Genomic DNA, 139815 nt, shown 5'->3' on the forward strand with positions numbered 1-139815 from the left:
ATCCAGCCCTTAGGGGTAAGGATTAGTTCCTCTCTGATTTCTTTACCGCATCGGTTTGATTTCTTGAAGAAAGCGCGTTTGAAACTCATGGGCTGGCTTGGTCTCACCAGGAGAAGCTTGCAAAAAACGCAACAGGCTGTCAGGGTGGTGGAGCTACTCCTGGAAGGTGTCAGCTTCTACTCGGAGATACCAGAACTTGCCTGAAGGAGCTGGTTGTGAAGTCTGGGTGGAAGCTTTTGCCCTAAATTTATCAATTTATTAAGAACCATCTATTTGGAAACACTTGAAGGCATCAAAACTGGCCTCAGGAAGAACCTGGAAGAGCTGTTTCTCAACCAAGCCCCAGAATTGTGGCTGAAAGTCCAGCTGTGCCAGGACATCTCAGTGCTTGAAGACAGAGGAGAACACCTCGTCTGTTGAATGTCTGCTTACTGGGCACAGAGCCTTGCCAAAAAGAAAGTTGGCCACCCGCTCCAAGCATTCCCTGAGGCACTCACAGCTTCCAAGGAACAAAGGGTGCCAAGTATGCCAACCATCTCTTTTTAAAAGCTAGGGTTGGCGTAGTCGGAGAGATGTTGGAAAACCTGCCTTCTGCACCCAGAAAACCTAGCCCTTCTGTGCTGAGAATAAATTATGCAAAGGAAAATGGGTCCTCAGTACCACGAGCTGATAGGAAGAGCAGAGTCAAGGCAACTCTTCCCGTAGGCTGCATCTTGTCTTTTGGGAGAGACTCAAAAGGTGCAGAAAGGATGCAGCGGTGCCCACACGTGCTCTGAGCCACATTTGGCCCTTTGAATCTGGATTGCTGCCCAGTCCAAGGTTCGAAAACTCTGAAGGTGAGATGCCCCATGCTAGGGGCATCCACAAAAAGGGTCGAAAAAGTCAAGATGGTGGCTGACCTGCACCATCAAAGCCTCCCCCTAGATGTTGCGCATAAAAAGAGCAGGGTTTGATGGTGCAGCTGCCATCTTGACCTTTTTGACCCCTTCTGAGGTCCACTTTTTGGAACGCCCTAAAATGGTATAGAAATCTCATTTTCACTAGTTGTCCTGTAAATAATCTCCCCATTCAGAAAAAAAGTGGTTCTTTCTTTACTCGTTCATTAAACCCCTACCTGGCTTCTATCGCGGTGACGCTGGGTAGTGTCCGAAATGATGTAAGGCATCATGATAGACGTGATCCTCCCAACAGAGCCTAAAGTTCAGGCTTCCTTGTAGCATAGACCTCAAGTTGCTTAACAGTCATTTCCTCTGCTCACAGGACCACGGGATACAGGGTTGGTTTGGACAAGGATCTCAGCCTCTTGACCAAACAAAATTCTCAGGAGTCTTTGCAAGGAAGCGATGACTGGCATAAAACTTAAGGTCCATTTGTAGGGAAAAGGAGAGGGCCAGGCCCACCATTTTCCAGTGTTTAAGAGGAAAATCAGCCAAGAAAGGGAGTCATTCTTCCTTTGACCCACCCGCTGCAAATCAAGAGCTGGAGGTGCAGGTCAAGCTCTTTTGGGCCCCGAGGCAAACCTCAGGTAGGACTCCCCAGTCAGTCATCAGTTGAAGTGCTGGGGCTCTGTTGGAGGGAGCAGATCTGTCCCGGTGCCCAGGTCTGGCACGCGTGAGCCACGCTCAAGGAAGAAGGAGAGGAACAGCAGCCCAGGATGTTTTCTTGGGGATGGAGAAGGGCCAGCTGGTTGCATCAGTCCTACAGCTACCAGATCTGAGCTGCAAGACTTGAAACGCCCATGAGGGGGCAGCACAACACGAAAAAGTTCTGCCTCTCTTCGCTGCCCTCTAGCGGACCCAGTCAGTATGCATGGAGGCTGTCTGCCATTCACAGCCTGGTTCAGCACATCCCCCTGGGTTCCTCCACAAGGGCACGCCAGCCCTGCAGCAGATCGCAACCTGGACTGTTTTTTTTTTTAAAGGCCCAACAAAAGTCTGCTGTGAGTGCAGACTCCCAGGGGAGGCATTGTCTTGACTACACCCCCGGAAATCAGGAGATGGGATTTAAACAATTTAATTCTGAGAAACAGCCAGGGAACTGGCCACTTGAGAACGCAGGAGGAGGCCCTTTTGATTATTTTTTTAAAACGGGCAATTAGAAAACTCGTATGTCTGGAAAGAAAAAGAAAAAAGACTCTTCTGGGTGCGGTAGATGCAGATCTGGTGCCTCCAACTTGTAAAGCAAACGATGCAGTTCAGGGCCCGTCTCTCCCCATTGCTGAGCGTGTCAGAAGCGGGTCTGAAAGAGAGCGGATCTGGGTGCCACAGTGGGAGGATCTTTTGCACACCTTCAGAGCTTGCTTCTTCATTCATTTCTTGGTCCCCGCTGGACCCTGCTCACTCTTGATCAAACCAGCCTGTGAAACCTCGAGATCTCCTGTTTCAGAGTTCTTCCCCCCCCCAAAAAAAGTTAGAGTAAGTGCCAAGAATAGGTTAGCCTCAATGCAGCCTCATCGAAGACAGAAGCTTCCATGAGAGATTGCCAACTTTCTATTCCCAACTGCGTGATTTATTCAAACGGCGAGCAGGTTTTCTCTTGGGAAGACCGCTGGGAATGAGAATTGCAGGCTCAACCGCGACTTTGTTTTAAGAAACGCCCTTTCAGACCTGGCTCAAGTGAGGGGACTTTTAGTGAAAACCAGGTCCACATGCCTGAAGCCTAGCCACCTCTTGTCACAAAACCTGGTCCTAGAGCAAACCATGTTTCGTTGCTACCAGGTGGTTTTTAGGTTCTCCAGCCAGGGTAGCATAACCCATGAATTCGTCAAAGAACGTTTTGCAGATTTGTAGAGGAATAGTTGGCATTAACTCTAGAACAGTGTTTTTCAACCGTGGCCCCTTTAAGATGGGTGGATTTCAACTCCCAGAATTCCCCAGCCAGCATTGCTGGCTGGGGAATTCTGGGAGTTGAAGTCCACTCATTTTAAAGGGGCCATGGTTGAAAAGCATTGCTCCAGAGCCTTCATGAGTTACTTCTCATAATCCTAATGACTAGCTTTTAAAAGAGGCCAGTGTCTTTATCCCTGGAATGCAGGTTTGGGTGAAGCCAAGTGTAAATAGCTTGCTTACACCTTGTCTGCTAGAGCTAAGCCAGGATTCATATTTCCATACTGAAGGCACAATTTTTGAGTCACTGGGTTATGCTAGCAGAGAGGTGTATTTGTGTGGCTGAAACTTTCTATCAAGCCCATATTTGTCCAGTCTGGTGCCAAATAATAGGAACAATTGCCCCTTGGATTTTTCGGAGCAATATTGAGCCTTCCTCAATCGGCTGCCTTCCAAACATATTGGACTTCATCTCCCATAACCCCCAGGCTCCTCTTTGGCCACGCTGGCTGGAGGATTGTGGGAGTTGAAGTCCAGGTTGGGACCAGCTGGTATCATCTAGCTCTCTTTGCAGAACCATAGAAATTCCTCAGCTCCAAAGGCGACGTAGAACCTTAGAGCAGATCTCGGAGCGACTGAAATCCATTTTTCCTTAAACGAATCGCAGCCGTCAAACTCTTTAAAAGTAGTTGCAAGAAAGAGATATTTTTGTACCTTCTTCTGCAAGACTTGCACACGCTTCAACCTTGTTCTGTTGGGGAGCACAAAGGCCATGTTCTCCGAAGCTTCTGGAGAGATGCATACAAAGGAGGCCACTCAGCTCCAGAATACATTGCTCCTGCCGTTGTTCGAGATGCAGATCGTGCTGGAAAGAACTATCCAGAAGCAGGCCACCCTCCCGTTTGCAGGAAAGGCGGCCGCTTTGTCAAACTCTGTTCCCTACAGAAATGCAAGGTAGCGGTGACCTGAGCCATCTGTCCTGCAGGCTGCAAAGCTGAAGAATCAAGGATGCCTCAAAACCAGCAAAAAATGTTCATTCAGAGTGCAAAAAAAAAAGTAACAAGGACCGGGGAGAAAGGAAGCCCATCTTCCTGAGTTCCATGTTTCGATACTTTCAAACACCCTTGTTTCAGATAACGAGGACGAACCACGAGCTGAACTGTCTGTCCCTTTTGACGCAGCAGGACAGAAACTCGAAACTTTCCTTCCATGCAAGAAAGCCAGTTGTTTATTTCGATAAGGAATTTCAAAGCAGCAGACAAACAGAGGAGAGATTTTAAAGTGAAGTTATTTATTCAGCATGTGTCTAAAGCTCTGTCCTTAGCGAGGCGTTTCCTTTCTGGGCAAGGATCGCTGGGGTTTGGGGTTCCTTTCGTTCCTCATTCATCCTTCAGCAGCGGAAGAGGCTGGATTCAAAGGCTGCGGGTACCAATCGCATCCGTCTTCATTCCGTGCTCCATTTTGCGTCTCAGCCGAGAGGAGGCCGGCCATCGGATGCACGGAGGACTAGAAAAAAATAATAATAAGGATTCTACATCACACATTTATTTATTTATTTATTGGTTTATGGGTTGATTTATTTATTGCCTGTGTTCTTAACGCCGTTTGGCAGAGAACCGCACCAAGGGTCTGTGGTTCTGAAAATCTAAAATAGGGGTGCCCCCTGATTAATCCAGGGGTGTGCCTTCGTAACTGTGAATTTAGCTGGATGTCGCACTCTTCCTTCTTGGGGCAGGGGAGCAAGGACAGCGCCTTCTGCAAGCCAGGGAAAATTCAGCCCAGGAAAAATCGGGGGATATTGGGGAAATTTGGGGGGAGGGCTTCCAGGTGAGAAATTACAACACACTGCCCTCCTGTTCCCAAATTGAGCCCGTGGAAGAAGGCAGGGTTTTTGTGCCATTGCCCAGATGGCGAGAAGGGAGGCCAGCTTGGAAAGAAACAGGGTAGGGCTGATAAGAGGCCAAAGTGACTTTTTAAGACAGTCTCAGCGCTAGGTTTGGAGGACTGAAGAAAGCAAAGTCTTGATTTATTGGTGGGTGGGTGGATGGATGGGTGGACTGTCTTTGCCATTTACTTTCTAAAAATAATAGTAATTGTGGTACTCTCTATGGCAGTGTTTCTCAAACTTGGCAACTTTAAGATGTGTGGACTTCAACTCCCAGAATCCCCCAGCCAGCCATGCTGGCTAGCGGATCCTGGGAGTTGAAGTTCACACTTTTAAAGCATGCTGGCTAGGGAATTCTGGGAGTTGAAGTCCACATATCTTAAAGTTACCAAGGGTGAAAATCACTGCTCTGTGGCATTTCCTGTTTGCAGTCAGATGCACCTGTGAATGTATGTTTTATTACTCTGATCGATGTGTTGGTTCCTGGCCTTACGGCACCCCCCCCTTTACTGTTTTGGGGGGCAAGAGAAAAGGGCTAGAAAGGAAACTTGATCCATCCTTCCCATTTTGGGGACATCTCCCTTCAGTGCCAAGTTTTTTGGGAGGGGAGAGGGGGAGCTAGAAGCATCTGTCCTTTCCCCATCCTTGGCAAGGCCCCAAAAGCTGCCTTTAAATCCACTGATGTCAATACAAGTTTGAAGAGACTAACTGCTCCCCCTCCCAAAAGTCAGCCTGGCTTAAAAGGGGGTGACTGTGCATTCTTCTGCATCCTCACTAATGAGTCAATTGCTCTGAACTCAGTGCAGCTTACTCCCAGGTAAGTGAGTGCCTAGGAATGCTGTTCAGCTGTGGACGAATTGTGTCCCTTTGCATACATTTATGCCAAATCTCTTTTTTTTTTTTAAAAAAAGACTCTACAGCAGTGTTTCTCAACCTTGGCAGCTTTAAGATAGGAGAACTTCAACTCCCAGAATTCTCCAACCAGCATGTATGGGTTTAAACTCCCCATAGGCTGGCTGAAGAATTATGGGAGTTGAAGTTCACTCATCTTAAAGTTGCTAAGGTTAAGAAACACTGATCTAAACTGTATCACGGCCCCCAGAGGAGAGAGCGTATGGCCCACATTGAGAACCATTGCAAAGGCAAGGGAGGAGTCATTGAAACATTAATTGCTTTCAACTGGAAAGGAAAGGGCACCATTGGGTGTGAGATGTTATTAACCCCATGGATGGAGGCTCTGTGTTTTCAATTCCTCCAGTGAAAGCTTAAAGGAGGAGGGGAAAATCAGAAGGCATCTGGTAGTGTGTTTTCTGATGAACACATTTTGTTAAAAGGCCTCTGGTTTCATGAGCTGCAGCTCATGAAAGTAGATGCCTTTTAATAAAATGTGTTCATCAGAAAAGGTGCTAAAAGATGCCTTCTGGGTTGGTGGTTAACATGGATCTCCTACAGTGTCTAAAGGGGGAAAGGGTTCTGGACATCTCCCCAGCGTGTTCTTGCCTTTACTGAATTGCAGCAGACTGGATGGGGAGGGAGGACGGACGGACGGAAGACTGAGCATCCTATCCAGGTGCTTGGGTGGGGTGGGGCTCCTGTGAACAAGCAGCTGGTGCCTTCATTCCATCCTCATTTCTTGCTGCTAGAAGAAGGCCAACAACCCCCTGAACTTTTTCCATGAGCTGCATGTATATTGCCCTAAATCCCAGAGCAGTGTTTATTCATCTGACCATGCCAAATTCCTGCGAAACTGCATTTTGCAAAAGTCCAGACAAGTTTGGGGGTGTCCTCTCCTGCCTATTTAACTCTGCGCTGGTGTTCTCACCTCCTTCTGCAATTCTGCAGAGATTGAGGCTTCGGACATGAATGGCGTGGTGGGGCGGTGGGTGAGGCAGCGCCCCACAACCCCATTCCATGTTCTCATTGATCGACTGGCAGCAGCCTTTGTGCACCGGACTAGGTTTAGTTAGGTTTGATTTTAATTCGGGGGGTGTGTTTTTGGCTTAGTGTTCTGGGTGAACCCAGGCGGCTTGGTTAGTCTTCAGTCTGACTTATCATGCGAGCCCAGAGAAATGGGTTAATTCAGTACCGAGTTAAGCAAAGTGTGCAGCACAGGGGCCTGGGTGATCCGTTGTCACTCCCAGACCTTGAAGGAAGACAAAATAAATGGGGAAGAAACCAACCGTGCAGAAGAAAAGCAGCTGCTGCAGAGGTGGTGGATTGCAAGGCCCGATCATTAAGCAGGGAATGCGTGTTTGTGTGAATGCATATTATTAAGGGTGCAGAGTGTGGTAGCTGCACAGCTCATTTTCACAATGCAAGACTTGCTTTGTTTCCTTTCTGGTCTTCCATTCTTTCTTTCCTGCATCTTTCCCACTAACCCCCCCCCCCCGCCTTGCTGTTGCAAACTTTTTATAGAGAAGGCAGAGACCCTTCCCAAATTCCTCTGCACGTCCTGGGCACCAGATGTGCAGGGGCATCACTATGGCTGAGCAGTTTTAGTGGGGGCAGGGAGAAAATGAAACGGACACCCAGATCAATCACTCCAGATTGTCATATCATGCCCAGGATTTAAAAAAAGAGAAAACGATTAAACCCTAGTCTAAGCCATCAAATAGTTTCCAGCAGACTAAAAACAGAGAAGGAAAAACGAGCTTTATTGTGCCAATCAGCCCCACTTCAGATTCCCCACGCTGGGATTAAGATTGGCGTGCAGAGCACAGGGTGGATCCTGCACACACTTTGCCTCTGTGAGATCCCAGGCTTGACCCTTTCTGAGCTGCGTAGCAATGAGTTCTAGATTTGATCTCTTTTGCACACCTCTGAGATGTGATACAGAAGGAAAGTGGCGGGGGGGGGGGCGGTATTGATTTGCCCAGGTTTTGTGTATCGTTGGGCTTCTGGAAAGTATTCACAAGATAAGCAGGAGAAAACGCTCAGAACGGTGGTGTTAACATGCAGAATGGCTGTATGAACAAGGCAATCTGTTGCTGAGGTTATAAATTGTGATGTACCCAGAGTTTCTGTGGAGCAATTGGTCTTGGGCCCAGTTAACAAAGAACAGAAGGAGATAATAAAAGCTGGAAGAGAGTCATGCTAAAATTAATTGCAAGCCTTGGAGTGGGTATGAAGTGATGCAGTGAGATAATCATTCAGATTTTGCTCCGGGGAGATAGAAAAAGAACTTTGTTTCTCAAAAGCACTTATAGTCTTTCTAGATCAATCATTATAAATGACTGAAAATGTATTAAGTGTGCCAGAAAGAAAAGAAAAATGTTCAGCTTTTAAGCTATTTTTTTAATTATATAAATATATGTATATTTTAGTCTTTAGCAGAACGTGCCAGTGGTCTTTTAAGAACCAAAACGGTCTTCTCGGTGTGTAGAGATTGATCTTAAATAAACACAGAGAAAGCAAACAATTTTGGAGGCATAGAAACTGTGAAGGGGAGGGGAGACGTGTTAGGGCAATCAATAGGCAAATGGTGCCAGTTAACTCAATGGTGGTGCTTCTCTAACTGGGTTTTTTCCTTCAACAACTGCTAATGTCAGGGCGTATGCAGATAAATGCATCTGTGAAAGACAGTGGGGCACTGGTGAATTTAAGTTGTTTAATTTTGTAGGCTTCAGATTAATTTAACCACTACTGTTCCTTTGCAGCAAACTTTAATTCTCAAAAGGTGCATCTTGTGGAATTCTCTGGAAAAGGTCGATGCAATGTTGATTTCTCCTTTTTTTCCAGCACAAAATGTAGTCCCCAGATTCCAGAGTCCAAGAATGGGAGATTTTCCAACCTCATGTTGAATTTTTCACACTGGAAACGCTGAGCAAAAAAAAAAAAAAAAAATCAATGCCACATTTAGGAACATTTAGTAATCCTCAGATTTGATTCTATTGTCATAAAAAAAAAATCTAAAACATGGACCCAGCTGTCACCATGACAACAGGCCAACCACCTTATAGATAAAATCATCTGTTCCTGGGGTTGCAAATGGAGCTCTCTAGGCCCAGAGATAAGGTTCTCAGGTGAGACCCCATCCCCACAGGTAAGGGCTACAAGCTGGGTCTCATGCCTGGCATACAGAAGTCACTCTTGGGGCAAGTCAGGTCTGTACTTGGGTACCACTTCTGAGCTGCAGAAATCTATACGACCACTAGATGGCAGCAAGGCCCCAGAGAGTGCATTTGTATCTCTTGGCTGCCCTCTAGTGGTGCTCCTAGTCTGTGTGCACTGAGGATGTTTTTCCTCTACTGTCTCTATTTATCCATCATGCCACCCTAGGAAATTATACAAGTTCTTCTACCACAACCTGGTTTGGTTCTGTTCAAGATGAAGGCCTAGCCAAGACCTCTTGCATCCGCAGGAGCGTCTATTAGAAGCACAGTGTTCTGTGTGCATCACGACACCCCGGAGGTCACTCCGCCCCTCCCCCTGCCCCGGTGGACATTCAGGCCTGTAGGAGGATGAGATTTTGCTACAACCTTGCAACAAGGATAAGAGATTTCTGTCACTGGAGGGTGAAGGACCCCCAAATTCTGCCATGCATTTCAGAAATCCAGTGGTTGGGGGTCTTTCTTGTAGATGCATCAAGATAATTGCAGGTGTACTCCTCAGCCATGATTGGAGTCCAGATCTTCTAATAAGCGCTGTCATTTTAAGATCATGCAAAAGGACCTCTACCTTACCCCAAATACCCTGATCATTGCAAAGAGGCAGTTAGCTAGCTTAGCACATTACCCCATGGCACAGACATGTTAAAAAGCATGTTTTTTCCAATCACGATGCTGGTTTGGAATCCCAGTAAGGCAAAGGCAAGTAAGTCCTGCAGTGCCCAAACAGACATGACCCAGGACACAGTTCTGTTTTGACCAACTACATTATGAGAAGTGCTTGGTGGAATCTTCCTTTTTTCCTTTTTCTCCTGGACCTAGAGTTCGTTCTGGGCCCTCCAAAACCATCAGTGAACATCAACGCTTCTCTCCCTCCCGTGCTGTTTCTGGTGCCTCTCTCTTCCCTCAGTACTGGCTAGGCGTGGTTGAAGTACCATGCCACTTGGAGGACCCTTTGCTCTGGCAGAACCTCCAAAGCAATTAGATTTGCACCCCTAAATGTTGTGCCTGGTTGTACTTAAGGACGAAGAGAGTTCTGCGGTTTCTTTTAATCTGACTTTTTTTGTTCAGGAGTGGAATTGTAGGTTGCAGTGAGGGGAAATCGCCATTTCAAACCAGTCCATGCTAAGCTGGTGGTTTTGAAACTCACATTGCAAAGAAAATGCTCCCAAGCCAGTGGTGCAAAAACCATGCTGGTGCACGTCTCTTGCTTTGAGAGAAGACCTGGGTTGTGAGAACCACTTCATTCAGGAGATTGGAAGTTGGCCTGTGAAGACTAGGAGGAAAATCTTTGCATTGCAGATGTAAGTTCTTTTCTCGAAGGGCAGCCTCCTCCAACTTGGCCCCCTCCAGATGTATTGGGCTCACTTCCAGAATCCCTTGCCATCCCAAAACATCTGGATGGTATCAGTTGGGGACAAGCTGGCTTCAGGGGTTCATTAGCAAAGGACAAGGTGAGACAGGTGAAAGTTAAGGTGCAGGAAGGTGACTCCACCTGTCACCTGCGGAGAGAAAGTAACCATGCCACCATTTCATTCATCCTGGTGACACTCTTGGGGCCCCACCAGGAGAACATCATTTTTTAAAATACGGGGAGGGGGGGCAGAATTTTCGTCTGTAAAATGCACTTTGATGTTGTTGCTCTTGAACTTTGCCGAATGTAAACAATGCGTATTTAAAATTTAAGACAAAAAGGAAGTTAAAAAACAAAACCTACGAATAAGAGCTATTTTATGATTCAGTGTTGAATAAAGGTTCTTCAAACAAGCTTTGGGCTTCTTTTTCTTGGCAGTGGCCCCTGTTTTGAAGGGGAAATTATACCCAAGTAGATTCAGAGGGTGTGTAACTCTGTGTGTGTGTGTGTGTGTGTGTGTGTGTGTGTGTGTGAGAAAATGATCCTTTTAAGCAGCGAGTCACTTGAGAATAAGGCCGAAGGACTTAATTGCCTTACATCAGTGCTTCCAAGCTGGGCAACTTCCACTTGTATGGATCAACTCCCAGAATTCTCAGCAATGGTCATGCTGTCTAGGGAATTCTGGGAGTTGAGGTCCCCATATGTGGAGACCACCCAGGTTGGAAAGCACCACTTTCAACTGAGAGACTCCTGGAGAGCTTTGTTCATAGTCAAGCACAAATCCTAGATAATGCCAGAGCAAGCCGATGACCAGCTTTAGTACAGTATCCTTGAGCAGGAACAGGGACTTTTATTGTAGCACAACTGCTCAAAATTAGCCATTCCTTGCTATTGTTTCTTGCAGTTTTAAGGGAGAAAGACTCAACATGGGAATGCAAGGCCACAGATGGTTCCAAATAGGACTCAGGTAAATGAGAGGTCCACCATGCAAGGTGTCTCCTCCTGGAGAATTGCAGGAGATGTGCATGAAGCTTAGGTTTACATGAAGTCAAGAGATATGATAGATCTAGACTAGGATATGGCCGGCTCATCTACTGCACTGATCAACAGTTTATTTTACTGGTTCACAAAGAATGTGAAGCTGTAAAGCATGGTTGATAAGCCACAATTCCTGAGTAAACCCTGGCATGAGGCATTGTTGGATGCTGGTTTAGGAGTGTGTGAATCCTAGACGGCATTTCCTGTAGTGCAAAAGGCCTCTGCTTTGCATGTGTCACAGGGGAAGTTGTCCCTAAAGGTTGGGTCTAAGACAAAAACCACCTCTTCTTCATGAAAGGAACAGCTGTTGGAATAGAGATTTTTGGGCCCACGTGCGGATGGGGATAGGTGGAGAATGAATTGGGGAGCAGGGGGTTACAGCACCCGATGGCCAAGTTGCTCAAGCTCAACACCATCCCATGAGCCAGCCACGCTGGGGTATGTAGTGCCCTGGGAAAGGGAGGGGAAGTCAAGATGGTGCTCGTTATAAAAGCCCCCCCCCCCAGCTTTATGTACATTGCACGTAGGGCTTTGATAACGTGGGTACAGCTGCCATTTGCTTTTTTATTTTTTGACCCCCTCCCTCCTGCCCCGAGGGTCCCTGCAGCTACAGAAATGGGAACTGGGTTAGACGGACCAAGATCTGATCTAGCCCTGCATTCTTTCCACTCAGTTAGTGTGAGAAGCTCACCTTGAGGTCACGATCCAAAGAGCCAGCCACCGTGGCTCGCTCATAAGAGGATGTCCTTTGGTGGTGGCCATCACGTTGGCATCACCAGTGTCAAGACGCTTTAATTCATCACCAGAATGTGGTGGGCATAGCCCATTCGGATGGTAGTTGCCCGTCCTTCGAGATAGGCCAGATCTGGAATCAGACCCAAGAAATACTAAAATTCCACTTTATTGATCCAAGCTATAATAATAGAATCTTGATCGCCTGACGTTTCTCCTTCCCTCCCTCTTACATCAAAGAGAGTCTGAGTTTCTTTCTTACACTTCCTTGTTTTCCCGGGCTGAACTCATGTTTAACTAACAGTCGCCACGTATTTTCTCCAAGGTCATCTCTGTGCTCCTCTACAGTAGCCGAGACAGAGCTGGACTATGCTACCATTAAATGTGGGAGGTGGGGCGCATTTGTTCAGAGTTGTTCCAGAGGCCCTAGCTCAGGCATGAGGGGTTTCAATGACATGGAAAGAAATGTCTGGCCCTTGCTACGATTCTAGGAGATACTGCTTCGTATTTATAAACTAAGGACTTGCCTCTTTTCTAAAAATTGGAAAAATATGGACCCCGCTTTTCCCAAATCTAGCACACGAAAAAACAAGGATTTCTTCATTGCAAATGAAAAAGAACCACCTTCTCCTTTCCTAAATGTGAGAGAGGTGATTGTTGAGCAGGAAATATAAGGGAGCAGTGTTTCTCAACCTTGGGCACTTGAAGACGTGTGGACTTCAACTCCCAGAATTCCCCAGAAGTCCACACGTCTTCAAGTGCCCAAGGTTGAGAAACACTGGATTATAGTATCTTTTTGATCTTATCCTTAATGCACTCAGGTTGATAAGACACCCACAAAGCTGCTTCCTTCTGTGGATGGTTAAGAAATGGGAAGCCAGTGGCTAAACTAAGTGTATTCCCGCCCCAAAACCTTGGGCTGAAAGTGAAAACTATGCACCGTGTGAAAGAGCTCCTGGAGGTGTCTTTCCGTCAAGCATCCACGAAATTCAGGCAATCCGATGATTTCTCGCACACTTACTGTGCATAACCATCATATGATTCCCTTCCGGGGTAAGCAGTGTTAGGCAAAGGGCAGGAAAAGACGCAAAAATTATGAAGATTATTTGATCCTCCTTCATTCTCCCTGTAGGATCAGGCCACCTCAGCATACTTTTCCCATGCTGGCCGCTGACTTTTGTATTCATATCCATTTGTTCTTGAGCCTCTCTCTTCTTATACAGCAAACACGTCTCTCAAGCATCCCATCCCCGTTGCATTTGGCTTATGTGCAACGTTTCTCCAGAAACAGCTGAGCCTCACCTCCATGTAGCCTCCAAGTGGGCAGAAGCACAGCCTTATGCACAGCCAGATGACACACAAGGACATCACAAAACAGAGGTTCTTGGGGGAAGGAAGGAAGGAAGGAAGGAAGGAAGGAAGGAAGGAAGGAAGGAAGGAAGGAAGGAAGGAAGGAAGGAAGGAAGGAAGGAAGGAAGGAAGGAAGGAAGGAAAGATCTGCCAGATAGAGGTTTTTTAAGCTGATGGGCTGTTTCCTTGGTGACATTTGCTCTTGGCTAAGCAGCAACACGTCTGTTGAAACCCAACACCCATGAAAATAAAGACATATTTTAAGAACAGGTGGAACTGGCATCCTTTACTCCATGGTACAATCAGGGAAAGCTCTTTTGGCCATCTCCAGTGCAGCCGCCTGAGATCTAGTGCTCTCCAGAGGTCTGCAGGACCACAACACCTTCCATCCTCAGCCTGTAGGACTGCAGAATTGGAGAAACGCTGCGCTTTCTGCACTCCAGGGTTCTCCCTCTTTGCAATGTCCAGGGTGCCCTTCCCCTCCCTTTGCAGTTTCACTGCAATCTACAACAGGGAGCCTCCGTTGCCTGCTGCAACCCTCGGCGCCTGTTCTGCGGGTCTGAAAATTGATGGCTGCATTTTGGAGACAAAGTTCAAAGTTCTTAACATTGAAGGGGAATACTAAAATGGAGTGGAAGTGTTCAAGTTCATCCCAGGCAGGGACATCCATGGGGCTGGGTCAAAAAAGTCAAAATGGTGATTGGAAACCTGCCTCCTCCCCTGCCTTCAGGGAGGACTTTAGTGGCCAGGCATTGCTTGAGTTTGAAGCACCCCAAGACATAGTTTGTTTAACCTCAGTTTATTGAACACACCTTCGGCCTGGCCCTTCACCTGTCCACACATCCATGCAGACACTCACCTGAAACAGTTGGTATTGGCTTTTCTAGTAAAGAGCTGGGACTGGATGGTTCATTCAGATTCTGAACGGGCACGGGAGGAGGAGGAGAGGTGGCCGACGTGGCACGGAGAGTCTGAAAAACACTCAGGAGGACACAGGACCAAGGGTTGACAGTTGAAATGGTTCGCTTGAGTGGCTGTGGAAGGTGGATTGAAGGGGGAAGGGTAGCTCGTGTGCCTAAAATGGATTAAGTAGTATTTGCACCGCTGAAGGGCAGATATTCAAAGTCCACAGAGTATTTGAGAGTACGATCTAGTGGATGAGTGGAGTTGAGGAAGAGAACCGGTGCAGGAGCTTCTCTGTTCATCACACAGGACCCTTGGTGGGCTTGAACAGGATGAAAAACAGAATTTCATTTGTCGAAGGATCGCCACTAGATCAAGGCCAGTTTGCCTGACTGCACCAGAGGCAAAGGCAATCTTGCCACCAATTCCTGTAAGCCCTTTCTTAACTCCGGAATTAGGAAGAGCAGGTAGGGACAGAACTGGAACAATACACATGTAAAGTTTGAATAGTGATTTGCGCACAGATACATGTTTGGAGTCTAATGGAAAGGCAGAGTTCAGGAAAAAAAATTCACTTGCACGTTTGAAGTGGTCTTGTTTGCAGGGGAGGGAGAACTCATTCACGTTGGACTGCAGAGCCATTACAAGCTGAAAATTGTGTTTGCAAAGCCTGAGGCTGAAAGAGCTATTGCTGTTTTAACAATAGTCTGAACAAGATGGGAAGAAGATAGGGGCATGGTGTTGTGCACGCTTTCCATCGAAGCCTTTGAATCCTTAGATCAGGGTTTCTCAACCTTGGCCACTTTAAGACGGGTGGACTTCAACTCCCAGAATTCCCCAGCCAGCCATGTTGGCTGGGGGATTCTGGGAGTTGAAGTCCACACGTCTTAAAGTGGCCAAGGTTGAGAAACACTGCCTTAGACACACTCTGTGCAACACTAGCTGGCCTGGTCCAGACATCAAAGTTCATTCTGGTTCCACTGGCAGATTCTGCAGATCAAGTTACTAAGACTTTGCATCAAGAACAGCCACCTCACCTTGGCTGGGCTGCAAATTCCTTTTCGTTCTTGTACTTTCCCTTCCCCATACCCGTCATGCTCTCAGATTCATTCAAATGTATTTATACATGTGCAAACAGACAGGCCAAGAAATCTGGCAGACGTAATTTCCAACTTGGAAAATAACCAAAATCCATTTACCAGCTCAAATCCATCCAGAGACATGCACAGATGCACCCTTAAGCCCACACAGAACACGGAACTGCTGCCTCCCTGGTGGGGGTGGTGGGGAGACTAAGCTGCTAGTCCTCGGGGGTGGGTTTCAAATGGCAAAGCCACCTGCCAAGATCCCAGAGGGAAGACCCAACATATGTACAGCTGTGCCTGATGGGGAAATGGATAAGGTTTTAGGGCCCTCTTGTTTTAGGGCCTTGCCCTCTTTCTCCAGCTCATAAAGCCAGATTCACTGAAGCAATTAAAACTGAGGAAGTAATGCAAACTGAGTTATATAAATCTGCTAAACTGCATATTTTACAAGTAGCAGGACTCAGATTAACCAGCGGGGAATGGATGCAGGACACAAATAGTTGCCCAACGTTATGAACGTACACAATTGACTATAATAGACCTCCGTTTCCCTATCGGGTGTTACAAATTTGAGACAATTTGCACAACCATTTTAATATAGACATCCATAGACTACTGCTCCCCCCTCCAAGTCCTGCTGTGCTGCCTCAACATGGTGGTGTGTGTGTGTGTGTTCATGTTCCTGGGCAGGATGAGCGAAGACCATCGGGAGTGTATGCCAAGAGCATATATTCCCAGCAGGGTCGCCCAGGGCGTGAAGGTCATCCCAGCTGCCCAGCTAAAGCCAGCAGGGACCTCTGTGGGGCAGCAGCGACAGAGGGAGAGGGAAGCAGAGGGTCACTCGGTGCCACTGGCCAAGGGACCAATTCATACTGCGCGGGGGAAGGCAGAGGTAACCCACTCCTGTATTTTCACCAAGAAAACCACATGGACAGACCCAGCTCTCTGGAGAAGGCTCTAATGCTGGGAAAGGTGGACGGAACAAGAAGAGGACAACCAGCAGCCAGGGGGATGGACTCAGTTACGGTGATGATGGGGGCATTGTCAGAAGGCCTGAAGGAGCAGGTTAGGGATAGATCCCTCCTGGAGAAAGTCTACTTATGTGGTCACTAAGAGTCGACACTGACTTGATGGCACATATCAATCAATCAATCAAACACTCAATCAACACTCAGTGATTACTGCAACACCCTCATCATAAGGCTGGCTTTGGAGATCTGCTGCCAGGCGGCTTCTGGGCCCAATCTGAAGACTTGCAGAGACAAAAAACTGCTCGACTCAAAATGATTCTGCTATCTGGTGAACTTATCTAGAGAAGGCCTAGATGTGAGGAACATGGCCTAGAAGGCAGGCTTTTTCCCTGTAGGGTGGCCCCCAACATTATGGGACAGGGAGCTCCCAGGCCCTTCCATCCTGGCATGCCAAAAGCAGCTGAAATTACTTTTCAGCAGACATTTGATCCCTTCTCAGATTATTCGGCCTGGGCAGCCTCAGAGGGTTTGGTTTTTGATGCCATTTTATTTCAGGGGTCAGAGTGGTGGTTTGGGGGAAACATTTTGTGTGTGCGCTTTTGACTTGTAGACCACCCAAAATGGACACGAGGCGGCAGCGTAACAAATGATATGAGGATTCCTGCCCTGGGCAGAGGGTTGGACAAGAAGACCCCCAAGATCCCTTCCAACAACCCCAGGATTCTATGATCCGTTTCTAAATGACAGGGGAGGGATCAATTGATCTACTACCAGCTGTTTTTCCTCACTCATCTCATTGGCAAAACCCAGGCCTCCAAAGATCAAACCCCGTTCCTTTCATTGCCTCAAAGTAGGGTGAAGAGAGATTTCACAAAGCAAAGGCTGCCTTTTCTAGGCCTGGCATGGGAAGGAGACACACTTCGGTGCTCTTCTTTTTTAAATGTCATTGCTCTGCCCCACCCCAGCTCAGCCTGAGCAGCACCAGTTAGAAATGTAAGACTATGATCGTTTGACAACAATTAGCATGTCAGAAATCTCAGAAACAAGCAGCCACAGCTGCTCTTCGAAACGCTGTTTTGTCTCCTACCATTTATTTTTAATAAAATAACTCAAGTACCCTAAGCCAAATCCATTTGAGTGAGAAGCACCGGGACAAATACTAAGACCCACGAGAGGGGAACTGTTTATTGTGGTCGTGCTGGAGTTTAAGCCTCCACAGAAAAACCAATAAATACAACCTAGAATGAGCCACCATAATATTCACACACTATGTCAAGAGTGCAGAGATTGGGGGAGGCTTAGAAACCAGGAGAGGAAGGATGAGGCCTGGATACCAGCATTCAAAGCTTTCTCTCCGGAAGTTCAAGGGTCCAAGTCCAAATTACAAAAATGAGAGGAACTTAATTTGACATGGGCTGCTTGCTTGCACTCACAACGCCGTTCCTCTCAACGGGGCAGAGGTCTGGCGAATATCAAAGGCGGCTTTGCTGACCCACATGGGAAAACCAGATGAAAAAGGGTGAGGGGGTGATGCCTCGATGTCATATTCCCTAAGGGAGGATGCCCCTGACTCTCCCACGAATGACCAAACCCGGCTCTCAGTGGTTGTGTGGCCGCCCTCTCCCTCGGCCGCGGCCCGGAGGAGGGGCGTCTACTGTGGACCGGGGGTTCTTGATGGTTTCATCCACAGACACGATGAGGCAGGCTGCCTCGGATGCGGCCGTCAGGGCGTTGATGCGCACAATGGCCGGTTCCCACACACAGGCTGCAAAGTTGTCTGCGATATCTTCGTTGTTCACGTCCACGCCGTACCAGGTCCCCCCCTGAAGGGCAGACAGAACATACGCGTCTCACAGCAGAAGCTACCAGCTACCTCCATCATCAGAGCCCGCCCTTCCAGCCTGCTTTGGCTTCTCCCTGCCTCAAATGTACGCAAGCCAATGGCTCCCCTGAGATCTAAGCAGAATATACAGGAAAGGGCTTTCGGTAGAGACAGGATTTAGGACACCATGACTGGCTGGTCTTGAGGAACATGTAGTAGCCCAGGAGAACCACAAAAGGTGGACATGCCTGGGAATTGTTAGAAACAACTCAGATAAGCAGTGCCCTCCTGGGCCAGGACCCCTGGCCCATCTAGTCCAACAATCTGTCTTAACGGTGGCCAAGGAAGGCCACTCATTAGTCTCCCAGCAATGGCCTTCAGAGGCAGCCCCGCTGCCGTTAAGGCTCGTAGCCACTGATCCCCAGGACTTCCATGGATTGGTCCGACCGATCTTTGGACAAGCTGCTGCCAGCACATCATGCTGAAAGGCTTTGAAAATGGACAGAAAAGTTAAACAAGCTGCAGGGGTCGTTTTCCTGTTCTTCCCATTCATGATTAACAGCAGACTATAATATACAGGAAATGTGGATCTGCACAAGAGAAATCACAGCAACTTACAAGCTGAGGAATTAAACCCTTGTAGTGGAAAAGCGACCTTCCTCCCCCACCCCACCCCACCCCACCCCCAGTTTTTAGCACAGATCGGGCTCTCCTTCAGCAGCAATGCACCAACTCTATGCCACCCCAAATCAGGCAGGCAACTGACACTGAAGCTTTAGTTGTTTTACTGATATGCTTGGTGGAAAAAAATTACTGCAGTTTTTATGTCACTGATTCAAGCCCCATCTTTCATGTTTGTGTTTTGTTATGCTGCAATGAGTGTTAAGTTTAAGTGCTTCAATTTTTCATTTGAATGATGCAAAACTACCTAAGGCAGGCTTGGCCCCAGAAGACAGCCAGAAGCACTTGAATAAATAATTCTTCTGGATAGAGCATCTCCACATTTTCATTTTTGAGCCTCTTAGTATTTGGTTCCTTAAATTCATGCCTGTTGCTCATACTGCAACCTTTACTCGCTTGTTGCTAGGCTACAACTAAGATTCTACCCAGCCCAGCCCCTGAAGAGAGCGCCAGACTGGGAAAAGCAGGCAGGCCTCGCTGCTTGAGGCAGGAACACAGTGGCTACAGCCACGCCCCGCTCATTCACAGCTCGAGCAATTTCTCCTCAGCCCCAGAAAAGCAGATTTAATTCTGGAAAAAAGGCAGGCAACCGTGAAGATCGCCAGGGGAACCGTGGAGATGTAAAGGCCCAGGGCTCGAAACTTAGAGAAGCAGAAAGGCTATTCTGCAAAATCTATGGAATGCAGAGTTAAACGCTCACGTCCAATCTCCCCAGGAAGCTCACCTGCGCGTGCTTGGCTCGGAGCTGGTTGAGGACGTTGGTGGCATCGAAGCCGGCGTTGTCACAGAGCTGGCGTGGAATAATCTCCAGGGCTTTGGCATAAGCCCCTATCAGCAGCTGCTGCTTGCCCGGAATGGTTCTGGAATAGTCTCGGAGGTATTTGGAGATTTCCATTTCTATCGCTCCACCGCCGGCGACCACACAGTCATGCTGGGGAGGAAAAATCCACATCCCATCAGCAGAAATAGTTCACTTCCTCCAAGACTATTTTAAAGCTCACTTCCTCCAAGACTATTTTTGCAGCAGGCTTAAATTTGCGATATTGACACCAAAGACCGTATGATTGTGTATCATAGATCTAACCCAAACGACTGCCCATCTGGTGAGGCCCCACAAGCAAACACCCTCCACCAACTTGCTGGCGAAGAGAACAGGGGCAGCTGTTGCCTAAGCCGCTGAAAGAAACTGGGAATCCTAGCAAAGAGAGCGTCAGGACCGGTCGATGCTGCAGGCTTCTTAAGCACCCCACAGCTGGCGCATTTTTTCAGCCGAGACCAGAGAGAGACAGGCTCTACGTTCTGGCCCAGCTTTTCCCAATGGGGCCCTACGATTGGCGGGTGTTCAATTTCTGTAATTTCTAGGGAGCTGAAGTCCAACCCATCAGCCTGGGCAGGATGCACAGGACTTGTGCAGAAGACAGCCTTTAGAAGACCTCCACGTTGACCTTTGGGGTCAAAACACACTCAGCTGCTTCATGTGCAACCTGGCACCAAATAAAGATCTGCTTTCAAGCGTCTCGTTGGTGAGAAAACTGCACAAGGGCCTCCTCCCACAGAGAGCGCTTGCATCTTCAATTCCTTCTCCCCTTCAGCTAGCAGAAACAGTGTCACTCTGGGGGTCCTGCTATGAGTCAGCAGGCAGCCCCACTCCTGCAGCCCTGCTGTGCTCTTCAGAGCCATCATCCGAATTAGCCTGAATTTCCGAGTAGCAGCGCTCAGTTTGGTCCATGCCAGCCTCCACTCTCCTCTAAAATACCCCCGCTGCAGCTCCATTGCTGCTCCTCCTGCTAGTCATGCAGAGCACCCAACGGTCTCATGCAGAGTGGAGTTTAAGAGCAGGAAGAAAGCTCCCTGCAAACTTGGGTAACCTCCTTTTCAAGCCAAGGTAAGCCAACTGAAGAAAAAGTACTCTCCAAGATTTCCCTCAGAGAACTTATAACCCATTCCCCAGGGGAAATCATTCAATGAGTTCATTAAAAAATCAACAATTAAAAGGGAGAGTGGCTACACGCTTGAGCTTTGGAGAGGGGCCCACCTGCCCACAACAAACACCGATCTTTGGTTTTGCCCACCATTCCAGACACAGAGGCCCTTCTCAGTGATGGAAATTTTGTGACAGCATCCATGGTAAGGGCAAAATTCCAAAGGTCTCTCCAGCCCCCCACCCAGTTTCTTACTTGTGTAATGTGGCCCAGGACCTAGTTAGTTGAGGGAGTGCCTTTCTCTGGTTGTTCCTGTGCTCTGAGTCCCCCCCATTGCTTCAGGCAACATCATTTGATGGGACCTGGCTGGCGGGAATGGGGGAGGCTTCTCTGCTGTTGGCAGCTGCCCCCAGAACAGCATCCCTCCAGAGATTCAAACAGAGCTGTCTGTTTCCCCAGATTTTGGGCTAGAGAGGTCTTACAAGTTCTCAGTGGATGTTTGTTCTTCTGGGATGACTATCTTCCTTATTGGTTGTTATCGGTTTTATACCTTTGTTTTTAATTCTGTACAATGTCCAGAGTCACTAAGGAGTTGGGCATCCCTAGCAATGTGAATTATAAATAAACAGAGTTAAATGTTTCCTCCAGATTGTAGGAAAGTAGTTTAGAACAGTGTTTCTCAACCTCGGCAACTTTAAGATGTGTGGACTTCAATTCCCAGAATTCTGGCTGGGGAACTCTGGGAATTGAAGTCCACACATCTTAAAGTTGCCAAGGTTGAGAAACACTGCTTTAACGCCACTCTGGAGAAAGGCAGGAGTTTGTTAACAAAGGTTGCACTGTACAACCTGAACAGTGTGCTGTATCTTCCCAAAGAGTGACTGAAGAGATAATAGGGGGCAAAATTGGAGGTGTTGTGCTTGCTCGTTTTCCTTCCCCATTAAAGGGGGCTTGTGCCTGGGGTCTCAGGGGATTACTTTTCAGTGTTAAGATCGGAGGTTCATTCCCTTGAGCAACCTTGCTATTGAAAAGCTCTAAAGAGGGTTAGGGTTGCTGCCTGGGGAATTCTGGGAGTTGAAGTCCACACATCTTCAGGTTCTTGAGGTGGAGAAACACTGGTTTAGACGCAGGAGAGCAGACAAGGCCAACGTGGAGCAGTGGACGACAGAATATGTCACAACCCACTGCTATTTATAATCCAGTGAGAATCCCAGAACTCGATTATTAATTCTAAACACATCAACCCATTTCCCACCCATCAATCATGTACAGAATTCTAAGAGAGGTTCTTCCGAGTAAACAAATGAATATACAGCCTTAGGACCCTTTGGGTTCTCTAGTGTGGTGGCTGAAGCCCTCTCCCGCTGGAACCAAGAGAAAGCCGCTGCACTCCTAATGGGCAAATATTTCCTTGGGGGGCTGGAATTTGGAGTGGCAAGTCAGACAAGATCCCCCACCGCCAGCCCGCTTGCAGAAAGCCACAGGACGCATACCTTGATTGCTCTTCGAACGATCATAATGGCGTCATGGAGGGAGCGCTCCGTCTCTTCCATGAACTGCTCGGCCCCCCCTCGTAGGATGATTGTGCACGTTTTGGCCTTGGGGCAGCCTGTGAAGAAGTTATACCTGCCCAAAGGAGAGAGAAAGATTTTCCTTAATGAATGGAGGATGGAGGCTTCGAAGAGACAAAGCAGGGAGGCGGGGTGTCCGCAGGGTATGGTCAGAAAAGTCAAGATGGTGGCCAAAACAGGGCAATCAAGGCTCTGTCCATTTTCACGTACAACCGTCAGGGAGGTTCAGTAGTATAATTTCCCAACATTTCCAGGTGACAGCAAATTTCTGACGACAGTGCAAATAATTTAAAGGAGGTATTCCTGAACACATCAGACCCATTATTTCTAGGCACCCAAGACTGGTCATGGCATCACTGTAGCCTACAATCTGAGGTCAGGGAGAGGCAACTGGAACGCTCCAGATGAGGTACACTCCCGTGACACGGGCAGTGTCTGCTTCCAGGGGACTACAGGCTGCTCGGCCATAATTTAGAAGCACTGACAAGGCTCAGAAGCCCGGCTGCCAGTATAATCCCCGTTATCTTCTCAAATGCTGCAGAATGAAACGCAGTGATTCGCTGACCACCTGGAACAAGTGGGGCTCGTCCGAAGATTTCCCTGCCCCTCAAGCATCCCAGCCAACTGCCCTTTACCTCTCTCCCCCAATCTGGGCCTCCTCAAAGAGTGCGCAGCGCCCAAGCACGTCATCTGTCAGGGCATTGGCGCTGGTCTGAATGGATCCCCCGCAGGCCTGCAATGCAAGACAGCCCTTTCAATGCAATGTTTACACAGCACCAAACGTTTCAGGACCCTGCCCCAGCCAGATTTGCCCATTTTTCTAGCATAACATCTGTATATATTAAAGCACCTTGTTCCGCATAATATAATTACACTGCACATCAACTGAGCCTGCCCGCCCCCTCACTCCAATTCTGCGTCAGTGATTTCCTGCAGCTTCCACTCTACTGCTTGTTGAAACCCAGTGCATCAAGGGGTAACAGGGCCTTACCATCATGGTTCTCTTGAGGTCTTCTTCGGGGACTCGGCCAGCACAAAACATGTCCCTGTCTGCAAAGTACTGAGTAGCCACGTCTCCAATGGGCAGTTTGGAGAGGATGACTTTGGCCCCGGACTTGTGGAGCTTGTCCAGCTTCTCATACAAGATGTTCCATTCGGCATCCACAATGGCCTGATAATCCTGCAAAAGCAGATCCAAAAGGCTTGGGTTTAAATCATAACGACCACAATAGGAGGCTGTCATTTTCCTAGAATACCCCCCGCTTTCTGTAAGTGCTCCAATTGGGAAGTCCAAGAACGAGGCAGTGTGGCCTTGCGGCCTTCTGCCGCTGGGCAAATGTTCCATTTCTCAGAAGGAATGTGTAAGTGATGGGAGTTAAGGGACGGATAAAGCAGCCGTGTCCAGCCGAGACTTCTATCGGCACAAATCCTCCAGGACCCTCAGGTAATACCCTTCATCGAACCCCTGTCCCACTTCCCAGTCACATCTCTGCAGCTTCCGCTCTCCAAACCCTCCTAGTGAGAGACGAGGTCTTGCCTCCACATTGTGGACTCGGACTTCAGCGTTGTCCTTCTCCGCTTTGAGCTCCAACTCAATGTTGAGCAGGGCAATCTTGGGTGACTCGTACTTCTTGGGCTGCATCTCAAACCCAGCGTAGGAAAAGGTTTTCTTGAAGGCAACTCCAGCCACCAGCTGGGAATCCTGAAGAAAGACGAAACTGCTTATGGTGGAGTTTGGCAGAGCCTCCAGAAACATTTGGCTAATCTCTGCAATTCATAATATGCCCAGTTAACCCTTTAAAGCCTACCCAAAATAAACATAAAAAGGATCTGAATGCTCCAGCCCCCTCCGCTGGAGCTGCAAAAAAGGTGCAGGGGCCCATCAGATTACAGATTTCCCACTTCTGAAATATATCATGGACAGATAACCTTTTTGGCCCAGAGAAGCAAGGAGGTTCTCAGAGGAGAAGGTAAACATTTCCTGTGCGACCCCCAACTTCCACCCCTTTCCCTCCCAGTGACCTTCTGCATATGGCTGACCCCCCATGACCACCTGCAGCAGGAAATGGCCATGCTGGTTTCCCCCAATGAGCTAAGATGGCCACTGAGAAAAAATGGGAAGCCACTGCCATGGGCCATACTTTCCGTGGCCAAGGACATATTCGTTTTCTATTTAATGAATGAACTAGCAACTGAGAGGGTCACTTAATTCGATTTAAATGACAGATTATTACTCTTGGTGTGACAATCTGATGTTTTTCACGTACCGCTATGACTGATACAAGTCATTCTATTAGCAAGAAGTAGTGGAATAGAATAATAAGAATAGAAATACAGAAGCGTTTGTATTGCCACAGTGGAACCTAGAGTGTGAAAGAGCCAGGGTGGGTTCCTTTACATTCAAAGGTGCTAGAGCAGTGTTGTCCAAACTCGGCCACTTTAAGATGAGTGAACTTCAACTCCCAGAATTCCCCAGCCAGCATGGCTGGCTGGGGAATTCTGGGAGTTGAAGTCCACTCATCTTAAAGTGGCCAAGTTTGGACAACACTGTGCTAGAGTAATTCAGGAAACTTGGCTTTTGGAGACAGTGCACACAGCTGACCACCAGCAGCAAAACATGTGCTTGCTACAGTTGGGGGGCTGACCAAAACCTCAAAAGAAATAAACAGTACAGGTGAGCCCGTTTCTGGATTGTGATTATACCGAATAGGAGATGACATGAGTGTCCTTGGCTTCTATTTTATGTTATTTATATTGTTCCTAATTTTGGCTGTTTTTTATTTGTTCCGTTTTCACTGTTAGCTGCCTGGAGTCACGCGTGTGAGATAGGCGGCTACATAAATTTATTAAATGCATAAGCAAATGCTGGTGGAAATCCCCCCCAAGAAGCGTACCTCCAGAGCGCCTCCTTGCACCTTCTTGATGCCAATCATTTTGACCTGCAGCAGCTCATCCAGCATCATGACCGCATCCACCACCATCTTGGCAAAGAAACCCTTTTGCTGGGAAATCAGCTTGGAACTCAAAGCGGTGCTGGCACATTTCTCCAGCAGGCCTCTCAGCTCACTACAGGGGAAGCAAGGAAAGGTAGACAGTTTGGACCTCTGCTGAAAGATTTTAGGGCACCTTGGGGCTAAAGCAGCTCTAATGCCAGGAGACGCATGCTAAAAGCTTACCAGTTTGGAAATCCAACTTCCTCCCCCAATACTTGGAAATGCTGTATTTTGAAACTGTCTAAGTCAGGGTTTCTCGACCTTGGGAACTTGAAGATGGGTGGACTTCAACTCGTGCTGGCTGGGGAATTCTGGGAGTTGAAGTCCACCCATCTTCAAGTTCCCAAGGTCGAGAAACCTTGGTCTGAGCAATCTCTCTGAAGTCTGCAAAGGAAACGGAGTATTTTTTTTTTACTATGGCACATTTCAAATCTGTTAGTAGCAGCAACAAGGGGAGAAGAGAGGGTAACAGGGAGGAATGTATGGATGTGTGCGCACACCCACAAGCGGGATCACAAAGGAGACTGAGGAACTTACTCTTGATCTGTCTTCTTGATCGTAACAGCAATCTTCTTGATCTTATTTACGGCCTGCCAAAGGAGACCAAGAGTCGGAATTAACACCCTGCCTTCTGTCCCTGTCGAGTCCACAGACTAGCCTTCCAGCCCAGAGGGAACCACTTCCTGCAGCACTTCCTCAACACTGCGATCCAAAGAGTCAACACCACCTGCCAACATTTCTAAGTTTGACTGTCAAGAACTTCTTTGTGTATACTTTATTCTTGGAGCCTGGGAAGAATCTGCTGGGGTCCCCAAAAGGGCTTGCGTGAAGGTAAGGCTGCTTGAATTTGGTCTAACCAAGATGAGGCTGAGGAGCTCCCACTCCGCCGGCAATGATCAGGTGAAGTGTGGAGGAATTCAAACTAAATCCAGTAAAAGACAGAAGGATTGTGGGCTGGTGATTCCCGGGGGTGGGGGGGAATTCTGTGTTCAACTTGCTATTTCAAGGAGACAAAACTCCTCCGGGTGGAAAGACATGCACCTGACTCTCCCTTCCAGCACCGCCACAGGAATTCCAAGTGGGCTCGGTAGCCAGGTGCGTTTTTGGTCACCCTCGGCTGGTTGATCACCTGCAAGGCTTCACAAATAGGGGCATGCGTGGGCACCAAGACCCATGCTCTGGTAAATTTCAAGCTAAATTGCAGCAACGTGCTATGAGAGGCTGCCTTTGAAAATGTTTTGGAAATTTCAGTTAGCGCTGAATCTGCTGCAAGAGTTCTGGTAAGTCTCTCCAGAGCAGTGTTTCTCAACCTTGGCCACTTTAAGATGGGTGGACTTCAACTCCCAGAATTCCCCAACCAGCCATGCTGGCTGGGGAATTCTGGGAGTTGAAGTCCACCCATCTTAAAGTGGCCAGGGTTGAGAAACACTGCTCTCGAAATAACTAGACTACCCCCATGCTGGAGGAATTACACATCCTCCTGGCCAAGGAGCTATGCTTATTTTCAAATGCACCAATGACTTCTGCCCCCACCGTCAAGAGGGGCACTACCTCCCACCTCTGTAAACAGCACATATACCATGAAGAGAGAGACCATAGCAATGCTCTCTAACTCGGGCACTGGGCATTCTGGAAGTTAAGATCTACCTGTCTGATGGCCACCCAAGTCAGGGAAGGCTGGCCCACAGAATGCTCATCTGAGGAGGATATAGTGGGCCCAAAGATTGTACTCTTCCATACCAACTGAAAACTTTCTCTCCATTTTATGAAACGCTAATGTTTTTGTAGACTTCTCATTCTCAGGTCCTCTCAGATGCAAAAGTGTACCTGCTGCTCACTGAGCATGTAGCGCCAGGGCAGAAGTGGAACAACAGTGGCCTGAAAGGTATTTACTCTTCTCCAAGGCCTGTGTAGACAGTACTGGTGCAAAATATCTAGGAGCTACCGGGACTCCACAGATCAGTCAGCCAGTTGCATTTCAAAGTGATCCCATTTCTACTTTCCCAGACTACCTAAATCTCCTTATTCTTTCGTTCCTTAGTTCAAACTGTTTTCTAGTTGGAAAGGAGGCAAATTGGATCACAGCTTCAGCTCACCAGCTGCGTTGCTGTGCGGAAGGCACGGATGATGATCTGGGGGTGCAGGCCTTCTTCCACGTACGGCTTGACTTGCTTTAGGAATTCAGCAGCCAGGAGAGTAACTGAAGTGGTACCATCACCAACCTGAAAAGAAAGGACTTTTGACTAAGAGAAAAGAAGCTAAGTATGTAAGTGCCTACACCTCCTTATTTCTTCCTTTCAGATGCACCCACCCAAGACCACACCAAAATTCATCACATATTCCCAAATCCTCCCCTACAGGAGCAGACCTTTGGATTCAGAACTTCACCAGAAGGACCTGAGAATCCCCTCTGGGGCAGATACTCCCTCCCTCAAGACCAGGGTTCTTAGTACCCAGGAGTCCTATCCAGGGGTCAAGTGAAGCATCAATTCCTCAGTTCCACTCTAGTGCTACCAAACAGTATTACTCCACTTCTGCCATCTGAAGAGATAATGAATTTGAGCGTCTCCACTGTCTCTCCGTATAGCACCTCTTTCACTTTGCAGAGGCCTTCAGGGAAGCCCCTGGAATGGCCTCTACAAGATCAGAACACCCCCCTCACCTTCCTTCACCCTTCCCAGGCCTACCTCTGCATCCTGGGACTTGGCAATGTCTACGAGGGTCTTTGCAGCAGGGTGGACCACATCGAGAAGCTTCAGTATGGTGGCACCGTCATTAGAAATAGTTGCTTTGCCTGCAAAGATTGACAGCTTCTAGGTTCATATACAAAAAATATTTGATATATCTGGACATTTGAGCAAAAGTCCAAACAGCAAAAAAGGAGCCTGTCAGATGAGACCCATCTAGTCCAACAACAGCAGCTAGATGCCTTCACCAAGCTGACAGGCAATGCTTGAAGGTAACAGTCCTCTCCCTCTGCCTGTCCCCAATCACTGATCCACAAATGTTGGCTTGCTGGAGACCAAAAATTGTACTCATGGCTCAGCATGCACAGCCCCACAGAGATCTCTTATTGAGCTTTAGAAGCTCTCTAGGGATGTGCAAAACATTTGGGGCATGAATTGTTCTGTAAATGAAACAGGTGGTTTTGCATGGCCTGAGCTCAAACCCGAAATAAATCTGCTTCAGGTGTTCCGGCCCATGCACAGAATGATAACCAGAGGGAAAGGAAAAAAGCTGAGGATGTCTGGGGGAGGCAGAGGAGGCCAAAGAGGTGCTAGGAAGGGGGATGCAGGTTAGATATCAGCTGAGTGCTGGGAAAGTAAGGGGCAGGCAGGTAGGATAAGCTGCAGTGTGCCTTGCTGACAGCTGAGGGAGGGAGGGGCTTCAGGAAGACAGAAGGGTAGGCAGGCCATGAGACAGGCTCCACTGTGAGCTGTGGAGGAGACAGGGGACAATGCACACTACCCTTGCCCTGTTTGCCTCATCTGGTCCCAAATCTGTGACAACAAAAACATTCAGAGTTGGGGTTCTCTTGCACTGTGGCTCATCTGGAATGGCACAGCAGAACATCCCAAAGGCGACCCATTGTCCTGGAGATGGAATCCAACACGGTCTGCATTTCAGGCACAACTATAAACCTGGCTGAGCACTACTGACACCTAGCACTGGAGGGAATTCACCACTTTTCTTCCCATTTCTGGCTGAGGCACATCTCTGAATGCCAAGTGCTGATGGATGAATGGCAACATGCTTGTGCCTGATGAAAAGGAATCAGGACTGGAGGACTACTTATTTTTTTCTTTGGCACTCCCAACACAGCTCCTGACTGAAGGCTCCCCCTCAGCTTTTTTTTTTTGTGCCTTCCAGTCAGTCTTGACTCCTGGCGATTGCCTGGACCAGTCCCTGCAGTTTTCTTGGCAAGCGTTCAGAAGTGATGTGCCCTTGCCTCCTTCCTGGGGTTGAGAGAGAGGGACTGGCCCAAGGTCACCCAGCTGGCTTTGTGCCTAAGGTGGAACTAGAACTCAGGGTTTCCCGGTTTCTAGTCTGGCGCCTTAACATCAAACTGGCTCTCCCCAAAGCAATTAGTGAAGTATAACAAACAAAATAACACATCAGTGATTATAGAGTTTTAAAAAACCCCTACAATAACTACAGTGATTAACTAAACCTAGAGGGGAAAAAACAAACTAAGAAAAAGACAAATAAGATCCGTGGTAGTATCAACATAAGATTAATTCAGTCCTTAAACTTATCACCAAACGCAGACCACGTGGCCTACGTTACACCTCTGCTCCGCAAGCTGCATCAATTGCCGGTTTGCTTCTGGGTCCAATTCAAGGTGCTGGTGAAGGGCTCCATGGCCTGGGGCCAGGTTATCCGAGGGACCCCCTCTCCCCTCCATTATACCTGCTCATCCCACCAGATCTGGCAGAGAAGGCGTGCTGCAGGTCCTGTCTGTCAGGGAACCACACTTGGTGGGTCCCAGGAGGCGGGACTTCTCTGCCGTGGCGCCCGCCTTGTGGAACCTTCTCCCCCCAGAAGTGAGGTCAGCTCTATCCCTTTCAACATTCCTGGCTGTGCCTTCAGGCCTGGGGGTCCCAGGGGACCAGGGAGATCGTGCAATGGCTCCCTTACTGTGGCTAACATCATCCTCTCCTGTTCTTGTGTTTTTCATAGTTTTTCACAATGAAAGTTTTTTAATATGTTTATTGGTTTTTTTAATTAAGTGTTGTATGCCGCCCAGAGTCACTTTTCTGTGAGATGGGCGGCTACACAAATTTGATAAACAAATCAGTATTGTTCCATCCTTTCATTTTCACAATTTAAAAGACATTTCAAAAATGGATAACAAATCCCTATCTTTAATCTATCCCTTAACATCAGGAGAAAAAGCTTCTTTCCATCCGTGTAAAGTTACTCTCCTTGGCAAGCCCCAGGTAAATTTCCTGACCGAAGCAGTGCGGGGACCCTAGGAAAAGGTCCACCAAGGCCGAGAGGCCCAGAGCAGTGCCTGCAGGCACCACTGTACTTGCGGACGCTCCCAGAGACCAAGCCCCACCAGATTCTGCTGTGTTCCCACGTGCTGATATGCTATGCCCTTTGGGGTCAGTAACATTGTGCATCGCGCAGGAAAGGAGTTAGCAAGCCAAGGAAATTAAAGGCACAAAAAAGAAAACACGGCGAAAACTAGTTAACGCTACTCACTTTATTCCTTTGCGCTTTTCGATCTTCACAAACCGTCCCTGCTTCCACCACATCATCTAATTCTTTCATTCTTTAAACATCTCAACTCTCTTTGAAGGAGTTCATCAACTGTGTTGAATCACAACCTTCCGACTCTTCCCCTTTGCCTCAAACCACTTTTTCTTCCGTTATAGACCTGGTCTGTAATTTGATCCTCTTCACTTTCGCTACACAATACACCACCTCAAGGTTCTTCTTTCATATTGGCCATTCAATTTTCTGTTCAGTCCACACGCCTTCAGTGCCCATTCATTCTGGACCCCCCTCTTTTTAACCACACATACTTAAGTACAGTACTCATTCCCACCGCAGTCAGCTTACTTTTATCTATCTCTAGCTTCCATATAACAAAGGAGGCAGAAGGAGACATTTAAAGCTGTTTTTGCTTTTTTAACACTGTGTATTACCCACTACCTTTATACCAAATCTTAAAATTCTATTTCCTAATATTTAGTAAACGTTGTACCAAGATACAGTTCATCTATCTGCTCATTTTTTGCCATTTATATATAACATGCAAAGACCACTATCTCAGTCTTCAATATGTTAATTTTCAAAACCATATTTCGCACGTACCCTTTTAACATTCATTGCAAATCATCGAGGTTCTCAGCCAATAGTACATTCACAGCCCAAACCAACATATCTCTAATGTCACCAGAAATATTCCTTATACAATTATCTGGTAATTACAATAAACAACCAAAGGAATATCTTGTACTGTATTATACAGGCTGTAAGGCAGTGTTGTCCAAACTTGGCCACTTTAAGATGAGTGGACTTCAACTCCCAGAATTCCCCAGCCAGCATTGAAGTCCACTCATCTTAAAGTGGCCAAGTTTGGACAACACTGCTGTAAGGGTTTCAATGGGAGAGAAGAGACTGAATCTGAATTCAAGAAAGACAGAACCGCTGTTGGCACACCAAGATCCTCTGTCAACAGCAGAATTACCTCTGGACGGCCAAGCACCCCCACGACTGAGTGGGTCTGGAATCTGGGGGCCCTTCGGAGCTTATGGCTTCTCCAGATGACTTCATGGCTTCTCTGAATGCTAATTCTTATAGCTCTTCGGCTCTTCAGATTGTCCCTGCTGTTCCCCATCAACATCTAAAATGCTCCTTCCTGCCTTCCCTCACCTCAGTTTCACTCAAATCATCCCTTTTGTTTTGCATTGCATTCTCCCTGCTGACTCCTGGTTTAGCATTCTTCTTCTTACTTCCCGTTAGCACAGCTCCACAAGCTTCCGTGGCATTCAAACGGAATTCATTTTGCTGTGTTCCAAGCAACTTCCACATTCTCTTTCCTTCCATGTGCTGCTTTTGGGAGATTAGTAATCTATTTTTTAGTATTTTTTCATTCAGGACTTGTACTTTCTCTTCTTGCACTGATTCTACTCTCATTTGCAATTCTTTCATTTCTTTTTCCCCAAGTCCATTCTTCTAACAATATCTACTCTCGGCACTACCAAACAATGGTCCTTTCTCCCCTGTATCCTTCACTACTTCCTTCAAACATTCATAGTACATAACTCAATTGTGCTTTTACACTGATTCTTTTCCAGGTATGCATGCAAAGACTTCTGTTTAAACCAGCTGTTTAAAACAAGCAGACTTTTCTCTAAGCAGACCCACACAATTTTCATTCACTCTTGGGTCTCCAAATGGCCCAACCATTCTTTTGTTCCTTCTTGTCTCATTCTCACCCATCCATTAGCATTGCCTAAGAATTGGTGGAATAACTGTGGGCCCTCACATCCCATCAACCAGAAAGCCCATGCAGTGTACTGACACACACAGTATGGGAAACAAAAATAGGGGGTGGAGGCCCTTTTATTTGAAAATACAGGTGGTCCAAAGTTACAACTGCGCTAAAAAGTGACTTATGACCTGCGCCTGAAGTTACGACCGTCACAGCGCCCCTGCGATCACAATCTGGGCACTTGGCAACCAGCTTGCGCTTACAATTGCAGTGTCCTGGGATCACGAGATCACCATTTGCGGCTTTCCCAGCCGGCTTCTGGCAAGCAAAATCAATGGGGAACCACGTGATTCCCTTAACAACCAGGTGATTCAATTCACAACTGCATCTCTTAGGGACCTAAATTCTGGTCCCAATTGTGGTTAAGTGAGGACTACCTGTATGCCTGTGTGTGTAGAAAAAAAAAAAGACAAAATAAAGGTGCTATAGAGCATTCTGGGAGGCCAAAGGGAGCGTGGGGCAAGATATAAATCCTACAAATATATACGTAACCTTTACCTGTTTGCTTCTGATAAGTTAGCAACAAAAATGGTAGAGTGCCCACAGTACGCCCTCAGCTTTCTGAATGTGCCGACCAATGCCAAAAATCTGGGGATCCCTGGGCTAATGCGCAGCAGGTGGGCTACCAGAATCTTTGCTACAGCCCCTCCCTTGTGGAACAGCCTTCACAAAAGGCTCCACTTGTCCCATCCTTTCTGGTTTTCTCAAAGCTGGCCAAAATGGAGTTCTTCCAGAAGGCTTTCAATTAAGACCAAACTATCAAAGGGTTACATGCTATTGGAATACTGTTTTAATTTAATCATAAATGTGTTTTAAGGGTTCACTACTGCATCTATCTATCTATCTATCTATCTATCTATCTATCTATCTAGTATTGTGGGTGTTTTTATTTTGGCAAACTGCCAGGAGCCCTAAGATGGCAGCGATTTAAAAATCTAATCAATAAATCACTTGCTGTTGCTTTTCTTACTGTTTACTCTAGAAGCTCCCTCTTTTCATCGCTTTAGTTCGGTATTCCATTTCAGACGAAGGCTGCCACGCTGCCATCTCACATAGTACACCTCTGTAAACAACAATCTAGTCGGACTGTGAGCCCCTCCTTGCCTGAATCCTGTGATCCTGGATTCAGACGCCTGCTCTTCTGCCTCCACAATCCGGAGGGGAAGGCTCACCCCGCAATCGAGACGTGACCTGGGTCACTGCCTAATTAAGGCAGGGAACATGAAGGCACCCTACCATGGCAAGAGAATGATATAAAAGCAGCTCCTGGCAATCGTGGGCTATCTGCCAGCACCAGCCTCACCTCTGTCGTCCACGATGAGTTTGTCCATGCCCCGGGGGCCAAGCGTAGTACGAACCGCTTCGGCAATTACTTGGCAAGCGCTTATGTTACTAATAAGCTGTGGGATCCCCTGAGAAGTATCTGTGCCTTCTTTCAGCAGGATAACAGGTGTGGGCTGCAGATAAAACAAGGGGTCAAAAGTCAGGTTATCGCCAAGGCCAAAAGCTGCAATTTAGCAACAGTGGAATTTCATTGCACGAACAGAAAAAGATTACTAACCAGTTATTTCTGGTATGGTAAAGGCAGAAAGCTGAAGCAGAGAAGCATTACAATGGATAGCAAAAACCACAGCAAAACCTTTAAGGAATGCATCTTTCTAAAATAGCGGTGACGTAAATATGAACGTTTCGAGTTTTGCAGCGCTTTGTAATTATTTTTCAAGATGATACAATGAGGCTAGCTTGATATATTCCATTAATTATTTAATCACTGAAACAATGAACGTTAAATGTTATGACTATGAACAGTTTCTGCACGGGCGATTCGATCCAGCAGGGTTGGCACGCGCTGGGTTCCTTCAATTAAACCAGTGTTGTCCAAACTTGGCCACTTTAAGATGAGTGGACTTCAACTCCCAGAATTCCCCAGCCAGCCCTGCTGGCTGGGGAATTCTGGGAGTTGAAGTCCACTCATCTTAAAGTGGCCAAGTTTGGACAACACTGCCTTACAGCCTGTACAATACAGTACAAGATATTCCTTTGGTTGTTTATTGTAATTACCAGATAATTGTATAAGGAATATTTCTGGTGACATTAGAAATATGTTGGTTTGGGCTGTGAATGTACTATTGGCTGAGAACCTTGGACAACACTGAATTAAACGATGCCACCCATCTCTGTTGTGGTGCCTGCCCTCTGGAAAGAGGTCCCCCCACCCCAAGATCTGGGTGGCTCCCATCCTAATTGACATTTCGGAGGACCGCAAAAGCCTGGTTCTTGGCCAGGAAGGGGGTAGCCCCTTTCAAGGAGCGGCTGTGTTTCTCATGCTTCCTCTTGTATTGTTTTTAATTTATGTTTTCATGTGAACTGACCAGAGACGCTGGGAGTGGGGCAGTGTACAAATCGAATAAACAGTTTATTTACTGATTTTTTTCCCATCCACCACGTCCTTTCTCACTTTCTTCTTTTATGTAGCCGTTTGTTCTTAAATCATTTAAAATGAATAAATGGGGGGGGGGGAAGAGGGTTGCATCTTTCCATTGTCTGTGAGGCTAAACAGCTCAGAAGGCATGAAACATGAACGGAACATGATAGATGCTTGCACAGCGCTGCCTCTGCGTGAAAAAATAAAAACCAATCTGTGCCTGCTCCAGAATAAGTGTGTCTATTTAAGGGAGCCATTCATTTTCTGGATTTGCATGATACCCTGAAAGAGACATAAACCCCTCGCTTATCCGCCCCAAAACGAAGTAAGGTTAAAACTAGCCAAGCTTGGACAGCGGGGGGGCTCTGCCTCTTCTGCAAATCCAGCCCGTGCATCGCGGGGCAGATGCTTCACACGACTTCACCCCCTGACCCCCGCGGGAGTGTCTCGTGGGGGGCTGTCCTGCCCTGATTTCTCTGACTACACCTCCCAGAATGCCCCGCGGCAAAGCAGCCGCTCCGTTAAAGGCGCCGGCTCCCCAACAGCTTGCTGGGAGTTATAGTTTGCGGGACTCCGGCCCTGACCGCGTGCAGCCCGCCGGCTTCCAGCTTCCCTCGGGAAGGCCTGTCCCTGGCAGGGGCGCAGCAGCAGGCGGGGCTTCCGCGTCGCCCCCCCCCACCCTCCCGGCGACCCACCCCGGCCTTAGCCAATATCGACTCCAATTCGCCGAGGAGCCTCCGCCAAGGATGAAAAGGCCATCCGCGAGGAGAATGGCGCCTGCCCCGCGGCGGATGGCGGCGGATAAACGCGGCTCTCCCACCGCTTCCCCCTCACTCACCATCATCTTGGCGGCGTCCCTGGGCAAACGGTCCCTCCCCACAATGCACCGCGCAAGCCTAGAAACTTCCCGGCGCCTAGTGGGCGGGGCCGGGGGAAAGGGCGGAGCCTTGAAAGGAAGTACTGTGCGGCGTGAGCCTCATAGAGAAAAGAAAAAGACTCCTCCTTCCACGGGTCACTTGGGGGTTTATTTTAAAACTTTTTTTTTTCGTCCCACGCTAGGGAGCCGCTTTTTACAATGAGAGAATCAGAATGTAGACATCTGATTATGATTCAAAATAATGCGAATTTTGGCCGGGGTGGCAGCTGCGTTGCCCTGTTGTCAGCAAAAGAGTTCTTCCGTATTAATCCATTATTCTCGAGGGTGGTGTTTCTCAATCTGAGGAACTTTCAGATGTGTGGACTTCAACTCCCAGAATTCCCCAGCCAGCCACCCATGCTGGCTGGGGAATTCTGGGAGTCGAAGTCCAGACCTCTCAAAGTTGCCGAGGTTGCGAAACACCGGTTTAGAGCAGTATTTTTAAAACTTTTTGCTGTCAGGGCCCCCTCCCACTTTTAAAAACTATGGAGGACCCCAAAACAGTTTTTCCTTATATTTATATCTTATATCTGTCAATATTTACCGTATTAAAAATTAAAACGGTTGCATTCGTGAACATTTATTTATTGAACCATATCAAAATAACACTGTTAACCCCGTTAGATATGAACCTAAATACTTCTCATGAAAAAACACCCTAGAGCGACATGCATCCTCTTCCACTCTTCTTCTCTTCCCTGAGCTCCGCATATTCGCTTCGACTGGGGCGAGAAGCGGGGCCTGGCTTTATGTTTTTGCAAACAGCTTCGAACCCTTATGATTCCGCAGGTTCTTGGGGGTCACGGGGGGTTCTCGGGCCCCAGCCGGTTGGGCGCAGCAGCTGACTCCCAGATTGGCGTCCCGGTCTACTAGAAGCCAGGCGGTAAAGCCCGAAGACAAAGGCGCGGGTGATACATGGAAACGCCCCCGCTGGCTCCGCCCAGAGCGTGACTCATCCAATCAGAGGGCGCGTGGGCGGGGCCCTGCCGCAGCTGCTGCCAGCTGAGAACGCCAGCTGTCCGGGCGCCGCCGGAGGGAGCGCTCGCTGGCGGGCAGGCGGCGGCGGCGGCGGCGGCTCCAGCGATGTTCCCCGCCTGGCCCGGATGGCTGGGCCTGCTTCTGCTCTGCCTCGGCCCGGCTGGCCACGGTGAGGATCCGGAGCTCTCTCCTGCAGGGTGCCGCGCCGCGAGGCCCCCCGCGCCGGGGTGAGTGGCCGGCCGGCTGGCTGGCTCGCTCGCAACGGCCCTTCGGCTGGCCGGCTGGCGGCTGGCTGGCCGGCCAGAGGCGCTTCCTGCAAGGAGAGCTGAGCTGGCGGGGGGGCAACGTGCCTCGCTGGTTGGCACATGCCACGGTCGGGGGGTGGGCGAACCTGCAGTGGGAGTGGGCGTTTGGGGTGCGTGCGTGCAGACGGCGTGCCGGTGCGTGTATCCGTTTCGTAATCATGGTGCGTGCGGGCATGCATGGAGGTATATGTGGGGACATCTGTGTACAGATGTGTGCATGCATACACCAGACGTCAAAAACTGACTCTAAGGTGCAAACAAATGCACATATACACGCGCGCGTGTGTGTGTGTGTGTGTGTGCGCGCGCCTTCAGGTCAATGTTGACTCCCGGTGACTGCCTGGACCGGTCCCTGCAGTTTTCTTGGTAAGGTTTTTCGGAACTGGTTTGCCCTTGCCTGCTTCCTAGGGCTGAGAGAGAGGGGGTGGCCCAGGGTCCCCCAGCTGGCTTCGTGGCCATGGCGGGACTAGAACTCAGGTCTCCCGGTTTCTAGCTTGGTGCTTTCACCACGACCCCAAACTGGCTGCCATGTATACTTGAGTGTGTGTATATCCGTTTAGATATACACACAGCCTTTGTAGGTGTATATGCAAATATATATATTTATAAATGGACGACATATATATGTGTGCGTATATAGGCATGTATTTGAATACCAGGTGTATATGTGCGCACATCTATGCATACGTATGTATACTATGTCTGCATATAGTTCGTGTCCCTGTGTGTTATATGTATAGATAAATATATAAGTTGATGTGTGTGCACAGGCATACCCCCACCCAGATGGATTTGAGCGATTCGCACGGAGTGCAAGGGGCGCTCTGCATGGCGTATTTCTCATTTGCAAGACTAGTTCCTGTCACCCTCCTTGGGGGTTTACGGAGCCTTCGTGCGTAGCCTTGGTGTCTATTCATAACTCTCGGCTCTTAACACCTGCCATTTGCAATGTGACCACAGCCTTGGAAAGCAGCCCCACGCCTGTTTCCCCCCTTCCTTCCTCTGCCCTCCCTTGTCGCAGCCAGGAGTGATGGGTTATTATCTTTATAATCAGATATATTTCCTTGCTAACATCATGTAGAAATACTGCAAGGTAGAACGGTGCCTTTATTCCCCTGCTGTAGCTTAGATGGAAACCTTAACAGAAAAGAGCTTTAAAAACGGATATTAGCTGTGATGGCGGAATGAAGACTTCGTGTTCACACACAGTATATTCTCAGAAAATCCGTTCTGGGAAGTGGCAGGTTTAGGGGGTTGTCCAAGCCGGGCTTCTGAGCTTTTGTGGAAAGCAAGATTTGGCCTAATCGTCCACAGCTCGTGTTCCTATATGTAGAAATCCACAGCATCTTCAGCTACCTTTTGTGGGACCCCCAAACTCTGAATAATAGAAAGAACAGTTCTGTGTCTTGGTTTGGAGGAAGGGAATCATCACTAGAAGATTTTGGATTAAAGTCTGCAAAGATGAATTCTGAAAGCCCTCCTATCTTCTCCTTCAACTTATCTTTGTGGAAGTGAATCTTCAAACTCTCTAGAACCAAAAACTCAGTCTTGGAAATTAGACTCTCAATAAACCTCTCTACAGAGGAGGATAAAACAGATCATCATGCCGCAGGCTGGTGTGTTCCAATAAAATAAATAAGCAAAGCATTAACTGTAAGAGGAAATTAAAACGATTACAGAAATATTATTTTTAATAGTGATAAGTGTTCCTGATTTAAAAGACAAAATGGTTTAGTCTGAAATAGCCTGAGAAGGTGGCCTTAAAGCAGGGAGGTGGTGTCCCATGTTATGTCGGGCTGCAGCATCTGATCCAGCGTGGCTGGTCCAACATGGCCACTAGGCAGGAATGATGGGAACTGTTGTCCAATCATTGTAGAGAGCCACCCATTCCTCATCACTGCGTTAAAGGAAGCTTGGGCTATCAGTTGCTTTGGTGGCCACCTGAGGCTTCAGCCAGCTTTGCAACCTTCAGGAGATGTTTGACCATCTCTAGCCAGCTGGTTTTTGACAGGTCAAGTAACCAAGTTTGCTTGTTTTTACTAGTTCTGTTACTCTGTGTGTGTGTGTGTGTGTGTGTGTAAAAATGCACACATTCTCCTTGAGATACTGAACATGCGCAGCCTGTTTTCACACAATGCATTCAATCATCAACCTGCAGAAACCCAAACCTTAACCCAAGTTAAAACTAGCCAAGCTTAGCAAGTAGTTACTGAGTTAGTGAAGGAAGATGTGTGTGATGCCTGTCAAAAGCGGGTGGGCCCTTGATTGCGCCGACACAGGTGCCATCTTGACGTTTTTGACACCTCCCTGCAGGTATTCCTGATTAAGGATGTTGTGTGAATGAGAGCCAGGGACCCAGGATTGTATTTCCCACCATTCTTTGTAGCATTCCTGGTTGCTCTGAGATTCTCAAGGCTCCCAGGCATTCAGCAGGGACCAAATTAACTGCTTACAATGACAGACCAACTATTTTGACTGCAAGCAAAAAGACACAGGTGCTGTGAGAACTCCCCGTCTTTCAGAGTTGTGCCATCCAGACCCTCCTGGGTCCCCCAAAAGATTTCCAGAATTTGTTGCACACCTCTGGGTCAACGGGTCCCTGAGTCCTGGAGGAGGTAGCATCCAGAATAAACACAGGAGCATGGCTAGAGATGTGCGTCGCTGGCTGCAGCATAGGAACAAGTTTCAGGATTTCAGAAGTTTTGTATTTGTTAAACTGGTTTGTCCCACCATGGATGTTCTCCATCTAAAAGCCACAGGCACTTGATCTTCCACTCCGTTTTGCAGTCCTTCTGGGAGAATCAGTCCACGTTCATGAGTAAGGCAGAGGGGCAACGGGCAGTCTCTTTGAGAAGCAAGTAACTTTGCTGTATTTCAGAGCAGTGAAGGGACTGGCTGTTTTCAACTAAGACACCGAGCTATTAGAAATAGGGTTTCACACAACAGAATTAGACCAAACAGGTATGTACACGTTGCAGAGAAGTAGAATAGCATGAAATGAAGTAGTGGAAAGCAAAGAATTGTAGCTTGCTTCTACTCCAGGGTCTGGATGACTCAATAAAGAAGCTGCAGGAAGCTGACATTGGGGCAGTAGAAGTAGGATTATTTAAAATTATTTGAACTACGGGAATAGACAGGGTGCATGAAATTTGCAGTAATTGTCCATTCTGCACACAAGGACTCTGCAGATTTTTCCTTTCAACTATTTCTCTATTAATCAAGGATTCTAATCTTGTCAAGAACCTCACGATTCCTGGGCCTTGTGTACACCAGGTGTTTTCCTATACATTTGTTCAACTGTTTGCTGCTCGGGCATGGCTTCTCTGCTTGAAACCCAGTTTCTTCAAATGTCAAAACCACCACACTATTCTTTTTATTGATGCTTTTTTCCCTCTGCCGGCTGCTAGGTTTACGCATCCAGGAATACCTTTATTTCCATGTTCTGAGTCCTGGAGATATCCGCTACATCTTCACTGCCACCCCAGCCAAGGATTTTGGGGGAGTGTTCGTAAGTAGGCTTAAAGTCTTTTTTAAACCAATCTTTTTATGCCCACGATGCTGAAACTTTCCTTTCCTTCTCAAGGCAGTCTTTAGAAGGAAGGGAAGGAAGGCTTAAAAGAAGATAATTGGAACGCTGTTGCAAGGGATACAATCTAGTTTGGAGGAAGAGTGTTTCTGAAGGGGTTCAGATGTTCCTCAACTACAGATCCCAAGTTCTCTCATCGTTGGCCCTGGTGCCTGAGATGACCAGGTTGTGGTTCAGCAACATCTGGAGGACCCTTTGTAGCAGACCAACCTTTATCTCCTCCTGCACATCTTTGGGGTGAAAATTCTGGGGGTAAGGAATACAGCACATTGGACTGTTCCTGTCACTCTCTCTTGGCCCAACCTTCCTAACAGGGTTGTTGTTTGGGGAGGGGGGAATCGGAGAAAGGTATGTATGCTGCCTTGAGAAAGGCAGGATATGAATCTAACCCAGTGTTTCTCAAACTTGGCAAGTTTAAGATGTGTGGACTTCAACTCCCAGAATTCAAGGTTGAGAAACTTGCCAAGGTTGAGAAACACTGGTCTAACTAATAAATCTAACCCCATATGGAGCTGTTTATCCCCCAAAACTTAGTAATGCCACAAGTCCCATCAATGGAAGCCAGAAGGTGCTGTGCATCGGATTGGGGAAGACCACGAGGGCGAACCTTGTTTGCCCCTGGGCACAGGACGATGGCTCACGCCCTGCAGCTGATGGTTTTACATTCCCTCTTTTCTATGTCTCTTCCCCCTGCCCAGAACATGAGATACGAACAGATCTACCTTGTACCGTCTGATCCGCCGGATGCCTGCGGTGTGTTGAACAACGGGGCCTTCATCGAAGGCCAGATTGCTTTGGTGGAGCGCGGGTGAGTTTCCTCCCATGCCCTTCTTTTGCACATCACTGGAAATCGATGGGTTGGTTTTCCAAAGCGGAGGAGAGCGCAGATTCAGCGTTCGAATCTCTGCTCTGCTATCAAGTCAGCTGGAGGATCCAGGACGGTTCTTACGCCAGGAGGAACCTTCTCCCTGGCCTTTCAAGGATGCTCTTAGGAAGTGGGCAGGTCCAGACGAAACTGCGCTGGGTTCAGGGGGGTTCACCGCGCGTGGTCAAGAAAAAGTCAAGACAGTGACCGTAATGGTGTGACTGGAGCACCGTTTTTTTTTAGTGGGTCGTAGACCCTCTTGGATGGATTTCATGAATATTTCATTGTAATTAAATGAAAGTCATGAAACGTACCTGTTAGGAATACCGGCTATCTCACCACTCTTTTTCCTTTGTCATGTTTCCTTCTGTTGCACCGCTGGCTTATCCGAGGCAGGGAGTGAAGTTTCATAACCAAATGAGCTGCAGCCCACGAAAACTTCTGCCTTTTAAAAAAATTAAGTCTGCAGAGGTGCTACCAGCCTCCTCCTGATTTTTGCCTGCCACGGACTACCCCAGCTTTTCTCCTGCAAGGTCCACAGTGAGAAGCATTGGTTTGTGAGACTTCAACTCCCAGAATTCCCCAGCCAGGATGGCTGGCTGGGGAATTCTGGGAGTTGAAGTCCACACACCTTAAAGTTGCCAAGTTTGAGAAACACCGGTGTATATGGTTAGGGTTATTTTCTTTTTGTCTGTACTTACTGAATTAGTTACTGTAGATATGGACTGCATCTGTTGCCTTTGTTATTGCAATTATCGTACTTAGTTACAGTACCTTGGACATTTCCTAGCATTGTTGGTTTGCAAAAAGTGGGTAGAAATCTAATCCAGAAATATGGACCTTTTCTGGCTTTTTTGCAGGGGCTGCTCCTTTTTATCCAAGACCCGCACGGTCCAGGAACACGGGGGCCAGGCGGTAATCATTGCAGACAATAGTTACGACAACGACAGTGCCTTCGTGGAGATGATTCAGGACGACACCCAACGGACAGCGGACATCCCTGCTCTTTTCCTCCTGGGGAGAGACGGGTGAGGGCTGCAGCTGAGCATTTTCCTCTGTTTTCCTTAGATCCTTGGCCATAAACCCCATTGGCAGTGGCCATTCTCAGTTTGCTAGTCCCTTTGGGTGGAAGGGTTTTCAATGAAGGGGACAGAAACAAGGGATTCCCCCCCCCCCATGAATGCACCAGGGTCTCCTTCTGATTACCACATTGGAGGTCTGTCTTAAACGTTAGCGTTCATTTTCTCAAGATGTTGCTCTTATATGCCCATGCTGGCTGGGGATGATGGGAGCTGACGTCAGCCACATCAGAGGGCTGACAGGTTAGGAGAAGTTGCCATACGGTGGACGCAACGTTCGGTCTCCCCCTTAGCTGGAATATAAATCGATTAGGTCTGTATTACGTTACAGGATGTTAAGCTCACAGTCTGAGTTAACTAACAGTAAGTAGTCACAGCCTCACAGAATTTAGCTTGCGTGCATTGATAGAGGCTTGTTCGCCGCTCCTGTTGAAAAGCCTCCCTTTTTTCAACCAAAAGCATTAAAATGAAGTATGTGGCAAAATTAGGATGTTCCGTTTTGGGAAATGGCCCCTTTCGGGATTCAATTATTCTGCAATCGCTTCCCGCAGTGAGGAAATTGCAGGCGTCTCTTCCTGCTTAGAACTACGGCAGGTCTTCCTCTAAAAAAAGTCCCACGTGGCCATTTCTTTTCACAGACACATGATCCGTCGGTCTCTGGAGCAGCACGGGCTCCCCTGGGCTGTGATTTCCATCCCGGTCAACGTCACCAGCATTCCCTCTTATGAACTCCTGCAGCCTCCCTGGATGGTTTGGTAGCAGAAAGAGGAAGAGTCAGGAGGAAGCAGCGGAGCCCCGCGCTGGCCCGAGCTGGGCTGGAGGGACGTAGCTCACGTCCACAGGCCACCGTCTACCCCTGTCCCGCAGCTGCTGGTCTGCCTTGAGGGCCCGCAGGGTACTTTATGGAAGACCTTCTGGGCTGATGAAGGAGAACTGCCCGCACCAGGTCACCTTGATGGGCTTTTTCTGCAGGCCTGGCGTCCGTTGGGATGGGACTGGCCGAACCAGCAGCTCTTGAGACGCAAACAGGAAGCTCGGACAGCTGTTGAGGGCCGCTTGTTGGAGGTGGTGGTCAACCTAGCTGGCTTTTCTCAAATCCAAGAGCGTCACAAGGCAGAGTGTTTGAGAAGGGAAACTTAGGCACGCCCCCACCTGCCAAGTTCGGGTCCTAAACAAAAAGGGGCATTTAAGGACCCCCTAGTTTTAAATTCAGATGCCAGCCTGGCCAACCCAGTATTGACCTGATGGATGTTCCGCTGAGGTTTGTTAAATAGGCCACAGTTCATTCAGCAACGATTTGTGAGTCCCGGTGCCTGAGTTCACACAAGACAGAACAAACTATGGTTTAATGCAGTAAGCAAAGACAGGGATTGGATGGCAAGGATGAAGTCCGGGAGGTTGCATAGCTTCGACTGCCTTTTATAGTTGCTACTTTACCCCAACCAGCGACAGCTTTAAGGATCAGAAGCCCAGTCCAATAAACATTAAGGTTGCTCAGAAAGATCATGAAATGGGATCGAGTCAAGTCGTCTTCCTCTCCCAGCCCCCTACCAAAAGCTAGAAGCTTACCCTAAAGAGGGAGGAAAAGAAAGTTCTCAGAAATCTCCTTGTACCTCATTTGTGGTGTCTGCATAAATATGAGCACTTCAGTTCATGAAACCTGGTTTTCCCACAAGAAGTGTGGGATTTAACCAGTGAACACTAGAAACAGCCTAGTGCAGTGTTTGTCAACCTTGGCGACTTTAAGATGTGTGGACTTCAACTCCCAGAATTCCCCAGCCAGCCATGCTGGCTGGGGAATTCTGGGAGTTGAAGTCCACACGTCTTAAAGTCGCCAAGGTTGACAAACACTGGCCTAGTGTAATCCTGATTTCCACATGGAAATTTGCTTAAAGCAATGGAGCGCTCACTTGGAGAAGAGCCACTGATGTTTTCCATGTGAATGCTGGTGTCTTTCAGTGGGAAACTGACCAGTGCTTTAGTCTGTACGTTTTGCCTTTGCCCAACCACAACGTGCAACCCTATCAGGTTAAAATCCAAAGCCTACATTCCTCATCTCTTTGGGTCCCTGCTTGCTAGTTTTATTATGACGTACAGTGCAAGTCAGAGCGGGGAAAAGGGGGTAACCCTATCTTTACTTGGGCTTTGCAACTGGCTGTAGCTGAGCTCCATAAAATCTGAACAAGGTAAGGGCTTGGTTAGAATGTGGATGGGAACTTTTGTCACACTTCCATGAATTAGGCACTGATGGCCTTTGTGTGATGACATCATGCCTTGTGTGATGTTGTTGGGACGTACATCAGGATACCCGTGGACCTATTGCAAGTACGTGTTTCTGTGAGAGCCATTCTGTAACTCTCAGCCCCTTTTTCTAACTTCTCAAGGTCATGTTGAATTTTCTCTTTCAGGGTATTAGCTGGGTGACCCAAATTTGTATCATCTGCTAGATTTATAGGTATTCCCTTGTTCAACCAAGTCAGTAAAAATGCTGAAGAGCAGAGAACCCAGGTCTGAATTTTGTAGCACTCTGTTCAGTTGGACCATGAACTTTCAATGAAGACTTCAGAGTTAAGGTTTTCAAGCCAACTATGTACAGTATTCACTTAAATGTCATTGCATCCAGCCCACATTTAACTAGCTTGCTAATCAGAATATGGAGAACAAATATTTGCTGAAAACTTGTTGAAATCAAGATATATTACGTCTACAGCATTCCCACAGTCTGCTGAAAAAGTTAACCAGTGAAATAATGAGGTAAGATCAGAGTTGTCATTGACCAATCCATGCAAACTTGTCGTATGCCTTGTTTCCAAATACTTACAGTGCCGTCTCTTTGTGATCAGCTCTATAAATTTTCCATGGATCCAGGACTAGTAGATAGTTCTCCAAATCCTCTATATTCTCTTCTTTGGAGACTGTCTTCTTACAGTAGCCCCAAATATGTTGGGTCCATAATAAAGGCTAATGTCAAGTGTTGATTTCTCTCCAGCTTTTTGTTTTGTTTTTGGGCCATAACTGTTAGTTAGGTTTAGGTCTCACTGAATTCAGACAGGGGATGTTCCTCTGTAGCAGTGTTCCTCAACCTCAGCAACTTTAAGATGGGTAGACTTCAACTCCCAGAACTCCCATGGCGGGCTGGGGAATTCTGGGAGTGAAAGTCCACCCTTCTTAAAGTTGCTGAGGTTGAGGAACACTGCTCTATAGGGAAGCCAACACTGGTGTGAAAATTGAATTGGTGAATACAAGAGGCTCCCTGGAATACATCAGGCCCATCTGGAAGTTGCCAGCTTGGAAAAAGATCATCAGAGACGTAGGTGTCTAGCCAAATTAAAGCCCAAGCTTTAATTTGGGCTTTAATTTCAGGCCAATGGAAAAATAATAGCTAAGGTGACTGACGACCAGAATATGATCATCTATTCTGTAAAACCACAAATATTTATTTATTTATATTTATATTTTTGCACTTAACCCCTGCCCTTCCAGAATGCTAAAGTACAAGCAAGTGGGCCAGAGTAAGCTTCACAGGACTGTGCAGACAGAATGTTGTTTCAAAAGAGGTTACACAAATTATTTAATGCAGTGCTTCTCAATCTCAGTGACTTTTAAGATGTGTGGACATTCTGGGAGTCGAAGTCCACGTTTCTTAAAGTCGCTGAGGTTGAGAAGTCCGGAGGGCACCCGGTTGGAGACAGGAACTGCACGCACAACCGTGTCAAAAGCAGATTCTCGCACAGTCGTAGTTGGATCAGCGCTAGGCCAGGAGAAGCCGCAAGATTTGTAGGCTTTTTTAAAAAAAAAAACCCTGCCCCTCCCCTCTAATCCAGTGTCTCTCAACCTTGGCAACTTTAAGGTGTGTGGACTTCAACTCCCAGAATTCCCCAGCCAGCCATGCTGGCTGGGGAATTCTGGGAATTGGAAGTCCACACACCTTAAAGTTGCTAAGATTGAAAAACACTGATCTACAGGATGGCACCAGATGGACATGGCATTCCAGTGTTTTCAGCAATACCCTCCCCTCTTTTCTCAGCACTCTTTGCCTGCAATGTTTACTGTCTAAAATCAGAAATTCCAGCTTTGCAATCTTTGCAACTTCAACCTGTTTTAATACTCCCTTGAGATCTGGGTTAGCTCCCCTCGAATACACCCAGCTGACTCAGTGGTTGTGTTCACACCACACATTTAACCAGGCTGCATAAAGGCCCATTGACTCCATGGTTCATTTTAAGTTGATTTGTTGTTGATTTTGTGTGGCCTTTTTTAAATTTATTTATTGCATTGTACTCTTGCGTTAGCTTCCAGTTTACTGCTTGGCACTAACCTAGGAAATGAATTACTGTAACCCAGTCATCAGATCAAATGTTTTGTGAACCAAGCCAGTGTTGATTTCTTTCTTGGGAGTGGGGGAAAGACTGAGGGCTCTTCCTTTTTAAAAAAAAAATACTACATCTAATGAGCAACATGAATGATCAGCTCCAAATGTTCATATATAATAATGATCAGCTATAAATATATATATACTATCATATATACAATAATAATAATGATCAGCTCTGGAAAAGAAGCAATCAAAGACATCAGAAGCAAATCCCATTGTATTCAAGGAGGTGAACAGATTTGCATAGAATTACAAACTTCCCCATTGGAGGGAACATAAACTGACAACGAGGGCATTCAACAGCAAACCATCATTCTCTCAATCCCAGGTCAGGTCAGCAGGCAAGATGAAAACAGGGACTAAAGGAGGCCACGGGTCTGAGCTGGACTGCTGTGAAGCTGGCAGCCCTTGGCTACACCAGGCCACGTAACAGGCCAGGCAGACCTGGGGATTGGGTTGCATTCCCTGCTTTTTCCAGCTGCTCCGGGGGCTGTGGCAGAGAAGCAACTCCCTGGGTCTCCCTTGCCTCCTACCTGCTGGGGGGCACCGAGTGGGACATGCTTTCTTTGGGCCGGGCCTGTGAGTGTCCCCCAAGCACCCAGCCAGCAAAGGGGCAAGCTGGCATCTTCAGATGCAGCTGGTTTCTTAGGGCAGAGGCTGCTTTGCATAGCTGTCCACCTGGGGTGGGGGTGGGGAGGAGATACACAAAACAGGAGTCCCCTTCTTCTCTCCCCACAAAGCTGGGAATGCAGAGAGCTGCCATGCGGCTTGGCACCAGGATCCGGTTCCCACTTCCTTAAGGCAAACACCGTCCCTGGTTCCCTCCGCTGGCTAGGCTAGGTACCAAACACTTGGGCTGCAGAGGACTTACGGCCCCCCCTTCTGTCGGAAACGGATGCCAAGGTCTTCTGTTCCCCACCAGGTTGGGTGCACGGGGGGCATCCAGGCAGTTGAGGCCCTGACTGCTCCTTGCTAGATACCACATGGGTCAAGAGGGTGGATATGGAGTTGCACAAAGGCCGGCTTCTGGTCCCTCCCCGGCCATGATCTTCCCCCATTCCTCCTCCTCCTCCCACTGACCAGGAAGCCATTTCCACCACAGCCCACCCCCGGGCTCCGGAGGTGCCCCCCACCACCCCGAAGCCCAGATCAAACGTCTGTCATCTCGTCTTCCAGCTCCGCACCATCGGGCTCCCCTTCGGCTTCCTCCTCCTCTTCCTCCTCCGACGTCACATCTGGGTCATCAGCTTGAGCCAGGCACTTGGGGCAGGAGCAGATGAACAAGTAGTTTTCCCTAGGGAATGGGGAGGCGGGGGGAGGAGGAGAGAGACGGGAGAACTTCAGGGTGCTGAAGATCCACTGGGAGCGAGAACACTACACGTCATGTAAAAAAAGTGAATTTGCACCATCAGCGGTGCACTAGTGTAGTCACAGCCCTACTTCCTTTAGATCAGTGTTTCTCAAACTTGGCCGCTTTAAGATGGGTGGACTTCAACTCCCAGAGTTCCCCATGCTGGCTGGGGAATTCTGGGAGTTGAAGTCCACCCATCTTAAAGCGGCCAAGTTTGAGAAACACTGGTCTAGATCCCTTTTAATTGCGGAGGGGGGTCATTGTTCTTCTGGCCCTTTATCCTGGAAACTCACATCCTGCCTTAGCAGCTTCCATCTCCCCGATGTTTTGCCCCTCTTTTCATCTTATTTAGTTGTATTTATATTCTTACATTCTTCCCTTCTAACCCTTCAACTCATCTCTGCTTTTTTTCCCTCCAACACTCCTTCCCCACAATGTTTTGCAGAAGCTCTTCAAAGGGAGGGTCTGACCCTGGTCTCCTAATCCCACCAGGCCCCATGAACTGGTGCACGACAGCGCTGAAGACCAGCTGAGCTACAACCTAAGAAAGGTGCGCCATGGTCCCACTCAGGCTGCAAATCCAGGGAATCAGAAAAGCAGCCTACCTTATAGGGCTGTTGTAACAGATGCAACTAGATCCTGGTTGCATAAAAGCCCCAGGCAAAGCCTAAGCATTATTACAACACGCGTGGATGTTGCTAACCGAGGCACACATTGGGAAAACACATCATGATCAAACATGGCAGCGTTCAAAGCAACAGGATTTTCCAACGGGAACATTGTCCTCACTCACTGAAGGATTTTGCACCGGCTGTGTCGGCTCCGTTCTCTCTGGCAACAGTCTAGGTAGCTGATGCAGATCTCCTGTTTGGGCGAAAAACGATTGCACGGACTGAAAGCAAAGCCGCTGAAGCAGGAAGATCGCTGCTAATTTGTAACGGCCAAGACAGCTTGCAAACGCGTGCCTCTACCAAGGGGACCCTGGGACACCCCATCCCTTCCGTGGGTGTTCAGAACAGCATCCGAATGAAGGTCACGCAACCCACGATTTGGCTTTAGGCTTGCAAGCAGAGCCAGCTCCAGCTGGAATCAGCACCCCGTTTCCCAATTGTAACAGAATTATTTTGGTTAGCTGCTGGTTGTTCGTTCCTAACATGATCCAGAAAAGGAGAATCCCGCTGAGTTGAACTAAGAGTTTTAATACAAGGGTGAGGGCCCAGGTGGAAATGGTGGTAGGAATCTTTGCCTTCTTTTAATTGTGAGTTTGTTAAGGTGGTCTCTCTTTGAACACTGGAATCTCTTGCCCCCTCTTTGTACCCCAAAGTGAGCTGCTGTTTTAGAGATAAATTACCAAGGGGTGCCGTGTCCATCTGTGAATTTACAGATCTATACTCCCTATCTTAAGGAACAAATTCAAGATAGGTATTCTTTATCCATTTTTGCAATGCCTTTATATTCTAAAAATGCAAAAATGGAGCAATGGGTTCCCATATGGTCTACATATAATAAGAATGTGTAGGACTAAATTCATTTTATATTGCTATCGTCTGGAGTTTATTGTTTCTTTTTTTCCTAAGTTATTTTTTCCCCTTGCCAAGATGTTATTTTAACCACTTTTACATTTGTAGTTTCTTACTGGGTTAGCACTTGATTTGTTTGTTATATTTCATTAAGAAGGAAGGAAGGAAGGAAGGAAGGAAGGAAGGAAGGAAGGAAGGAAGGAAGGAAGGAAGGAAGGAAGGAAGGAAGGAAGGAAGGAAGGAAGGAAATGGAGAAGGAGGGAAGTAGAAAGAGAGAAAAAGGAGAAGGAAGGAAGGAAGGAAGGAAGGAAGGAAGGAAGGAAGGAAGGAAGGAAGGAAGGAAGGAGAGAAGGAAGGAAGGAGAGAAGGAAGGAAGGAGAGAAGGAGGGAAGTAGAAAGAGAGAAAAAAGGGAGAAGGAAGGAAGGAAGGAAGGAAGGAAGGAAGGAAGGAAGGAAATGGAGAAGGAGGGAAGTAGAAAGAGAGAAAAAAGGGAGAAGGAAGGAAGGAAGGAAGGAAGGAAGGAAGGAAGGAAGGAAGGAAGGAAGGAAGGAAGGAAGGAAGGAAGGAAGGAAGGAAAAAAAATGTGGCCAACACAGAATGTTTACAGTACATGCTCTGCTGACACCTCACCTCTCCCAGGTTGATATCTTCCACCGCTGTCAAATGCAGGAGAAAATTGTTCTCTGGGAAAGAGGCCTCAGCATTGGGAATACAGCTATGGTTGCCTGCAACAAGGAACAGAGAAAATAACTGTCCAGCTCACGGAACCACTTCTAGGCGGGCATCTGCTGCGAAGGCCCAGAGATCCGGGCAAGAGATTCTGTTCTCATTACTCACAGCAACTCTGCAGCACGTAGAGGCCAGACCCTTCGCAGTTCAGAAACTCCCCTGTCTCTAAATCCAAAGAGACAGAGAGAAACAGTAAGAAAGCGTGGAGGCTGAAGAACAGGTATGAGGTGGAATGCGGTTTAAAAATGTGTGAAATCACGGGAGTCAAAAGCAGACCCTGGGACTGTGAGCCTGGAAAGGAGACTGACAGCTAAAACCAGGCTGGCGTCTTTTTCAGGGTGTCAAATAATCAATCAGTAATAATCGAACAAGCAGAGGGTACTCCTCGTCACATCATTTGATGATGCCCTTCTGGATCAAATGGCTCAGGAAGGCAATGCTGCAAACCCGGGAAGGTGGGCGTCTGCCGGATGCGTGGACCCCAATTCCCAGGATTTGCCAGCCACAGCATCACCCTGAGAATTAGGGAATCAAATCTGCACATCTGGAGGCTGTTTAGGGCGAGGAGGGCTGGAGGAGCTCATAGCGACTGGATATACAGGGCGGTACGTCTCGGCCTGTCTGGCCAGGGTGGGGACAACTGATGCCCTCCAACCATGTTTGTGGTCTTTGGGAGCATCTGATCAGCCCTGCAGGGGGAAGAAGTCCTGATCCAGAAGATCTTCACTTACCCCTCCAGACTGGCATGAGCTTGGGGGCGGCACCCTATCCTCCCACCCCAGTGGTTGGGAGTGTCTCCCTGATTTCCTGGAGTCCCATGGAAACCTTCTGCCACCAGAAGACAACCAGGCCCAGCAGGGGCCTTCAAACTGTGGAAGGTCTCTGGTCTACCCACCTTTCTCAATATCCTTGTACAGCTGGTCGATAAAAGCGTCTAACTGCTCCCGTTCCTGGGTGGGGAGTTCCAGGGCATCGCAGGCACAGACCCACTGGCTCAGAGAGCTGCAAAAGCCCGAAGCAAAAGGCCCAAAGAGTTGCGTGAGTCTAAAGCCCTAGGTTCCTTTGGGGCTGAAACCATTCCGTCCACCAGCTGCATGACCCACAGGAGTCAAGAGGATGGACGCCCCTACCCTTCCAAGCCAGAGATGAATACGATGGTGTCCCTGCCAAAACAAGGCCCCTCTGGGCATGCCCTCTCTGTGGCCATAGGGGAAAACTGGTGCATAACCCCCCCCCCCCACCCGTGGCCTCTCTGCAAGAACCCTAATGCTGCAGAGCTGCCTTTAGACAAAACCAGGGTTTCCTTCATCACACCCTGGGATGACAGACACTGGAACCAACACATCTGGACCGAGATGGTTCAGTTCTGTCTTCTTTTAGGGCAGTGCCAAGGAAGAGACCGGCATGATCAATTTGTCATTTTGCTCAAAGTAGGAAAAACTGTGCACACTGCAGGCACCAACAAACAACTAGAACTCTAAACCCCAAATGCAGAAATCAACTTCTTGGACAAACCAAAGTGGTTCCAATTTATTTCTTTCATATACATTCCCCACCTCTCTTCCTTGGCAAGTCCTTTCTCCCAATTTAGTGTTCGCCCCCATTCTATCCTAGCACCCTCCCTCTTCTAAAAGCAGATTTTTATTGTATTTTCAACCGACAGGACGTTAAACCACAACCAGAACAAAAACCGAGTTTCTCAGCTGCAACCTGACACCGTTCAATTTTAATTTTCCCAATTGGGACCCCCCTCCTCCTCCTGCAGTACGTGCTAAAATCATTCAGACTCTGCAGACCGGTACATCACACCCTCAATTTCAGCCTGGCCAAATGAGAAAGGCAACAAGTTTGGGTCCTTAAAAAGGGACGGATCCATCTCTTGGCAGATCCCTGATGACATTTGTGGAATTCCCCAGCAGCAAAGCTCCCTTGACTTACCTCGTCCCTATTCCTTGCCCATTGGTGCCGACCAGGGCGAACAAAGACCGAAAGCCTTCAGGAGAAAACCACTGTGGGAGATGAAAGAGAATTGACGCATCGGGTAGGTGCAAAATCTGGCACTTTCACCTTCCCCAGCTCACCATCTTAAGTTGTAAAGTTTGCACCGAAGCCTCTGCTTGAAGCGACTCCTACGTTTGGGATGTGATTATCAGGGGGAAACTATGTTTTTCAGAGGAATGTGTCCTGAGAACAGCAGAAACACCACCTCAACACATTTGGCATGTAGTAAGCTGGAAAGGATCCCAAACCTTTCCCCACGCCAAAAAGAGTCCTGCTCCCAGAATCTTGAGTTGACACTCCTTTCTCTGTAAGGAAGCACCAGGACTAATTCCACCAGCGTTCCTCTTCCTCTGGCATGTTTTGGGTCATGGGACTGCAGTCCCCGCGCATCTGGTCGAGAGAGGCCTACAATGGCCAGACCGCTGTGAGGTTTACCTTGCTAAGGTGGTCGTCATAAAGGGCTTCTGTGAAAAGCACGCGCAGGACTTCGAGCTGGCCCTGGAAGAAACCAAGGAGGAGAAACTCAGTCTTACTGATGGCGTTGGCACAACATGGAGCCTGGTTACTGAATTAACCCAAGGTTGGGTTCAGACAATACGCTCAATCATAAATGTAAAACAGCAGAATTGCCTAGCATTCTGAGACACTCGGTTCCATTCCAAGGACAGAAGGATCTGGGGTAATTGTGGGGCTGGTCCATGTCAGGAACACTGCAAACGATTTCTTCTTCCAGAAGATTAAACAAATTCTACAATAATCGGATGAGTGTGTTACCCCCAGAACAATCTGCCTCTGGAACAGAACATTTCGAACAAGCCAACCCACCTTTCCATAATGTGCAAACCAGGTCAGTTCAGTCTCTTCTGCAAAGACAGCCACGGAGTGTTAGGAACAGAGCAGGGGCCTTTATGGAGTTACAGGAGGAGATTAAACTGATGGGGCCAACCAGAGCAAGGCGGCGTTCACCAACCAATCCCCATTTTGCCCTCTGAAGTCTTTATGGAACCACTGACCAGGACAGCTTGTCCAGCGGCCAACAATCCCACTGCAATAGCGGTCGAGGGAGATCAGAGGAGACACGCGTTTGCAAGCCCTCTCCCATCTTCTCTGGGAAGCAGGACCCTGGAAAAAGCTACAAGCAAAGTAACTAAAAAGGGTCCTTCGTGATGTTGTCTTTAGGACCCAGATGATGATGACGATTTATTTAAATGTATTAGCTGCCCAACTCCAGTGGGCTCTGCCACAGGAGAAATGAGGGCATCTGGTTTGGTGCCAAGTTTGTTGAGGCAGAGTGGCACATAGGTGCATCGGATCCCTTGTCCTTCTCAACAGTAGCATTGGATTGAGTTGGAGCTCGGCAATTTTGCTCCTTCCTTTGGGCAAGATGAAGCCTCAAATGCTCTTTTTGGGACTCTGGGTTCAGGTGGAAAGAGAGAAAGGGCAAAGAGATCGCCGGGGAGGGGCGGGCAAGTCTACGACCACAAAGATGCTTCAAAGTTGGAACAGAGCATTTGTTTCCAACTCTTTAAAGCAGCCATATCTTTCCTCAGGATTGCAGATACAGCACCTGACTGGAACTTTTTAAAGCAGCTGTGTCTTTTCTTTGGGATGAAGTAGGTACTGTGTGCACAAAACTACAGATTCTGGATTTAATTCCAAGGATGCCTCCTGCGCCAAAATTGTGAAAGCGTGTTGTGGGCACACTCACAAAATGGCTCCACTGGGAGGCCCATGTGCTACCTAAGGCCCTCCTAGTTCCCCTTGTAAGCTTCTCCCTCTGCCCTAGCTAACTTCTGCCTAGCCACAAAGGCCCATGTTCATCTAGGCCCGGAGCAAAAGCCATCCACCATTTTTATTTTCTAGGAAAGTTTGGGCAGGGGGGCGTTTTGAAGAGCAAAAGATGGCATCTGCTCAAATACTGATGCTACTACACTGTGGTCCTCCAAGAGACAGAAAATAATAACAATTCATTTGATTTTACATCCCCCATCATCTAATAGATTTAGAAACAGAAATACATTATGCCAAAATAAAGCTCAAAAATCAAGATAACGCACTCCTGGCTGGCCATCATGGTTCCACCCCTTGGAAAAACTCCCAGATTCCACAGTTGTCCTGACCTTAAACTTATCTCCCAGGAGTTTGTGAATAATCTCTTCTTCTTCGTTGGCAGTTTTATTGCAGAACTGAGAAAAAAGTTTGATCCACCACTCTTTCTCCTTCGCCTGGAAGAAACCAAGAAGAGCGACCATTTCTCCTGGGGTGGGTGTGCGTGCAAGCAAATACACACACGAGTAGTGCTCCAGGGCTATGCATCACACATAACAAACAGGCAGAGCTTTGACCCCATCGTGGCCGCCATCTTGACTTTTTTGACCACACCCTGCAGACACCCCTGCCAAGGCTCAAGCCCAATTCACGGTGACCCCAGAACTTGGAGCTGTGATCTGATCTTCTACAACAACTGTTTTCTGACCAGATTACAAATTGTTTAATTGTTAAAAAGAGTAAAGCAATAAGGTCAATAAAATACTTTAAAAGAAGCACAAGAAGAATGTCATAAACACAAATCAAAGGCCCTAAGATCGGAGACTTAAAGTAATTTTAAAAACCTAATAACTTATAAAAGCACACCAAGCCAGGAGTCACTGATGAGGCCACTGCTGGATGGCATCTGCAGGGAAGCCCAGATAATAATTTAATTTAAAAAGACTTAATCTATACCATGGCAAAACTCTTACGTTATTCTGACATCCTTGGCCCAAAACTCACGACACCACTCAAAGTCCAGCTTTTCTGCAAGATTCCAGCTATTTATTAAAATCACGACTATGGATCACTTGCAGCATCACAAAAAATATGGCGTAGTAAATCTGCAGCTGGCTGCAGGGGGGTGGATGTGATGACCTCTTAGGTCCTTCTGAATTCTACGATTCTATGATCACCATGTCTGGTGCCTGAACAGATGCAGCGTTAAACTCATCCAGAGGTTTAGGGTACTTAATTTGCTTGCGTCTCCAGCAAGACGCATCAAGAAACCGCACTGTGTAAATTTTGGCCACGTTATCTTGGGGGAGGCTTAAGAAGAAAAACGTTCTGGGCACGCAGGACCCAGTATTCCCAGGGCTCTTAGCACGCAACCATGCTACCAACACGTACCTGCTTGACGGTGGCCACCATTCTGGCCATCAGCATAATGCTGGCAGTCTCAGGGGGGTAGTGGATGTTCCTAGGCAGGAGAGAAAAATGGAAATTCCAGGGGGGCAACGCAGACAAAATGGGCACTCAAGCCAGCCCCGGAGAGGCAGAGCAATCACCTGCAGACCGGCCGTGCAACATGCACGGCAGAGCGTGCTACCGGCGAGCCCCTTGCAAGATGAGCTACAAAAGGAGTTCTGAAAGAATTGGGCAGCTGCTGAAGTGCGTCTGCTCCCTCGAGCCCCCCCCCATCTTGCCTCCAGGCTTCCTGCAGTTTGTTGAGAGGATGCTCCGGGTCCTGCCTGGAGGGTCCCAGGCACAGCGCCTGGTGGTACTGATCCCACGCAGTCTGACGGCACTCGGGACTGCAGTAGGTCACCTACAGAGCAATAGGCAGCGACGTGAAGAAAAGTCACGCTCCTGGCCAGGGGGGCATCAGAATAAGTACGTGACCGGAATGTAAGAAAAGGGCAGCGTTTGGTTCTCAGCATTAACCAGGGCCGACCGTTAAGGAACACGGGATTAGCAGAACGTGGGAGCAGACGAGGTGTGGGGCTGCAGAGGGGTTATGCAGCCAACATCCTCTGCTTTCTCAAGATGCTTTTCGCTCCTGTTCTCAGCCTGGGGAACCTGAATAAGGGCTGGTTCTCAGACCGATTAGCATTCAGGAGGTGGCGGGGCCAACAGCCAGCTGCAAACGTCCTCGTGAGAGGTGAAGGTTGCCCCCTCCTTAACAGATCCCAGGAGGGCTGTCACCCCAAAAATCTGAAAGCCTCCACCCTAACATACAGATTGGTTCAGCGGCTGCAACTCCAGTAACTCCTCCCACGCTTTGCAATAAATCTTGCTAAAGACAACTCTGGGAAATCGGACTGGGAAAGAATCTGTTTGGGGCAGAGGCTAAAGAATCCAAACACTGATTTCTAGAACGCTCTCAGGACACACCCTGATTTATTTATTATTTTTGTATTGCCCCATCCAAAGATTCTGGATGGTGTATCAACAATATTCAGAATCTACCAACTATTCCATTAAGGCATGTGGTTTTCTCCCTGGCAGTTCCCTAACTGATTGATCCTTGAATTGATTGATTGGTAGTTCCTTGAACTAGCAGTAGTTCAGTAGTAGTAGTAGTGCTAGGAACTAGTACTTGTCCTAAGAACTACCAAGAAACTCCATAGTAGTTCCACCCTTGATTGATAGATCCTTGAATTAAGGAATTCCCAAGGAGAAAACCAGACCCCCGCCAACCCGGGCAGGGCAAGTGACTGTATATAAACAGGGAGCAGACCCCACACTCACCAGCACTGATGATGTCACCTAGTCAGGTAATGAAACGTGTGCAAGGTCAAGGAGCACCAAAGAGTCCAAAATTACTACTGCGGCCACCTAACACAACTTTGGTATCAAACACCTGTTTAAAAAGGAATGTTTTTACCTGTTCCTTTAGTGCTGGAAGCGATGGGGCTAGGCCGATCTCCAGACACGGGGTATTCCTTAATATAGGGGAAGCCATCAAGAAGGCCTTCTTCCTGGTCCAGATTCCCCTCACCTCCCCCCAGGAGAGTTTAGAAAGCCCTACCAATTAGAGGGAGAACTCCCTGCCACCAAGTGCCTGACAATCTTGCAAGATTGACCAATATTGGGTGACTGGAATCTCCTTATTTCAGTGTTGTCCAAACTTGGCCACTTTAAGATGAGTGGACTTCAACTCCCAGAATTCCCCAGCCAGCATGGCTGGCTGGGGAATTCTGGGAGTTGAAGTCCACTCATCTTAAAGTGGCCAAGTTTGGACAACACTGCCTTATTTCTATGTTTCTCCGATGCCTCGGTATTTTTGTTCCTGGCTGCATGTTCTTGTGAAGTTTTTAATTCTGTAGGGCACCTTGAGTCTTCAATCTGGCAGCCTAATAAATCTCATAGATACTACTACTACTACTACTACTACTACTACTAATTATTATTATTATTATTATTATTATTTCTGTTTTCTGAGATACAGCAGGTTACTGGAGCGGGTGGGAAAAGGCAAAGGGAATGCATGGCCCAAAGACAGAGGTTCTAAATTAGCCTTCCTCATCCTGGGTGCCAGATGTGTGACCTCCAACTTCCAGAATGTGGTTGTGCTGTGCTGGCTGGGGAATTCTGGGAGCTGGAAGTCCATGTCCCCAGAAGCCACGCAAGCAAGTAAATGATGCTGCGGTTGAGCAAGCAAGCAAATGACCTTCAGTGGACGGTTTCTGTTTTTGAACGGCGTGCACGCACACACACACACACACCCCCAGCCAATCTTGGTTTACCTGGCAATTGGGACAGCAGCGATGGAGGTCTTTTCGAATGCTACACTTCTCCAGGTGAGGAAGCGTCTGAAACCTCCCAAGCAGCCTCTGAGCGTTTTCCTGGGCGGTTTCCAGGGCTCGCAAGCAGTGGTCACAGGCTGAAAGGGAAGCGGGGGGGAGAGATTGGTCCCCCAGCTCTGCTAGAATTGCCTCTAGGTCTGTGGACAAACTACACCTCTCTTTCCAGCATTCAGACACTAAACAGAAAAGAGTGTCCCGACAGTCACCACAGCTGACCCTGGGTTTTCCCAAGCGACTGTTAATAAGAACAACAGCAATAACAACATCACAATGATCATCTTCTCATTACAGGAAAAACAGATTTGGGGAAGGATTTCAACATAAAAACAGCTGATGGGAGAGACCCCCCCAGGATCTCCGCTCGCCTGCTCAAGCAATGAATGCTGAGATTTTCATTCCAGGAATCTGGACGAAACCCATAATGTGTGTTCCCTTGCCCAACTTCACCCCTTCTGATACACAGATACAATTCCCAGAATTCCACGGCACAGCTGCCAGAGCCTTCTGGGAGTTGTGGCCTCAATATTTTGGGAAGGCAGCAGAAAGCTGGAGTTGCCCAACAGGGTTGCCCCTTATTGGCAGCCCTTAAGGTAAGGATGAAGGGAGGGCACCAGACTGAGGAATACAGGTAGCCCTCACTTAACGTCCCAAATTGGGATTGGCAACTCCGTCATTAAATGGCACGGTCATGGAGGGCAACGTCATGTGACCGCGCTGCTTTACAACATCATTTCCAGCATTTCTGGTCAAAGTTGTTAAGCGAGGACTTCACAGGATTGCAATTTAATTATTTATTGATTTATCAAATGTATATGGCCACCCACCTCACAAGAAGTGACTCTGGGCGACATACAGCAAAAAATATAAAACAATAAACCTGTCAAACACACACCTGCACGATTAGATCAGCAAGGGAGGCACCTCTAGGTCTCCCTGGTCCCCTGAGACCCCCAGGCCTGATGACCCAGCCAGGTCTCGAGGGATTTCCGGAAAATAAGGAGGAATGGAGCTGACCTCACTTGGGGGGCAGGGGGAGAAGGTTCCACAAGGCAGGGGCCACAGCAGAGAAGGACCACTCCTCAGGCCCACCAAATGAAACTCCCTAGTCGACGGGGCCCGCAGCACGCCTTCCCGGCCAGACCTAATGGGACTGATGTAATTGGGGAGAGGGGCACCTTCGGATAACCCGGCCCCAGGCCATGAAGGGCTCCAAAGGTCAAAACCAGCACCTTGAACTGGACCCAGACGGAAACTGGCAGCTGACGCAGCTCGCGGAGCAGAGGTGTAACACGTGCTCTTCTTGGAGCGCACACAGCTTCTTGCACCACTGCATTTTGCACCAGCTGAAGCTTCCGGATCCTCTTCAAGGGCAGCCCCAGGTCGAGCGCATTGCAGTAGCCCAATCGGGAGGTGACCAGGGCCTGAGAGACGGTGAGCAGAGCCTCCTGATCCCAGAACAGGCGCAACCAAAGCTGAAGAAGCAAGCCGAAGTTCACTTACCTCTGTATTTATACAGGGCATTCCAAAGAAACTGGGCTGACACCACAGGCTTCTCCACAAAAATCGTGTCCCCTTTGCGGATATTTCTGGTGGCAAAAAGTCCTTTCCCCTTTAGGTGGAGATAACGAAAGATCATTCAGGAAACCTCCAGGGCTTGTCTTTTGCAGGGAGGGCGAGCCGGAGAAATCTGGTCTTAGAAACACCTCCGGCTGACCATCCCAGCTCTCTTTTGGAAGGAATGCCAACAGGCGATCCTTTCCCCCACCCCCGGAGTTTGGAAGCATGCTTTAAGATGGGTGGACTTCAATTCCTAGAATTCCCCACCAGCATGCTGTAAGGTGTGTGGACTTCAACTCCCAGAATTCCCCAGCCAGCATGGCTGGCTGGGGAATTCTGGGAGTTGAAGTCCACACACCTTAAAATGGCTGAGGTTAAGAAACAGTGTCCTAAAGCAGCCAATTGTGTCTTTGTGGCTCAGTGCTGTTGAATTTGCAGCTCTGGTTTTATTATACCGCGGCTTCCATCGGGATTCCAGAGCGTGTTTCATTTACCGTCGTGTAGCAAACTACGACGGCCGTGCAGATTTCCTTTCCGTGCAAGGCCTGCTCTCAGGCTGTACTTCCTGGGGAGCTGCTAAACCCCACGGCTCTTCAAACTAGGTGGGAGCAGACGCCTCCCAAGTCACGGCCACTTAGCAGGGGCTGGGGACAACGTTTCACACAATACCATGATTTACCAGGACTCTCCGTTTTTAGGTTATTCTTAGCACAATTTCTAGGTCCTTTTAGTTTAATATTAAGAGCAGCGTGCTCTATCCCTACGTGGAAAGCCATCCACGTGGACCTTTTCTGAACAGCGCTGTTCTTAGATGGTTTCTGTTCCCCTCTGTGTGCTGGCCCTTGACAGCAATAAAGAACTCATTGATTGACTGACGGATCGATCGATCGACGGATGGAGGTGAGATCCAGCTAGGAAAGCGTCTGCCTTGCAACGCGTGGGTCGGAAATGCGGCCACCCAAAGAGCCGAGGAGGAACCCCCCCCAGCCCAGGAGAAGATCCTTCGCGCACGCATCTCATCCGGTCCGTGCCCATTACGCCCCCTCACCCCCACCCCGGGTTTTGCCCTCTCGCCCAGCCCCAGCGGCAGCCGCCCAGCCTCGCTCGGACCGCGTCCCCTGCCGCACGTGGCGGGCTCCGGCGAAAGCCAGCTGGGGGCGCCCCGCAGAGGGGTCCCGCTCCCGCCTCCCTCCCCCGCGCCTTCGGGAGAGCTGCAGCAAGGCAGCCCCCGGCCCCGCGCGCGCCTCGCCGGCCCCCGCAGCCGGGGCGCGCGGCCGCGGGCGCCCGCTTGCAGCTCCCGCCTCCCGGCCGGGCCGGCTCACCTTGGCGCCGCCGGTCAGGCGCAGCTCCAGGGCGCGGCGGGCTTGGCCGGGCGCGTCCAGGCAGAAGGCGAAGGGGTCGCTGCTGGGAGCCGCCATCTTGCCCCGCTCTGCCCGGCCCGCGGGAGGAGGAGCCGGCCGGCCGGCCCGCCCCGACCAGCCGCGCCGCCCTCCAACCCGGCGCCCGCGTCGCCGCCGGGCGGAGGGATGGAGAGCCGGGCGGGCGCGCCGCCTTCCCGCCCCGTCCCCCCCCCGGCAGCCGCGGCGACCGCCCCCTCGGCGAACCCCCCGGCCCGGGGATGCGCGAGCCCGGTCCGGCCTGCGCACGCGCCCCGGGGCCGGAGCGGAGCGGAGCGGCTGGGCAGCTTTCCCGCAGATGCCGCCCTGGAGGCTTCCCTTCGCTGGGTCGCCTTTTTTTTTAAGCTGGATGCTTAAAAAGCCTCCTGCTTCCCCCGGGGGGCCTGCTGTTCCCCCTCCCAGCAGCTGGCTTGCAGATATGCTGCTCCTGAAACGGAAGGCTCCACTTAGCGTACGAATTCCTGGGGACCCCAAAGGCCCCCCACCCCCATGGCTACGACCGGTTTAGATCAGCGTTTCTCAACCTCAGCCGCTTTTAAGGTGTGTGCACTTCAACTCCCAGCATCCCCCAGCAGCATCTTAACCTGATCATCGTCAGCATCTGGCGATGAAGCAAGCTGTATTAGAAGGCAGGTCCAAAAAGATACCCTAGGGCAGGGTTTCTCAACCTTGGCCACTTTAAGACAGGTGGACTTCAACTCCCAGAGTGCTGGCTGGGGGATGCTGGGAGTCGAAGTCCACACATCTTAAAGCGGCTGAGGCTGAGAAACAATGCTCTAGGTTAATTCTTCCAGAGTTGAAAAAGAGTCTTTAGGGATGACAGATTATTCAACCACCTTGCTTGGTGCATTCAGACCAAGGCTCCGTCTAGAGGCTGGGAAACGCGTCCAGGAGATGCTGCAAAACCAAAAGGAGCATTTTGTGGTTCCCCATCCCAGAAATTGGCCTCTTAGGATAGACTGCTTCTGGACCCGGTGCTTCTACGGTACTGTCCCAACTCACACCCAGCTTCTGTCCTCCCTTAGAAACGCATTCTAAAAAGTAATGCAGAGTTATTTCCAAGGTGCCTCGATTGCTCATCGACTCCATTAGATGTCCCTGTGTTGCAGGATTTACAGGGGCGCAGGACTGAAGCTTGATTCTCTCGGAGTTTTCCACCCACTGCTGGATCAGATGGGGGGGGGGCTTCCCTTCCAGAAGTCTTCTTTCACCGTGCTTGCCCCGAGCAGGCCCCCTCCGTCACGTTTCCCTGCTCATATTCTCAGCACCTGCATTGCAGACGCAGCGGTTCTCCCAAACCGGAGGGGAGGCCTAGCTCTGCTGGGTCTGCTTCGATGGGCGGCCATCCCCGGGTCTTGCGGAAGGGAGTTCCACAGCTCCCTTCTGCCTCGGGTGCAGCTGTTCTTCATCAAGGTGGCTCTGCGTTATCTTCCCCTTCCTGGACACGAGAGGGAAAAAATGCGTGGAAAGAAGCTTTGAAATTGGGACCTCTTACCTGTGGATGAGGAGAACAAAGGAAGGGCGGGGACCACCCCCAGGAGGATGTGACGATGCTCGTGATGCTCGAGCAAAACCTTTGTTCCCTCTCCGCAGCTGTGTGTGTTCAGAAGCAGTGTAGGCTTGTTTGTTCCATATGCGTGCAAACGATGATGCAGGGCCGAGGAAAATGGCCCGTTTTCAATCCCTGAAATTACCTGATTGGACTTTACCCAAAATAAAAAGTTTTGGAGGAGGGCGAGATAGAAAAAGACCCTAAATACTAAGAAAAAGGGGAACCTTTTATTATTATTATTATTATTATTATTATTCCTCCTTCCATAATTCACACAGAGGAATTCAACCAACCAACCAAACCCAAATCAACTGAATTACAGGGCTGCAATTCAAGATGCCAAGTGCCTTCCAGCCAGGCAAAGAGAGGCCACCATTCTCCAAACCCAGTCCAAAAGGACAGAGCACCAAGGGGTGACTCTCCAGAAGATGGGGAGAGCCATATTGACCCATACCGAGGAACATCAGGAGTGCAACGAGCAAGGCAGAAGAGCCGAAAAAGTGGGAAATGTTCTGGGAGGGAGGGAGGAGGAAACAGGGCATTTCTTCTCATTCACCCCAAACACAGCCCCTTTGGGTCCATCGTTCAGGGCATCCCATCTCGAGGGATCAAATCCTCCGGAGCCCAGCAGGACCCCAGCCTCCTCTTCTTTCACGGGGGGCCTGCCTTCCCCAACCTGGTGCCCTCCTTCCAGATGCATCGAGTAGTAGCTCTCATGCTGGCTGGGGAGGATGGGGGTTGCTGTCCAAAGCCCCTGGAGGCTGCAAAAGCTGCTTCTGGGCCAGAGCGGAGGGCTCCAGCAGATTCGGGTCTTGCCCCTCCGCGCCAGTCAGAATGAAACCACAGGCTGGAGAAGAGAGGGGCTCATTTCTTCCCCAGCTGAGCCTTCGCCTGGTCCAGCTTGGCCGCCACGGTGGCGTCGGTGCACTTGGAGAGGATGAGGTTCATCTCCCCCTCGTTCTTGCGCTCGATGGCGGCTTCGGCGGCCTGGTTGAAGTCCCTGCCGCCATGGAGAGAAATAAAGAGACGTTAAAACAACGCCCGGGAGGCCCAAAGGAATGGCGTTTCGTAGCTTACGGAGTTACTTCTAAGGTGGTTCGCCAACTGAAGAGCACAAAGGGGCTAGTCCTCAAGAGGATGCGTCTCATAAGCTAGCAGGCTAATCCCCCCCTTTATACTTTCTTTGGAAGAACTGAGCTTTCCCTCTTTTAAGATGGCACCTATCCCATATTTTAAAGGGGGCTGTAGCAATATGACCAGTGCACCGTTGAACCCAAAGCCCTTTTCCCATTTTGGGTCCAAACTCTGCACTCCTTCAACTGCAACTGTGAAATCACAAACTGGGGTGGGTCCACTGAAACCATCTCATCCAGTGTTTCTCCAACGTGGCCGCTTTAAGATGGGTGGACTTCAACTCCCAGAATTCCCCAGCCAGCATGGGGAATTCTGGGAGTTGAAGTCCACCCATCTTAAAGCAGCCACGTTGGAGAAACACTGATCTAGTCCAACCCGCTGCGGGAATCCAGATCCCAGCATCCCTGACGGACAGCCGCCTGCTCTTTGCCCGAACTCTGACTAACTAGGTCCACTGTCCTGCTGCTCCTGCCCACACCTTGCCAACTGTCCACCCAAATCTGTTTTTTTGGAACTTAAATCCATTCTTCCCTCTCCCGCCCGCTGCCCTGAGAAAGAACAGCTCGGAGCCTTCCTCTTCTGCTCGACGTCCTTTGCAATGACTCCCGTGTCCTGCCTTGGCCATCTTCAATCTCTGTCGGATTTCAATTTGTGTCCTCGGCTGAAAACGCACCCCATTTGACGACCGGTTCAGACAAGCCGGAACAGACGCCGAGAAGGGCCACAAAGTTAATCAGGGCCTGGCCCCAATGTGTCAGGTCCCAGCCTGCCAGCCTTCTGCTCTTCCTCCTCTTGCTGGTTGCTAGAGGCTGGGGCATAAGGAACTGGCTCCCGGGGAACGAGAACCTCGTGGGGCCGAGACTCCAGCGGAGGCCACGCATGCAACGTACCCCACCAAAAGGAAAGCCTTCACTTTCTGCTCAGGGGTCACTCGGGCAGCGTATTTCTTGGCCTCGCTCTGATTGCAGTACTTCATGCTGATCTCTGCAAAGGGCTGCAAGGGGGGAAAGGGGACCACCATGTGATCATGTGCCGTGCAAATCAGAGAAGCCCCACAAAGCTGACTCTTGTTTTCTTTCAGGCCTTGACCCCCTTCAGTTGAAGCTTCTACCAAGGAAAATAGCGAGAAATTTTAAGAGGAGGGGAGATGATAGGTTTTTAATATCCGTTGAAGAAAGGTTGGAAGTCACTATATTTCAGACCTTTAGTTTTTTTTCCTTTCTTTTTCTTTTCTTGTATCTCTTTCTTATTTTTTTTTCCCTATCTCTTTCTTTAGATTTGTCTTTTACTTTATGTAAAATCCTAAAGAAAATGGCAAGGAATTGAGGTCTGGCCTTGAAAAAGCGTTGGGGGAGGGAAACGGTTACTCAGGGAAGCCGAACGTGCAAGAAGGGGTCTTCAAACTTGGCCTTGTTGCCCTTAAAAAGGGGTAGTGAAGATTTTGGAGAGGCTTTCAAGATTCAGTTAAGAGACTCCGGAATGGGGTTTCCCAACTGTGGACTTCAACTCCCAGAATTCTCATCGATGGCCATGCTGGCTTTGGAATTCTGGGATTTCAGGTCCACACACCTGGAAATGCTCAAGGTTGGGAAACGTGCTCTCTAAAAACCCAGGAGTGTTCCTGGATTCCTGGTGGTGTGGAATTTTCTTGATGTGGCCTACTTTTTGACGGGGCTCCTTCCATGAATGTTGGTAGAGTTCAAGCGTGTTGAGTAAGAAAACAGACCCACCACCTTCCCCCATCATCTTCCCCCTTCTCACCAGGTAGCCGATAGGGGACTTTTTGGACTTGGAGAACTTCTCTAGATCTTCCCAGGCCCCCTGCTCCGCCAAGGCGCTGATCTTCAGCCACCAGAACCTGTCAGGATGGCAAGGGAAAATTCCAAAACTAACCTCTGTCTTCAACTTGAGGCTCTCCAGATGTGTTGGAAGACACATCCAGCTTAAAGAAATAGGTTGGTTCTCTCACAGAATAACAGAATAATGGCTCGTACTTTAGGCAGGGTTTCACCCCTCTGAAAGTTCACTGCCCAACCCGACATCTCAGTTCAGGAGATCGAGATTAAGCAAACTGGCTCAACTCTGGAGTGTGGTGCCCAAATCCAGCTTGTTTAAATTAAAAAAAATATATGCAGCACTTGGTTGCAATTGTCTTCGTCCATTTTGTTATAAAATGGAGCAACGTTGTGGGAAAAAGTCCCAGAAACAAACTCTTTGCATTGACTTGACTTACATCATTTGCACTGAAACCTATTTAATGCCCAAGAACAAGTATTCGTGCAGTTAAGATGGAAATGCGAGGCCTTTATAACAAATAACCCAAGAATTCTGAAATTTACCCAGTGGACGGGGGGCGGCTTTCCCACCCCACGTAGCAGGAAGGGATCTCGCGACTTCACCACTGGGCCTGGAACCACCTTATATCACTTTGTCCATATGCTATTTCCTGATCAGCAACGTGCAGATGGACTTACTGGCCTTGAGCCACTGCCTTGAGAGAGAGATTTGCTCTGCAACCCCCAAGATTTAGCCCAGTTTATTGCTCTCCGAATGGAAGCAGAACCACCATTGTGGCCTACCTCGCCACAGACCACAGGCCTGCCCCTTTCAAGCCAACCAGGGGTCGGACCCTTCGCGCTGTGCTTCTCGGACCACAGCCCGGGCCAGGGACTGTTCTCACCGTTTATCGGGGATCCTGAAGTCGCGGTACAGTTGCTCAGCTTGCTTCTGCTTCCCATCCAGAATGAGGTTGTAGACGGTGTCATGGAGGGAAAGGTCCACGTAGGGCTTGTCAAAGTCATCCTGAAATCGGCGCTGCTGACGCAAGAGCTTTATTTGGTCTTCGGTGGCCTGGGGAATGGAGCAGGGAAGAGACAGGTCTTTTCAGGCATGGCCAGGGATGGGGACCTCGGCTCCAGCAGGGTCGCCAACCTGCCACCCATCAGCGACAACCCTCCCCCCCCGCAAAAAAACCCACATCCCCAGAACTCAAAAGCACAAGGGTTATCTTTTGGCAGACCATTTCTAAAATTCAGAATTAAAGGTGGAAAGGAAAATACTGGAGGACTCTTCTTTCAGCCCCGTTCTTTGCTCGCCAGTTCCCCAAAGAGAGAAGGAGGTCAAGGATGGAACGGGATCCGCCTGCAACAACCTGATCAGCAAAAATCATTTTGGGAGAAAAATCTCCTCTTGGCTTCCAGCAGACAGAGAAGAACGTCTGGAGCCATCAGGAGTTCTGGCAACCGGACCTCTCCAGCCTTTGCAAGGCCAGGGCCCTTTTCTCAAGCCAAATGCAACAGGGACATTGCTAAGTTTGAAAAAACAGTTTCTAGATCTGGAATTGCAGCTCCCAGAATTTCCAGCCAACACCGACACGGAGGTCCTGCAGTTTCACGTCACCAAAGAGCACAGCTGGCTGGAATGAACAGCCAGCTGGAGAAACCTACTTCAATCTAGCAGGACCGGCTCCACCAGCCTCCCTAAGGGCCCATTTCCAATTGTTCAAGAAAGCCCCCCGCAATGAACCAAGGAAGAAATCGCACAGTGGTGTCCTGTCCTTTCTTTCAGCTGCTCTTTCTCACGCTCCTGGGGAAGACCCTCCCGTCCCCCACATCAACGTGAGTCTAAGGACCGCTGCCCCGCATCAAGATCTCTTTGGCCCGCAGCGCCTTGTGCCCTCACCTTGGCTGCAAACTCATTCTTGGCTTTGTAGTATTCGTCCACCGCATTCTGCAGACTGGCCACACGCCCCTCGATCCACTGCGGAAGGAAGGACATCCTGCAGGGTTAATCGGGTTTGCAAGGACCTGCCTGCGGCAGAAAGCACTTAAAAAAAAATAGCAGAGCAATTAAGAAGATACCGCGCCCGTCCTTTCACGAAGCTGTAATCGGTCGCTTGGTTTTAGCGAAGCACCAGGTGAGAGTCCAGCCTGAGCAGCTTATAAACCATGGTCACAGCATTGTGCTCAGTGTGAGCGAAATCATCACGCCCCACTCACCAGACCGTGCCTTAAATCAGAAAAACGCAGCTCTCTGCCCCATTTTCCAGATCTGAGATTTCGAGATTCAGGGGAATCTCAGAATCTCAAAATTGGAGAACCTCTATCTTTCTGCCCCCCTAACATTGCCAGTCCTGTCTCGCATGTTCATGAGAAGCAACCTGGCTAACTTTCCCACATCTTCTTGCTTGATTCCCCCCCCCCCCCGAGACAGCAACAAGGAGCTATGCAAAACTGTTCGCCTCCCTTTTGAAACCCTCTTTGCCCCTTCCTCCCTGGCCCACTTTCCGAGATTTCAACCAGTCCCTTAAGGACTAGAAACTTTCGGAGGGCGAGAGGGGGGTCATTAAGAAGGAAGGAGAGTGAGCGGTTGTTTGTCTGTCTTCCCTTTAAAAACAAATGCAAAGTTTCCCAGGTGTGAAAATATATTTTCTTGTTGGTCTCCTACGGGCACCCTCTGGGCCTGATTCTGCCAGCCCTATTTCGATGCCCGCTGCCTCCTTGCCACGTTCCAAGGGCACCCACCTTCTCACTGACGTAGCTGCTGCGGACGTGGAAGTTGCCGAGCTCCTGGTGATTGTCATCCTGGTTGTAAAGATCTTTGAGGGTATTCGGCTCCTTATGTTTGCAGAACTGAGGATTAGCAAATCCAACATTCAGGGGTGGTAAATCCGGGGAAAGCAGTGCCCACCTCAGGGACCGGGAGGGAACTTCCCTTAGGAGAAACCTCCCGTAACATGAACAAAGCCAACAGTTCAAGAATACATGAGCCTGTCTGGTGAGGGCGCTGGACTAGAAACCAGGAGACCATGAGTTCTAGTTCTGCCATCAGCATGGAAAATCCCTGGTGGATTTGGGCCAGCCATTCTCCCTCAGCCCAACCCACCTCGCAGGGTTGTTGTGGGGCACAAAGGAGGCAGGAGCATTAGATACGCCTTGAGTTGTACACAATAAAGGTGGGGCGTAAATCTATTAATCATCATCCTTTTCATGGGTACTCAGCTTTCTTTTTAAGATCGTTTTTGGAGCTTTATCTCCGTTTTATTTATCTTGTTTACTTATTCAGTATGGATGACTCCAGCCGACTCTGGGCAGTTTGTTCAATAAAAGCCTGGAGTCTTGAAAATAAAAGAGAAAATAAAATGGGGACCCTCCTGGTGGTCTGAACATTATAGTTTCGTTCTAATTCACAGTGGTGTTTGGGTTGAAGACGAAGAGGCCCAGAGCCTGTCCAGACACAGCATCGTCTGGCTGAGAAACCAAGATGAGTATTAAGAAATTCTTGACACAGAAAATTCAGTTTTGTAGGGAACATGCACGGTGAGCCTCTCTACAGTCCGTTCTCACACCCCGTACTGGTCCGTGGAATATTTCAGCTGCAGAAAACATGCAAATTATTTGAAACATCTGAACGTGATCTTAAGCTGTTAATCCACAGCATTATCTGGCCATTCTGTCAATTTTCTTCTCCATCAAGTCAGGTAGAAAACTCTACAGCAGTGTTTTTCAAAGTTGGCATGTTTAAGATGGGTGGACTTCAACTCCCAGAATTCCCCAGCCAGCCATGCTGGCTGGGGAATTCTGGGAGTTGAAGTCCACCCATCTTAAACTTGCCAACTTTGAAAAACACTGCTGTGGAGTTACCAGAGCCCCCATACACAGCGAGGAGGGCCAGGCTTGAGTTTTTGGCTGGATGTGGCCCCCCCAGTCACCCAGGATTGTGCTTCCCACATCTGGCGATCCATATATTCCCATATATTCCCAAGTCCCGTGGCCTTGTCCCGCATCTGCTTCTGGAATCTCGACTGGCTTTTCTGCTGGAGCACAGCTGGGCCAGTGTTCAAGCAAAGGAGCGCGTGGTCCAAAGCCTCACCTGGCGATAGAGACTCAGTGCAACAGGTTGGTTCTGCAGGGCCATGAAGAAATCTCCCCGGCTGAGTTCGTCCTTGAGGTGCAAGATGACCGTGTAAACTGGGCAGGAGAAAGAGCAGAAATCAGCTGGCCAAGCGAGAGAAAAAACTGCCGGCCTGCTCCACCCCCTCGGGGTTGCAATTTGCAGCCGAGAGAGCAGGTAAATCTGCGCTCGCACTCTCCTTGCAGGATGCAAGGGGACGCTAGAAAAAAACCACCTCTTATTTTCCTGCGCTGGCCAAGAAACGCTTCAGCATCGCAGCTTCAGAGAGAAAGGTGGCTAGAATGGATGGACCCCCAAGATACATCTAACAGCTGAGGTCTGGTTTAAAACAGGGACCGCCAGCTGAGATCCACCTTCGACGTGGGAAAGAGTCCCTCCCTGGTCAATTCCAGGCCAAAATTCTGCATTGTAGCTGCCAGATTAGCCTTCTCCAGCTAATCTCTCAATGGAGATTGCGGGCCCCTAATGTCTCTTGCAAGACATGAGAAAGACACCTGTTTGCGGAATCAGGAGGAGTCTGGTAGTCCCTCTTCTATTTAATACATTTTATTAAAAGATAGAAGTTTGTTCGTTGGAAAAGGGGCCACCAGACTCTTCCTCATTGTTGCCCCCAGAGAACAACATGGCTGTCTGTCTACCACAGTGTTTTTCAACCTTGGCAACTTTAAGATGCGTGGACTTCAACTCCCAGAGTTCCCACGCCAGCATGCTGGTGGGGGATTTCTGGGAGTTGAAGTCCACGCATCTTAAAGCATGCTGGCGGGGGAATTCTGGGAGCTGAAGTTGCCCAGGTTGAAACCCACTTGTGATGGAAGGCACAAGTGGGGAGGCTTCTGGCATGGAGCTTCAAGGTTACAGGGAGGGGGAGTGATGTTCCAAGCGCCTCCTCAGCCCCCAGCTGGACTGCGTGAAAGTAAGGAGGAAGAGACTGACTGATGTCAGGTTCAGCCCAAGAATCACACGAGAGAGTCCGGAAATCAGCTCAGCTTCTTTATTAGCTTGCACCTAAGAGACAGAATCTCGCCAGACTAACTCTAATTCCCCAATGAGAGGAACTATAACCATCAAGCCCTTAGGGAGGGTCCGGCCTCTTCCTCCTTACTTTCATGCAGTCCAGCTGGGGGCTGAGGAGACACTTGGAATGCCACCCCCCCCACCCGTAACCTTGAAGCTCCATGCCAGAAGCCTCCCCACTCGTGCCTTCCACCATGCCACCGGTCTCCAACGTATACAAGAATGACAGGAGGGCAATGCTGGATTAACCTCTCACGAAGTCTACTGGCCCAGGCTACACCCCGCCCCCCGTACATTTTCCAGCCCTGCTGGAAGACAGGCAAAGAAAAGGAGCCCCCCCCCTGGTTTACCCAGGTCACTATCCCCGCTCTCAATGGCTCTGCTCAACGCCAGGTGGCTCCTCTTCATCGTGAGCAAGAGAGGGACCTGCTTCCCCGACCGGGGTTCGTACTCCAGCAGCTGCAAACAAGCACATAGTTTCCGTCAGGGGAAGCAGGGAGGCAGTCCCCCCCCAATTTTAAGGCAATGCCCAGGAAGGTCCACCTGCTTTGGGGGACCAGGAAGTGCAAGCAGAAGGTGCAGAGAGCAGCTGGAACAGTCCAGCACCATCAGCTTCCAGGGATGGGCGTTGTAGTCCAAGAAATAGAAGAGGCTCCAGATTGGGGTGGACCTTTCTCAAGGGGGGTGGGTGGGCAAGCAATACTTTTCAAATCCAACGGCTAGGCAGTCACAGCAAAACTAACCCATGCCCGAGCAATGGAGCAAGCGTGATCCCACCAGTCTCTCGCTCTCAGATACTGAAATCACTCTCGCTCCCTTCTTTTGGAACGGGATCGTTTGGCCTCTGTTTGCTATTTTAGGATTCCTCAAAAGCTCCCCATTTCTGGGGAATGAGCTTCAGTGGAGCTCCAAAGGAAGGGGAGAATAAATTACGTGGATGGAGGTTGCAGGGAGGGGAAAAAAGGAGGGGGTAATATTCAAGTGAATATTCAGCCCCCTGCCCTGCGAAATGTGAAAAAAAGCCCAGGGGTGGTGTGCTGGCTGAGGATGATGGGGACAACAGTCTAGCACAGTGTTTTTCAACCCTGGCCACTTTAAGAAGGGTGGACTTCAACTCCCAGAATTCCCCAGCCAGCAATTCTGGCTGGGGAATTCTGGGAGTTGAAGTCCACCCTTCTTAAAGTGGCCAGGGTTGAAAATCACTGGTCTAGCACGACAACTAGCTATCTTGGATGATAACCTGAGCACAAAAGGTAGGTTTTCAGTCTACCAGCAATGGGCCCTAAAGAATGGTTTCTGCTCTATCATGTCGGGTGGGTCTCTGCAGCACTCCAATTTAACCTTGGGGGGGGCTTCACCTCCGTCACGATCACATCAGCCGCGGCTTTGTTCTCGCTGGGTGGGGTGGACCCAAGTCAGTCTGCAGAATGCCGATGAAAGCGGAAGCCTTCGGGTCCTTCCCCATGACAGAGAGAGGAGCCCCTTACATCTAGAAAGCTAGCACGTCAGGGAAAAGGCCAGGATAGAACCCTTTCCTCTCCCCTGCCCGTTTACTATAGAGGAGAAACGTTTCTGAAACTAAGAAGCTTTCGACCCCTAGCAGCCCAGATAAGGGGAGCCATATCTGAAACAACTAGGTTCTCCTTGATGGAAGCCCCTTTGTGTTCTGCGTCACGGGCCCTCCTTCCATGCCAGACACCCTCTGCATCAGCAGCTCTGGGCTCCCCCGTTTCTCTTGTACCTTGATAGCCAGCTCCGGTCGGTTGCTCTCATAAGCCTGGGTAGCAATGTCTGAGTAAGAAATGCCCACGGCGTCGCCCAGTTTCTGGCTGATGACTTGGGCCAGTTCTTCATCGGACTTGTCTCTCTGTTGTACCTGAGAATGGCACGGCACGTACGCGTGGGCATCATCAGAAGGCGGACGCTAAGACGTGGCACGCCCACGTGGCTTGGTGACAGGTTCAACACAGTGCTCCGGGCAACTTTGCTAGCATCCCTTAAGGAGGCCATTTGTTGACGCAGCGTTCTCAAATGATGCGCTACGCTCTGGATCTCCGCTGCTTGGGAACTCTGGGAGGCAGAGTCCCACATCTGGAGGGCACCAGGTTGGGAACCTGGAACCTGGTATTGAAGCCCACCCATCTTAAAGTGGCCAAGGCTGAGAAACCCTGTTCTAACTTGCAACGAATGGAGAATCCTGCATTCCCAACCGTCTTCTCCAGCAAGGATGTTATTTTGCCGCAGCTTAGATTTTGTGAATTTATTTATTTCTCTCATCTATCTATCTATCTATCTATCTATCTATCTATCTATCTATCTATCTATCTATCTATCTATCCATCCATCCATCCATCCATCCATCCATCCATCCATCCATCCATCCATCCATCCATCTATCTATCTATCTATCCATCCATCTCACCCCTGGGCGGCACGCGGGATTAAAACACATCGTCGAAAGGGTGAGCCACAGGTGTTCCTGTTACCCATCCTGTGCATTTCACTGAAGCCTCCTTGAGAGGACGAGGGCTAACGTTGTGAGATCAGCAGGAATCACTTTGGGCCGGTTTGCACCAACTCAGTCCCTGGCAAAAGCTGTAAGGAGAACTCCAGATGTTCAGCTCGTACCTTATAACAGGCCCAGTGAGCCAAGATCCGGCTTATTCCCTGGAACTCGGAGAGGCGGAGGTATTCGCAGATCTTGATGGCCACTGGATAAAGTCTTCTCAGGACCACCCTAAGACACAACGGCCAAAGGAACGCGTCACCCCTCTGGGCTACTAGCCTCGGGATATGCATGCATCCTCAGGAATCATAGCTCTATCCCCAGCTAGGAGCCGAAAGAGAGCCTCCATCTTCAGGGGCAGGATATCTTGGGCTACTACTGGTGTTCAGCCTCAGACTCCAATAGGAGAGGACTGCCCCGTAACAGGTGAGATCAGGCAAGACCTGACGGTTTTCGGATGGAAAAGAGAAAAACAGCCCAAGACCTGCAGTATATTTATCGGAGGGAGGGGTTACCTATCCAACAAAACTTCCTTGGTCAGCTGTTTGTATCTGTAAAGCATCTGTTAAGAAGAAAGTATTTTCTAGCCGGTTTTGGAAACATTTGGAAAGTTGGTTCAGGAACCCTGAAGGAGGGGAGACCAGAGGGTTGCATGTTACCCCCCCAGCCCACCCCAGCTATATCCGCCCCCAGTGATCCAACTCCATACTGCTTCTATAATACTATGAAAATCCAACCATCGCTCGCCAATTAGAAAAGAGTTATGGAGAAGGGGTTTCGTATGTGCTGAGTGCAGCGAGGCTACTATGCACCCAAAGGTGGAGAAATACTGAAATACCCACAATGACTGGACTGTGATGACGGAATTTGTGAAAATGGTAAAACTGACCTCTTTGATCGGGGATAAAACAACAAGTATTTTTATCAAAGACCGGAAACTTTTTATGGACATTTTGCTAAGAATGGGGGAAAAATGATTTGGTGGTTTATGGATTTGTTGATTAAAAAGGGTTGGATATGGCAAGGGAATGATGATATAATCTTAAGGAGGGAGGCGAGACGATTTGTTTGTGTGAATCTGCTTTGTGTGTAAAGAAGATCAGGAGCCCGTTATCTTTCCTTGTTTCCATCTATATATCTTTCTGAGCTTCTCGCTTCACTTTTTTCCTTTTTCCTCTTTTCTTTAACTTCTTTAATCCTGCTTTGTATTGCCTTTAGTTCTTGTGAACATTCTGAATAAAATTATGAAAAAACCACCACCAACAACCTCTCTAAAAGGGTGGTGTTGTTAAGTTCCAGTGTCCTTCTTCGGAATGTAAATATGCTGGAAACGCTACATCTTGGAAGTCAGGAGCGATAAGGCTTGGACGTGTGGACTGGCAAATTATTTCTAGAGGCGGCCTAGCATCGTCTATCAGACGCCCCAAAGCTGGAATATTGCCTGAAGGAGCCACAGCCAAGCTGGAATGAATGGTGGGGCCAAATCCAGAGGGGCTGAAGGATGGATGAGAGACGATCAACACCAACGAGGACTTTGGAGGAGCTAAAAGTGCTGTATTTCCCCCTGGCCGGGAGGGACTCCACCATCAACCCCCTAACACAGGCCTTGTCCTCTCAACTGGCCGCCCAGCATTTCCCTGCTTCTTCAGCTATTGCTGATTCCATTTTCCGTCCCCAGCCAAGCTGAAGGCTTGCTGAATACAGAGCAGAGGAGCCTCAGACTCTGGTATCTGATCTAGGGATATTTTTGCACATATAACTTTCCCTGGGGGTGTCTATTGCTTGTAAGTGGAATGCTCACCTTTGCAAAATCCTTTAAATAAGCTAAGAGAAAAGTAATGGATTCTTTCCTTTGATTGCATCTTACCTGAAACTGCACCCAGGCATTTACAGGGAAGTGAACATACTTCCTGTAATATCATACAGGCAGTCCTCGCTTAACGACCATTTGTTTAGCAATCATTCAAAGTTATGATGGCACTAAAAAAGTGACTTAAGACCGGTGCCCAAAGTTATGACCGTCACAGTGCCCCCATGGTCACGTGATCACGATCCGGGCGCTCGGCAGCCAGCTTGGACTTACAACAGTTGCAGTGTCCCAGGGTCATATGATCACCATTTGCGGCCTTCCCAGCTGGCTTCTGGCAAACAAAAGCAGTGGGGAACCGTGTGATTCACTTAACGACCACTTGATTCACTTAACGATTGTGGTGATTCGCTTAACAACTGCCAGAAAAAAGGTTGTAAAATTGGGTCTGATCATGTGATGATTCACTTAACAACCATATTGCTTAGCAACCTAAATTCCGGTCCCAATTGTGGTTGTTAAGCGAGGACTACCTGTACGTTGAGAACAGTATGTTGGGTTAGGGAGCTCCCCCAGCCCATAGAGAGGTTTAGGAACCAGAGACCTGTTTTTAAGTGGCAAAAGGCATCTTGGTGGGAAATGGGGCTACCAGGGACACTGGACCTTATCTATGTGGGCGATTGGCAGTCAGCTGTAATCATCTCCCCAGAACTGATGAAAAATCAATCTTCACATGCTGAAACTGGAGGCAGGAAAGCCAAATCCGCTGCCTGTTTGGTTCAGGCATAAGGAAAGGATACTGATCAAAGCTGAGAGGGATCCCGATCTGGTAATCTCGGACGGCGTTAAGCACCCGCAGATCTCGGCATGTTTGAACAAAGGTTTCAGGTGGAAATTTGTCAATGAAGCATTTTCCAAAAGAGGCTGCCTACGGGTACGGAAGGAAAGAGTGAATGAAGTCCCTCCCACCCAGTTAAAGGCCAAGTTTCTAGCCCTCATGGTGGCAAGTGGAGTTGGAAAGCACCAAAACCATGTTTGCTGAAGTCTGTCGGGTACATGAAGAAAACCTGCAAAGACCAGGAATTGGGGAGTTCTAGTTCATGGCCTCTTAGGGTCCAGAGCAGAGTACCGTTCTCTTGTGCTACAGTAGAAATGTCTGCCTTGGCCACATCATAAGGCAGTTTCCCATAATGCAAGAACAAATGATATCTGAGATGATATCATCATCTTCATCATCATCATCATCTCCACACCATTCTGCCTCCTGGAGGAGCCCCCCGTGGCGGGCCAAATATCCACCCATCTTCAAGGGGCCAAGGCTGAAAAACACTGAATCCTTCTGTCCTGCTGACTGGGGAATTCTGGGAGTTGAAGTCCACCCATCTTCAAGGGGCCAAGGTTGAAAAACACTGATCTCCCTCTGTCCTGGCCCCTGAGCGGAGGGCTGGGCCCTGTCCCCCTTACCTGGAGCAGAGCTTTTTGGATATTCGGGGCGTGTTCGTAGCTGGCTGCTTTAATGCATTGCTCCACCGCCTCCGGAAGCAGCTTCTGGTCCTTGATCTCCCGCAGGTATTCATCAGCCTTCTGGCTTTCTTTCTGATAGGAGAGGAAGCACGCAGCCTTCAGGGACCTTTCCCCGCTCAGGGTCAGACCCACACACACTCACCCAAAATCCCAGCTGTTCTGGGCCCCAAAGTACTACCCTTCCCCAACATCCGACCAGGTCCTCACCCCAGCGGCTTCCAACATTGCTGGAATCCAAGCAACAACCTTGCGGAAGGACTATTCTGATTTATCTGCCCAAGAGAAGCCCGCCGGGCTCCGGGCTGGTGTTGGGAATTAATGGGATTTGGACTAGGAAAAGCAGTAGCCACTCGTTTGGGTGGATGGCATTTTAGTATTTTAGGCAAACGGTTTCAAACGCCGTCTGGCCCTTTACGGAGAAATTGTGACAGCTGGGGCTGGGGAGCAGGGGGTTGGACCAAGGCTAAAACGTCATCCCCGGGACTGTCCTGACCAGGAAGATCTTTCCAGCTTTCCTGGTTTCTTTCTACCCTCCTCGCCCCCCGCACATTACCTCATATTCCTTCTGAGCTTCCAGAAGCAGCGCTCCCGGTGACATGGAGGCAATTTTGAAGATCTCCTCGCTAGCCTCTGAAAGGGAAAGCGGGTGGGAACGTCGGCTGGGTTGACCGGCCGCTGCACGCTCTGGAAAGCCTCAGCTCCGACTATTTAAAAGCGGGGGGAAGTTTCGAGTCCTGTCTGCTCACGGGCACCCCAGGAAAACCCACCTGGGATCTCGTGAAGGAATTCGTGGGTGGATCGGGAGAAAACGCGCACCCCGTCCAGCTCTGGGACGAGGTACGAATCCTCATTCAGAGGGTACCTGCGGGTCAGCGTTAAGGACTCGTGGAGCTGGTCTTTGGAAATCAACCAAAATGAAGATCTCTGCTGAGAATTACCAACCCCCCCACTGCCCCCTTCCCTTGTGGGACCCCCATTTCCCATAAGTGGGAGAACTCTTTCCAGCAGACGTGCAAGCCGCCTCCAGAGGTAGACTGGCCCAAACTAGGGAGGTTCAGTATTCTCCGTGGGCTCTTCTCTCCCGCCTCCGTAAACTGGAAAGGATTTTTCCAAGGGCCGTCCGTGGTTTCTGAGGCTGGGAACGCCAAGAAGTGTCTTTCCAAAGAAAGGCCCCCAAATCTCACAGGCTTTGCGGTTATCTTGTGGTCGTTGCTCCTTCGTTTGAGGGGAGTCTGAGGATATCGCTCGGATGCCTTGCTACAGACTTTTCTCCCCCCCCCCAAAAATGGAATAAGGATACTGAATGCTCTGCTGATCGTTTCCAGCTACCACGAGGCATCGCTCCCACACCATCGCCACGGCGCGCTGCCGGCTCTGTTGTCGAGTGCACCTGTCACGTTAAGAATGCGCCATTTAAAAGGAGTAATCAACAATCGTGAAATGGTCAAGCTGCACCCGGGCAGATTTCAGGCTCCAGAGTCACGTCGCAGCAGAAACGTAGGGCAATGTATCAAAAGGAGTCTTGTGGCCCCTTTCCTGACTAATCCATTTTATTAAAAGGCAGGAAGGCCCCAGAGTCTGGGGCGATATTTACCACGCCATCTGCTTTGGAGGAGCTTGGAAGTCGCAAGTGAATTCAGCCATTTTTTCCTGCAGAGAAGCAGAAGAACAACGTAACACGGGAAGGACGCAACCAAGCCAGCTGATCCGAAAACATGACACTCTTTTCACCCCGGTCGGGGTACGTGCTCAGCTGCCTGAAGTTGGCTGGCTGGGGAATTCTGGGAGGTGAAGTCCGCACATCTTAAAGTTGTCAAGGTTGAGAAGCACTGGGTTGGAGCTCTGGTTGTTCCTGTCAGTTAGTGCTAGGCAGCTCTGGGTCTTTACTCTAAGCCCTGCCAGATGCAAAATCTGAGCTTTCATTGCCACGAAGCTTCTAGTCCTCTGGGTTCAAACAGCCGACTTGAAAGGGCATAGGCAAGGGCTGCTGGGATCTTGGGAGCCAGAGCAGACAACCTACCATGCTCCTTACCCTCCCCAGGACTGGCAAAAGCAGACTTGTACAAAGAAAGAAAAGAGGAGTAGGAGTAAACCCAGGAAGAACGAACGAATCTGCATCGTTGATCCAGGATGCAGAAACGAAGCACCCAGGTCCTCCGTGAAAGGCAGCCTTGCACAGTCTGCGCTCCCCCAGGTGCATCAGACTACAACTACAACTCCCATAATGTCGAGGCGGCATGCCTTTGGCTGGGAATGCTGGGAGTTGACATCCCACCACACCTGGCAGGCCCCAGGGCTGGAGAAGGCTGGCTTAGACCTAGGCGTTTTTCCCCTTTGGGGAGAACCATCCCCCTTGCCCAAAGCTCTCCCAGGGGCTTCACAGAGAAAGGGACTCTGGAAAGATCCGAGGCCCCCAACCCTGTTGTGAGCGGATCTCACCTTTAAGTTGGACCTGCCCATCCAGATGTAGCCGGTGTCGGTGAAGAGGGCCAAAAACCGGTAGTTGAACGACACCGCCATCTTGAGGAATGAGCCGGCGTGCTGGCTGAGCCCAGGCAGGGTCTACAGAAGGAAGGGAGAAGAGAAGAGAGACCCGCCAGCTGAATTCGAGACCACGCTGCCCTTCCACGTATTGTCAGATCCCGGGGGCTGAGCAAGACCCTGGTTAGGACCCCCCCCGCCCCAAGCCCCAACAGCAGCTCAACCTGTTCCTAAAAAGGAAGTTGAGGCCCAGCTGCTGAGAAATGCTTCATGGTGGAGGAAAGTGCATCGTATCCTCAGAGGCAGAGCAATGGGGAGATCTAACAGCTCTGGGCGTGCAGGAAGATGGCTCTCTGGATCAGGGGGATTACTAGTTGGAAGAGGCGGATGAACAGGCCACCCTCTGCATTCCCTTCCTCAAGGGCTCAAGGCACCCTTATTTCCCAGAGGGAAGGTGTCCCCAGCTGGCGCCCTTAAGATGCATCCAACTACACCTATGCTCCCAGCTGTGGGTGATGGGAGTTGTAGTCTGGCACCTCTGGCAAGTAGCAGGCTAGAGAAGGCTCTCAAATGGAGCACTGGTGAAATACAGCAGTTGTAGTAAAGATGATGATGAAAATGGCAGCAAGAGCTTTCAGTTGCATTTCCAGTTTAACATCTGTTCCTTGTCAGAATCCTCGCAAGATTTTGTAATAGATTGTTAGAGGGCTAGTTTAAAAAATGGTTTTTTACATGCTGCGGTTCTGCCACTGTAAAAGGGGGGGGAGCAGGGATGAGAAACCGTTGAAAGCAGATGGCTCCTTGTCACAAGCTCTGGCAGGCTCAAGGTCATGCCAGCAAGGGAATCAGGGGACCAAGAAGTAAGGGCGATGTGGGGGGGGGGAGTAAGAAAAACAGCTCTTGGCGCGCTTTTGCTCAGTCTCAGCAGTGCTTTGGATCTGTACACTTATTCTCAATAAATGAACTTTCTTTTGAATCAATATTGGTTGCAAGGAAAGTTGCTGGAGTTGGGATCAACAGGTGGCAGCTCGTTACATTCCTGCAGTAAATCTATTACGGTATTTAACAGGGGTTTCACTGCCAAATAAAATCCAGACAGGATCCAGTTCTCCCAAGCCCATGCATTCTGCACCCAAAACAAAAGGGGCCGAAAACGAAATTCAGCAGCTGAGATTCCCTGGAAGAACTGCGCATCGCTGACAGCTGGGGTGGAGAGATTTCCTCAAAAGACAGAGAAATGCACCCAAGACTATGTTGCAGCACGTGCGGGCAGGAACTCAGCACCTCCTTGCTACTCCTTAAATAGTGGCACCTTTTCCCCAGACTGTGTGGCTGTTCTCTGCAACTTTCCCACCCTGAATGCAAGTGGGATTAAATCCAAAGCGCCGTGTTACCTGAGCAAAAATGCTGATGCTGAATCTCTGGATGCAAACTGGGGCTTCGCCAGTAAAGGAACTGGGGAAGCAGCGCCCCAACCCCAGAGATGTCCTGCAGAAATACCAACTATTTGGGAGTTAAAGGAATTTTGCACACGCACCACCGGGGTGTAGGTTGTATCATCCAGAAGATACAGCTCTTGCCCAACAGCAAGGAGGATGTTGGTAACTCTGTTTTGGCACAGGACCGTCCAGCAGGAAGGGGCATTCTGAAGACCTGGCCGGGGAGGGAGAGAAGAGATCCACAGTCAGAATCTTTGCAAGAAGAAATGCTGAACCAGGATACAGATCAATTTTTTTAAGCATTCAGGTTGGGTGAATCTGGCCTGTAATGCAGGGAAGTGGCCAGAAAACCTGGCTGCATTTGGAATTTGAGAGGCTGAGGTGCAAAACAGTGCCAGGAAGATTTCTGGTGGCGTACAGCACTTCTCTGATGCCTTCTGATAGCTAATGGTCAGAATCCTTGCAATCAATCAATCAATCAATCAATCAATCAATCAGTCAGTCAATCAGTCAGTCAGTCAGTCAGTCAGTCAATCAATCAATCAATCAATCAATCAATCAATCAATCAATCAATCAATCAATCGCCTCGCTAGTTTGCTTGCTTCATTTCTGCCATTACAGTAGGGAGGGAGGGAGGGAGGGAGGGAGGGAGGTGAACTGTCAGGCGCAGATGGACTGTTATCTGGTTCTCGGGAATGACCAAGGTCGTACCAGCGTGAGACCCGTGGAGAATCTTCGACATGCGCAGGAGAGACTCAAAGGCAGAAGGGGGGAGGTGGAATGGGAACGAGGTAAAACTGAATTTTGGTGTGCGTGGGACTCAGTTCCAGCTATTGCCTTTGAGCTCTGCACTGCTTTCCAATAAACGAATTCTTCTTTGAACCTGCATTGGCTTCAATGGGAGTTGCTCTCATTGGGAACCGAGTACCGCAGTTCTCACACGAACAAAACTCCAGAAACCAGGCCATGGAAAAGCCTTGTAATTTTGCATCCCATTCTGGGACAATGTGGAGGATACATAATTGGGGCAGGGGGGGCTTCTCTTACACTAAGCCGAGGCACATGGACCACAAGAGATCTGCCTGCGTGGATTCCTTCAAGGGGAAGCTCTGGTTAATCACAGCAGAAGCCGAGGAGGAAAGCAAGGGGAATCGTTAAGGATCAGCCGGGCCCCCTTCTTTTCAGAAAGATGAGCCCCTCTCTGGCTTTCGCAGAGAGAACTGGCAAGGACAAGTCACCCATCAGCCAGATATTTGCCAGTGCTCTCATTCTCAGGTTTTGATGCAAATCTACCCACCTCATCAGAACCGGCAGGAGAGGCGTGCTACGGGACCTGTCTGTGAAAGAGTGTCATCGGGCGGGACCCAGGAGGAGCGCCTTTTCTGCCGTGGCCCCCGCCCGTGGAACATCATCCCCTCAGAGCTTAGATTGGCCCCCACCCTCCCAGTCTGGGGGTCCAGCAATGGTGGGGAGCTCTTACAATGGCTGGGTTGAACTGGTGTAGGATGAATTCTGCCACTGATCCTGATTTTTGTTTTTAAATTGATCACGGATAGTTTTTATATGTTTGTATATAGTTTTTAACGTGTTTTTATTGCATTGTTTTTACCTGTTGTGAGTCGGTCAGAGCCACTTACATGAGATGGGCAGCCATACGAATGAAATCAGTCAATCAGTCAGTCAGTCAGTCAGTCAGTCAGTCAGTCAGTCAGTCAGTCAGTCAGTCAATCAATCAATCAGGTTACAAGCTGAGTAAGCAAAAAAGGCATCGAAGCCTGGCTGAGAAAGTTAAGAGTGAAACTGCTGAACCTCCTGGGGTTCACATAACCCCTGCTTTGGCAGCCCACCCCACACTGTAGCTGCTTTGAGGTCTTCTCTTGGCGGGCTGCGAAACACAAACCAGGATGGAACCTGGTTGGCGCATAGTTGGGAGAACACCAGGAAACCAGGGGTGGGAAGTTAGACTGGGGAGTCCAAAACACATTCTGGAAGAAGGCAAACATAAACCCTTTCCATATGACTGCCCCAAAAAGTACGTGGATGCATCCACAAAGTCATCTGGAATGGAGGTTTACTTCTAACTCTCAGAAATCAAAAGAACAGCTCACAAGCGAGTGAGAAAAGGAATATGGGGGTGACGGTGCACGCTCCACTTCACACGACTAGCAGAGTTTTGCAGCTCAGAGCTCCAAGGATCCAGCGTGGCTTTCTGACTAGACTCAGACTCCCAAACCATGATGTCGAGAAGCCTGAGATTTCATTTTGCACGAAACGTGGAAAAGGTCCTGCTTCAGGAGCTACAGGCGAAACCAGCCAGTTCTCGACCTGTGACGGGGAGTTATGACGATGGGGCCGTACCTGGCACTTCAGGAAGCCTGCGGAGCTTCATGTCGTAGATGTTGTTGGCCAGGCTGAACCGGTGATGAAGGATGGACAAGATGGCCAGGCCGGTGCCATAGGTTGTGTAAAACACCCTGGCCTCCTGCACGCGTTCCTGCACCACGTCCTGAGGGACAGGGAGAGGGTTACCTTAATGGAAGAGCAGGTGAAGTCCAGGCCTGGGCCAAGGCCCAGACACAGAGTTTGGAGCACTCATGCCCACAAATACATAGCCTCGTTCCCTCTAGATCAGTGGTTTTCAAACTTGGCAACTTTCAGATGTGTGGACTTCGACTCCCAGGATTCCCCTGCCAGCATGGGTGGACTTCGTCTCCCAGAATTCTGGGAGCTGAGGTCCACACATCTTAAAGTTGCTGCGGTTGAGAAGCACTGGTCTAGGGGGAAAAGAAGAAGTGAAATAAGTTCCACTATACTGGGAACTTTTCTTGATAGGCAGGTTTTACGCGGGACCACATAAGATTGATTTTCTCCACGAGAGTAAAATATAAGAGGAAAAGGTCAAAGCAAGAAACATTGCAGCTGGTTGATTTCATATTCCTTACTGGCCAGAGGGAAAAAAAGCTATTTTTTTCAGTCAGAGAAGTCCTAACATCTCAGCTCTAGTCCTTAACTTCCCAGAGAGCTGGTGCTAAGCTTTTTTTAAAAAAAATGCATCTCCAGCAATCTCCAATTCTCCCTACAACCTTTGCCCACAAAAGAAGTCCAAGGGAAAAGGGCACATCCGGGTTCATACACCCTGCAAAGCCCTAACGTGGCTTGCTTCTTGAAGGCTTAGCGTGTTCTCTGGGCCCAACCAACCATGGCTTGAACTCAGGTCAGCCACAACCCTTCCACTTTTGAGTCACTTACATTGTTCATGGTGACCTTTTTCTTGAATTCGCCAAACAGGCTGTGGAGAAGGACAATGCCGTTCTCTTGGACACTGAGCAGGTCCTCGTTGGTGGTCCATCCCAGGTACATCGCTGGAGAATCTTTCCACTATTGGCAAAGACATGGATGCACATACATATGTCCCATCAAGGCCACCAGCTTCTAAGACTTTCCCTTCCAGCTGTAAATCCAGCATGGGTGGCTGGATCTCAAGACCTCTGGCTTTGCTTGGCTTGGCTCAGAATCCTCCTCCCTGCATCCACAGCAGCTTTTCTTCAGATGCAATTGCAACTCCCAGTATTCCCAGCCAGCTGCTGCTGAACCCCCTTGTCACACCTAGGATCCCCAAATCTTGACAGACTACATCTCCCATCATGCCTAACAATTGCCTCAGTTGGTTTACACCAGTGTTTTTCACCCTTGGAGACTTTAAGACGTGTGGACTTCAACTCCCAGAAATCCCCAGCCAGCATGCTGGTTGGGGAGTTCTGGGAGTTGAAGTCCACACGTCTTAAAGTCACCAAGGGTGAAAAACACTGGTCTAGCGTGACAACTAGCTGGCCCATGGGCCTCACTCACCACAACGCTGGCCAACTGGATCCCCGAGGCAGAATAGATTTCTAGAAGAGGCCGGGAACCAGGAGATTTCTCTCTCTTGTTTTTCATCAGTGCTAAAAAAAAAAAAAAAAAAAATAGAGGAAGCCCCTCTCCCAACAGAAATTGTGAGAACCTGGGACTTCAGATGTGCAAGGAGGTAAAAATCCATTGGGTGGGTTGAAACCTTCAGAGATACCTTGAAACTTTCTGATGCAGATGGGCGGCATACAAGTTTAACAATCAGTCAGTCAATCAATCAATCAAATAATTGGTAAAATCCTTGAGATTGCTAATTGGTAAAATTTTTGAGATCTGTCTCACTTGCATTGGCACAACCAACCTGTCTTCCCCCTCCCCTGCCTCCCCCAATTTAAATCCAACATTAGTCTAGCTTGGTGTTTCTCAAACTTGGCAACTTTAAGACGTGTGGACCTCAACTTGGCAACTTTAAGACGTGTTCAACTCCCAGAATTCCCCAGGAATTCCCATGCATCTTAAAGTTGCCAAGTTGAGGTCCACATGTCTTAAAGTTGCCAAGTTTGAAAAACACTGGGTTAGCCTCTCCATGCATCTGATGAAGGGAGCTGCAGCTCATGAAAGCTTCTTGCCTTTGAACACCATTGGTTCATCTAAAAAGGTGCTGCCACGCTCCTGATTTGTGTTGGCTTGCTGGCTCGTCCCCCAGTTCTTCTAAGCTAGGATTATTTAGAGTAGGAATACTTCCTTCAGGGCAGAAGGGTCTCACAAAAATGAGGAAAAAAACCTCCCCATAACTAGCTTGGCTCTCCTCTCTTCATCCCCTATCTCCGGAGCTGACGAACCTCAGAGGAAACCCAGAAAGGGACAGGCACAGAAAAATTTCTTGACACTACCAAAGACAGACCCACCTTTCAGGGACCGCTTTGAGCCCCACCAGCAGGACCCTCCAGTGGGCCTGGGTCTCCCAGGGTCCAGCCCTTGCCCTGAAGATTTAGAGAGGCTGCTGGACCTTAGAAGAAGCTGAGCTAACATCCTCCCTCCTGTACGTGGCTTTCAAGGATCTTTCTGGCACCTCCTTCCTGGTTACTGAAGATGCTGCCCCGGGAAATATCCACAGCCCTCACAGCTAAGTCCTGATGCTGGGCCTCTGGAAAGGTTCCAGCTGATGGGCAGGAACTAGAAAAAAACAGCTTAAATTGGAGAGCCACTGGGAAGGTCTTGGACCAGGGAAAACCAGCAGGAAGTTCACCCTCCAATGCAGAAATTCACGGGGTGACCTTGAGCCCAGCGTTCTCCCTCAGCCCCACCTGGCTCACAGGGTTATCGTGGGGAACCAGAGGAGAGAGCACGAGATAAGCCCAGCAAAGAAATAAATTCATTTCCTACCAACTTCACCTCCTGCTTTGTGTTAAACACCCTCCCAGGGTTTGATCGTTCATATGAGCTCATGAATACGCCCAAATCAAAATGCCAGAAACAGGATAAAAAGATCCCAGGGAAATGTAATGGGGAGGCTAGTCTGGCCCCCTCCCCTCTTTGCTTGGCCTGACCTGCCAGTCATCTGCCTGCGGGAGGGGAGAAAAACACTCCTGCACGTAGATCCCTAGCAGTCAAGGATGCACTGAAGCTTTGCAGTCAACGGTGCAGAGAAGCGAAGGGGGAAACGGATTCTCACATTCGTACCGATGGGGCCGCCGTACGGAGCTGCAGCAATCAAACAGTCCCGCAGGTCTTCCTTCAGGTTCCAGCCCATGCTGTAAAGTTCCAGTTTCCTAGAAGGGCGGCGGGATAATTAAAAAAAAAAGTTACAGAAAAGTGCAGGAAACACTAACACTAAGGACTGGCTTAAGGAGGGAACCACAGCTCCAACTCCCAACCACCCTGGTGAAAAGAATCAGAGGGCAGGTGATGGGAAAGCCCCAGAAAATTACAATTTTTATTTCCATAGATATAGGGCTATCCTGAAACAACGCAGTGCTGTTCTCCGTTTTGCAGACTTTTATTGGATTCTGATACTGGGGTTTGACCCCGTCTCCCTTCTACATGCCATTTCAATCACCAGCACTGTGGAAGATATTATTATTTACGTATGTATTTGGTTTTATTGTATTTTTATACTATTTTTATTGTATTTTAACTAATACGTATTTGTTGTTTTTATTGTAAACCGCCCAGAGTCACTTCCTTGTCAGATGGGCGGTGTCCAAATTTGAAATATAAATAAACAAATAAAATCAGACAGTCGTGCCCCCTTATTCAATGAAGCCCAACATTCTCTGGCCAAGCTTTTAATTCAAGAACTTCAAGTCCCAGAATTCTCAGCGTTGTCCATGGTTGACTGGGGCATTCTGGGAGTTCTTTTAATATTTTTTTCTTTCTTTTATTGATTGAATCCAAGAACTGGAAAAATAAAACAAAGACTAAGAAAACTTCAGAAAAAAAAAAGAAAGAAAACTAAAGAAGAAATAAGACAGGTCATAGGTTCACGGATTCATATACTGTACATATATAAAATTTGTACGTAACTTTTTCAAGGAGTGATAGCTACATTTCTTTAGAATCCTCCACGGCTAGTCTACGATGATGCAACTCATATTTAAGTTGGTAATAACGTCAACTCTGGGACCGCTGAGTAGTTGAGGACCTATCTGTAACTTCCCAATGCTGAAAAATAACTTTTAGAAAAGCGTATGGCCTTTTCTTTGTCCAGAGGACAAGTGTAATGCAATAGGAATAGAGTTCAAAGGAATATGAACGTCTGAGAATAGTAAATCTTGTCTCCCGATGAAGTTAATTCCCATAGTAACTTCCTTCACCCCAAACAATTATCAGACACTGTTCAAACACAGCTTAAATGAAGCATTAATCCAGTGTTCCTCAACCTTGGCCGGTTGAAGATGGGTGGACTTCATCTCCCAGAATTCCCCAGCCAGCATGGCTGGCTGGGGAATTCTGGGAGTTGAAGTCCACCCATCTTCAAGCGGCCAAGGTTGAGCAACACTGCGTTAATCTCATCACATCTCCAGCAACATGACTATTTACTCAAGCCTTATCTATACAAACATGAAGGATTCAATCTGGTGAATTCCTGGGGTTAAATCCAAATATCCGGAAGGTAGCCACATTGGGGGATCCACCTTAGGAAGCACCTCTCAGTGAATTCAGGGGGTTGACTTTGGACCAGATGCATAAACAGAATGGTGGCTGAAACAGCTGGGGCTGGGAATCAGTTCGAATCCCGCTTCAGCCCGTCTCACCCACTGGCCTGTTTGCCTTCCCCTTCCTCTCCCTGCGCCGGCTCCCAGAGGACCCCCCTGCATTGGTTTGCTAATTTAAAACATCGAAAGGTTGCACTGAAAAGAAAAGCAACCACCTAAAGCCACTGACAAAAGAACAGAAAAAACACAGCATTAACCCAGCCAGGAAATAAGAATGCAATAGAAGGAAAAAAACCCTAATTTAGAAGAAGGTTCCAGCTGAAATGCGCGGAGGGCTTGGCCCACCCCGAGGAGGAAGACGCTGGGGGGGCTGCAGAAGCACCCCCTAACCCCAGGACCGTAGCCCTGGCCGAGAGGTTGCACTACCACGCTGATCATCCCCTTCTGGCTGGGCATGATGGGCTCTGCAGTGTAACGCTGCTGGAACTGCCCGGGGCAGGGAAGTGGGCTGCTTTCGGTTTAAAAGCCTTGTGCCCCCGCCCCCGCAATAAGCTTCATGGTGCAGAGGACTGGGGGGGAGGGGGGCAGAGAGATGCAAAAGAAAGAAGGCTTTTTGGGGGGAGCAAAAGCTGAAGTCCCTAAAAAGGGCGGGGCTCCTTCTTGGAAAGAGGAGTGCATATTATGGGAAGCCTTCCTTGCACCTCAGGAAGGAAGGCCCGGAGCCTTTGGGGGGGGGGCTGGGAAAGAAAGCCACTGACCGATAGTAGGCGGATTCCCCCAGGGGGTCCCAATTGGCGGTGTAGCAATCCATGCCCGCGCGCTGGAGGGTCCCGGGCGCTCCGCTGCTCTCCTGCTGCTCCCGGGCACTTCCGCCCTCACCTCCTGGCCCAGGCAGCGGAAGGGAGGAAGCGGCGGCCGCCATCTTGCGTGAGGGCAGCCCCAGCCCGGCCTGGCTCGCGGCCGCCCCCTGGAGGGGGGCGAAAGGGCGGCGGCTTCCCCGGCGCGGCGGAGATCTCCTCCGCGGGTTTCGCGGCCAGCGATGCGGCGCGTTGCCTTTGCCTTTTCCGCGCTCCGTGGGCCGTGCGAACCAGGCCTTCCCTCCCCAGCTAGGGGCTGCTGATGGGCTGGAGGAACACCCATCATCCACTGCCTGGGCGGCCCCAGCCGCGACGTCATCTTCTCCTCTGATTCCCGGCTGAGGCTCAAAGCATCCTACGGAGAGATTGGAAACGTGGCTTTATCCCAGGCGCCAAGGAACGGCGGTCGTGGGAACGGCGGTCTGCGGTCCCCCTTTGGAAAACGCGATGTTTCCTGCCGGCCAAAGGAGGCGGATACGGCGCGATAAGATGTCCTCCTGTTCATACGACAGCAGGGTCTTCATTAGCGGCTGTTGAAGGGGAAGAGACCCCCACCCAATTGGCCGGCGGAGACCCCACGATCCGCTTGAGCCAAGTGTATTGCTCTGCGCAGGGGACCAAATACGGGGTTCTGCCCCTTAATAGGGGGCAAGGCGAAGCTCCTATCTGGTTTAACAGGAATGACGGTAGCATCCCTCAGCCACAGAGCCGCCTCCTGTCTGGCCAAACGCGGCGGCTCTCTGAAGCATCCAGAAGCAATAAGCACACGAGTGGCTTGAAGTTTAAGAATCTTTATTCCGAAGCCGGCTCAGCAGTAAGTAGAATAAATACCAAGCAAGCTTTCCTCAGCCGGTTGGGACGACAGCGAAGAAACCCCAATCTAGGGCCAGCAGGCAGCACCGTCCCGGTTAGGTCTGCATTGAAGCTCCGCTTGAGCAGAGCCTCGGGGCGTTTTATCCTAAATTTTAGAAGAACGCGACGTGCCTAGGTTATCCCTGTCCAAGAAAGGGCATAGTTGGTAACTGACAATAGGTACACCCAGCACAGAGGTCACACAAGTCCCTAATACAGTGTTTCTCAACCTCGGCCACTTTAAGATGGGTGGACTACAACTCCCAGAATTCCCCAGCCAGCATGGCTGGCTGGGGAATTCTGGGAGTTGAAGTCCACTCATCTTAAAGTGGCCAAGTTTGGACAACACTGGTTTATGGTATCCTCCCGCATTCCAAGGCCATCCCATCCCATCCCAAACAGCAACCAGCCTTGAAAAACACATTTCATGCCAGAGGACCTTAACTGGCCTTTAAGGAAGCTCAGTAGTTAACATGGTCCAGGAGATTTGGGAATAGAAGGAGCAATTGTGGCACGCCATCCTGAAACTCCTCGATATACAACAGTCTTCCGGTGATTTTTCTCTACACCTCCCCAGCAACCCAGATCCCCCTTTTTATTCTTAGCCGTGATTCCCCTTATCCAGCAAGCTTTGGGTAATACTCAGGGGTCGAACCCCAAGTTTCAGGAACTGTTGCCTGAAGTTTTATTTAATTTGCAATTTGTGCTTTTTAGCATTTTTAAGCAGTGTTTTTCAAACTTGGCCACTTTAAGCTGTGTGGACTTCAAATCCCAGAATTCCCTAGCAGAATTCTGGGAGTTGAAGTTCACGCAGGTTAAAGTGCCAAGTTTGAAAAACACTGAATTAAAGCATAGTTTTTACCCAAAGCCAGTTTCTTAGGCAAAGCTGATTCTTTGGTTAATCTTCTCCTTTCCTGTTGATAAGTATAAAATATAAGTTAGATTCCCTCCCTCCTCTTCTTTCTTAGTTTGTATTTTTTAGTTTGTTTCAGGTTGTCTTTTTTCTGATTTTTTTAAAGTTTAAAGATAGTTCTGTTAATTGCATATGCATTAATAATAATCATTTATTACATTTATATGCTGCCTGACTCTCAGAGAGACTGGGTGGTCATAATTAATTAATTAATTATTAATAAAAATAAATTATAATAAATAAAATATCCTTCCTCACTTGCTGTGTATGATTTGCTGTATGTGTTTAACTTCTCAAGATCCTTCCACATGCTCCGTTACATAGATCGAGTTCTGGTTGTCTCACACTCACACACACACACGTTTGCCAAGGTAGCCAAGCCTAACTTGCAGGATTGTTGTTTTTGAGGATAAAACCCAGAAACACGTCACTTGGAGGAACAGAAAAATGTAAATGCAATTGGCCCATCACAAAATAACAGAGAACCTGCATTTCTTAGTAAATCCAACTGAAGAAAGGATTCCAAACCTTTTAGTTCATCCAGTAAGAAGTTACTACAGGTTTTCAAACCACTGTATTAATTATCACTGTACAGCTTTCTTGACCACTGAAGAAATCATGAATGCCATGCCTTTGCCTCCTTAGTGTACCGCACGGTATTGTTTCATTCTGCTTAATCTTTTATGATGATCATGTTACTATGTGCTTGGTGTAGCAATGTATGGGGAGTGACTGTTGAGGAAAGAGGGACTTCAGGTTAGCTTTGTCGTAGCTTTTCATGTATAATTCAAAGGTATGAAGACGGGAAATGTTAGACAGTAAAGGGTGGGCATGTGGCACTCGTTGAACATGACATCTGATGGTGCATAGCTCAGCAAAGACATTTGGAGATGTGGCAAGATGCACCGGGCTGTGAAGGGACAGGATTCTTGAGCCCGTTCTTCTGACAAGTTTCTTGCATTCCCCAAGGTTATGTTACACTCATGGCAGGAACATAACCAGGAACACCTTAACAATGTCCACAAAGGGGAGTGACCTTTGCAGATTGCTGGAGAATCGCCAATCAGTGAAAACCCAAGCTACATCCTCATTCAACATGGGAGTTGAAGAGAAGAGAAGAGAAGAGAAGTCCAGAGCCCCACCTTCTAGTCCATTGAAGATGGTCTCCAGAGATTGTTCCCTTCTCCTTCTGTGACTTGACAATGACAAGAAGGCTCTTCTTTTGGATGTGTAAGGATTGGGTGACTGAGAGGGTGAATGGGAGACACCTACATTGCTAAATAGTCTTTGTAATCTACTGTTAGCCTCCTGTCTTTACTTTGTTTTCTTCACTGATTTTGATGTGGTGCTATGGGAAAGGATTTTGATGTGGTGCTATAGCGGAGGGTAAACCTCTTGCAACAGAAATGTGCAACCCTTGTGAAGGGCCAACCGTTGCCAGAAGTTTTCATTGCATTCCCAGGTGGGTGAGATTCCTGTGTTCCTGTCCTTCCCATTCAGCTTTTCCTTGTTCATCAGAACTTCTCTAGAGCAGGGTTTCTCAACTTATCCACTTTAAGATGGGTGGACTTCAACTCCCAGAATTCCCCAGCCAGCCAGAAGGTGGGCTAGAGATCTAACAAACTCATGAGTAAAATAAATAAATGTGCTCGTAACTTTCAAAAGAGACCCTCCACCAGACCTCTGAAGCTGCTTTTTTGGTCTCCTATCTACAATTACAACAGGGGGGGTCTGTTGGGGGATCAAAAAAGTCAGGTTGGTGATTGTGACTGTACTACCAACAACCTACCCTTTGATCTAGTGTTTCTCAACCTTGGTGACTTTAAGATGAGTGGACTTCAACTCCCAGAATTCCCCAGCCAGCAAAGCTGGCTGGGGAATTCTGGAAGTTGGAGTCCACCCATCTTAAAGTTGATGAGGTTGAGCAACCCTGCTCTAGAGCAAGTCACTTCATCAGATGCATCAGATGGCTAAACTGATGTAGGGTCTCTATGCATCTGGTGAAGCGTCTACTCACAAGCATCCAGGCCAACTTTCCAGCTGCCAGTGAGACTTGAGCCCCACCATGGCGTTTTCAAGGACATGCCAAAGTCCAGAGGCAGCCTCACCCCACCCAGGCTCTTAGCTCAGAAAAGCAAACATTAAGACAGAGGGGTGTGTGGAGGGGGTGTGTGTGTAAGAGGAAAGGTGACAAGCAAGTGGCCTACAGACAGGGAAGCGGAGGCGACGTCTGGAGATGGGCAGCGACTCCAAGCAGGCAGGAGGGCTATCATTCAAGTACCAAGCCCACAGATGGTGGTGGACAGCGCATCTTGTGGGAGGCCTGCCTGGAGCTTGGAGCTCAGTAGCAACTAGATGATGAACAATCACCTGGAAGCAGCGCCTCGTCTCAGCTAGTGCAAGAATATTTGGGGAACGGGCAAAGGTTCTATGCCACTCTAGAGATTTTATAGGCTTTATGTATTTATACAGACTTCATACACTTTATAGACATTAGCTTGAACTAAGGATTAAAGGACTGAGCATGGAACATCTATTTACATGTTATGGGACAATTTCCAACGTTTGCTGGAAATGTAACCGACAAGAGGGGTCATTTTACCATATGTGGTGGACATGTAAAATCACAAAGACATTTTGGGCTCAAATACAAATGTCGATGCAGAGCATACTACAAATACAGATTCCATTTAAACCGGAATTATTCCTGTTGGGGATAATGGAGTTTCAAATAGGAAAACATCTTATTAGAATTACTCAATACATGATTACCATAGCAAGACTTCTTTATGGACAATTTTGGAAAACCCAGACATTACCAACAATACAAGAATGGTTGTTAAAACTGATGGAAATGGCAGAAAATGATAAACTGACTTGCTTATTAAAAGAAAACTCAAATAATTATTACCTTAAAGAATGGAAACCATTGATGGACTATTTGCAAAATGCAGGTGGGGTGAAGCTTACGTGGGGATTTGAAGATTAGATTATAAATGTAATGGGATATATTTAGACAAAGAATTATTCCTATTTAATGTATTAAAAACTAGCACTTATGATAGCCTTACTATTTCTAAGACCAGAGATAGATTGGAAGTTATCTATTTTTCATATCTTTTTTCTTTTACTTTAGCTCACTTTTTCCCCCTTTTCTTTATATTTTGTATTTCAAATTTTCCTTTTCATTTCTAACTTTTAAATATGTATCTTTAAAATCTCAATAAAATATTATAAGAAACACCTATTTACATGCCAACAACACCGCGCAAGTCCTAAACGGGTGAAAAGGAATAGCCTGTAGCTGTCGGGGAAGGAGGCATGCCTCAATAAAGCATTTTGTACAGATTGGCTACGCTGTGGGGGGGGGGCCAGTCCAGGACCCCCACACTTCAGCTCATGACGGCTTCTGCCTTTGAATAAACCGGGTTATCGGGAGAGGTGCTGTTGGCCAAGCGATGGGTTGGCCCAGTCAAAGGCCGGGATCGTTTCACCTGGTGCAAAGAGCCAGAATCACACACAAGTGTGAAAGTTGCAACCTGTTTTTTCTGTACAGCAGTAAAGAGGCGCTCTCGGGACTCGGGTCACAAATCGAGAGTCCCGAGACACAAATTAGCGTTGTTTTTATACACTGGTGGAAACAAAAGCACATGATCGTGAGCAAGCAAGAGGCAAGAGGCAGTAAATTGTTCACACCCCTGGTTGGGCAGACCCTTGCCAGCGGTGGGCTTCCTGCTAAGGCATTGCAGCCCCCTCCCCTTCTGCCCTTGGTTGATAGGTCAACTGGAGAGGGCAGTTTAACTTCTCTAGTCAGCCAAAGGGGAGTTGGTCTCGAGTCTAAGGCTGGTTTGGGTCAGGATGATACGAGTCCCTGATAACAGCAACTACATGGTTATTCCGAGAATTTTGCAATGTAGGGTAAAGGGGCTTCAGGAGTAAAAGATGGACAAAATGGGGTTATTCTGGCTCGGAGTTCGAGCTAGCTGTGCCAGCCCATTGGGGGAAATGCCTCTTTTCATTCGGGTGAAAAGTTTTTTCTCCTCCTGCCCCGTTTTGTATGTCATCAGATTGTAAGGAATGGTTAGACTAACTGCCTATTTTGCTTTTGTATTTCAAGCTTTTGCTGACCTAGTGACTGTGTGGCTAAGGGTCAGTCTAGATGCTATTAAGGAAACTAGAAAGGCTTCTTTTGCAAGTAGGGAACTCAGGAAAGTTACAAGACGCTGAGCATGTAAAAGTTAGGCTGACGGTAATAGGTTATAAGAGGAAACGGGGTGGGGTGGGGTGTGTGGTTAAGCTAAAAGCCAAATGTCTTGCTTGCTCATATCAAAGGTCCCGAAAAGGGGAAATGTCTGCAGTTGTCCCTTTCCTCCTCCCAGCTCATAGAGCGAACCATGCCAGCTCCGAAAATAAGGAAGTGCCTCCCACAGCTAGACCTTAGCCTGAAAAAGGGAAGAATGACCCAGAACAGGAGTCTACAGGGACTTATAAGGAATAAGAGTTAGGGGCTTTCATGGGAGGGGACTCATCTGAATTAGTATAAGCAAATGGGAGGGGAATAATATATTCTGGAATTAATATAAACAAACAAGGGCGGAGAATAATGTATTCTGTTTAAGTTTCTTTGATTGGCTGTAAAAACTCATCGTAATTACAATGGTACTAAGTTCTGCAATTTTAAAATACTATAAAAGCTGTTGTAAACTGTTTTGAGGTGTGGCTGTTCTCTGTCTCCTTTCTGCCAGCCGGACAGAGAGCGGTCCACCCTACTTTTCTCTTGGCCAACAATAAAAGCTGAACTTCTTTGGAAAAACCTCGGTCTAGAGTCTCATTTGAATGTATAGATTCTGGGCTAGAAAACCTTACAAGATATAAAGAGAAGACTGGATGATTAAACATGAAGATTAAACACGAAGGAGATAAAAATGACAATCCCAGAGAGCAACTGGAATAATTTTTTTGTTGGATTCACAGAAGAGGCTGTTTAAAGTACTGAAGAAATTTGTAACAAGGATCAACAACCCTCTGAATGGATTACAGAGAAAGATTGTTTTCTATAGAAGAAAAAGGGAATACAGGTAATCCTCAACATATGACCACAGTGGGGACTGGAATTTCCGTTGCTAAGAAATGTGGTTGTAAAGTGAGACATCATGTGACCGCATCACTTAGGAACTGCAATCCTGGCAGTCCTGGTTGCTGCTGTTAAACGAGAATCATAGGTCACTAAGTGAAGACCCACCCCAATCCAGGCCATTCCCGGCTTGGCCCCTTCCAGCCCTGAGCCTCAGTAAGGTAAGGGACTGCCTCCAACTCCCCCCACCCACCTATTTCCCCCACCTCTGCCCTTCTGGCCGCCCTGCATCCTGCCTTGTGGGTGTATGAAACAGGATATAAGTGGGTTTGTTGTTTTTACAGAAACTTCAGAGATAAATGAATATGGAGAATTGTTTATGGCGTAATAGTTACAGCTTTGGCCAAGCAGAAACAAAGAAACCTGATCTTACAGTCAAGAAAAATTGGGAAAAACAGAAAAAGGGAAGAAGGCAAACGGCTGCAACAGGATGCCGCTAGCTTAACCACAAACTGCAGCTATTTACAGGAACACGGTAGCCTTTAAGATGACACGTAAGTAGAAGTACCAAATATGGACAATTGTAAACAGGGGTGAGGGGGCTTTGGAGTAGAGTAATGGGAGATGTAAACTAAGGCAGGACTTCTGGAAATTGTATTAGGCGTATCGGATAGGATGTAAACTCCCTAGTACCTGACCAATGGGGAACCGGCGGAGGGCTTTCGTGTCTGTGATAGGGAATATAAGGAGGACCAATTGCTAGGATCTGGGTCCACCTCACTGCTGATGTGTGTGCGCCCAATTTTGCAAAAACGTTAATAAATACTTTGCTGCTTCTGAAGACCTGAGTTGGGTTTTATTGGTAACATGGGGCAGCAAGTAGCCCCAGAACTGTGCGGCTCTAGGGCCCCTTGCCACGGCCCGGGAAGCCGCAGCCGCCCCACCTGGTCCCAGCAGCAGCCACCTTGGCCCCCTCACCCCAAGGCCCCTGCCGCCCTGTGCTCTGCTGCCCCACCTGACCTTCCCCGTCTTCTTGGTGGGGGTGTGGTTTTCTCCTTGGTAGTGCCTTGATCAGGCTGTTGTTTACTGCTTGTTTGTCAGGTGTTAATCCTGGTGTTAATTCCTGCTTATCTGGGTGGTGATTGCTGGCGAGGAGGTGTTCTGGTCTCTTTGTTGCCTTCTTAGCTTTTTATTGTTTCTTCTGAATGGTGTATAAATGTGGTTTATCTCTAGAGATAACATAATATAGAGGTAACATAGAGATAGCATAACATAAAATGGCTGACTGAACATCTGGCTGACTGTGCGACCACCGCCGCCACCAATGATGATGATGATGATGATTTAGAACAGTGTTTCTCAAACTTTGTAAAGTTGGGGAATTCCAGGAATTAAAGTCCACATATCTTAAAGTCGCCAAGTTTGAGAAACACTGATTTAGAAGGACATCTAGAATGAGGCAATCCAAAGCTTTCCTTCAGCTCCCAAATCATCTCTGCAGGTTCTCTGAAACCCTTTCTGCTGCTCGCCAACAATCCTTTAACCACAAGATCCACCAATGCTGGTTTGAGAGGCGCTCTTGAGAGGAGCACGAAAGGAGGATGTAAGCCGCAGTAGGGCCAGGCTTATGGGGGCATGAAAGAGAGCCTTCCCATTCACTCCCTTTGAATGAAGACCCATCGAATGATACAGCCAAGGAGGATTGTGTGGTTTTTAAAAATGGCAAAAGCTTGCAAATTTAGCAACCAGATGCAAATAGCGTAACAAAGTGAGGGTGTTTCAGGGTGTAACTGAAGTCCACGTCAAGCAGTTTTGTTTGCTTAAGAGTCTGTTTTCAGCCAACTTCCAACCTGGAAAGATAAGCATCTCCAAAAGCACAGCTGGTCCTCAAACAATGAAGGAAGAGTTGGTTCACAGTGGAAACAAGACACTGAAGGAGTTGCAAATGCATTTAGTTCTTTCCCCCCTGCAAGGTGGTGTCAGGGGAAAAACCACATTAAACACGGGAGGCAGACACACCATAAAACAAGTCACTTCCAAGTTCTAAAAGCTTTATTAAATGTTAGTTCAACAAGCAAGTAAAGTTCAACCAACAGCATACATGGTACTCACTTAGATCCACACCTCAATGCAGACCGCCCACTTAGATTCACATTCCAACGCCCACCGTCACGACCAAGCGGTCAGGTAAGACAGCTTAGCCGTGTGGCCCCGACCCCCTCAGATGCAATCCCTTTTATCCTCAAAAACCACAAACCACAGACATGACTCCTAGGTTTAGCAACTGATTCGTAACATCCTTGGTGCTAATTTTACCATACTTTTCTGTTCTGTTCGTCCCTGTCACTTCTTTTCCCATCAGCAAGTTGCTTAGTCTTGCATTTGACATTTCCTGTCATTGCCCTACAGGTCACAAGAAGCTAACTTGGCTTTATTAAATGCAATCAAAACTAACATTAAAGCACATAGAAGGCTACTAAAATTTTCCTCTCACAGAGGGGAGGCAGCAAAGAACCCCAACAGAGCACTAATGCTTCATGGACTGGTCATTGACCACAATAAATATTCCTTCTCCTTCTCCTTCTCCTTCTCCTTCTCCTTCTCCTTCTCCTTCTCCTTCTCCTTCTCCTTCTCCTTCTCCTTCTCCTTCTCCTTCTCCTTCTCCTTCTCCTTCTCCTTCTCCTTCTCCTTTTTTCCTAAGCCTTTAACTATTAACACATGTAAAAAGAGGGCAAGGCTTCAACAGCATGGTTGTGACTGCGATCTTGACTTTTTGTACTCTTCTGCGGACAACCCTGCGTACTCTGGACATTGTCAACCCTTCAAGATAAGCAAGGTCTGGAAACAGGAGCAGTGGAGGGTTCAGCAATGCCCTTCCTTGTTGTAGGCCATAGTAACCAAATTTGAAAGCCCATCAGAGTTTTTCTCTACTATATCTTATCTTGACAAAATCAAGCTGGGGTTATTTTGGATTTCTTTCTCATGTTTTCTCATTTCCAGGATTGAGTAATATTTTCTTCTCCCTCAATGATTTGTTCATCCATTCTCTGTTTCCAGGGTCATGTTTACGTGCCACCACAGACATTCAGGAACCCAGGGTTAGCTGAACCAGAGTGAATCCACCTTTGAACTGAACATCACCTCCTTCAGACCTCCCAGAAAATGACCTTTTCTAGAGATCAGGATGGATAATAAGTTTAACAAACTGTTTGATGAATCCTCGGTCTAGTGAAGTCCATGCAGTCCCTCTGAATGCCCAGCTGCGTGGAAATACAGCAGTGTCCCAGGGTGGACGAACACAGTGATGCCCCAAAGACCGAGAGAAGATCAAAGGATGACTGATGGATAAAAGGACCAAGAATCAGGAGATGATCTTCCATGATCAAGAACTGCCCAAGAATAGCTAGACCTCTCTCCAAATTGTCTCCTAAAATGGTAACCGTATTCCATGACAAGATAGATGAAAACCAGCTTTTCAGAGGCCAACACGTTTAGGTTATAAACTAGGAGACCAAGAGGAGCTTTGTGTGTAAGCTGGGAGGAGTGTGTGAAGCGTGTAAGGATTGTGTGTGCAGAGTGCAAGAGCTTCTCTGTTCTGTAACTTGCTCTTTTATTTGCTGTTTTTCACCTGCTGTTTCTCTCGCTGCCTTTTCCTCACTGGGAAAACTTGCTGGAATCGAGGAACCACAATACAAAGCAACTTTTGATAATTCTGATTACTAGTTTAGATAACCGCTCTGTCTACACTACGTGGGAAAATCATCTTGATCAGCAGTGTGTAGCACTAATTAGTATTCAATGTATACTAATTTTATACTCTTGAAATGTATTCAAGGGAGAACTATATTTGAACTTTGATTCAATAATTGTGAGGAACCATTATACTGTATATTGTGGGTTCTATGTGATTGTGTCCACAAAGATCTTGAGAGGGGAGGAAATGTCTCCCTGTTTTCCCCCTCCCATCCAAAGTCCACTTCCAGTATATACAATATCTAAATATTGTACTTTTAGTATCTAAAATCTATCCTATTGTGATGGAACAAACCTCTGCCCACAACAATCTGGGCTTTCCTGGCAACAAAAGTGTCTAAACAATTTCATCTTTAGATAGGTCATGAGTCCCTGCTCATCATCATTCACATCCTGCCATCTCTTGCATGGAGTACCATCATCTGTCTCTACAGAGTTGCCCTTGAAGACCCCCTGAAAATTTCAGGGGTCCAGAATGCAGTGGATGGGTGCAATTCAAGGTGGTGGTTGCCACTTTTAAAGACCTTCATGGCTTAAGAACTGGGTGATCCAACCAAGCAGAAGATACAGGTGAAGTCTTGTGCAGTTGGCCAACACGTCCAGGAAACATACCACCGAGATAATGGGGGATTTCAACTACCCAGCATCAACTGGGAATCAAACTCTGCAGTGAGTGGGAGATCCGACAGGCTCTTGATGTGCCAAGCAAACAATTTCATTGTCCAAAATGTGGAGGAGGAAAACAGGGGATCAGTGCTATTGGACTTAATGGTTACTACTAGGGAAGACATGGTTGAAGAAGTTGTAGGAGCTGTGAGAGAGAGTGACCATGTGAATCTAGAATTCACCATACTGCAGGCAAGGAGAACTGAAGGTAGATGGATTAGTGTCCTAGATTTCAAGAGAGTTGACTTCAACAAAGTAAGGGAAAAGATAGGAAGGGTTCCATGGACAGAAATCCTGAAGTGAAAAACAGGTCAGGAGAGTTGGGAAATTCTGAAAATGAGATAACTAAGGCCCAAACACAATCAATACCAAAGTGGGGGGGTGGGGGGGGAGACATCTGATGAGAACGGCCTGGTTGCACCAAGATCTCTCTGATGAACTGATAAACAAAAAAGACAAGTTTAAAAAACGGAAAGAGGGGCCTATAGCAAAGACAGAATATCAGAAATTAACTGGAGCCTACAAGGGTCAAGAAGGCTCACCATGAGCTAAGGCTTGCAATGAATTGCAAGAAACACAAAAGGGGTTCTTGCACATGTTTGGAACATGAGGAAAGTCAAGATGGCAAGATGGGGCTTTGAATGAATCCAAGTTCCCTGGAGTGGACGGATTACGTCCTAGAACATTAAAGGAACAGGCAGACGCCATCTCAGAGCCGTCGAGTGAAACCCTTGAGAAATCTTGGGGCACAGAGAAGCACCAGAAGATCGGAGAAGAGCCAAAGTTCTTCCAATATTTTCAAAAGGGAGAAAACCCAGGAAACTACAGCCCAACTAGCATGACCTCAATACCTGGGAATACCCTAGAAAAGATAATCAAGCGGGGAGGGGGGTTACAAACCCCTAGAAACTAACAGGGTGGTCACCAGAAGCTAGCATGGATTTGTTAGAAACAGGCCGTGCCAGACAAATTTACTGCTTTCTTTGGCCACGTTGAAGGGTCAGCAAAGGGGGGGTAACCCCAATACAGGCTCATATGTGGATATGAGACCATACCGAGGGGAGACCTAAGTCGCTGAGACAGCTGGTAAGAAAAGGGGGGGGGGCGACATGCTGAAACACTTCCAAGAAGGCCCACAACCTGGGAAAAACAGGGTGTGTGAAATTCAGCGATAGGCTTGAAGCAGTTTACACCCATAGGAAAGGGGGAAAAGATAGACAGTCTAACCACAAGACTATGGCTATCTGGGGAACTACCAGGACAGCAACTTTTGGGATGGCACGTAAGAAGGGAGGAGGGGAAACCAAATATGGGCAATTGTAAATAGGGGCGAGGGGGCTTTAAAATAGAGGAGTGGGAGATGTAAACTAAGGCGGGACATCCGGGGATTGTATTTGGTGTATCTGACAGGTTAAAAGTCCCTTAGCATCTGGCCAATGGGGGCTGGAGGAGAGGATTGGGGAAGTATAAAAACTGTAACCAAACTGTGTTTGGGGCCCTAGCTGCCTTACAGGCTGGAGTCCTTTGGTTCTGGTACTGTAATAAAAGCAAACTTTTCTGCACCTCGTGTTTGGATGTCTTTTGGCTTCGACACCAAGCTCAGACATGTTTTGTGGCCCAACAACGTGACTAGATTAGTGGACCAGGGAATGCTGTAGATGCAGTGTAATTAGACTTTAGCAAGGCATTTGGTAAAATAGGGCACAACTTCCTTCTTGATGAAGTGGAATAAGATGGGACGGATGGTCCCACTACCAGATGCATTTGCAGTTGGATGAACAGTCAGAGCCAATGAGTGGTCCTTAGTGGGTCTGTGGCTGCCTGGATGAAGAGTTTGGTCCTGGGCCCAGGGCTTTTCAACATCTTCATAATGAGGCATAGGAAGCATATGGAATCTCCATCTGCTCAAACCGGTTTTTACGCAACACACAATAAAGACAGGTAGAGCTTCAACCACACCCTACTGACCACCATCTTGGTTTTCTGAACACACCCTGCAGGCATCCTTGAAGCGAATGTTATCCCAATTAAAGGGTTTGAGCAGATGCCTACTAGCCATGCCTGAGGAGGTCCAGTAACGATCAAGCTGGTTGCATCTGTCTCCTCGTTGCTGGCTAATTTAGAATTTGCAGGTTGGATATCAAAGAGGAGAAGACGCCAGGATAATTACAATTAATAATAAGAGTGAAGGGATCAATATCTAAAGTGGCAATGAAGCAATATCTAAATTGGCAATGTTAACTTCATAGCTTTAGAGCAGTGTTTCTCAACCTCGGGAACTTTAAGAGGTGTGGACTTCAACTCCCAGAATTCCACAGCCAGCAAAGCTGGCTGTGGAATTCTGGGAGTTGAAGTCCACACCTCTTAAAGTTCCCGAGGTTGAGAAACACTGCTTTAGAGCATGCGCAGAGTTCTCTATAGCCAAGCTTCAATACTAACAGCACTTAGCGAAATTGCAAGAGGCAGCAACTAACCACAGACGAGCTGAGACTAAGTCTGAGGCCTGATAAGAGGAGGGAGGACCCAGAACAAGGGTCTGCAGGGACTGACAAGGTATAAGAGTTAGGGGGAACTCCTTTAAATTAATGTAAGCAAACAAGGGCGGGGAATAATGTATTCTGCTTAAGTTTCTTTGACTGGTTGTAAAGCTCATCTTCATTATAATGGTAATAAGTTCTGCCCTTTTAAAAATACTATAAAAGGCTGTGGTTTTGTCTCCCAGGATGTGCCACCCTGCTCTCTCTGGGTGCATGGTGTGGGCACCCAGACTTTTGCTTGGCCAGATAAAACGCTGCTTAGAGAAGTCCCTACTTGAAGTCTTTTATTTTGGGCTGCTGATGGATGTCAAGTTTTCTGGGTAGCCGTGAACCTTACAAGAGTCTATTAATGAAAATCCAGTACTTACACCATTGGAGAGATTCCTCCCTCAGTCTGTCGTAAGCTAAAGTGGTGGGAGGAAATCCCATAGAATCACAACTCACAAAGTGGTTGTTTTCTTTGGGTGAGTTTCATAGTCCTTCAGTCTCCCCCCATCACCACCAAAATCCCCGGAGTTGCTTAGTGTAGGCACCAGCAAAGGTGGGTTCCATATTAACGAGGATGAAGTGCGAAGCAGGCATTGGGTCTTGGCTAAGTCAAAAGAGGGAAATAATTATCTAATCGGGGTTAGAGCAGGAAGTTGGTTATCTCGCAGCTGGCAGAGTAAAGAGGAAGAGCTGGATTGTCTAAGCAGCCTCTCTTTCAGGTGTTAATTGAAAAATGAGGGTCAGTCACAATATAGTCCTACTGGTCAGGAATCAGAACAGCATGTGCTAAAACGTAAAACAACATGGCCAGAGAAAGAACAGAGTAAAGAAATTGCCATAGTTGTGAAGAAGACTTGGAAAAACCATCCATAGGAAAGGAAAAAAGGAAAAAAGATTCTGCAAAACACACCCACACCCACACCCACACTTCCACATCCCTACACCCCCCCCCCAAAACCAACAACCACAAAACCAGCTCAGAATTTAAAAAATAGAAGGGGGTTATACCTACTTCCCATAGGTGAGGGCAGAGCTGAATGTTCAGAAGAAAAAGTTGCTTTGTTCTCGGGAGGAGGAAGAAGGGGCCCCACACACTCACCCCACACACAGTTCCTGGAAAGAAAAAATAAAGCCCAGACTAACGTTTTTCTTTGCCTTGCAGGTGACTTGCAGGTGACTCCTCTTTTCTGATAGCAACCCAACTTCAGTGGGTCTTTCCAGACCTGTCCCTACCATTACCTCCAACCACGGTTCAAAATCCCATTTGGTTCAAAATCCCATTTGTGGCAACCCACAGTAGGCTGGGCCCCCTTGTGTCAGACTGGCAGCTGGGTGGGGTGTGTGTGTGTGCGTGCTTATCCTTGGGGGATAAATGACAAGTCCCAACTAGGGTTTGGAATGATGCAGCTACCACCACGGACCAGGAGAAACGGCTTTGACGTTCTGCTGGGGTGGATTTTTGGCAGGGAAGACAAATCCGTTCCCTCCATCTCCTATTCTTCCTTCTTGATCATAATGCCATTGCAGAGCCTCCTCCAGAACGTCTCGGCACTGGGGAGGAGGGGGGTGTCCAGATGGGACTGTTTGGGTCCAGCCAATTGACCCTAATTACCAGGTTCGGGACCTGGTGCGGGGTGAACAGAACACCGGGACAAAAATCAGACTTTTTCTATCCACTTTATTTGAGAGCTCTAAACGAACTGGAGACTCCCAGCTAATGGAGGGAGTCCTGATTACGGATTTTACATAGCTTATATACTTTTTCTTCGCAGGATCCACGTGACAGTTTAAACAAAGAAACCGGTTAACTTCTTATGAACATCTGCAGGTGTTTCTTATAAAATTATCTATTTCACCAGGTCACTGTGACTTCAACCAAAAATAGGTTTTTGTGCCCTTCACAACATCCTCCTGCTATACATTAATTATTACTCATGATCTATCTTAAACTTATCTTAACCCCAACCCCTTCCCCTTATCCTATCAGGAGAATAACATTACAGGCTTACAGATCTTGCATGTCCTGTCAGTTGCCCCGGCCATGGCCCCTTATCAGACTGACCACAGCTGGTCTCTTCCACATCTGCTATAGGATCAAGGAAATCACAAGTCATACAATTATTTTCATCTTCGAGGATGCAATGAAATCACTAAATAATATAGGTATATTTAAAGCGTAAAGATTACAAAAACAAGCAAGGGGGTTGCAAGGAAACCATACAGCACATAACTACCTTTAGAGATTGCATGGGCATGTCATTGGGAAGGAATACATCGCTCTCGACAAGAACACTGAGAAGAGTTTCTATCACAGATGCACACATCCTCATATGCCAGCCCACCACACATGTCTTCATGTGCAGGTTCAACTTCCACATACTCAGGTTCACGATCAGATTCAGCTCCCGTGCCCATTTCCACAGAGGTTTCAGATATTAGTTACCCCTTCCCTACACAAAAGACAGGTGGGTCCCTAAGATTAAAAGACCCATCATAGGTTACGCCTGGGAGGCTCTTGCTTTTCCACAGGAATTGCACGTACAGTACTTTTCCATTTTGTGCCCCTCAATTGCTGGAAGCTAGCCCATAGAAGGCAATAAAAAATCCTTTTTTTATTTTCAGAAAGTAGGGTGCTTTCCCATAAATGAAAATTATCCAGCCCAACCTCCAGCTGTACAGTTCATGGGCAAGTCCAGACTTCTCTGTCCATAAACAATACGTGCAGCATCTTAGGCAAACATTTGGCCACCAAATTTCTCTGTCTGGTTTCTCTTTCCTTCAGTGTCCCTTCCTGGGGGCTGGGCCTACCCGAGCTTCAGATTAAAAGCATTTGGAGAAGGTAAACACATCCAGATGAGAATGGCTAGATCATCGTCCCCTTGCAAGCAGCATTTGGTTCCGAGAGCGATCAAGACACCCTGCTGGAAAGTAGACCTGAGTCAGTGTCTGCCCACCCTGTGGACCACCAGCATCTCTGATCCCAGCATGAATGTAGAAGACCTACATTCTACAAACTCTAATCCTACAAGCTCTAATCACCTCCTCTCTTGCTCTGGTTGTTTGGAGCTCCATCCGCATCAAACCCAAACAAGCGTACTTTCATTCAGTCCCTTTCAAGGCCAAATTAGAAATTTCAAAACCCCTACAAAGAAAGCACGGCACGAATCGTTTGGCCCCAGTTCAGAACGCCCAGCTGCGTGGAGGAGTTTGATGCAGGGAGGGCCACGCTTGCAATTTGCACATAAACATGGTCTTGAAAAGTTTCATCCAAGGTTACACTGTCAAGGCTATAAATTTAATGGGACTTCCTCTAACTTAACCGGAGGCACAAAGAGAATTGGAAGCTAAAGAACTAGATAAAAGATAAACAGTAAAAGGGGAGAGGGAAGACAGAGGGGGGGATTCAGGAATGAATAATTCAGCTTGGTGGAAGGACTTTTAGAGCGAGGTCAGTGGGAAAAAGTAGAAGAGGACAGGAGTAAAAGGCTGCTAAGAAAAAAGAACAAGGCGTCAAAAACAAACAGAAGATAAAGATTTGGGTTAAGAGAAGTACAAAGGAGGACCATTTTGGTCCTCGTGGCTTAATATCGTTTCCGGCTTCACCGCTTTTGTCTGGAGGGGAAGAAATGCAGACAGCAAAGGTTTCTCGTCTATTTTTTAAAAAAACTTCAGAGTCTAGAAAACAAGAACAGAAAAAGAGGAGAATCAAAAAAAAGGGGGGGGGGGACTAAAAGAATCTGCCTCAGCTGAAAACGTTCAGATCAGGTGGGTGCATTTTATTTTCGAGATGCCCAAACTTCACACGGATCTAAGGCAGGCAGGCTAGCTGGGGAATTCTGGGAGTTGAAGCCCACACGTCTTAAAGTTGCCAAGGTTGAGAAACCCTGATTTAAGGGTAGCTGTATTTGGATAGCCCTGTTATTTTTTCTGCAGGGGCCAGTCCTGAGTTGAGAACTGAGAACCCACAGACCTGCTCAGCAACGCTCCATGGGCCAGACCCCGATACCCTAGAAACGGGGTGTGTTTATAGTCCAGCAACAAGGAAATACAAGATTATCAAGGTGTTTGGTTGCAGGTTGATTATAAAAAGGAAAAAAAAGACAAACATAGACACTCTGTGCGTGGTCCTGTATTGCCCTGTGCACCTGTCAAATTCAAAACCACAACTTTCTGCTAGCTTGCTCTCTGTTTAACCAACTTCCTCTCGAAGCCTAGCCGCAAATCCAGAATCAAGACTATACTGTAATGAAATAATGCTGTTACATTTCATATTCTAGCTGTGTTTAGGAACTCTCTGCCAAAACAGCTAATTTGCCCTGTGCTATGCTTAATTTCTTCCATGCTTGTAAAAATGTCTTGGTTCAGCTTAATTCCTGTTGCACATCATGCTCAGGGGCCTGGATCGAGAATCAGGCTGGCTGCTCAGCTGTAATCCTGGGGTGACGCTTCTCCTGGCCCCAGTCCTTTCTCCAGCTGACCAATTGCTGACCGATTGCTGGCCAATCCACCTCCCTTGAACCCAGACCGCAAGCATCCACGTCATCAGTAAAACCGTGTAAAGGACTTTGGGTTTCAGCTCTTCAGTATGAGTTGCCCATCTCCCTTAAGCAGGACAGTCACATACCCCGTTGATGCACAGGAGCTGCAGAACATGGCAATCTCTCCATCCGGGGGGGGGGGTTCAAAAAAGTCAAGATGGCGGCCACAAACATGCCATCAAAGCCTTTTTATGTGCATCACAACCATTCCTGACAAACTGCATTTCTCACTTTACCTTGTTCTCCCTCCTTCCTACAGCTTGCTGATACGGGTCTTTGTATCTTTCTGGCTCATAGGTAAACTGTAAATCAATAGCACAATACAAAGAAAGACGAGGAAATCCTAGAAACGGTGATGGAGGGACCCTCCTGATGAGATTTACAGCCAAGAGGCTGAGCTATTCATAGCAATTGGGGGCAGGTTCGATAAGGTAATTCACAGGACTTCTTGAGATCAGGGCGCTTAACAAAGGTGTTGAGGAGTGTCAAGAGGAAGAGGGTCAAACAGTGCATGCTTGTGACCAGGTAAAGGTGACTCTTAGCCGAGCTCTCTGTTGGGGTGGGGAAAGGTCCGGTAATCTGAGGAGGCCCTGGATCTCCTGGAATAACAGTGGACAAGTGGAGGGGGGGTGGATTCAAGGGAAGAGGAACAAGAAGGAAGGCTGGTAGATGTGTCCTTTTCTAAAACCCAAGGTGGCCATGGGTAAAACAAGGGGAAGCAAAAAGAGGCTACTGCAGGCTGTCCCGTTTCTGAGTGGTTTTCAAGGGCAGCCCCATGGAGAGCGCTTTGCAGAAGTCTAGCCAAGTGGTGATGGGGGCAAAGTCACTGCACCCAGGTCCTCCTGCTCCAGGACTGTGAGCGGGCATCAGCCAAAGCTGGACAGAGGGTCTCCTCCTCCATCATCATCGTCATCATCAAACAGCCCTAAGGTGTTGGGGACTCCACTTCCCAGGAAGCCGAGATGGGGGAACACAGCAGCCGCTTGAAAAGGCAGGCTTCAAGGAATCCCCCCCCCCCGCCCTTTTAAGAAATGTTTTCGGGGCACTTCCCCATCCCTCAACTTTCTTCGTTCGGTGTTTTGCATCGCCTCTTCTGGAAGCTCAGGGCGGCTGGCCATAGCTGGGGGTGGCGGGGGGGGGGGGGTGCTGGATCTGCTTTCTGTTTCTCGGGATGGGGAGAGATTGGTCCTCCCCCAGCCTCTTAGCGCTTGAGACCCGACTTCCGAAAAAAGTCGGGAGAAGTGAAACGCTGAATCCCGCGGGAGTCTCCGAGCCAGACACAGTCGAGACGGTTCTCCGGGGAAAAGGCAAGACTTCCCACAGGTCCAGCCTACGTGGACGTGGCAAGGCAGGTTTCTTGGCAAACTCTTGGGGGTGACTCGCTGTTGCCCGGGTTCCTCCCCCCACCTTCCCAGTCCTATCCAGGGATCTCCTGGTGGTCTTTTTTCCAAGCCCTAATCAGACCGGCCTTCGAGTTCCCAGCCCCAGACTCCTGGTCCCGATAAACCCCTTTCGGGTGAACCGGCTTCTCGGTGCTCTTCCGGGCGCTCGGGTGGCCGAGCTGCGTGGGAACCCTTTGCCTCCCCCGCTTTCCTCGAAATCCCGCCCCGCTGGCTCCACCTGGTCCTGCCCGGCGCGGCCCGGCCCGGCCCGGCCCGGCCCTCCGCGCCCCCGGCTGGGCTCAGTTGTCCGCCAGTCCCTCCTGCGCTGGCAGCTGCGGAGGTCCGAGCGCCCCGGGCCCGCCACCCAACCGGGCTGAAGCCCGAGGAGGAGGAGGAGGAGGAGGAGGAAGGCTTGGGCGCCGCGCCTGTGCCGGCTCGCTCTGCTGGAGCCTCTGGGTTCGAGCTTCCCTCTGCCGGCCGGGACTCCGACAGAGGCACACCGGCCAGGCTCTGAGCGGGACTCCTGCAGGTACTTCGTTCCTTCTACTTTCGGCGGCCCCGGCTGGGGGGCGGGCGGGGGCATCCTGTTGAATTTCTGCCTTTCGGAAATTCTGCCCGTGTAGACAGAGGTGGCCCGCGTCTCCTCCTCCAGGGTCGAGTGGGGGAAGCCGCGTGGCCCCGAAGCCACCCTGACTCTGGACGCGCCTTCTCGCTTGCTCAGGAGGCTTCGAACCCCTCCCGCCCCCCCAGCTGGCGAAGCCGCGGAACCCCCGATCTGGCTGGGTTTTCTCAGCCACTGACCTGGGTAAGTGAGTTGTGTGTACACAGCCCGGGAGCGCGGGGGCGGGGCGGGGCGGGGGGGGGACTTGGAGTTGAGATGCTCTGGCTGCAGTGCTGCATGGCTTCTGTGGGTGAGTTCACACAACAGGTTTAATCTGGTTGCGGAATCAACCCATTTTCTGCATTCACACAGTGCACTAAATTATGAATTCATCTAAGGGCTTGGATTCCCCCATCCATGAAGCCAAAACAGCCTAACCAGGGTTGGGATATTATGCGAACAGAATGCTAGTTTTTCTTAATTTGGTACAGAACACAGACACAAAGACTGTATTTGTTTTTCCCACACGCCAAACTCTTTTATTGTACAAAATTAAACTCCTATTCCCTACTTCTAATCTTAATGCTCATTCTATGCTTGTTTCTATTTTCCTACCTATCTTATTCTACTGTCTTATACAACTGTTTCTGTTATTTAATCTCTACATTCCTGCCTCTGTTCTATTTCTGTGTTCCTATTCCTATGTCAGCACTACGTTTTTCTTAACTATTTCTTCTTTAAATCTTTCCTTTCCCCCCAGGTCTTCAGCTCTTGTAGCCAATCTCAGGCCATTTGCATGTGAAAATCCTTTTCACCCCTTCATAGACTTGCGAATGGGCTTTTCTCCCCACCACCACCACCACCCCCAGCCCTCTGTTTCTGGAGCTGGTCTGGGGAGCTCTGCCCCGGCTGCTGCAGCAGCGGCTCGCTTTCGGCTGCAGACTCTGGTCCGGCTCTTCTTCCCCATCTCTCAGCTCTGCCTCTCAGCTGGGCTTGCAGCTCCAGGAACTGAGGTTTCCCCTTGTTGTCTGAAACAGCAGCTGAGAGACTTGCCTTTGGGCTGGAGGTTTCTGTTTCCCGAGTCTCTGCTGTCTTCCTGGCTTGACCCCTTTTTTGACACACCCACACCCATGCTTGGTTTCTGTTCCACTTTACGGAACAAACTCCTGTGAAAGAGAAGGTGGGGGTGTTTGAACCCTCCTTCCCACGTAGCCCCAAAACTCTGGATCCCAGGAAGGGAAAAGTGCCTGCTTACTCGGGGTTGGGAGCAGCAAAATCCGGGATGTTAAATGGTGATGCACTGCTGGGATTCTTGAGAGTGGATCCCCATCTGGGCACCGAGCACGAAATAAATGCCCCGAAAGCATTTCAGGTAAAGGGGGGGGGGGCGGAAGGAGGAGGACGATCCCATTGGCGGAAAGGGTAGCTGCGGTTTGAGAAAGAGGACCCTGGAACACAAAAGCAGAAAAGATGAAATCATCTTAGATCACATTCGTTCTTGAATGAGACGAAGCATCTGTTCGCTGCCTTCCCTTTATTCTACACGGTTGCATCACAGATTGCAAGGGGAGGGGGTAGAAGGCTTCCTGTGGGTCTGGATCCACTGGGCTGCATTTACACAACCTCTTTTATTCTTACCCCAAACACCCGGGAACTAGGGCAGGTTGAGAGGGAACGCCTGGCTTAAAAGCTCTGAGTGACTTGGATTCAGGTCTCTCCCCATCTTGTCTGCTCCAGTGTCTCCATCATCCCCCAAGCAGCCTTCCTCAACTCAATGCTTCCTATATGTTGAACTACCGTTCCCATAATCCCCAGACACTTCAAAGGTGATGGGCTGGGAATCTCTCCCCTTTAGCACTTGTGGGGAGGGGGATGAGAGTCACAATTCCCCAAGTAATGAAGGCCATTGAGCTCAGGGTTGGCAATTTGGTGACCTCCTGAAGCTTGTACTACAATTCCCATGCCTGATCATTGGGCAGTCTGGGCCCTCAAGGGGTTGCAACCCTCAATGACAAGGAGTCATCGGGCTACACCAGATGGCCTACCTCACGGGGTAAGCAAGCTGAAGCATGGAGCCTTCCTTTTTCCTTTTGCTGACTCCACCAGCTGTGACTTCTCTCCAGCCCTTCGAGGGACACCAGGCTAGGAAACCCAATATATGAATGCCAATACTACCTTTATTATAAGCTTACAGTAACAGAATCTTGCAAGTCTGAATGTGCTTCCCCCTTCCCCGCTTTTATCTTCTTGAGAACTAGGCAGGATCTTGACTGAGACGCTTTCTCAGATTACATTTCTGCCCCAAACTCCGGTTTCTTTCTTTTATCTGACAGTTGTCTTGGCTGTGGCTCTTCCTCCTGTTCCTCAAGGTTATTCTCACTGTCCATTACACAAAGTGAGTTGGTAGCAAGGGTGCAAGTGGACATTTCAGAAGCGTTTGACAAGCAGGTCGGACACAACAGCCCCCCTCCGCCTCCCAGAAGTTGGGGAGTGTTCTTGCTGATTTCCAGGATCTTCCTTCCCTCCTCTCTTCTCCCCTCCCCACCACCCTCATTTTTAAAAAGATCAGTTTGACCCTTTTTATTCTTTTTCACGAGCCAGGACAGGTTTGAAGAAGGGCAGGGACAGAATATATTTCCTATTGGCTAATCCAGAGGAGAATTGGAGATTTAGAGACAGTGTCAACTTTTTGCAACTGTGGCTATTCTTAAAACCCCATCTGGAGGTGGGGAGCCAACTCGGAACTCAATGCTGGAGTCGCTGAATTGCCTGGCTTGAAGTGCCTGGCCCTTTCCTAGGCACTCCCCACTTTCCTCCTTGCTCTGCTAGCACCAGATGGAAAAATGTGAGGTTGGGGCTTAGTTGCTCTGGTATCTGCAAACATTTAACAACTGGTTCTCGTGAATGGGGCTGAACCAGCTAGATAACACCCCCAGTTGTGGTGCAGGGGCAAATGATGGGGACCAGAGACGGGGCTTCCTGGAGGCTGTGCCAAACTGGAGCATCATCTCACCTAGGAAAGCTGGTTTGATACCGCTGCTGACCCTAAATCAGGACGAGTTTGCTAGCACTTTTCCAGACTAATGGATTTTATCCAAAGGCAGAAGCTTTGGTGAGCTGCGTCAGACACACCGCGTGAGCTTCTGTGGTGAAATGAAGGGCAGTTGAGGAAAGCTGCTGCATTTGAATGAAGTTTGCCAGTCTGAAAAGAGGCCACCAGATTCCTTCTGATTTTGGGCAGCCCTAGACCAAGCACAGCTCTCCTCCTGCGGCATCTGTGGACTGTTTCGCAGATGGTGGCGATGTGACTTAGAAAAGGATTTGCTGGTTTGGGATAATGTCAATTGTAACTTGATCTAGGGTCACCCAAAATCAGAAGGTGGCTTCCTTTATTTCATAGCCCCTCTTTTTATATAACGTTGGTTGTTCTTGGTTCGGTTGCTCTTAGGCTGGGCTACTTTATTTATAAGCTTGGAGGGAGAGAGATTTTGGAGACAGGGTGGAGTAAAATTCACTGCTTGTGTAACTATCCTTGAATGTAATACAACACGAAGCAGATTCTAACTCAGAGTCTGTTGGACCGGGCAGCCGGAATACAATTTAATAAAGATGAAGATAATAATAATGACTCCAAGCACATTGACCGCTGATTTATCCCTCCTCCTGGGTCTGCTCTGATCTTTCACAGATCAGCCTTCAAACACAGGGGTGGCTTCTGCAATCCTAGGAAGAACCCTTGGATTCTTCCTTGGAGTCGTTCCCAGTCACAGGAAGCTGGGACTAGAATCATGGAAGAGGATGGTGGGGGTCTCTGAGGCCATCATGCCCAACCCCTGCTTGGTGCAGGAATCCAAATTCAAGCACCCCTGAAAATTGCTGTCTGGTTTGCACCTGAAGAATTCCCATGGCGGGGATCCCACCATCTCTTCGGGTTATTGATTTCATCATTGAATTGCTCTTACAGCTAGGAAGTTTTTCCTATATTTTAGATAGAATCTGAAGTCCTGTGATTTGCATCCATTATTCTGAACTCGCCCTCTGGAATGAGAGAGCTCACATCTCTGTGGACTACCCAAAGTCAGATAAGATAAGGGGGTGGGTTCCCCAGCTCTTCTTGGACAACAGTCTTATATCCTTCTAGCAGGGAGTGTCCAAAAATGGTCAAGTTGATGACGTGGTCAGTCCAATGTCATTGCAGCAGATCTTCACACCCCAGAAGGCTGAGAATTTCCACAAATTGAAAGTTGATGGGCAAGAAGGCTGATGCTGGAAGAGGGCTTGTAGATGCAGAAGCCCAGGAGTTGCTGCGCCACCAAGAATCCCTATTTGAATGGAACTTAACCCCTTTGCAGGCCTGCCCAGCAATGATGATGATGATGATGATGATGATGATAATGATGATGATGATGACAATGATACAACATCTGCCTATCCCAGGTCCTTGGGAAGGGCTTGATAGGTGGATAAAAATGCCAGATCCAGTCTAAACATCTGGCTGACTGTGTGACCAACCATAATAATAATAATATCCCACCTTTTTATGTTCTACAACTCAAGATGTTTTTACATAATGCTCTCGCTTCCAGTTTTCCCACAACAACCCTGTAAAGTGGGTTGGGCTAGGAGAGACTGGCTCAAATCATCCAACCCACTTTCATGCTGGAGGGAGGAGTAGAACTCACAGTCTCCCAGCTTCTAACCCAGCACCCTAACCATTGCATCACATTCGCTCCAGATGCTTGCTTCTTCTAGCGCCCATGACGGACGCTCAGCTTAATGAACTCTGTGATGAACAAATACATACAGTCCACCCAAAGCATGGGTACGCAGATAAAAGGGACTACATGCAACACCATGCTAGGAGGAACTAGAACAATTCTGTGCTGAAGAACTTCCAAGGAGGAGGAGAACAAGGTCACATGATGATTCATGGTTAAAGTACCAAGAGTCAGGACACGAACTTCAGGATGCTGAAAAATACCAAGATCCCTCCCTAAACTTCTTTCTAACTTGTACCAATGTTTCATGACCAGCTTTATGGAAACCAGCTACTAGAGGTCCAACGCTTTGAAGTTCTGAAATAGAAAAGACAGAGGAGTGTGTGAGTATGGTGTGTGTTTGCACTTACATTTCGTGTGGGAAGCTTTGTTTTCAGTTCCTCCATTCTACAGCTTGCTCTTTTGCTAGTGGATTTCTGCTTCTATTCTTCTGGTGACCTCCACAATGGAAATGTTAAGAGCGCTTTGGGTAACTCTTTTCACAATTAAGTGGATAAATGGTGTTGATCAGTGAGGTGCACCCCTAATTAGTTGTGCCACAACTGAGAAATGTGTGAAAGGGGCAGTTGTGTTGAAACAGAGTCAACAAAACTAAGGAATCCTTGTGTTGAATCCTCTTGCCATCGGTGATGGATTGCGCTCACCGGGAACAGAAGTTCCTAGCAGGAGGAAATTTTATATATTTCTCCCCTCCCAACAACTAACACCAGGGTCCTTCAAGTTGTGCCCTTCGGTTTTCTCCTTGTGTTGCTATTTTGGGAGTTTGTATTGCTTTGCTGTGTTGTTGTTTGGATTTTAATTCACCGGCTCAAGTCCTGGCATGTAAACACACATTTCTTTATATTAAATTGCTGCATTTGGTATGAAGGGAAAGGAGGTATTTAGTCAGGATACTCGGTGTGTATTTGCATGACACTGATGATAAGAAAGAGGGGAGGGTTAGGACAGACAATTAGCAGAACTTCAAAGGTGCGAACAGGAGGAAGTTACAGGAGGAAAAGAACCCACAAAGATTTTGTGGTGGCTTCTGATATGAGAACTGCTCAGATACAGGAGACGGCCTGTTCACAAGTTAATTGATGATTGCCAGATGGGGAAATTAACTGGCTGGGGAAAGGAAACAATCCAGAATGGAGAAAGACCATGGTGGGTGAATTGAAAGCTAATAAAAAAAACTTGGTCTGTTGGAAGATGGACTAGCAAGGGACTCGAAGAAACTAAAAGACCTCACTGTCTCCAGATTCGCTTGTAGACCTGCTTAATGAGTACCATTGGATGCTTACTGAAACATTAGAAATTAATACAAGCATGAAAAGAGTTAGAACGTTGATTTAGGCTCTATGCAGAAGTTTAGGCCTTGCCAGAGAAAGAGAGTCTAATTGAAGGAGTTGCCGTAACACATGGACCATGTTGGTAGAGTGGCTGAAGCTATGAAGCTAACCGCTGATGTTGCAGACACTGTATCTGCTTTGGAAGATCTGAGAAGAAGGAGCAGTTAGAATCCAGGAATATCAAGGCATGTGAAAGGTGACCACTCAGAAGAGAAGGGAACCCTAATATCCTGGACCTTGGAGGGGATGAAAGGTCTGGACTTTGGGGCAAGCTGTTAGACGGTCTTCATGACTGCTTGATGCTGAGTTGAGTCCAATTCTGTTTACACTGACCTGTTGGGTCTTTGTTGAGCTGGCCATTCAAGCAAGAGCTGCCATGCTGAGTAAAGTAGTTTATTATTTTAAATGGTTGTTTTATTGTATTTGCTTGTTTTGTCAGTGCCCAGACTTTGGGTAGATGGGCAGCTCTACCCATTTGCTTAATAAATCAGTACACCTTTATGTTGGCACTTGGATCACCAGATCACATTCGTGAGTCACATTTGTGAGATAGACAGCTATATAAAGTTGATAAGTAAGTAAAAAAGCCAACAGATAAATAACTGGATATGTTTTGTAAAGGCTAAGATGGCTTTCATCTTGGGGATACAGTATGTGCCTTTTGCTTAAGTAAGAGAGAAAGCCAACTCTCCTTGAGGCTCGATTGCTTTTCTTGATCATCAAAGCCATCTGGTGTCATTAAAAAGGGGAACTTTCTCACGCCTTGATTCAAAAAGAAACCAGAGAAGTCAAATAAGATGCTGAGGCCCTTATCTGGCAGAGGAGATACCTTGATTGCAAAATAAGGTGATGTCAGCGGAAAGCAAGCTCTCCCAGCTATCCTCTTAGCAAACACATGCTGAAAACCTGAGTCAGAAAGTCCCTGTTCTCACCCTCTGAGATGTGTTGCAGGGTTTTGCAACCTCAGCAAGGTTAAGATGGATGGACTGGTTTATAGAATCCTTGGGTTGGAAGGGACCTGGGAGGTCTTATAGTCCAACCCCCTGCCTAAGACAGGAGTCCTCATACCATCCCGGACAGATGATTCAGTGTCTTGTATCCTGGGTGTTTTTAGCTACAAGATGTCCATCTTCATCATAGTCCATCTGGGCTTGTTTAGCTAGGAAGTGTGCCAAACCATTGGGCTGGTCATTGCAGCAACAGCCATAACCCCAACCACAACCACAGCCCAATCAATGAGTGTGCACAGGTTTGCTAGATTAACCCCAGGAAGGAACAGTGATACAGTAATCTGGGGAGAAGGAAGAAACTTCTCCGGTGTTTGTGACAACCTGGGTTTCTGCTTGAGAGAGATTCCACCATGGCTGTGTTCATGACAGGGGACCACCTCTTCAGCAAACCTGGCTTCAAGTGATTAGTTCAAGGCTGAAACTAGTATGTAACTAATATTTTGATGTGGATTGCCGTGGCCCCTTTTTCTTTAGGTTATTCTCAATTTTGGATGAGAAGTTAAATAATCTTATGTTTGTCACTCTGACATCCTCAAGGGCAATGAATATGGATACAATTTTTACTTTTCTGCTTTTCCCTTCCATAAGCTTTCTAAATAATAGAATGTTATTAATCGTTTTTAATCATATTGTATAAAGATTACCGCATTGAAATCGATCAAATCAGCAACAAAAGACCCAAAACTAAAAGTTAAAAAACAAAAAATAAACCCGGATTCTTTGCTTCTCGTCTCCACACATCCTTGCCGAAATTCTAGTTAACCTGGTTACCTGACTTGAAGCCACATCTGGGTAATTTGCTTGGAGCTTTGATAAGTGACATTTTGGGTCTCATGTCGAATTAGCCATATAAGAGACTTTGCTTGGAGACCTTTCTCCTGTTATCAGCTCTGCTGTTAAGCATCTCCCTCTTATTTCGTACGGCTTTACTTATAGACTGTTTTATCGGTTGCTTTTATCTTTCTATCAGGGATGTTTTAATTTGTCTTTTGTTTTTCCCCCAACATAAGCTGCTGAGAGAATCTTTTTGATTGTGGGAGTGTGGAAATAGGCCAGATGAATAAATCAGGTGCTTATCTGCTGCCTTGCAAAAAGGAGACCGGATTCAACCTGGTTCCATGTTGGCTTTGCTACTCTGCGGCAAAATGGTAGTGGGTTGTGGGGAGTTGAAGACCACACATCTCAAAGTTACTGAGTTTGAAAAACACTGTTATAAACCGTCATCTCTGATCAGCAGATAGATGGTTTCTGACTTCCAGTCTAGGGCTGAGAGAGGGCCTAAGGCAGGATTAGAACCCGGGTCTCCTAGATCAGCCCCTTTACCACCACCACGCTGTTTTCTCATGCACTCTCTCCCTCCCTTTTGCGTGAAACCATCTTGTTGGGGAAAGAAATATAATCCGCGGGAATCCTGCAGAGAAGCACACCTGAGACCCAGATTATCGCATTTTTTTATACATTGCTCCCATTACTCACAAGAAGTGTTATTTTCCACTATTAACTCTGGCTAAATTTACAGGACCCAGGAGCTTATTTTTCTGCAGTTTGTTTTACTAATTCTTCCCTTCTCATTTTCTTAACCTGTTGCCTGTTTACATAGATGATTCCCTGAATTATAATAGTTAATAGTTTAGTTAATGGTTGATTAAATGCATATGGTGAGTCGGCTTCCTATATGCTGATCCAAACAAAAATGAAAATATTCATTCGGCCCCATATGGATATTTTATATACAGTATTTGTTATTTTTGTGCACACACACACACACGTATGTATACATGCACACACATAAAATTGCAATTAAGGATGACCATATTTCATTGTAATTGCCCACACATACTCTGCACTTGTAAGATACTCATTCGTAAGTTGCAAGTACCATCAGGTCTTCGGTCTACCGAATTGGAGCCATAAATTTATCTTTCGAAAGTCGAAGGTCTGGTCTTTCCTGTTGTTCAACGGTATCCATGCAGTAGATATGCTGTTTCAACTACATATCTAAGTCTGGACATTTTAAATCTTGCCTCGTGGTTGAAATAATCAATGTAATTACTTCTTCCAGAATGCAATAGCTTTAATGAAGCCAAACGTATGTTTTAATGACACGCTGTTCTTCTTGCATCTCCCACAAGTGATGATTTACTCGTTTCTGTTCTATACAAGCACAAGAGGGGTCCAGCAACGCTGAAATATATATATATTTTTTGCTGGAGATGCTGTAACCTAAGACCTATTGAAATGAACAAGTTAAAACAGCTCCATGTGGATTGTTCAGGCAAAGCTGAGGCCTGCAATTCTTTGTAAGTCAGAAGAGAGTACAGGTAGTCCTCACTTAACTACCACTCATTTAGCAACCATTTGAAGTTACGATAGGGCTGAAAAAAGTGACTGATGACTAGTTCTCACACTTATGACCATTGCAGTGTCCCAGCAGTCACGTGATTGTGAAATGGGTGTTTGGCAACCAGCTCGCACTTACAACGGTTGCAGAGTCCCAGGGTCACATGATTGCCTTTTGCGACTTCCCCAGCTGACTTCCAGCAAGCAAATCAATGAGGAACTGTGATTCACTTAATGACCACATGTTTCACCACAACGACTGTGGTGATTCGGTTAACGACCACCACAAAAATGTTGTAAAATCAGGTGCAGTCACACGCTCCCTCACTTAACAACCGTCTCACTTAACAACAAATTTTCTGGTCTCTATCGTGGTCGTTAAGCTACCACAATACGCACTGGACTACCTGTATATACACACCAAAGTAGATATTTTTAAAAAGACGACTCTATAACCTTACATCAACTGTGCAAATGTTAAAGATTGAATAGTTGGTATAACTTTATGCATTAGAGATTTTTTGTTTGTTTTACATTTTAATTTGGTGTCTATATTACAGCTGTCTTAGATGTCCACTTTATAGTTGTTTAAAAATATGGGGAAGCATGTCAAGGTTTCCTGCTTTGTTCAGCTGCCATGGAGACCAGGATGGGTCAAGTGGGGACAACGGATCAGACAGTCCCATTGTGGATGATTAGCCAGAATGCTTTGGATCCTGGCTTGGTGTTACACGTGATTGAGGTCTCTCAGTTCTGGCTGTCTTCCGTTTTTTTCCAGCAGGGGAGAACCCCGGCAACAGGTGGGGCGTGATTCTAGCTCCGCCATGAAAAAGCTCGGCCGCCTTTTCTCAGGCGTCCATGATTTTACTTCGGAGGAGGCCCGGCAGCTGCTTCACAACAAATTTGTGGTGGTCATAGGCGATTCTAGTGAGTATTGCTCTGAACTGGGGGCTGGAAGGGCATCACCCTGGGTTTGTTCTTGCATTTCCTGGGCAAATCCAAGCAAGATGACGTTCGGAGTAAAACAAGCCTGATGCTGGCCTTTCTCTCTTCCTTCGTATCAGCTGAGCAGAGACCTCCTTCTCTCTCAAGGTCCAGCAGTTGGACAGGGAGTTTTAATCAGACAAATCCTTGACCTACCAAACAGACGATTGCGAGCTCTAAGTGAAAAGATGTGGCTCCTGCATTCGCTTTTATGTTTACCTCCTTTGTAATCCCCTTTTCACGCTTTTTCCATCTTCTTGTGAAATCTCAAAGTTTCTGCTCTGGGGATACACGGTCATACATGATTGCTCGCCCCATCTTCCTCAGGCTGGAGAATGTTTACTGCGCCCCACAAATACTGGCATCTTGCTTTTTATTTATTCATAGCCCAACAACAGCAGGAAGTGCTAGCAATTACAGGTAGTCCTTGTTTTGTGACTGCCTCATTTAGCGACTGTTCCCATTTACGATGGTGATGAAAAAGTCACTTTATGACTATCAGCCTTACCAGGTAGAGCAGATAGGAAACATGACCAGATGAGCTTTTGAAAATCTAAGTAAGGCTGCACCTGGTAGGTTCTTGGATGGGAGGCCATTAGGAAATCTTGGCTAGTCTGGAAGGCTGAGAAAAGCTTGTGAAAGAAGGGAATGGCAGACCATTTTGGTATTGTTGGAAAGAAAACTGGATGAGTGTGTCCATGGAGTCACCAGGAGCCCAATGTTGCTCAAGGGAGATTTTATCTTTGCTCTGACTGTGTGCCATCAAGCTGGTGTTGACTCTTGCAACCAAATAGATAGATCTTCTCCAGAATGAAGACTTTCCCTTGGTTCCCGTAAAGGACCTTTGTTGTTAAGTTTGGAGGAAATTCCTAAATAAAATGTTGGTCCACTGGATTTCAGTCTAGCTTCGGTCAAGGTTAAGGGCACCAACGGACAATTCAACTTGTGTCTGGTAGGTAAAGAGCAATTCTTCAGAACAGCAGAAGGAGGTAGCACACGATGAGTTTAGTAATGCAAACGAAAAAGGGAATTCATCTCTCATGATCTCTCTGTACTCCAGTGGACAGGCAGATGAATCCATTGGCAATGTAGTTCAGCTATGAGGGAAGGTTCATTCACTCACTCACTCACTCACTCACTCACTCACTCACTCACTCACTCACAGTCTGGCATTTCTTCCAGATCCATCTGTATAAATCTATATAAGTTAAGTAGGCAAATGAGGGCTTTGTGAGAAATTTTAGAAACAAACTCTACTACAAAGGAGTTTGTGGCAGAGGATTAATTCATTTCAAATAAAGACAATGCAAATCTGCTCCTACTTTGTAGATTATTAACGCAAGGGATGGGCAGGTAATGTTAGAGTTACTTTGTTCTGAAATCGGTCTGGTCTGGGACGGAAAAGCACCTGTTCTTTTCCTTTGCTCCAGTGAGCAGGTAAGTCTCCATAAACCAGTCTGGAATCATCCAAGAGAGACGTTTTGGGGGGCTGACTCTGCCCTTGTTCCACAGATGTGGTTGAGGTGCTTGAAACCGGGCCAGTCACAGCGATGGGTCATGCTAACCTGGCCTTCAGCATGAAGTGAGAACCTACTTTAGCTTCGATTCCATTTTGCCTCCCGGGCAGCGGGGCGAGGCTCCAAAGAATGTGTGAGAAACCAAGCAGAATAGCTGTGTCCTTGCTAAATTAACCGACGTAACTTCCTTCACATTTTGCCTGGCAGTTGGCCATGAAAAAACATGAGAATGGCCAACCCAAGCAACCTTGAACCCTTGTCCAGAATTGAGCCGCAGCATAAAAAAACCCAAACAAATCCAGGCTTAAGAATTTCATCTTGGCTTCTAAAGTTCTTGTGCTTGTTCAGAGCCCAGGTTGGGTCCAGCAGTAATCTAATTAGGTCATTTGAGTGAGGAGATTTGAGCAGGCACAGAGGGCCTTTTCTAGCACAGCCCCAACACACAACAGTTGGCTTCCCTTTGTGGAAAATCAACCACCTTAAGCAGAACTATTGGGGGAAGTGTGGGGGGGGATTCTCAGCATCATTAGAAGGGAGAAATGGCTCATTGATCAACTTTCTCCATCTGATGATCAGGTGATCAATAAAGAAAAAAAGATGGGAGGATGCAATAACCATGTTTTCTACAGCTAGCATTGTCTCACTCAGTTGACTGGGGTTTGCTTTGAAGTGAGGGGGCATCGGTTAGCTTGCCTTAAAGCTGTGTTTTTCAAACTTGGCCACTTTGAGATGTGTGGACTTCAACTCCCAGAATTCCCCAGGCTGGCTAGGGAATTCTGGGAGTTGAAGTCCACACATCTCAAAGTGGCCAAGTTTGAAAAACACTACCTTAAAGAATATCCAGATCAACAAATGTTGCATCTTGGTTTACATTTGTTTTTTTCCCCACATGCAGATTATCGAGCAATATATAAAGATCTGGTTTATATTCTGCAGACAGATGAGCTGCTCACCCTTTCTCAGCTGAAACAAAAGGTACTGTCTCTTTTGTGCTACGAATGACTGATGGCCTTTCATTGTGAGGCTCTCAAGCACAGACTCACTTTGGACAAGTTGATCTTGTAGTTTTGTTATACTACCAGTGCTGTCCAGTCCTGGCTAACTGACTGTGCAGTCCCACGTAGTTATGAACACATGTGTTTTGTAGTTGGGAATACCATTCTGGTTGATGGGATTGAGAACATGGTGGCCACACATCTCCAGTTCCGTCTGGAGGATGCTGACTATCTGGACCTATTTTGGTTGTGCTTTTTATGGGAATAGAAAACTGCTTTGGTCACCTTGTTACATGCCTTGGAAGCTGGAAGGAGGTGACCATGCTCCTGATATTTCATCCCAACCACTCTGCAGCTTGTGATACCATCAACTAGGGTACCTCATGGGGTTGAACTTTACAGGCTTGGTTGTGTAACTCCTGCGCCCAGAAGATGGCCGTGGTGGAGTATTGTCTGACAGCTATGGTTTCACCATGACAAGTTGGAGCAAGTTCAGCAGAGGGCGTCCAAGATGGTGAGGGATGGGTATATTTAGCTTACAGAAAAGATGAGCAGAAATGAGATCTGATAGAGGTCTTCAAATATCTGAAAGGTTATCGCGTTGAAGAAGCAGTGGGCTTATTCTGTAGTGTCCCAGAGGGCAAGGAGCAGAAACAAGAGGTTAAAACTACAAGAAAGGAGGTTCAGGTTAGACAAAGGAGGAACTTGCTCAGGGTTACAAGCCAGGAACCAGTGGAACAGGCTGCCACCTGAAGGGGTCTTCAGGTCTTCCAGCAGGGGCTGGATGGTCATGGTCCCTTCCAACTTTACGATTCTGTGATTCTAGAACGAAGGCTGGCCTGCTATCTGTGCTTGAGAATTGCTTTCATTTTCATTCTTTTGTTTTCAGCTTGGGGTTGGAAAAAATGTTTTGAATTTGAACCATTTCAGACTTGAGATGCCCTGTTTTGAGCCCCAAAGGTCCTGTTTTAAGCATGAATCAGGCTGGCCCAATAATTTTGGAAGTATTTTGAGGTCAGAATAACTCTGGATTGGATTGTAACACCCTTCCAAAAAGGATTCAAACAGCCAGTTTCACCCCTACGAAACAGGGCATTCAAACTTGAATTTGAACCATTTCAGACTTGAGATGCCCTGTTTTGAGCTCCAAAGGTCCTATTTCAAGTATGAAACAGGCTGGCCCAATTTTAAAGCATTTTAAAGCAAGACATTTTAAAGCAAGAACAGGAAATGATTCTGAGTTTGAGCTATTTTGAATTTGAAATGCCCTTTTTCAAGTTCGAAGTGGCTCATACTCAAAACGATTTGTGCCAGCCTTGTATATCTTCTTTTTCTTTTCTTTTTTTATCTTAGAGCTTTCAGAAATGGAAATATTGGATGTAAATAGGTAAATAATGCCTCCCTTGTGAGATTGTCCCCCAAATCAGGCTGCCAGTGCTTGGAAATTGAACACTGGATGTTGGTTAAGTCAAGCACTGAAAGTTGGCTTGGAAGGTCCTGTTTCCCAGTAGGATGGCACGGGGAAGGTCTACTGGCCCTTCTGACTTCATGGTTCTGTATTTTTATTTACCGAGACTTTCTGTGAATATCAGGCCTTTCGAATGATGCTGATCTTCCCCTGCAGGATGGGGAATTTTTTGAAAACGATCGCCAAGTGGAGTTTAATGGGTCGCATTCCAGAAATGATTATCGCTTGGTGCACCAGTACCGCACCCGTCACCACCTTGTCCGTTTCTACTTCATCACCCGTGTTTATTCAACCTACACGGAGAGCATCTTGAATGACTTCAGAGCTGATCTGGAGGCTGATCTGGTCCCAGATGTTGTCATCCTGAATTCTTGCCTTTGGGATCTCAACAGGTAACGGTGCCTGCCGGTTGGGCCCAACCACACGGGCGAAAACAGGATCACTGTGGTTTGCTAAGATGTAACTGTGGATACTTCTTTCACTCGTGGATGCAATGCAGAGACTGTAAAATCTACCCACTTTCCCCCGCTTAAAAGCAAGAACCCGTTAGAACATAAGAAGCGTTATAGGCAATTGTCACTTGCTCTGTTTTACTCCTGAACAGGACGGGGGGATCGTGTTGATACCACTGAATGGAATAGCGAGCAATTCAGACAGGAGGCCAACACCATTTTTAATTCAACTTTTTTTTTTTTTAAAGAAAAGACAAATGCTATTCCCTCCCATTGAATGTTGTTCCTTACACTTGCTGCCAAGAGGGCTATTTTGTGGTATAACTTAATCTAAGATGCAAGTCTTCCATGGGCCACATGGGGCCTTTTCTACAATGGTCATCTCCAGGTGTTTATTCATCTGGCTTGCCCTAATCCAGTGTTTCTCTGACTCAACAACTTTAGGATGGGTGGACTTTAACTCTCAGAATTCCCCAGCCAGCCATGCTGGCTGGGGAATTCTGGGAGTTGAAGTCCACCCCTCTTCAAATTGCTCAGGCTGAGAAACACTGGCCTAATCAATGCTTTCTCTGGTTGTCTGTTGTTTCCTATTGGTTCTAAAAATGCCTCATTGGGACAAGCTTGTCCTGAAACAATTTCTTGTTTTAAGAATAATGGATGTCTTCCAGAGTTGTCACAACTTTCCTGTTAAGATTACGTGGGTTGAGCCTATCTTGATTCCCCCTTCCGCGCAGATATCATGATGACGTTCCCACAGAGCCCCCGGTCCCGAAAGCTATCAGAGAATACTGTGAGAATGCAGAGAAACTCTTTCAAGCCTTGGACAATATTCTTCCTTCAAGCTGTCTCATCATTTGGGTTACAGCCTTGCCCATCAGGGAAAATGCCCATGGATATGTCATTCAGGTAGGAGGATCTGTTGCTTTTTTGGGGTGACCAGTTAGATCTTGTTGAGGGCCACCTGTCCCTCTTGAGAATCCAAGTGACATCTTCTACAGTGATACGGTGCTTCCTCACCATAGAAAACAAGCATGTCAGGGAGATTGGGAGTGGCCATGTGCTGGACCAGTTAGGTTGTTGGATTAAAAGCCAAGCTTAGCTCCATCCTCAGTCACATAAGCTCCCTAGATGATCTTAGTCCTTTCACTCTCTCTCTCTCTCTCTCAGTCCATCCAAGCTCGTAGAGTTATTGTAGGGGAGATGAGGTGAGGGGTTGCTACGTACATTGCCCTGAGCCCTTGGCAGGATATAATTCTAGCAAACCCATGAATGAAATAAATCTTAATAAATAGCCATCTTCCCTCTTCTTTTGACGTGTTACCTTCCCACGCATATTTGGGGAGAGGAACAAGACAGCCCCATCCTTTCTCTTGCAAGTGGGTCAAGGCTTTAAACGTGGACTGTACTACTTGGTCTCATCCCAGCTGTGCGGTTCTACTGTGGTTTGTTTGAAGACACCAGCCCCCCTGTAAGAGAGTTGGTGGCAAAACGAGAGCGGTGGCCCTCCAAACCCTCCTCTCTCCTCCCCTTTCACAGCCCCAGGGCAGGTAACAACAAGGACAAAGCCAGCTTCCTGTGGTGGCTTTGCTACCTGGTGGAGTTTGTCTAGCACAGCGTTTCTCAACCTTGGCGGCTCGAAGACGTGTGGACTTCAACTCCCAGAATTCCCCAGCCAGCAAGGCTGGCTGGGGAATTCTGGGAGTTGAAGTCCACACGTCTTCGAGCCGCCAAGGTTGAGAAACACTGGTCTAGCACTTTCTCCAGCATTATTGTGACAGGCACCTCCCTCCTGAGAAACGCCCCTGGGCCTTCAGCTACTCTTCGGTCCAGCCTCTGCTTGTGTAGTCTCAGGAGGATTTTGTCAGCTAACCCGAGGGTGCTCTCAGAAGCGCTGTTCGGCCTTGGGGAATTCAGAGTGCTTGCTTGCTTGCTTTGTATGGAGAAGGGGAAGAAACCTAATTTCGCCACAAGAAGTGCAGTCTATCTCTGTTCTTCCTTGTGCCTGGTGCGAACACATGCCTAAGACTCGTTGCAACCTGGTAGTGAACGTCTCCCACAGATAAGGGGGCCATGGCAACCTGGGGGCTGAATCTGTAGCGCCTGGGAAAGTTGGAGTGTATCGAAAGGGAGCAACCTTGAATTATCTTTGAACTCTGCGGCAGGCTGGGTTTTGCAGATTCACGCCACAGAAAAAGACTGGCTGGGGGCCATCTGCTCGGAGACATGATGTTACCCATTTCCTTCTTTTTCCCCTTGTTCAAGCACCTTTTTTGGGGGACATCATGGGGCTGCTGCTCTGTATAATCAGCCTTACAGCCTGGTTTCAGACCCAGCAATAAAGCTCAGCTCTCTAACACTCGGCTGCATATTCAGGACCTTGCTTGGTTCAGAACCTCACCGACACAGTTGGAAGTGTACTTTGGATGTACAAGAACCCAGAGTTAGCCGAACCAGCACGAATCCACCTTTGAACTGAACGTTACCTCCTTCAGACCTCCCAGCAAATGGCCTTTTCTAGAGATCAGGATGAATAATAAACTGTTTGATGAATCCTCGGTCTAGTGAAGTCCATGCAGTCCCTCTGAATGCCCAGCTGCGTGGAAATACAGCAGTGTCCCAGGGTGGACGAACACAGTGATGCCCCAAAGACCGAGAGAAGATCAAAGGATGACTGATGGATAAAAGGACCAAGAATCAGGAGATGATCTTCCATGATCAAGAACTGCCCAAGAACGGCTAGACCTCTCTCCAAATTGTCTCCTAAAATGGTAACCGTATTCCATGACAAGACAGATGAAAACCAGCTTTTCAGAGGCCAACACGTTTAGGTTATAAACTAGGAGACCAAGAGGAGCTTTGTGTGTAAGCTGGGAGGAGTGTGTGAAGCGTGTAAGGATTGTGTGTGCAGAGTGCAAGAGCTTCTCTGTTCTGTAACTTGCTCTTTTATTTGCTGTTTTTCACCTGCTGTTTCTCTCGCTGCCTTTTCCTCACTGGGAAAACTTGCTGGAATCGAGGAACCACAATACAAAGCAACTTTTGATAATTCTGATTACTAGTTTAGATAACTGCTCTGTCTACATGACATGGGGAAATCATCTCGATCAGCACTATTTAATTGTGCTGGAATTGGAAAATGTATTTGAGAGGCAACTGTATTTGAGTTTTGATTCAATAAATCTATGCAAACATTGAACTGTATACAGATCTTGAGAGGGGAGGAAATGTCTCTCTGTTTTCCCCCTCCCAAGAGAGACAAGAGTATTCGAAAAGTTGCATTGTTTCAGACACATTCACATACACACACATTTGCAGAAGATCTGCCTGTTGTAGAATTGTCACCTTTCAAGTTAGACCAGAAACAGACACCACAAGAAGTTACAGAATTCTGTTTTATTGATATAGACCCTAATAACAGAATCTTGAAATCCTGACATTTCTCCTTCCCTCCTTCTTATGCTAAAAAGAGTCAAGGTGGGGCAATCTTGAGTTTCTTTCTAACACCTTCTTGTTTTCTCAGGCTAAGCTCAGGTGTTACTAACAGTTGCCACTTCTTTCCTCCAAGGTCATCTCTCTGCAAATCTATAAGAATACAAAAATTATAAGTCAGACCCAGGGTTTAAATCCCAAGCTTTTTCCCTCGGCCTTTTGAAGTCAATGGACTCTCGGCCAGTTTTCTCCTAGTGCTAAGATTGGGAGGAACATTTACATAACCAAAGGCTTTCACGGCCAGAATACGATGGCTGGTGTGGGACTTCCGGGCTGTGTGGCCGTGTTCTGGAAGTTTTGTTTCCTAACGTTTCGCCAGCATCTGTGACCGGCATCTTCAGAGTGCAGGAGCACAGACAGGAGCAGTTCTCTCTGTACCCAGGATGAGGTGACCCTTTGTGGGTATTTATAGAGATCTGAGGGGGAGGGATTGGGGGTGTGTGGTGGGGGGGTTAGGGTGTGTGTGGGGGGGTTTAAAACGGGCTTTAGAAACCGCATCCGTTACCCCAACAGTCTGGTTCCGGTTTGTGGATGACACCTTCGCAATTTGGAGTCAGGATGAAGAAGAACTAGAGAAGTTCCTGAACCACCTAAACAGCATCCACCCCAATATATAATTCACCATGGAAAAAGAAATGGACGGCAAACTTCCATTTCTGGACACGTTGGTCATACGCAAACCAGACCTCAAATTAGGACACAAAGTTTACAGAAAACCCACCCACACAGACCGGTACCTACACAAAAACTCCAACCACCACCCACGTCAGAAAAGAGGCATCATCAAAACCCTGATGGATCGGGCCAGTCAGATCTGCGAAACCCAATTCCTAAACTCTGAACTTAACCACCTTAATTGGGTCCTACAAGTGAATGTCTACTCCAAGTATGAAATAAAAAGAGCCATCAAACCAAGAAAACAACATGCGACTGAAGAAGAAAAACAGCCACCCACCAACAAAGTATTTCTGCCCTATATCAAAGGGGTCACAGACCACATGGGAAAACTGATGGAAAAACACAATTTCCAAACAATCTTCAGACCCACCAGAAAAATACAACAAGTGCTAAAATCAGCAAAAGACAAAAGGGATCCCCTCACCGCCACAGGAGTATACCGCATACCATGCAGCTGAGGGCAAGTATACATCGGGATCACAAAACGCAGCATCCAGACCAGGATAAAAGAACATGAAAGACACTGCAGACTACAGCAACCAGAAAAATCTGCAGTAGCTGAACATGCTCTCAAACACACCGGACACAAAATCCTATTTGAAAACACAGAGATACTGGACAACACCGACAGCCACTATACCAGGCTATACCGGGAAGCCATTGAGATTGACAAACACCAGCACAGTTTCAATAAAAAAGAGGAGAGTCTAAAAATCAACAAAACCTGGCTACCAATCCTGAAAAATACAGCCTGCAAAAGGTCAACGAACTCAGCTCAACCACCAGGACGTGTGAACAGTTCACACAATGAACTTGCTAATCACCCCCAGCAGCCCCTCGTTAACAATTCAGTAGAAGAAAAAACCCTGCCTAATCCCCAGGAAAATACACACAGATGCTGACTCCAAAACAAGCAGCCACTCAGTAACCCAACCCCCCCACCCCCACCCCCCAGATCTCTATAAATACCCACAGAAGGGTCACTTCACCCTGGGCACAGAGAGAACTGCTCCTGTCTGTGCTCCTGCTCTCTGAAGATGCCGGTCACAGGTGCTGGCGAAATGTTAGGAAACAAAATTTCCAGAACACGGCCACACAGCCCGGAAGACTCACACCAGCCATTTACATAACCGTTCTGCCTGGCTTGAGAACCACTGGGTCTCACCAGCTTCAGTCCTTACAAGTGTAACAGTGAATGACAGGAACTGCACTCGGCCTCTGATGCATTTACAGCTTGGTTGAATCCTGTGCTGTGTCTCATTATTGCTGTCAGAACAGATGCTGGCCATCAGTGAGTTCACACTGCTTGGTGGGCTCTGGGATGGGGCCTTTTCAGCACGTAAGCCAAGCTCTGAGGCTAGATCACACCAAGGGCCCATCACGGGGAGGGCACGGCCAAGTAGATGTGTTCAGGCCCAGACATCTCCTTTAGAGGTAATTTACCTCGGTGCTATGTCATGAAATATGCCTTTTTCTCAAACCTGGATCTGCCCACATTTCTTCCAGAGGATGAAACACTGTGCAGGGGGAGGGAACTCTCTGTTCTTTCCACATTTGGTGCAGAATCGACAATTCTAACTACCTCTGCCACATCTCCCCTTCCTTGTCTTCACCTCAATCTAAACACCACCTGACACTGCAGATAGTTTATTTTAGAGCAGTGTTTCTCAACCTTGGGCACTTGAAGATGGGTGGACTTCAACTCCCAGAATTCCCCAGCCAGCCATGCTGGCTGGGGAATTCTGGGAGTTGAAGTCCATCCATCTTCAAGTGCCCAAGGTTGAGAAACACTGCTCTAGAGAAACTGCTCTTGATCCCTAACCACTTCAGGTGCCCGTGTCTGCCCTCCCCACTTGGTCCCCTATCCTTTTTCAAGTGGAGTGACAAGAACAGCGTGCAGGGCTCCAAGTATGGCCTTGCCATGGGTTTATAATGGGGCACGACTGTCTTACCTGAGCTCCCTCCCTACTGATGCCACGCATGGACCTTTCTTATTGTTGCAGCAGCCACTTGCCTGGATCTTGGATGCGATTCCAACCTCTACACTGTGTGCACAATGATTAGGCAAGTGAGTATTTTGACCATATCATCATTTTTATGCATATTTTCCACCTCCAAGCTGTAGAAGCCTGAATGCCTATTGGATATAAGCGTATCAGGTGATGTGTATTGGCGTAATGAGGGAGGGTATGGCCTAAGGAGATCAACACCCTATATCAAGGTGTGCATAATTATTAGGCAGATTCTTTTCCTCAGGCAAAATGGGCCAAAAAAGAGATTTAACGGACTCTGAAAAGTCAAAGATCGTAAAAAGTCTTTCCGAGGGATGCAGCACTCTTGAAATTGCTAAGATATTGGGGCGTGACCACAGCACCATCAAACGTTTTGTTGCAAATAGTCAACAGGGTCGCAAGAAACGTGTTGAGAAGAAAAGACGCAGATTAACTGCCCAAGATTTGAGAAGAATCAAATGTGAAGCTACCAGGAACCCATTATCCTCCAGTGCTGTCATATGCCAGAACTGCAACCTACCTGGAGTGCCCAAAGTACAAGGTGTTCAGTGCTCAGAGACATGCCCAAGGGAAGGAAGGCTGAAACTCAACCACCACTGAACAAGACACGTAAGTTGAAACGGCAAGACTGGGCCAAGAAATATCTGAAGACAGATTTTTCAAAGGTTTTATGGACTGATGAGATGAGAGTGACTCTTGACGGACCAGATGGATGGGCCTATGGCTGGATCAGTAATGGGCACAGAGCTCCACTTCGACTCAGACGCCAGCAAGGTGGAGGTGGGGTACTGGTATGGGCTGGTATTATTACAGATGAGCTAGTTGGACCTTTTCGGGTTGAAGATGGACTCAGAATCAACTCCCAAACCTACTGCCAGTTTTTAGAAGACACTTTCTTCAAGCAGTGGTACAGGAAAACGTCTGCATCTTTCCAGAAGACCATGCTGTTTATGCAGGACGATGCTCCATCGCGTGCATCGAAGTACTCCACTGCGTGGCTAGCCAGTAAAGGCCTCAAAGGTGAAAGAATAACGACATGGCCCCTTCCTCACCTGACCTAAACCCTACTGAGAACTTGGGGCCCTTCTCAAACGGGAGATTTACGGTGAAGGAAAACAGGACCCCTCCCTGAACGGTGTCTGGGAGGCTGTGGTTGCTGCTGCACAAAAAGTTGATCGTGAACAGATCAAGAAACTGACAGACGCCATGAATGGAAGGCTTACGACTGTTATTGCAAAGAAGGGTGGCTATATTGGTCACAGATTTTTTGTTTGAAATGTCAGAAATGTTTATTTGTAAATTTTGAGTTGTTTGTTCATTATTCTCACTTGAACAGATAAAATAAACGAGTGAGATGGGGGAATTTTCGTTTTCCATTTAGTTGCGTAATAATTCTGCACACTAACAGTTGCCCAATAATTGTGCACACATAGATATGCTCCTAAGAAAGCCAAAACCTCACTTTTACTTTCTTAAATATTCAGGTTTGAGGTTTATTAACATTTTGGATTGACTGAGAGCACTGTAGTTGTTCAATAATCAAATTCATCCTCAAAAATACAACTTGCCTAATAATTGTGCACGCAGTGTAATCCCAGATGCATCCCTGATTCAGATGCTGAAAGAAATGCACAGACAGGAGGAGGCAGGTCACGTTGGCGCAGGGCCGAAACAGAAGCCCGCTGCCCCTTTGAAAATAACGTACCCTTTCTTGACATGAGGAATGTGTTTATTTTGGGTTTTCTGGCAGCAGCCACACCGACCTTCAGCCAAGGATATGATAGAAGCTAATCTTCACAGCCACGACCTCGCCAATCGATACTCGTTTGACGTCCTGGACCTGCACCATCGCTTCTGCTGTTTGGAGGCCCTGCATGCCAATGATGGCATCCACTGGAATTCTTGGGCACACCGGCTCATGACCAAGCTCTTGCTCACCCACATCGCGGAGGCCTGGCAAGTTGAGCTGGAGAAAAGGAAGATCGGTAAGTGAGATGTTGTTTGGAGGAGCAAGGAGAGTGGCTTCGGAAGCTGTGGCGGCCGAGGGCGGGGGGAGCATTGAGTCCGGCTTCTGCACCTGCAACCGGGAGATCCAAAGCAAGGCCGTTAAGAAAGAACCGTGGGGAAAGATTGCTGAAAAAAGAGGAAAAAGACCTGTTGATTTATGGGTTGGATGATTAGAAAGGGTAGACTGTGGAAAGAAGGAAATTACGTTATAACGTTAGAGAGAGGGGGTAAAATATAAATGTACTTGTAGCTGCTGTTAAGTTCAGAAGCTGCTTCTTTATATCCTTCCCTTCCCTTCCCTTCCCTTCCCTTCCCTTCCCTTCCCTTCCCTTCCCTTCCCTTCCCTTCCCTTCCCTTCCCTTCCCCTCCCTTCCATCTCCCTCTCCCTCTCCTCCCCTTTTTTTTGCACCTTTTTTCACCTATTTATTACTTTCTTTACTTTTTTCTTTTAAAATTTGTACTGTTTCTATTCTCTTAAAAATTTTCTTTAATAAAAATTATTTTAAAAATCCCCTCTCACCCCTCTGGCTGGTCTGTGTCTTCCTCAATCCCGGGTCCTGCACAAGAGGCCTGGGTGTGGGAGGGTCCTGCGCAGGATCTGGGCCGTTCCTCGCCCTGCCCTCTTCTGGACAGAGAGCTCGGGTGTGGCTCTGGGGTCGGTGGGAGCCCCTCGCCCGGCTGAGGAGTCGCAGCCCCGAGGGCTCCCACCACCACGGGGACCCCTTGGGCCTGGTCTTGCCACACCCTCTCCAGTTCCTCCGCCAGGCCCTGGCCCTTCTCCCGCTGCTCCTACTCCTTCTTCCTGACGTTCCTGTCACTTCCTGATGTTGCTGTCACGAAAATTGTATATATATAATTTTTATTAAATTAAATACATAATCTATATAATCATGGGGAAAGATTGAACACCGATAGGGTTTTTTTCTCAAATTGGTTTCAAGGAACCCTAAAGGCTATCAAAGTCTTGAATGGGTTTTATGGGACTAAGGGGGGAAAAACACCCTGTACTGCAGTCAAAGCCAGACCTGCATTTTGGGACAAACATGACCATTTTCCCCTTGAGAAACCCAAGTCCCGATTCTGCTCTCCTACATTTTCATGAAGTTCATTTAGAGTTTGAGATCTGAATCTTTGTGCTTCCCCACCCAATAATTAGAGCAGGTGACAACCCGAAGCCTGCATTTGGAACAGAACAGAAGCAAAGGCCCCACTCTCAATTTGCCCCGACTTCTGCCCATTTCACTTTAGCGTCGGCTGCTAATGTCTTGTTTGACGCCATTGAATTGATGAGCGTTTGTATTTCCCATGATCTGCGCCCAATGTGGCCTGGTTGTCCCTTCATCCTTGACCACCACTTAGTGATGCTAAGTGGGCAACTGGGTGCTTTCTGGGTGCAGCACAGATTGGCAGACCGTGGGATTCCAGCGCTGTGATCCCCCTCCCCCCGCCCAAGTCAACCATGGGAGTTTGAAACCAGGCCATTCTTCTGCTGGAACAGCAACCTCCCTGTATCATTCCATCTTCTTAATTTGCAGGGATTCAGAGGGATGAAAGTGCCAAGAATCAACAGCCTTCTCCCTGGAGGACCATGCCACCGACCCATCAGCCTTTCCAAGGGACGAGCAGCTCACCCCGCAGCCTATTCAATTTCAGTAGGACTTATGGCCCTCGTAATGCCCAGTACAAACACACGCCCAGAAGAAGGTGGGGTCGAGGTTACCAGTCCACCCAGCTCAGTCGTCCCATCCAGCACAATGGAAGCCACATGAGTGGCCCTAATGGTGGAGTTCCACATGACCAGGATCTCTTGCCCTATGTTGATCTGTCAAATCCCAGAAATTCTTTTCACACCCAGCCTCGTGCCAGCTATGACAGCAGCTCCATATGTTCTTCTGAACAGGAGCACTACCCCCAGCCCAATCCAGGTTATTTTTCTCCTGCCCCAGATCACGTGGGCCATGACAGCAGGCCCATATGTTCTGAACAGGAGTGCTACCCCCAGCCCAATCCCGGTTATTTTTCTCATGCCCCAGATCATGTGGGCCGTGGCAGTTGGCCCATATGTTCTGAACAAGAACGCTACAGTAATTATTCTCACATCCCGCTTCATGCTGGCTATGAAACGAGGCCCGTAAGTGTGATTGAACCGGAGCATCACCCTCAACCCAGTCCAAGTTATTCTTGTGGCCCAAATAGTATTGGCTGTGATAGCAGATCCATACATTTTTTGGAAGAGGAGCAATGTGTCCAATCCTATCTTGGTAATGATTCTCACACCCTCCAAGATGGCAGGCCCACACGTTTTGCTGAACAGGAAGCAAGACTCCAGTTCCATCCCAGCAGTTCCTCTCATGTCCCAGAAGATGCTGGCTATGCCAGCAGGCCCATAAATTCTGTTGAACAGGAGCAAGGTCTTCCCTCCTTTCCCCATGATTATTCTCCTGTCTCACATGGTGCTGGTTGTGACAGCAGGATCATAGGTTTGCCTGAGCGGGCTCTGTGGCCCCCACTTAATCCTAGGAGTGATGTTCTTGTCCAGCACGACGCTAGGAATGGCCCATGGTCCACAGATGGAGATGAAGATGATGCAGGCTTTCCACTGCACATGGAAGGAGGTATGCTCCTGGTTTTCCTGGCCAACGTAAGGGTGGGGAGAGGCTGGACCCAAGTTTTTGGGTGGAAGTGGGCCAGGAGGAAAGCTCTGGAGAAGTGTGGATTGGACTGTCTCTGAAAGCAAGAGATAGGAAGAAGGAGCCAAGCGAGCGGGCTGGGTGGGAAAAGAGGGGAAGAATCTTGACTAGAAGCGCCATGCAGTTTGCAGGTGGGAGTGAAGCCAAAGCCAGTCCTTGATGTTCAGGCGGTGGTCTTGGCCTGATCCTTGCCCCCCTCATGCCCAGCTGCCTTCTGGGAAAGTGTGCTGGAGCAGCACGGCCTCCTGGTTGGCCACTCCTTGAGTGATTGCTGGCAGGCAGGGAGGCTGAGCATGCACGGACGGCAAACAGCGCATCAGGCGTCTTCAAGCCAATCAGTGGATCAGCCCAATGTGCCTATGAACTCCCACCCTCCGCTCCAGCGTACCAGCATCGCTGCTTAGCTTTGATGCCTTCTGCTCTGCCCCTCTTCCCTAATGTCTCTCTCTTGCTTCCCTACAGAAATCCATCACAATGGCTTCTGGCTGGACTTCTTTACTCACAGAGGCGGCAGGGCCCCTTACAGGTTGCTACGCAGAGGACCCCGAAGAGGGTCCCGTAAGATGCCAGCAAGGCGCCGTCAACAAGCCTACGATCGACGCCATGCCTCTGCCCCCTATGCCAAGAACTGGAATAGCACCAGGAACCCTTGTTAGTGTTGCCCCTGTGAGAAGATACAAACCCACACAACGTGGGGGAAAGTCGATTCTGATTCTTTTCATGATGGATTTTACTGAGATTTTACTACCAACTTGAATGAAGACGAAGAGCCCTGAAAGAACATCCTGTTTTGTGGCAAGATTAGAGAGACTCGCAGAGAAGCCAGCTTTGTTCAGCTCCCTGGGTTTCCTCCCTTCGGCTTCCTTTTTTAACCAGCCATCTGAAATGCCACCTGTGGCTGGCCACGTGTGGACTGAAGGGCTTTCGTTTCCCCTGCTGGCTGGGAGGAGGGACACAGCTGGTGGCCTTTCGCTTCCCCGTTTGGCATCAGGTCCTCCTGCAGGGCCAATAGAGTTGGGATGTGAAACGCCGGTAGCTGTTAAACCCACATGTGTTCCAGAAGTCCAGAAGGGCAGCGATGATAACCCTCTGGGGGAGATGGGTGGCATATAAATTTAATAAATAAATAAGCCAACCAGCCCACCAGGGCAACTGATTAAGGCATATTTGAGGGTAAAGGCATACAACAGCAGTCCATGCAAGGTATTCAGTAATGACAGTTAGCACTTATACAGAACCCAGGAGCAGTTAGCAGTCTAGGAGGAATTGCATGTCAAACCTTTGGGGTCTGGGAAAGGGGGCAATAGAGGTCAGGCAGGAAGATCCCCCCCCCTTCTCTTTTCCTGGGCTGAGCGCAGGGGAAGAAGGGAGGGGAGTCTTTAGCATAATGGCTGGTGATGAACAGCTGATGATGATTCTAAAAATAGGATGTTACTGCAGCAGGATAACCTTGAACACTGGAATTAGATTATTGCTGTGTCTGCTTCGTTCATATTCAGCATCAACGCATTATAAGGGGTGCGCGTGCACAAGTATCTTCGCTTGGCTTAAATAAGGAGGTTCAAAGGTTCGGCATACTGTGGTTCTTATTTGGTGACTTCTGCTTGCCCTTAAGGAGAGTCTGCATCTTACAAGAGTTAATCAGGGTGGGGAGCATTGAGAATTCACAGGAAATGCTTGTAGATGCATGAATCTTGGGAACGCCTTGCCTGGATTTTCATACTGGAAAGGCTCCTGTGCTTTTGCCAAGCTAGACGAGAGCCTCCCCATGCAACAGCAGGCTATCTTTGCCCAACAGAGGCAAAGCTGCTTGATAAGCCTTGTTGCAGTTGAGAAAGAGGCATGATGCAGTAACGTCCTACGGGGGCAAAGCCCTCCCACCACCTCCTCTATCTCCTCCTTTCCCACTCATGACTTCTTTATTAAATTTATATTTATTAAATTTATATGCCACCCATCTCCCCCAGAGGGAGTTAGATAAGATGCTGGAGGTCATCTTACACAGCCAACATGAAGGCAGTGAACTGGCATCGAAGAAGGATTCTCCATCCCAAAGGATCAGAACTCTTTCTATTGCGCTAAAATACAGCACAACTGCCTTGATTCCTAATTCCTGTTACGGATAATGTGAGGCTACGCAGAAGAGAAGTTGGAGCTGGTTTGCGTTCAGGCACAAATAAAGAATATTGCCAATTGTAGGGTGGTTCCTAAGTGGTGGAAAGTTATTTAGCAATTATCCTGAATGTAGATATTCTTGTTCCTTCAACTATATCTGCCCTTGTCTTGTTGAGCATCAGCAATGAATCCTGCAGATGGGGAAGTGGAGAGATGTTGCAACAGCCTTTGGCCTTAAATTGTTTGTTCATAGCTTGGTCAGAGTCCAACATTAAGCCAAATTTGGGTGCTATATGGTGAGGGGACCTGGTAACCTATTTGTCAAAGTTGCTGTGAGTTGAGTGGCCTATGAATTTTGTTTATAACTAAATATAAATAAAATAAAAGTCCTCCTTTTCTTTCTTTGGCACCGTCTCCCGGTTCCCGGCCCAGCGCCTTCCCCGCTGAAGCAACCCAGCGGCTCTCATGGGGGGGGGCAAAGACCGGGGCCCGGGAACGCTGCTTCGCGCACCCCCCTCCAGCGTTCCGACCGGCAGGGCCGCTCTCCGTGCTCGGCGATAGGGGGCGCCGTGCAGGACCGTTGCGGGGCTTTTCCGACGGCGATCGCGGGAGCGGCCCGCAGGGGGAGCGGCGGGTGGTTGCGGGCGAAGTGGGGCGCGGGATGCGTTCGCACGTTGCAGGTAGCGAGGGTTGGATCCGCTCACTCGGGTAGGAAGCGTGCAGGGGAAGGGGGGCCCTTCTGGGCGAAGGCGCTCCCAGGGCCGCACGCGGGGGATGTTGGCCTCGCGCTCCGGCACCTGCTCCCTCCAGGCGGTTTCCTTTGTCCCGAACGCTTTCCGGGGGCTTCGGAGGCCTCCCCGTGAAACTTTCCACGGCCGGGAGTAACAGTCACGCTTCCCCACGAATCCTTCAGGGGTCCAAGCCCCAGCCTGCCCGGAAGCGGTTAAAAGCTGACCTTGCTGCGCCTCGGGCCGAACGGCTTTCCCGCATTTTGCAAATCGATGCTAAGCTGCTTCGGGAGGGTCGGCAGGCTAGAACTGCTCTCCGTTTCATATTTAGATTTGCGTCCCACCTTTTCTCCCGGAGCTCAAGGGCGGCGTCCCCGTTTCCCGCAAACAGCAGCCCCGCGAGGCCCAAAGTCGCGCAGAGGGCCCGTGGCCGGCAGTGGCCGCCGCCTGGCTCGCCCCGGCTCTAGTGCAGCGCCTTAAGCCCCCAGGGCGCCAGAAGGGTAAATATGCGCCGACACGAAGCCGAGGCCCTTAAGGTTTATGCCGCGGCGGTTTTGTTGGAAGGGCGCTTTTATTCAGGAGAAGCGTGGGCGTTTTCCCATATAGATGGGGCGGGGGGGGGCACAATTGAGAGAAGAAGAGAACCCAGGAACCTAGAGGTGGCCCCGTCTTTGATTCTTTCAGGTTCAGTCGCGTCCTTAATTCTCAGGGGCTAGAAGGAAAAGCTGTTTTCCCTTTTCTTCATGCAGATCAAAAGCTCTCTGGGGTCCCCAAATGTGGACCCGCTGTTGCTTTTTAAAAGGGCTTTATGGAAGCACGGCTCCTGGTTTCTGGAGGGCAGTTAACCTAACTTCCCTTTGTGGCTGCTGAGCATCAAGCCTGGAGGATGCAGCGCCCCCCAAAATGCAGCCCCTCTTGCCCAGCATCTCTCTGCTGCTTTGGGCTTGGTTTGCCCACCCTGTGAAGGTGCAGGGGTGAAGCCGTTGTACCCTATGCGTGGTTGCCCCAAGACCAATTGGGCACTATGACTTTTTTCACCTCCAGATAAAACCTCCCCCTATTAAAAGCACCAGGAAGAAATGGCTGACCATCACATTATAAAGGCAACTGAGCTTGAAGAGAACTGGCAAACCGTGGTTGGCTGCACGGGCCGGCTCAGCCGTTGCCCTCCCCTGTCAGGTGGTCTTTCTAGGATCAGAAGAATCATAACTGTGTTTGGCTTCTGGGCCAAAGCATGTGTCAGCAACTTAGGTGGAGTTTATGCAGTGGGCAAGCCCACATTACTAACCATTGCTTGTTGTATCCTGCTTTATTTAGTAAGCCCACTTATCTGCATTTAGCCAACACTGAGTTTTAAAATAGCAACACCTGTGGCTTAACACAGTACATGACTCCAGCCACTGATCTTGAGCAGTGTTTCTCAACCTTGGCCACTTTAAGATGGGTGGGCTTCAACTCCCAGAATTCCCCAGCCAGCATGGCTGGCTGGGGAATTCTGGGAGTTGAAGCCCACCCATCTTAAAGTGGCCAAGGTTGAGAAACACTGGTTTTGAGGGTGGCCCGAGGCTTCTGGCTAGATTGATGGGGTTTCTCCCCTGCTGAGTTAGAAGCATGCTCTGCCCGTCCTTGAGATGCTGGAAAACAAGACCGGTGGGTTGTCCCCATTTGATCCTTGACCTGCTGCTATTGTACCACCTGTAGAGAGTCAGGAAGATGACCTTGGCAGAGGTCTGTAGGACCCATTCCTAGGCAAAAGGGGCTGAAGCATTTTTAAGGTCCAGAACATCCAGCTAAAGCTAGGAAGGGCTGAGACAGACCCCTCCCTGATTCGCAGGAGTATAAGAAGGGGGAGGAGGTCCGGCACAATCCGACTTGCAAGATGCTGTTATTCTAGCCCATCTCAGTAAAAGTAGCTTTAATCTTCCCGTGGAGCTGATTTCCTGGGCTGGTCTGCCTAATGGGGCTGTCCCCATGTCCCCTTAGAGCAGAACATCTCCCTGGGATCCACATTCTGACAGGGCTTGCCCTCCCTTTCCTGGCAACCAGAGCTGTTCCTCTGTTTTGTCTCGGACGGTTTCTGCCCATGAGTTTGACATTTTCAGAGAAGCCGGAGTTCTGTGATCCCTCTCCTGCCTGCCTTGCCTTGCCTTGGCTCCCAGCCACTCAATTCCCCCCAAGGTCAGGGGTGGCCAAGTGGGCCATAAGGGAAAGCACCAGGAGCCAGCCCTTCCAAGCTCTTGAGATGCTGCAGACTTGGCTGCAAGGGGTTAAGGCGAACCTGAGGACTGGAACCACAGCTGCAGCCTTTACCCACCTAGGAGGATGGATCAGGGGGTTGAAGCCCAGTCCTATAAAAGTCACTGGCTGCAGATCCAGGCTGGGTGGGAGAGAGTTGGAGCTTCTGTTCATGGACCTTGCTTCTTCTCTGACGGGCTGCAGGTAGCCTGTGCTTAAATCAGCTGTATTTTGTAGACTTCTCTACCTCCTCTTCTGTTGATCTCCCTCCTTTCATAGACTGGGATTTCTATATGGAGCAAGGGGTTGGACTAGCTTATCTCCAAGGCCCCTTCCTCACCTTACATTTCATGTGTCTGTTGTTTGAAAGGCTGCTTACATTCAGCCCTTTTGGAAACTGACCTGGCATGGGCCTCACTTGATTGTGGGGAGAAGGGGGGCTCCTCTAAAGAGCCTGTCCTTGCACCTTGAAAGTGACAAGCGTGCAATAGAAAGTCTGTGAACTTCTTGCCTGCTTTCCAGCATTTCAACTGCATGCTGCCAAACCCTTGTGGTTGGCATCTGCC

At 48.2% G+C, this 139815-nt stretch overlaps 5 protein-coding genes and 2 long non-coding RNA genes across 10 annotated transcripts; 3 read left to right on the plus strand and 4 right to left on the minus strand.

The window, feature by feature from the left end:
• Positions 1–7592: 7592 nt before the first annotated feature.
• On the minus strand, positions 7593–14197 carry LOC148216905 (uncharacterized). The gene is made up of 3 exons (XR_015794665.1): positions 14150–14197; positions 11900–12073; positions 7593–8529 (listed from the first exon to the last, which is right to left on the minus strand). It is a non-coding gene; the product is annotated as an uncharacterized LOC148216905 (long non-coding RNA).
• A 3219-nt stretch (positions 14198–17416) lies between these two features.
• On the minus strand, positions 17417–35634 carry CCT7 (chaperonin containing TCP1 subunit 7). The gene is made up of 12 exons (XM_088133225.1): positions 35508–35634; positions 33548–33701; positions 27926–28032; positions 27335–27460; positions 25776–25828; positions 25140–25311; positions 23783–23947; positions 23237–23425; positions 22881–22978; positions 22168–22300; positions 19477–19683; positions 17417–18072 (listed from the first exon to the last, which is right to left on the minus strand). The coding sequence occupies exons 1-12, from the start codon at positions 35511–35513 to the stop codon at positions 17848–17850; spliced, it is 1635 nt and encodes a 544-aa protein (XP_087989351.1). The 5' UTR covers positions 35514–35634; the 3' UTR covers positions 17417–17847.
• Positions 35635–36574: 940 nt separating this feature from the next.
• Positions 36575–43909, plus strand: PRADC1 (protease associated domain containing 1). The gene is made up of 5 exons (XM_088133228.1): positions 36575–36732; positions 40276–40376; positions 41153–41262; positions 42180–42347; positions 43037–43909. The coding sequence occupies exons 1-5, from the start codon at positions 36669–36671 to the stop codon at positions 43155–43157; spliced, it is 564 nt and encodes a 187-aa protein (XP_087989354.1). The 5' UTR covers positions 36575–36668; the 3' UTR covers positions 43158–43909.
• A 3063-nt stretch (positions 43910–46972) lies between these two features.
• Positions 46973–61050, minus strand: SMYD5 (SMYD family member 5). Of its 3 annotated transcripts, none has more exons than XM_088133226.1 (13): positions 60813–61046; positions 59434–59542; positions 57874–58010; positions 55693–55952; positions 55535–55604; positions 54496–54600; positions 52811–52873; positions 52313–52383; positions 51270–51376; positions 50483–50539; positions 50276–50370; positions 48918–48988; positions 46973–48067 (listed from the first exon to the last, which is right to left on the minus strand). In XM_088133226.1, the coding sequence occupies exons 1-13, from the start codon at positions 60906–60908 to the stop codon at positions 47923–47925; spliced, it is 1386 nt and encodes a 461-aa protein (XP_087989352.1). In that variant the 5' UTR covers positions 60909–61046; the 3' UTR covers positions 46973–47922. The 3 variants fall into 3 exon arrangements, 2 of the variants coding, with proteins under 2 accessions (XP_087989352.1, XP_087989353.1); XM_088133227.1 differs by having other exon boundaries at positions 55831–55952; positions 60813–61043; XR_015794650.1 differs by lacking the exon at positions 46973–48067 and having other exon boundaries at positions 48943–48988; positions 50483–50537; positions 60813–61050.
• Positions 61051–62662: 1612 nt separating this feature from the next.
• Positions 62663–88178, minus strand: VPS16 (VPS16 core subunit of CORVET and HOPS complexes). Its single transcript, XM_088133229.1, has 24 exons — positions 88021–88178; positions 85788–85876; positions 84108–84199; positions 83508–83636; positions 82617–82764; positions 80356–80471; positions 78777–78899; positions 77932–77987; positions 77638–77727; positions 77105–77199; positions 76891–76967; positions 76278–76409; positions 75614–75741; positions 73522–73557; positions 73129–73237; positions 72242–72376; positions 70851–70959; positions 69445–69542; positions 68097–68204; positions 67255–67332; positions 66254–66423; positions 65335–65431; positions 64464–64567; positions 62663–63439 (listed from the first exon to the last, which is right to left on the minus strand). The coding sequence occupies exons 1-24, from the start codon at positions 88071–88073 to the stop codon at positions 63304–63306; spliced, it is 2508 nt and encodes an 835-aa protein (XP_087989355.1). The 5' UTR covers positions 88074–88178; the 3' UTR covers positions 62663–63303.
• Positions 88179–94621: 6443 nt separating this feature from the next.
• LOC112542166 (uncharacterized) lies at positions 94622–99735 on the plus strand. 2 transcript variants are annotated; one of them, XR_003086003.2, is made up of 4 exons: positions 94622–95179; positions 95303–95512; positions 96460–96561; positions 98016–99735. It is a non-coding gene; the product is annotated as an uncharacterized LOC112542166 (long non-coding RNA). The 2 variants fall into 2 exon arrangements; XR_015794666.1 differs by having other exon boundaries at positions 94622–94962.
• An 18934-nt stretch (positions 99736–118669) lies between these two features.
• LOC112542165 (uncharacterized) lies at positions 118670–136670 on the plus strand. The gene is made up of 7 exons (XM_088133230.1): positions 118670–118809; positions 121279–121358; positions 123003–123238; positions 124033–124204; positions 131225–131459; positions 133017–134096; positions 134634–136670. Exons 1-7 carry the CDS (start codon positions 118707–118709, stop codon positions 134825–134827), a joined length of 2100 nt encoding a protein of 699 aa, XP_087989356.1. The 5' UTR covers positions 118670–118706; the 3' UTR covers positions 134828–136670.
• The last annotated feature ends 3145 nt before the right edge of the window (positions 136671–139815 follow it).

The sequence above is a fragment of the Python bivittatus genome, unplaced genomic scaffold, assembly GCF_059951505.1.
Source record: "Python bivittatus isolate LINGU-HERP-01145 unplaced genomic scaffold, Pbiv_v1 ctg000070_np1212, whole genome shotgun sequence".
NCBI classification, from domain to species: domain Eukaryota; kingdom Metazoa; phylum Chordata; class Lepidosauria; order Squamata; family Pythonidae; genus Python; species Python bivittatus.

Bases quoted from the DNA above. Each gene is read 5' to 3' on its own strand.
- CCT7 (XM_088133225.1), bottom strand. The intron at 28,033-33,547 runs GTGAGGCTGGTG...CAATCTTTGCAG, and splicing joins ACTCATCGTGGACGACAGAG to GCAAAGCAACTATTTCTAAT. The intron at 18,073-19,476 runs GTGAGCTTCCTG...TCTGCCCTTCAG, and splicing joins TCCGAGCCAAGCACGCGCAG to GGGGGGACCTGGTACGGCGT.
- PRADC1 (XM_088133228.1), top strand. From the start codon at position 36,669: ATGTTCCCCGCCTGGCCCGGATGGCTGGGCCTGCTTCTGCTCTGCCTC. The intron at 36,733-40,275 runs GTGAGGATCCGG...GCCGGCTGCTAG, and splicing joins CCTCGGCCCGGCTGGCCACG to GTTTACGCATCCAGGAATAC. The intron at 40,377-41,152 runs GTAAGTAGGCTT...CCCCCTGCCCAG, and splicing joins AGGATTTTGGGGGAGTGTTC to AACATGAGATACGAACAGAT.
- SMYD5 (XM_088133226.1), bottom strand. From the start codon at position 60,908: ATGGCGGCTCCCAGCAGCGACCCCTTCGCCTTCTGCCTGGACGCGCCC. The intron at 55,953-57,873 runs GTAAACCAAGAT...ATTGCTCTGTAG, and splicing joins GCTGCTGTCCCAATTGCCAG to GTGACCTACTGCAGTCCCGA. The intron at 51,377-52,312 runs GTAAGTCAAGGG...GGGCTTTTGCAG, and splicing joins GGGCAAGGAATAGGGACGAG to CTCTCTGAGCCAGTGGGTCT.
- VPS16 (XM_088133229.1), bottom strand. From the start codon at position 88,073: ATGGATTGCTACACCGCCAATTGGGACCCCCTGGGGGAATCCGCCTAC. The intron at 80,472-82,616 runs GTACGGCCCCAT...CTCCCCGGCCAG, and splicing joins CAGGCTTCCTGAAGTGCCAG to GTCTTCAGAATGCCCCTTCC. The intron at 68,205-69,444 runs GTGAGGCTTTGG...GCTAATCCTCAG, and splicing joins CACTGAGTCTCTATCGCCAG to TTCTGCAAACATAAGGAGCC.
- LOC112542165 (XM_088133230.1), top strand. From the start codon at position 118,707: ATGAAAAAGCTCGGCCGCCTTTTCTCAGGCGTCCATGATTTTACTTCG. The intron at 118,810-121,278 runs GTGAGTATTGCT...CCCCACATGCAG, and splicing joins GGTGGTCATAGGCGATTCTA to ATTATCGAGCAATATATAAA. The intron at 124,205-131,224 runs GTAGGAGGATCT...GTTTTCTGGCAG, and splicing joins CCCATGGATATGTCATTCAG to CAGCCACACCGACCTTCAGC.